Below are 144,179 nucleotides of genomic sequence, written 5' to 3'. Positions count from 1 at the left end.
GTATAAGTATAAGTTGGAAGCGTGAGTGTCCAACATTAGTCAAGTGTAACTTTCAAGTACATGACTAAGCTAAAATGCATGCCACTTATACAATCTAATGTCATTCTATAAAATAAATTATATCATTTATTAATCGTGAAAATTTGGATTGAAAATTAAAATTTAATAATTGTTTATAACAAGATCAGCTTGGTATTTGAAGAAAAAACAAGGGTAATATAGTAATGACAAAAATTTGTGTGAGACGGTCTTATGGATCGTATTTTGTGAGACAGATATCTTATTTTGGTCATCTATGAAAAAGTATTACTTTTTATGCTAAGAATATTATTTTTTATTGTGAATATCGGTAGTGCTGACCCGTCTAACAGATAATAATTCGTGATACCGTCTCACAAGAGACATGCTCAATTAGAAAACATGTGAAATGTAGGGGCTAAACATTAAATGGTTTTTAGTACATTATGATAAGATTTTACGTATTTTTTCTGTGTGACGGGTAAACTATGTTCATATTTACAATAAAAAAGTAATATTTTTTCATGGATGACCCAATAGAATATTTGTCTCATAAAATCGGCTCGTGAGATCGTCTGAGTTTTTGTGTCGGTACATTATAGTGAATTAATTAGGATGGTTGTGAATTTCGTTTTTTTATTTAATTTTTATTTCCTTCATTCACAACCGAGAACTTTATTGGACTAACTCAAAAATTAATTAAATATTTTATAAGATATTTTGTAATTTATGATATATGTGTGTAAGCACTTTATAAAATTTTATAAAAAGAATATTTGAAAAATATTCTCAAATCCATTTTCCATTATAATATTCAATATTTCCCGATCATCTGATTTTATTTTTCTTTCTCAATCGATTTTCCAAAAACACTTATGTATTTTATAAACAAGTCGTTATTCTAAACTCTTTTTATAGTCTTTATTAATATGGGTGTTATTTCAAACAATATCATATAAATATTCTTAAAATACTTTGAATATGAATTAATTTAAATTTTCATTATTTCATTAAAAAAATAATCAAATAGATGGAAGTAGGCAAGAAAAACTAAACCATTATTGGTTTGCTAAGAATTTTGAAAATAAATGGGCTAAAGTCTTCGAATGGATAGCCCAAATGATTATTTCAAAGGGCCCAACTAAATTATTTAACTAACTATAAAGAGTAAAAAATGATTTAATTTGAAAATTAAAAGGGAAGAAAGAGAGAGAATAAGTTTCCTTCAGTGGCGACCGCCGTGAGATTGATTTCTCGCGGGTTGTTGAGGAGGCGTACATTCATCCCGATGTACAATTCGTGCTCCTTCTTGCAGACGCATTCAACCGAGTTTTGGTTAGTCTCTCTTTTGCTCGAGCTCTTTATTTGCCGTTGTTTGTGTGTGTATTTGTGCTTGTTTGTTGATCAACTACTGGTTCTTCTGTTTTACTTTGGAAATGAATGGATTTTTTTGATTGGTGAATTCGTAGACGAGCTGTGATCTATCTTCTTTGCTTGTTGGGCTGTATTTTTCTGCTTCTTTTTGGTGGGTCGTGGCTGGTTTTTTAATTTTGCCATTTTGTGAGAAATACTATATGTGAAAGAAGATTGATGCTATGGGCCGGGGGAAGGGTGATTGAGTTCGTGTGTTTTGGTTTGGGAACAGGGGAAGCCTGTATCTTTTGGTTAATTATGCTCCCGCCTATGTTGGACCTGTTGAAACAAATGGCTAATGGGTTACTCCGGCTTATTTGAAGTTACTAATCCAACATTTTATTGGCGGACCAGAAACTTTATCCCACGAGGGTGAGAGGAGGCCAGAGGTCTATTTCTTACATTCTGAGGGGGATGTGAAGTTTTGGAAAAATTTAGATGAGTTTTTTTTAAAAAAAATCACTTGACGGAGTCACGGGGTGGCTGCCCCAGGTCTTCCCCCGATTCACTTGGTTTCTGTTTGTGTGTTATGCAATTAAACGAAGTGCATATCGAATGTGGAACCACTCAGTAACTCTTGATTTTTGAATGTTGGTATTGTTGATGTTATTTTCAGGATACAATGAAGTTAAGGAGGAGGAAAAGAGTCGGCTGGTTGGCAACGTTTTCACCAGCGTGGCAACAAATTATGATCTCATGAATGACGTGATGAGTGGTGGAATGCATACATTATGGAAAGAAAAGTTTTTTTTTTTCTCTTTTGCTTGTAGGATGTGCTACAACATTCGCTCTTTCTTTAAATACTTTATGGTATTTATTCTAACTATATCGGGTTTTTATTGTTCAAATGTGATCGCAGATTGGTTTCCAAATTGAATCCATTTCCAGGGACGAAACACCTTGATGTGCAGGGGGAACTGGTGAGCTTTAAATATGGTTATAGTGTTTGATGAGTGCTGTTAGGTAGATTTTTATGTGCATGAAGTAGATGAACATGGGATTCCAGTGAAGAGCAATGGAGGGTGGAACATCAGTGGTCTCAATTGACTACATGCTTTGCTTGTAAATCTTGTATTATAGTGCGAGTATTATTTGTTTGTTACATCTATGCAAGTAAGATTCATCCACTAATTTTTAGGTTTTGCCTGTATCGAGTTTTTTCTTTTTCTTTTTAGTTTTATTGTTAACTGAACCTCATAAAAAGGAGATGGTATTTTGTCGCAATATCATGTGACATTTAAAAGATTTGTGGGCTTTCCTGAAGGTTAAGCTCGTTGCATAATCATTTGGAGACGAGAAATTATATCTTCTTGGAATTTAAAAATTATTTGACACCTGGAGGTACTTTTTATTATATCCAAGGCATGAGTAAAGTTTCTCTTGTTTTACAGCGGATGTTGCTCTCAGGATCCTGGAATCTATCAACAATGTTGGACGCCGAGCCTTTCGAGATCATGATGATAATGTGCCTGAAGAAACTCAAATTTCTGTTTGTGATATAAACTCCAATATGTTAACTGTTGGGGAAAAGCTAGCTTAAGAGAGAGGTGAGTGGATGCTGTATTCTTATATTATTGTTTACTTGTCACGGTGCACTGCGTGGAAAGCTTTGGTTGATGGGGCTTTCAAAATCAATATTTCAAGCAAAAAATGGTATGCTGTTAGGTTTGAGGAGAAGTGACTCGAAAATTGAAACTAATTAACAATTCACCGAGGAAACTAATTATTTGTAAACTGAAGGATATGGAAGTGGTAGGGATGGATCTAGAAATTTGGGACAGGGGTGAGATGGAATGAGGGATGTCAAGGTAACACAATTAAATAAATTTTAGGAGAGCAAAACCTTGTAGTTATATAAAAATTATATATTAAATTTCAGACTTTTTTTTTTCCCAAGCTTCCTACTCGATCTTCCTTGAATGTTGTAGACCATATAAAATCCTTTTGAATTCCAGTGGAATTGAAGGATAAAGATCGGCACTCCCAAGGACTTGGATTTTAATGTTGCATGCTATAACATGTTTGTACAATACAATATTTACATACCAAATAAGTATACGACTTTCTTTGATTATACATCAAAATTAAGATTTACCCATGTTGGCCAAGTTTTTCCAACTGTGTATTATTCTAAAGGAGCATTGCCCCATATGCAACCAGGTTTTGGAGAGGATAAGTCTCTTATTTGGGTTGAAGGAGATGCAGAAGCATTAGAATTTGAAGACAACTCAATGGACATTAGGAATGTTACACACATAGAGAAAGCTCTTGCAGAAGCTTTCAGGTTATCTTCCTCTTCATCGACTTGTGTTCTGGGTTTTTTTATAATTAATTTAAAATAAAAAAATATTTCAAAAAAAAATTTATTTTGCAAAACTACTTTAATCCGCGCTTACAAAGCGTGGACGCTCATCCACGTAGACAAGCGTCCGTGCTATCAAAGAGCGTGTAAGCGCGGACGCTTGTCCACGTAAGCACTGTATATTATTATTATTATTATTTATTATAATTTTTAATAATTAATTTAATTTGAATGAAAAATATAAAATATAAATATTTATAATATATGTTAATTATTAAATATATTTGGTTAGGTGATTGAAAAATTAGAGATATGAGAAGATTGAAAGGAGAAAATTAAAGAGATATGAGAGGATTGAATGGAGAAAATTAAGGAGAATAAAAATAATAGTCTTTCACAAATACACAATAAGAGGTTTAACTTTAGCATATAGTATCTGATAGACTTAATTTAATTGTGGTGATGATAGTCAAAACCAGTACATCACGTTAGTAAACCAGAAGATAGTATACAAGCAGAAGTTCTTGTTGGGGACCGATATAGAGTTTAGAGGGGGGGGTGAATAAACTCGTTTTTTTGACGGTCGTTTTTGCAAAGGGTGCTAGAATCCTGTTAGAGATTATAGCTAATCTTGTTCAAGAGTAAGTCCAGCAGATCACAATAAAAAGTGCGGAAACGATCCGATGGAGTACGGTGAAACACAATAAAACAGTAAGCAATAAAACAGTGGTTGTTTATGGAAGTTCGAAGATAAAATCTTCTACGTCTCTCCTTCTTCTGTTTCCAGAAGGTATCACTAAAAGACTTTGGTTTTTACAGTACAATACGTGTACACACCCACTTCAGCATGACTTATCCTTTGCCTACTGAAACTCTTAGTTTCTCAACACAATAAAACGAATACATCAAAGTTCTGGAAAAGACTCTTTTTCAGATTACAAACTCTTCTAAAAGATTTAGTAATGTGAATATGATTGTAGAGAGAGTAAAAAACAGTCAGCACAATATGATATCAAAAGATCAGATAACTATTGTGAAGCGTGTGCTGCTTTTCTGTATATTGAGCTTTTAAGATGATAAGAAGTTCGGAGTGCTTAAATCGACGTTCGTATATTAGAGAATGTAATCGTTGTTTTTGGTAACCTATAAACGTCGTTGATCTTGTGTATTTATAGAAGTCTTGAATCCAACGTATATAAAAAAAACGGCTTCTTTGACTTTTGATAGAATCAGCTTTATTTCCTAAAAAAGCCTGCAAAAAGCTTCAGAACAATCAGTCTTGTTTCATACCACATTTGGTAAAACGTATTAAATGACTTTGTTCAGCATTAATGATGCATTTAATACTTGTACTTGGTAAAGTAACGGTAACATTTAATATAAGATCGATAAGTTCTGATTTAGCAAAAGTCAAGTTCTGCTTCTGTTTTTCTAAGGCGATACGAGAACTTCTGCTTTTATACTATCTTCTGTTTTACTGAGTGATCTACTGGTTTTGACTATCATCACTACAATTAAATTAAGTCTATCAATTTTCCCTTTTGCGGTGATGCCAAAACCCAGAAGTTAGTATGAAAGAAAAACAAACATATCAAAAGCAGATAGCAATTATAACCAAATAATCGATAAGTAAATAAACAATAAAGCAGAGTTCAAAAGAGTATTAATCAGAAAGATTAATCATCAGTCCCAATATCCTTGAATAGTGCATCATCATCCTGAGAATCTTGGCTTCTGAAAGATGATTCTGCTTGATGATGATGTCCTCCAGATCTACCTTCCTCTGTCCTACTGTTCTACTTCCCCTTTTTTGGCATCAATGCGAGAAAGCAATTCATCCATTCGTCCAGTAAGACTGATAATGCTATCATTCATCATCTCCAAAAATGGGACATGATTTGAAACACAATCATTAAGGGCCTGAAGAGATTGAGATTGAGACTCAATCTTGGCATCGATGGATTCAAGTTTCAAATCAGTATCTTCAAATTTAGTTGAGATTGAGCGAAGAGACGACTCATGATCAGAGACAGTTCGAATAACATCAGATTGACCAAGAACGATGTTGGCGTGACTAGACAAAACATTCTTCCTGAAAAGTTCGGATTCAACTTCAAGCTTAGCCAACAATTCTACCGTTTTAACGACATGTTTCGTTACGCGTTCTCGGAAGAATTTGGTGGCGTCGACTTCACCAGCATGTTCAAAAGATATCTGTTTGACGATCTCTGAAAGTCTGTCAATATTTCGTTTCAGTATGTCAATCTCAAATTCAAGATTAAAGCGCTCTTCGTCTGAAGATGGACTTCTTGCGAGCATACGTTCTGAGATTTCAGCAAGATGCGCAATATGAGCAATGCGATTTGGTGAATCAGTAGGAAGGACAACTAAGGCAGTAGAAGAAACAAGATCTGTTGGAGCAGCAGTAACAGCAGTAGATTGTTCAGCATAAGATCCTTCAGAAGCAGCAGAGGGTTCAGGAAGTGCTCTTTCTTCTGGTTGCTTGGCTTCCATGGCCTCCAGTTGTTCAGCGGCTGAAATTTGATCATTCAAGATGGCTACCATTTCTGCTTGATGTTCAGCAGAGAAAATTTCCAAATTTGGCAATGATTGAGATGGGGCAGCATCCGATTCTGCTAAGTGTTGGTCTGCTGGGTGAGTTTCCAGTTGGACCATGTCATCAGCCTGAGCTGTTTCCGGTGCAGCAGAGACATTAACAACAATAGATTGAATTACTTCATCCACTGAAGCCAATTCACGAACAGATAGAAGAGATGAAGACTGAGTAGACAACTTCGGAGATGCAGGAGTACTAGAGACCTTAGCTTCTGGTGGAGCTGTAGTCCTTTTCTCAACTGGCTTAGTCTGAGCAAAGTCTGGAATAAACCTACTGAATACGGTACAGATTCTCCAAATGTATGTTCTTGAGCAAGAAGTTGCTCATTCATCATTCTCAAACGGTCAGATAGAATATTGATCACATTCTGATCCTGAGCAGCAGTTGGAATCATAGCATCAAAATTAGACTGAAGAGTCTTTAAAACTGATTCCAGCTTCTGTCGTTTCAGCTGCTCAAGAATGAAACTTCGGCGTCTCATAGCTTCAATCACATTTTCAGTCTTGGCAAGAGCAAATACATTCTCTTCATTATTTACCATTTTACGAAATGCACCTTGTGTTCTGAAGAATGTGAGAGGATGGAAAACTCGAACCTTATGCCAATCATCAAAGAAAGTCATTCCTTCATTGGCAATCTCTCAATCTCTTCCAAATGAAGATCAATACTAGTTAAAACAGATGATTTGGCGCTGTGAAATTGTGGTTCTGCAACAAGTTTCCCTTTGCCTTTATCTGAAGATGAGGCAGGTATCACGGGTCGAAAAGTAGAGGACCTTGCAGTAGATTCACGAATAACAACACCAGACGAGGGTCTGAAGGTCGGAGCAGTAGAAGTTGTGGTAGCAAAAGAGGTGACTGCTGGCTTAGTGACAGGAACAGATACTTGCAAAGAAGACGTGGCTTCTGGAAACACTTGTCTCAACGGGACATTGTCTAAATCAGCAATGACTGCTGTTTTCTTGATGCGAAGCACCGTGCGAGCCTTTTTCTTCCTAGGGGTGGCAGGGACAGATGCTTGGGTAGGAGCAGCAGACTCCTTAGAAACTGTTTTATCAGAATCAGTGGAGATAACCACTCTCTTTCTCTTGATATTCTTCTGAGGTCCTTGAACCTCAGTCTGAGCATCTCCAATTTCCCCTTTTAGAGCAATAAATTCCGCCACAGTTGGCTTTGACCTCAAGGCGAGCACATTATCAGCATCGGCCATTGTCATGTAAAAAGCGTCATGTTCAGCAGTGAAAGGAAAACCAGCATCCTTAAGCATTTTGCTGATCTGAACATCAAAACCTGAATTCTTCCTCAAAACCATATCCTTCAAGATTCTAAACAAGAATCAACTCCATTCCACCTTAAATCCAGAAGTGATGGCCAACATCACTTGCACCTTCTCCTTAGTTAATTTGTCAAACGTACCAGCTTTGACCAACAGTGCTTTTGCAACAATATAAGTAAGCACTTGATATTCCATCTTCAGTAGCTTTTTGAAGCAAGAAGGAGAGAGTTCTTCTCCAGAAGCTGAGAAAGTGACGAGGGCAGCCGACATCTTCTCCTTAGAAGTATCAGAAAAGTCAGAGATACCCGAGCATTGTAGAAAGAAGGTCGATCCCAATAGAGCAGCATCAATGCAAATAGATATATCTCCCTGGGAATAGATGATTTTCCCTTCGTCAACTTTAGCTTTGGCATAAAATTCCAAGAGAGCAGTCTTGTAAATAACAGCTGGTGCTTCCAGAAACCTTCTGAGACATTACCCCAATCCCTCCATCGGCTTCGTGAGAAGAAATCCCATGGTGGGTCTGTGTGAAACATCATTTACTTGAAGCTCAAAATCTTGAAGACGTCGTGCCGAAAAAATTCATCGAAGGGAAAAAAAGTGAAGGTGAGTTTGTTTCCTCAAACTTTCTCATTTTTTCGTGAAATTCCAGCTTTTAGGGCAAATGAGTTTGTGTTTATTTGTTTCAATTTAATGATTCTATTATGTTTTTTGAGTTGATTGTTATTGTATGTTTTTATTTTTTTTAATTCATTATTTTTTTGAATTCCACCGATTGAATTTTGAAAATTTAGGGTTTTGTATTATGATTGATTTTTAGAATAACGTAAAAGCAATACAAGTATCTTGTGGCCTTAATCATACGGCTGGCTTATTTGAATACAAAGCAGTGTAAAGATGAATGCAGAAATTATTTTTAGATTTCTCGATTAATGCAATTTTATCCTCAATTTTTATGTTTTAGTTCTTGAATGAGAAAGTTGTTAATTTTGTTTAAAAATTTTCTGAAAATTCTTTAAAGTCTTGAAATGTTCATATCAATTGCTTTTATATGTTTTTTGTATTAGGTGCAAAATGGAATATGAAAGTGGGTCTTGCAACCTGTCGTTTTTGGGTAGCTGTAAATGCAAGAACCAGTTGTTTGTGATTTCAATTTTCAGCGGTTGTAGTTTGATGGACATTTTTGAGAGGCTTGGAAAAAAATGTGCTGAGATTACTCCTGAAGCTATGATTCTGCAATACTTAGCCCCCAACACAATATGCACGTGACTTTGAATGACGATGATGATGTCCTAAATATGATTCATCTTCATATGTGTATGAAGCTCAGCATGATTGAATTGAGGGCTCCGCAATTGAAGATTGAAAAATAGTTTTCTTCTCCACTTCAGAAGTAGCAACAAAACTACCACCTCTGCTCTCATCAACCGAAGCATTCAAATAATGGGATTCATCTAACTCTTTCTTTTCTTTAGCCAAATCAGAAACAACTTCTTTTACCACTTGTCACGTTTATCCACCACAAACCTTTTTCCCTTCATTCTACGTCGAACCTTTTCACCTTCTAATTCAGCACATCTCTTTCTCAGCATCTTTATATCATCCATTTGTTTCATGACAAGTTTCTCAAAACGTTTTACTTCAGATCTATCCGTTTCTTGTTTTAAAACAAGATTCATGTCCACTAACAACTTCTCCTCCTCACAAAATGGATGTATCGGCAGAACCTATTCACAATTAAAATTAAATACAAGTGTCAATCAACTAAACATTAATTTTGCATAACTAGATTAATAAACTAAAATAATTATAAGTACCTGAGTTGAATCTATGCGTTTTAACTTTCAACAATGTTTCAGTGTCAGCTGCATTTAGTGGGATCTTGTTTTTCCCCCAACAAAACAACCGAGGGTAAACATTTAAACCACGCCTTACTCCTAAAACTGGGACTGTCTCATATAACCAAGCCTAAAACAAAAAATAAAATAAAAGTTGATGAAAAATACTAAGATCATAATTAGTAAATCTGAATACTAACCATCAATACAACCGTGCATCCATCAACATAAAGATTTTTTCCGATCTGACATATTTCTCGATATAAAAATCAGAAGGCAGCATCTCCCCAAGCATATTTAAAAAATACCGTAAGATCATCGAGATAAGGAAATATAAATCCAGGAGTGATATAATTGCCCGTGGGAAATATTATGCAGTTGAAAATGAACAAAATGAAAGTTCTCACAAAATCATCAATATCACATTCATCGTCACTTCTTGCAAGGAAAATCAATTTTTCATAAATGGCTATTCGGTTGGCATTGGTGACCTTGCCGTCAAAATGACGTGTCAAAAATTTGGACTCAAGTTTCCGGTCCAAGTCAATTGGTTGTCCAATGTGATGTAGGCCGAGCACAATAGATAAATCAGCTGATTTGAAAGAGATGGTAAGGTTATCACCAACAAAAAAAGAATATGAATCACCCTGAAATTTGTTTAGAAAATAATCAATCCGCCCACCACTAATAGCAAGGACCGGCATATCAATCCATTTGGCGAAAGGAGTATTATTTATCCGACTCATATACTGCTCACCTAGAATTGGCTTCAATTCTCCCATCACAGTTTTAAAATAAAGAGGAGAACATCGTGAAAAATATTCTTTACCACTCTTCTTCTCATGATAATCATGAATTAGTTTGTCTTCTGCAGTAGTTTCTACATTAAAAAACAAAAAACAATTATACACTAATTATTAGAAACACAATTACAAAAAAGAAGAAGAAACAGAACATAATTGCATATACACAAAACAAAAAATAGCATTTAGACATGTCTATTTGATCTACAAATCTAGCCATGGTATTAGACGCAAAAAATTTAATTGTACTGGCCACAGTAGTAGACGGAAAAATAAATAATCACATAAAAATTGAATTGTGCATAACACAAGGAATTTGGAACAACAGCTTCGAAAGCAAGCACAACTACTGTTGTGGCCAGTGCAATTAAATTTTTTGCGTTAATCACATAAAAATTGAATTGTGCATAACACAAGGAATTTGGAACAACAGCTTCGAAAGCAAGCACAACTACTAAAATTTCATAAAATATTAACACTACAACTAAAAAATTGAATGAATAACAATATCAAGAACAAAGCCTATAAATTGGGGAAAAAACGTTGTCAATAACCTAAAATAAAAAATAACAGTTTCAAAACCACAAAAAAGTTTTCACAATTAACAAACCCTAGACATTGAGGAAAATGTGGTTCTCGTTCCTACCTTGCTTGGATTTCTTCTTATTTCTAGTTCTTCGACATTTATTCGAGGTGCTAGCTTCTGCAGATTTGTTTGTCGCCTTTTTTTCCCCCATTTGCTGCGTCTCAGTTGAAGCTTTCCCTCTTTGTGGTGATATTCTTTCAATCGGTCGAAGCTGCGCTGCAGAAGGGAAAGAAGATATAATACAATAATAAAGTAATAGTATCATCAGAATAATATAAGTAGGAGGGTAGTAATGTGTTTTAATTAAATATGAGGGTAATTCGGTATTTTCCTCTTCATTGAGGAGTTTAAACATACAAATACAATTTGTCAGGCATTGAATATAAATATATTAACGATTGGGTACTGACCGTAAAGTTCAGAACTCAAATATATTTAAGTATATTAACGATTCGGTATGTGATGGGAGAATTTAAGCCAATTCTATGTGAGTAGCATATGAGTCAGATAAATAATACTCTTTTCGCCAAATGGATTGATATGCCAGTCCTTGCTATTAGTAGTGGGCGGATTGATTATTTTCTAAACAAATTTCAGGGTGATTCATGTTCTTTTTTTGTTGGTGATAACCTTACCATCCCTTTCAAATCAGTTGATTTCTCTATTGTGCTCGGCCTACATCACATTGGACAACCAGTTGACTTGGACCTGGAGTCCAAATTTTTGACACGTCATTTTGACGGCAATGTCACCAATGCCAACCGAATAACCATTTATGAAAAATTGATTTTCCTTGCAAGAAGTGACGATGAATGTGATATTGATGATTTTGTGAGAACTTTCATTTTGTTCATTTTCAACTGCATAATATTTCCCAAGGGAAATTATATCACTCCTGGATTTATATTTCCTTATCTCGATGATCTTATGATATTTTTTAAATATGCTTGAGAGATGCTGCCTTCCGATTTTTATATCGAGAAATATGTCAGATTGGGAAAAGGCTTTATGTTGACGGATGCACGGTTGGATTGATGGTTAGTATTCAGCTTTACTAATTATGATCTTAGTATTTTTCATCAACTTTTATTTTATTTTTTGTTTTAGGCTTGGTTATATGAGAGTCTCAGTTTTAGGAGTAAGGCGTTGTTTAAATGTTTATCTTCGGTTGTTTTGTTGGGAGAAAAGCAAGATCCCACTAGATGCAGCTGACATTGAAACATTGTTGAAACGCATAGATTCAACTCAGGTACTTATAATTATTTTAGTTTATTAATTTAGTTGTGCAAAATTAGTGTTTAGTTGATTGACAGTTGTATTTATTTTAAATTGTGAATAGGTTCTGTCGATACATCCATTTTGTGAGGAGGAGAAGTTGTTAGTGGACATGAATCTTGTTTTAAAGCAAGAAATGGATAGATCTGAAGTAAAACGTTTTGAGAAACCTGTCATGAAACAAATGGATGATATAAAGATGCTGAGAAAGAGATGTGCTGAATTAAATGGTGAAAATGTTCGACGTAGAATGAAGAGAAAAAAGGTTTGTGGTGGATAAACGTGATAATGTTGTTGAATCTGAGGAAAAGGTTGATAAAACAGAAGAAAAGATGATTTTTGAGTTAGCACATGATGCAAGAGGTAACTTTGGTGATTTTGTTGACGTAGTGGTAAAAGAAGTTGTTTCTGATTTGGTTAAAGAAAAGAAAGAGTTAGATGAATCCCATTATTTGAATGCTTCGATTGATGAGAGCAGTGGTGGTAGTTTTGTTGCTACTTCTGAAATGGAGAAGAAAACTATTTTTCAATCTTCAATTGCGGATCATGTGAGGGCTAGGGATGATCGTGTGAAGAAAAAAAGGTTCCATGTTTGTGACTCCACCTAGCTCAACACCAAGACGTAAGAGGAAGGTGACAAAACAGGTAAATGAAGTGTCAATTATTTCCAAATCGATTGTATTAAGTTTAATTTAGTTTTTCTGTTTTTCAGTACTATTGTTGTTATTGATGTTTGGATTTTCTGTTATATTGCTGAATATATCGCTGCTTTTGGACAGGAAGTTATAGACGTTGAGAAGAAAGGCAATACTCCTGGCAAGGTTGCCATTGATGATTTTCAAGGTAGATCAGATTTCTGTGGACATGAAGAAGCTGATGATGAAGAGAGAAAATTGGTGACAAACTTTCTTGCTAGAAAAGAATTGAAGTACGTTGATTTTCCGTATGTTTCTTCTTCTTATTTTCGTAATAATGTGACCTAATTTTTTTAATGAAATTGAATTTTCTATTTGTAGTGTTGTCGTTTGGCAAGATACGGTTATGAGTTTAAGTGGACCAATATTATGACATTTTCTTTTTGGTGATCCTGCTGAGTCTAAGATAATTAATGTTTACATGAGAATTATGCAAAAGCAAAGTTTCCAGCATGGATTTGAGATTTATTGCATGGACACAATGGTGCAGGTTCGTAGCAGCCCGAGTTTTGCGTTTTTTTTGTTTTCGTTTTACTTTATTAAGATAAATGAGTATATGTGTTCTTGAATGTGTAGAAAGAAGTCCTTACGAAATTGGAACAACATGGGAAAAGATCGATGATACATCGGGATGATTATGGAGTTTTTCTTTCACTGATGACATCTTTCACGATGGGTAGACTGCAGGAACTGACTGGAGAATTATTTAGAAGATGTAGATACATCATTTTCCCTATGAATGACAGGTGGCATTGGTTTTTGTTGGTTTACAAAAGAGATGAAAGGATATTTAAACTGTGGAACTCCATGCATGATCCATTCGCAGTTGGGACAGCCAAAGTTTATGTAAGTTTAACCATAATATATTTAAATACAAATTAAGATTAAATTTTGAAAGTATTGTTTGTTGCAGACAAAGTTTTTGGCTGGTTCCATGCGTCCGTTATCGGGATTCGACCTTGTAAGTGAGCCAGTGTTAAGAGAACCTTGTCGTCAACAAGGTGCAACCCTCGATTGTGGCGTCTATGCATGCATGTGGTTGGAGTGTCTAGCCCGTGACACAGATGAGATCTGGAGCTATGCACAGGATGTGAAGATGGACACTTATCGAGCACGTTTGGCAGCCACAATATTATTTGATGAAAATGGATTGTTGAAAAACAAGTTTGAGTAATTAATTACTCCTCACTATTCTGATGGTTAAGAAGTTACAGTAGTACTGGAGTTTGAACATTTCAAGTCTATGTTGTTTTGTTGGTTTAAATTATGTAACGAAGACACAATTGATTATTATCGTGTTTGTATTAGCTATTACACACTTCAATATGTATTTATGTTAAAATTTATTTGTTTTTGGGAAAGTTTGGTGTATCATTTGTTCACTTTTCAGAGTTTGGTTTACGTGGTATTTTAAATGGTACATATCAATTTAGAACAGAAAATTGAGCACAAAAATTGCTTTATTGGGTATATTATGTGTAACTATGAGTACAAATTTTAAATAATCGAGTATATCTAACTAATCTAATATTTAGTCATACATTAGTAAACACACAATTGTATTTAACTAATCGAGGACAATGTACACACAAATTGAGCACAATATACACATGAATTGATTACAATGTACATATGTATTGAGTACAGTGCACCCATAAATTGAGTACAATGAACACATGAAACGAGTACAATGATTTCCAATCCAGGACAACGTAGAGTAGTTCATCTATTCATGCTAGGATCACCAAGTCATTATCTGGTTGAAGTTGTTATTATGTCAATTTTAAAGTACATAAAATGTCCGATTGAGTATAAAGTTAAATAATCCAGGATAATTTAAACGTTTATTGAGTACAATATCTCTTACATCGATCAACAAGATATAATATTATCTAGAGTTGTAGTGTGTCAATTTCGAGGTACGTAAAATGTCTAATTGAGTATATAAGTTAAATAATCGAGAATAAATTACACGTTGATTAAGTAATCAAGGATAATGTACACACGATTTGAGTACAATAGATGAATATATTGAGCACAATATACACATGAATTGATTACAATGTACATATGTATTGAGTACAGTGTACCCATAAATTGAGTACAATGAACACATGAATCGAGTACAATGACTTGTCAATCCAGCACAACGTAGAGTAGTTCATATATTCATGCTAGGATCACCAATTCATTATCTGGCTGAAGTTGTTACTATGTCAATTTCAAAGTACATAAAATGTCTGTGTTTGTCTCGAAAATTGCGGGGCGTGCCAGGCACGTGTTCGTGCCAAATTTGTGAAATAATCTGACTTCGTTTACCAAACGTTGTAGGTCTCGATTCGGTCGTAAGTTCTAACTCCTTCGAAATGGCTCAAAAACGCAAACAAAAATGAGGAATATGACAAAATTACAAGAGGGATCCATTAACAACATCAAATATAATTATGTCGTTATGAACTTGATCAAAGTTTTTACAAGAAAGTTGAAGGAATATGTAAAAAATTCAAATGCTTGACTGCTGGAAATTAAAATAAACATGCATAGAATTGAGAGAATTCTGCAGAGCTTTGCTGTAGATTTTTTTGTTGATTTGTCGGGGGCCTTTTCTGATCCCTTCCTTCTCTTTTGTCACATTCTGCACATCAGTTTCTCCTTTCCACGATCACCCCACGATCTTCCGCCATCTTCCACTTTGGGCAATGGCCGTAACTGACAGCAATTTTCTTCCGCTGGGCTGGCTGCAACTACATTGGGCTTCCTCTGTTGGGCTACTGCTCATGGGCTTCAAAGTGGGCTTCAAAGTGGGCTTCTTAGATTATATTTTAGGCACAACAGTCTGATTGAGTATATGTATTAAATAATCGAGGTACAATACACAATAAATCGGGTATACATTTTTTAAAATCAGGTATACATGTACATAAATCGAGTACTCAAATTGAAGATATATAAAATTCATGAAATTGACATATAACATGAATTTTAGTACTCGATTAATGTACATGTATACCTGATTTTAACACATGTATACCCGATTTATTGTGTAATGTACCTCATAACATATGATATGTACTTTCATCAAAATATAGATGAATATGTTGGGTTTACCTTGAAATTAACCTATGTACACCCGAAAAACACACCAAGAAGAGAAGTGATCTTGTGCGCTTTAGAAGTTCTTGTACAACACATCAAGTGATGGTACTATAAAATGATATTCATCCTTATACTTGGTGAAGTATTGTATCTCATATGCATTCGTCTATAAAGAAGTTGTTTTGTCAGTACTCGATTTATGTTTTCATGCCATAATTTTGTACCGAACACTGAAAATTTGTACATATATATCATTGCATGAACTGCTCTACGTGGTGCTGGATTGAAGATACATTGTACTCAAGTCACATGTGAATTGTGCTCGATTATTTAATATATACACTCAATCAGACATTTTATGTACTTTGAAATTGACACACTACTACTCTAGAGAATATTTTATCTTGGTGATAGATGGAAGATATATTGTACTCAATAAACTGTTAAATTGTCCTGGATTATGTATACTCAATCGGATAATGACTTGGTGATCCTAGGCAATAAGAGATGAACTACTATACGTTGTGCTGGATTGACAAGTCATTGTACTCAATTCATGTGAACATTGTACTCAATTTATGGGTACACTGTACTCAATACATATGTACATTGTAATCAATTCATGCGTATATTGTACTCAATACATGCTTCTGTTGTACTCAAATCAACGTATAAATTGTTCTCGATTGTTTAACTTATATACTCAATTAGACATTTTACGTACCTCGAAATTGACAACACATCAACTCTGGCGAATATTTTATTTTGACTTGATCGATGGAAACAATATTGTACTCAATAAAATGTTAAATTGTCCTGGATTATGTAACTTATATACTCAATTGGACATTTTATGTCCTTTGAAATTGACAAAATACAAGAACTTCATCGGATAATGACTTGGTGATCCTAGGCATGAATAGATTAACTACTCTACGATGTGCTGGATTGACAAGTCATTGTACTCAATTCATGTGTACATTGTTCTCAATTCCTTAACGTATATACTCAATCGGACAATTTATGTACCTTGAAATTGACACACTACAATTTCGGCGAAAATATATCTTTTTCTCTAGCTCAAAATATACTCGATTATTTAACATTTGTACTCCAATTTACACATAATATACATAATAAAGTAAATTTTGTATTCAAATCTCTGTTAATATTAATGTATGACTAAATATTACATTAATTAACTAAAGTTTGAATAGTAAACAACTTCTAATTTGGACATATATTTTGTATTTTCGATATAATATTAGTACAGTTTTCTTGTGCACAAAATATACCTAATTATTTAATATTTGTACTCATATTTACACATAATATACCAAATTAAGCAATTTTTGTACTCAAATATCTGTTCAAAATTGATATGTACCATTTGAAACACCCCTTAAACCAAACAATAAAAAATGAACAAATGAAACACCAAACCTTCCAGAAACAAATAACAATAAATAAAAATACATATTGAAGTGCTTAACACCTAACACAAACAAAACAATAAATTCTCCAACTTAAAATATTAACATAAACAACAACCTAAAGCCCAAGTTATTTTTCCAGAGAACATATAAGAATACAAGACATCAACAAGCACTAAAACAACATGACAGTAAGGCAAACCAACTCTTTCCCAACATTTTCAAAAACAAAACAATCACATAATGCGTAAACCACCAATGCTTCTCGAACGCGTACGACTTCTCACTGGTATCAACATGCTTGATTCCCCTTCCAGCACTCTCTTTTTCCTGTTAAAGTTTCGAAAAATATTTCTGGTGTCAATCATAAACAAAAATACTGAATATTGAAATATACTAACAGTAAGATAGTTAGTAATAATAAAAACATTGAAACACAATTTTCATGAAACAATAACAGCTAGTTTATAGCTTCTTTGCAGCTACGTCTGTTATGTCCTCCCTTATGACAACGACTACACTTTGACACACGTGATTCGATTTGCGATGGTATCCTCTTGGTTTTCCTACGACCAGGCTGACTCCTCACATCAGGAGCATTGATTACACTTCCATCATCAAGATAAGACTCATTAATGTCAAACGTTGGGATGTGATTAATAATTCCTCTGTATGTTTGGCGGGACATTTCAATTTTGAAATACTTGTCGCAAAAATCATAAAGCGACATCGACTTCGACTCAATAGCGGCGCAAGCATGCTTGCAAGGAAGCTTGTTGATTCGCCAAAATCTACATGAACAGGTCATGTCTATCAAGTCAATAGCAAATGATTTTTCACCATCGACTACTTCAAACCTCCAATTACAAGACCGGTGCACTCTCAACTTCCGGGATTCCACATATACACTACCAATAGCTTTCTCCTTTTTTGGACTTAATTCTTTAACCATCATAGCTGTTGATTCACGTCGTTGGTGCATCATGTTCATGATCTGCACTCGTATATGGTCCACCATACCCACGATAGGGAGATAACGAGCTGCTTTAACCATTCCAACATTCAGCGATGTTATTATTTATAACACCCCATCTATTGCCAAGAAACAATGCATTTGCCCAACTCTGTGGTTCATAATTTACAATAAAATCCCTAGCAAGTGGCATGGACTCCATGATATTTTTTATATGTTGTTCATGCTCCTGCAAAGATGGAGCATAAGCAGCTTTTTTGAATACCGAAGACCAATGCTTTTTGTTATGTTTTGGATAGCTTCGCAACACTTAAAATGGTTACAAAAAATTCAGATTAAATACATCTATTTATATACACAAAAAAAAAAAAAATCGGTCTAGATAAAAAAAATAATTGATTATGTACCACTTTCACAAAATTATCAACTAAATGTCTCAAGCAGTACACATGGTGACTGCCCGTAAATAGTAGCTTAACTGCCTTGATAATCCTAGGATGTCTGTCAGAGAAAAAAGTGTACTCATTGAATGGAATGCTTTGATACGAAAGCAGAACACTTCTCAGATGATAACAAAACCATTCCCAATTAATATCATTCTCCGCGTCCACTACAGAATAAGCAATTGTGAAAAGATCATCATTGACATCCTTCGACACAGCAAGTAGGATACAACCTTTAAACTTATTCTTTATATGAGTCCCGTTCAGAAAAATCAACGGTCTACAACCAGTAACAAAACCAACTACACATGCCTGCAAACAAATGAACAGTTGTTTAAATTTGTTAGTTTCGATATCAATCTCACACTCAGCAACACTTCCAGGATTCGTTTCTTTAACATCTCGATAATACCATCTTAGTCTATCATAGCATCCCTTATCTGTGCCATGAATATCATGCATCGCTAACTCCTTGCCCTTCCACACATTGCGATAGTTTAACTCTAAACCATAATCTCTTTGTAAGTCTTTTTGAATTGTACAAGGACGATAAGAGGGCTCTCCTATAAGTTTGCCTTTCACCACATTAGCTATCCATGTTGCATCTGCTCTAGGATGTCCTCTACTACGTAGATTATTCTCACCACATGTATGCTCTAAATTGCATTTTCGGATCGCAAATATATTGTTTGCTTTGTATTTAGAAGTATAAATTCTCCATCCACAACTAGTCTCAGTACAAGTAACAGTGACTTTTTTGCTATCATTCTTTCTATACAAAAATGAACGTCTTGTAGCAACAAAATAATTTTTAACACATCTTCTAAAGTCAGCAGCATCTTTGAATGTTTTACCTACACCACGAATGCAATTAATCCAAGCATCTAGTGTATTGCTCAAAGAGGCTTGATCAGCTTCGTTACCACTATTTCTCTGTCTGTCTTCCTTATCAACCCTTACCAATATGATATAAACTTGTTATGTGCAAGATACAAAAATAACTTAACATAAAAAAATGGAAAATATGGAATGTAAATAATATTAGTATTGTCAAATAATTCATATCATGGCAACAAAACATATTTATATTATCATAACATAGAACAAATTATATAACCACAATAATCTCAACTAGTGCACAATTTCATGCTTGATAAATTAAAATATAAAAAAATATCAAAACTAAACAGGGACATAAATATAATATATTTTACCTCCGAATATTTTGGTTGCGGACATATTCGTTTTTACTCTCTGCCCTCAATTCAATCATGCTGAGCTTCATACACATATGAAGATGAATCATATTTAGGACATCACCATCGTCGTTCAAAGTCACGTGCATCTTGTGTTGGGGGGCTACGTATTGCAGAATCATAGCTTCAGGAGTAATCTCAGCACATTTTTTTCCAAGCCTCTCAAAAATGTCCATACTACAACTGCTGAAAATTGAAATCACAAACAACTGTTTCTTACATTTACAGCTACCCAAAAACGACAGGTTGCAAGACCCACTTTCATATACCATTTTGCACCTAATACAAAAAACATACAAAAGTAATTGATATGCACATTTCAAGACTTTAAAGAATTTTCAGAAAATTTTTAAACAAAATTAACAACTTTCTCATTCAAGAACTAAAACATAAAAATTGAGGATAAAATTGCATTAATCGAGAAATCTAAAAATAATTTCTGCATTCATCTTTACATTGCTTTGTATTCAAATAAAGCAGCCGTATGATTAAGGCCACAAGATACTTGTATTGCTTTTACGTTATTCTAAAAATCAATCATAATACAAAACCCTAAATTTTCAAAATTCAATCAGTGGAATTCAAAAAAGTAATGAATTTAAAAAAATAAAAACACACAATAACAATCAAATCAAAAAACATAAGAGAATCATTAAATTGAAACAAATAAACACAAACTCATTCGCCCTAAAAGCTGGAATTTCACGAAAAAATGAGAAAGTTTGAGGAAACAAACTCACCTTCACTTTATTTTCCCTTCGATGAATTTTTTCTGCACGACGTCTTCAAGATTTTGAGCTTCAAGTAAATGATGTTTCACACAGACCCACCATGGGATTTCTTCTCACGAAGCCAATGGAGGGATGGGGTAATAGTATTAAAATCCCAAATACAGATGGATTCAACAAAATAAATAAGGATAAAAATGGGTTTTAATTAAGAATGAGGTCAATTAAATAATTTGATGTTTACAAGGGAGTTAAAACATATGAAATGATTTTGTCAGATTTTTTCAGGGTATGAGAATATATTTGTTTCACACTAGGGACCGAACACAAACTTTGAAATTGTATTAATGATTTTAATACAATTACCCCAAAAAGAAAACCCCTTGTGCTCTAGTATTACTTGATATTTTTTTAAAAAAATCCTAGAGCTTCCTAGTAAATTGGGCGCCGTCGAATAATTTGTATGCATATTCTGATAATGTACAGCAATCTCTTGCCTTTACAGCAACAAGTATCTACCTTCGAGGTTGGTTGAATGGGTATACCTGTATTTATCATTTTGAGCAACATAGAAAATTTTATCAAATTTTCTGTTGTCTAAAAATTATACCCAGTCAGGTCTAGTTATTCTTGTTCAAAAGATAGGTGTTGGCCAGTAGCGAGGTCAAGAATCTTATTTGGATTTTGGTTGGGGGACCAAAAATCTTAAAGTTCCACGAAAGTGTATTGTATATGAAAACCTTTCTGGTATATAAGCAATTATTTTTTGGTGGGAGATTGGGTCAACCTCTTCTGCTGGTTGTGCTCTCGTCTGCTTCCTGGAAAATACTCAATATCTAGGAATTGAGGACTTTCCATTTTCTTTATCATAGCAAGTCTATAAGAACAAATCATTCTTTAATTTTGTACATGGCTTTTCTGGATGATTCGCTATCTTTTTCTCCGTTTGCATTGAAAATCGAAACCATTCTGGTTTTTTACGCATTGGTGTGTTTTTCAGGGTCTTGAAACGGGGAGGAAAATTTCTTTGCCTTGAATTGAGCCATGTAGATCTTCCAATTTTTAAAGAGTTGTAAGTATTTCGATCATGGAGCTTACAGAAGGAGTCGCTTTTCGCTCACCATTTATAAAAGACTAAAATTTGTGTGAGACGGTCTCACGGGTCATATTTTGTGAGACAGATCTCTTATTTGGGTCATTCATGAAAAATATTATTTTTTATGCTAAGAGTGTTATTTTTTATTGTGAATATCGGTAGGGTTGACACTATCACAAATAAAGATTTGTGAACCGTCTCACAAGAGACCTACTGTATACAAAATGTATCTTGTATCGGTTTCAAGGGGCAATAACTTTTTCCAGGTCACTCCTAGTATTTCTTTCGTTTTGACATATAAAAAGTAAAGTAGAGATGGATTCCTTTGCCTAATTAAGGGAAAATTGCAATGTTAGTTTTGGTCCTTTTAACTTTAAATTGTAACGTTTCGTTTCATTCAATAACATGTATTTTTTTTTTGTTTTGTTCGAAATAACTAAATCCATCGAATATTATTTTTTTAGCATTGATGTTCTATTAAATGATGTGTGCTTCAGTATATTAATATTATATTATTGAATAAAAGCTCACAGAAATTAATCATTGATATAACACTATTTAATTGAATATATTATATTAAAACATAAGAGTAATATTGCTCTAGATATACTACCTTAACTATTTATACGGTATTACACATGCAATTTAAAATATATACATATATATATTTTAAATTATAATTATTAAGATTACAAATATCAAGATTTTTTTGATGCTATGCGGAAGTAATATAGGTGTTCAATTACGGTTTGATTCGATTTTAGATAAAATTCGAATCATGTCATATCATATCGCCTTTACAAAATTTCAAATCAAACCAAACTATGAAATTTGTGGGGACCCGGACGCTAATCAATTCTTAATCGTCATCAGGATCAATTTACCAATCAAGTAATTAGGGTCATAAATTTTTTTTCCCTTTTTAATGCGGAATGTAGTGAAATCAAACTAATATACAACTCAGTATAAAATAAAGTACAAGTCCTGTACCGTCTACAAATCAGTAAAACTAAGGTTCAACATCTAAATATCAAGTGTCAAAACTCTATATACATCAAAGTCCGAAGTCTCCACTCTATCACGATCTCTCCTCATCTCCTGGACCCTGATCCTGTCCCACCTGTTGTCATGTACACATACAAACAAGACAACAGTCGGATAATTCCGGTGAGAATATAATCCCAGTATAAATCAACGAAACATGCAATTATATGATAAACATAGAAGCATGGATAGATAACAGCAATATATATCAAAAGCTGAAACATAACCAATATCAAACTGTCGACAATACTCGTGACTCCACGACTCAGACTAGACTCAATCCTAGTCTAGGGATCCCGGTTTCCAGATGTGGTATTCCTATATCGACCAACAGTAATAGAAAAGACTCCAGTTCTATCCACGTCGATATAACCAAACATCCAGTGTCCTGACCTAACCGTCATGGACTGTGGCTCTATCGCCAATATTCTATCTTGTGACATCGTGCAATGTGCCCGTGGCGATCCCGCCACTATCAGGCACATCTGTCCCAAGATTTCTACACCATCTAGTGACATCGTGCAATGTGCCCTGTGGCGATCCCACCACAATCAGGCACTTCTGTCACAAGATTACTCGTCTAATACCTGCTATCTATAATTCAAGAGAACAAGTATATCAATCAAATCAATGCAATAAAATAAAGTATGTGCTTTAGAGAAACTCAAGTCTAAACCGACTCAAGTCGATCTCCCAATACTACATTGAATTATACCTTCCGTTTGTAGTCTCGGTCTGAAGCAATATCAGTTCTAAACTCAAGACTGTCTATGTAAATCTGAAACGATATATTGAGAATCATAATATCAATGTTCTATTCTCAATTCAACACTGAATCTGATTAATCTGGATTCAATTCAAATCACGGTATAACGGAACAATTTCAGTATCACCGTCACTATCATATCAACAGACCTCAATTACAAATCATAACTCATATCCGATATAGTCTGTAACTCATTCATAATCTAAATCTGTCCGATTTCAAATCAATATAATTAGAAAATCATAACAATTCCATAATCAGTCTGTTTCTCAATCTGACTTCGATTCTATGATGTCTAACATGTCAAGAACATCATATATGAATCATATTCAATTCTGACAATGACATAATTTCAAAGCATGTCAAAACGTAGCAAAACTTACGTCAAGTTGTAGCCTACGTTGATAAGATTGCAGTACTGAAGTCAGATTACAATTCGGACGGACGGATTGAAGTATAAAGGCGTAAGGATTTTTCACTCTTTCACAGATACCTTTTCTCGATTCCTTCTGCTGGTTTTTGAAGAATATAGCAAGATATACGTATATATATATCAAGTTGCTCGGTTAATGATACGTGTCTATTTTTCATGAATTTCGGTCGGCGCTCGGGCGGTGCTAAACTACCGCTCGGGCGCGGCATTCTCTGTCCGAGCTCCTTCAGATTACACATTGGCGCTCGGGCGGTCACAAACTACTGCCCGGGCGCCACATCTTCTGCCCGAAGCATGCTCCCGTTGCACATTGGCGCTCGGGCGGTTATTTTCTACCGCTCGGGCGCCAATAATTCTGTCTCAAAATTGCACCCTTCATATGTTTTGGCCAATCTGGTCTCCTAATAGCCCGTCTATAATTATATTAATTCATAATCAAGAATCTCATATTAACATGATATAAAATCTCGGACATTACAAAATTTTTATAAACAAACCAGACCATTAATTTCAGTTTGACTATGTTTGGTCCGATTCGAATGACATTCTGTTTTGTGTTTTACAATGAACTTGTGTATGCGATGTTATAATTTGAAAAAAGTGGCATTTGACACTTCAGAAAAGTTGAGTGGATATTTTATTTTATCGTTGATTATAATGATTATAATATATAGGTTATAAAATTTATTGCTTACAAAAAACCTTAAATTTAGGGTTGTAAATATGTTTATTTAACTAAAATTTACAATAAATAAATTCTTAGTGTAACTAGATTATTATAAACTCAGAAATAATATAATACAAACTAAAAATCAAATAAAATATTTATATATTCAAGAAAAATAAAAAATAAATTTAGAAAATTTATTACATGATTTTAAAATTAAGAGTATGTCTCTTGTGAGACGGTTTCACGAATCTTTATATGTGAGATGGGTCAACCCTATCGATATTCATAATAAAAATTATACTCTTAGGCATAGTTTGGTATATGGGATAAGGGAGGGATTGATAAATAATCCTCCTTATCCCATGTTTGGTACCTTTTTAAAAAACCCATGATAATATCATGTGCCCTTGATAAATAATTTTTTAGAAGGATAAAATGTCTCTTCTATTAGGTGTGATAATTTTAATTTAATGATAAAATACACTACAAATGACTTAATTGCCCTTAATTTATAAATGATTTTTATAAATCTATGCTAGTAGGTAGAAATTAAATTCAAATAAATATTTTTATTTATTTATATTATATAATATGATAGTTATATAAATAAATTCGAGATAATTATATAAATAATTTTTATAAATATCAATAAAATTATTAGTATCACTCGATTAACCTTAAAAATTGATATTTGACTTGACTCACAAAATCAAGGGCTCAATTATCATATTATATAATATATAAAATTAGGTAAAAATAAATAAATCATGCAAGCACTATCGGTGCATGAACAGATAAAAAATATGAACTCAAGCAACAACTTTGAAATTATAAAATTTATTATGATAAGGTTAATTTTGTCATTATAATCTAATATATAAATTTAATCACTCTTATTAAAATCATACCAAACGTTAAATATAATATCCTACATCTTATTTATCCTTAACTTATCATTATATTATATATCACATGTTTATCATATCATGTGTACCAAACTATACCTTAGCATAAAATTTAATATTTTTTCATGGATGACCCAAACAAGATATCCCTCTCACAAAATACGACCCGTGAAAACGTCTCACACAAGTTTTTGCCTTAAATTAATGTCATCGATGCTTAAAACGTTTTAGTTTATTTTTATAAAAGTTTGAACCGAACCAATTTTTATGGTTTGATTAATTTTAAAACTGATTCAAACCGTAATTTCTTGAAAACTGATCCACACGATTGGTTTGGGTTAATTTCTGAATACATCTGACGAGTACCACCCCGCTTCTATCATATACCTATATTATTATAGTATAATCCAATAATTTCCTAAAACATGAAAACGATCAAGCTCTAATTTGTTCATATCTCTAATATATATATTTATCCTGAGAAACAAAAAATTATTACTATCTTAGTTTTTACTTTACTCACTAAAAACTGACTTCACTTCTCCTAATAAGTTTATTGGTTTCTTCAATCAACTTTTTCACCTCTCCAAAATTATCATCTTATTTATATTATATTATATTATTGTAACAACTCTTACTTTCAACATTGGGTTTTCGAACATTTAACGATAAAATACGTAACAATATTGGAAAATATTATCAACCATCAGAGTAGATTTTTTTTTAAGACTGTCTCAAGGATTTATTTTTTTGATATAGATCAATCCGACATGTTTTAAATAAAAATCAATATTTTTAATATAAAATGTAACACTATTTAATCGAATCAGAATAAATATTCATAAAATCGATCTCACGATAGTTTTTGTTCAATAATTAATTATGAAGTTGTCTATAAATTTATGTATCACCAAGCTCGTATTAGACGTACCAGTCGCGTACTGCTTTATTGTTATCTATGAAGTCAAACCTTGAATTTAATATTTTAGAATTCCTTGTACCATTTGCGTGCTCCTTTTGAATTATACAAATTTATAACAAATTTAATTACTTTAGAAAAACATAAATTTAATTTTATTATTAAAAGCTCCTCTTAAAATTCAAATTTTTAAATATTCAAAGTTAGCAACTAAAATTAGCAATAAGCACTCTATTGTTCAGTACTACTATAAACATATGATATTTTTGTAACCATTTTTTTGTGTGTGGCTATTTTGATATTGAATTTCATTTTGGGTTGCGTATTTTCTATTTTTTCATAATTTAATTCTTTTTCAATCTAAAATGTTAGCTTGTTACCATACACGGTAGCACCACATTAACGACTCCTTTGTGTGAGTAGGTCTATTGTGAGACGGTCTCACGAATATTCATCTGTGAGATGAGTCAACCCTACCAATATTCACAATAAAAAGTAATATTCTTAGCATAAAAAGTAATATTTTTTCATGGATAACCCAAATAAGAGATTTGTCTCACAAAATACGACCCGTGAGACCGTCTTACACAAGTTTTTGCTTATTTATGTCACATCAGCATCGCATCGGAATAAATATTAAAATAAAAAATGTAAGATATATGCAAAATCATATTTTTTTTATCCATATTATATTTTACTGAATATAATAGAATAGTTATACTTCATATCAAACTTAATTTTGTTGCATTATAGGTTATATTTTTTTATCGTTATACTTTGTTTACTAATTGTTTTAGGTTAAATACAAAAGACTAATACAAAATTATAATAATTTAAAAAAATTAATTACTCTAATTATGTGGTTTCTCATTAAAATTGCCACCACATCATATTATCCGATGTGGTTTATTTTATTTTATTTTTTTTGAATCGAGGTTTTTTGCAAAAATTAAATTGAACATGACTGTTGTGCAATTCGATTCGGCCGGTTTGGATATTTTTTATAAACTTTGATCATCCCTAAACAAATATATTGGTTGAGATAATAATAGTATATATACATATTTACGTTTAACGTTAAACTTTTATAAATTCAAAAGTAATAAACACTATGGTACACATAGTATCATATAATTTTGGAAAAACAAATTTGATTTGGTTAGAGCTCGTGAATAAATATAGTATTTACGAAAAAAAATATTTTTTTGAAAACGAAATAATTTATCGATGTGACCGGGTAAAAATGAGTGTTAGATGTGCGGACAATTTCATCAAGTCGGATTATGAAAATGATGTGGGATGAGAGCACAACAAGATGTGTCCAAACCCTGGATTTTCCCCCCAAAAACAACTAATGTTGACCTGTAAACACGAAGATAACCACGTGAATGGGTGCCAAGAAAGATATCTGACGTGGTCACTTCGATGCTAAAGTCAGCAGGTAAACGAAAAGAACTAATATAGCGAAAAGAATGGTGTATAAGTGATATATATTCTAGAGGATAAATGATATGAGCAAGATATATGTCAATGAATGCCTTAATGTTTAAAAAACCTGGTATTTATAGAAATAAAGTCAATGATGACTTTGTTTTCAGTGCTCGCTTACTAATAATGCCAAAACGGTTGCCCACACCCTGCTTTCCTGACACGCCAAACTGTCTATTTTGTCTTGTCAAATCAATGCGATTTTGTCAGTAATGATTACCAAGATAAGGTATCTCATACTTGTCCACTCGAGTGAGGTGCTATTATCGAGGTAACCCGGGTAGAAAACCATGACCCGGGAACTCGTCTGGAAGCCCGGGTTTCTGGTGTCTCGGATATTCATTTGCCCGGCTAATTGTCGGATTGGTCGGAAACTTATCATAACCTGATCTATGATCGGGATCACCTAATACCCACGACCCGGCCTCCCGGGGTATCATTTATATATAACTATTCAAATACTCGATTAAAAATTACAAATTGAAATTTTCATGTAAAGTGATTTCATAAATGATACTCGATAATTTTTATTAGTTTTAGACTGAAATTGAAACGTAGCTGATTTTATAAAAGGATAATTTGAATGTGAAAATTAATACACTAGTTGACTTGATAACAATTGTTAATATTTTTCAATCGCTCGATAATTATCAAATCATTTAAATCAATGTTAATAACTTAAAAGGTAATTCTTATTTTATTTTTTCCTAATATTCTGTATATAGTATTTCTCCAAACCGCAAATAGCATGTGTTTTAAAATCGAACCGGACTTTCTTATTTTATTTTTTTTCTAATATTCTATATATAGCACATCTCCAATTTTCTCTCAATAATAAATAACAACTGTTTTAAAATCAGATCGGACCGGTCTATTCTAGATAGACCGAGAACCGGCCACGGGCCAGTCCTAGTAAAAAATCGTTTTAACCATCAAACTGATCAAGAATCGGTTATATTAGTCGTGAACCGATGAACCGATTAAAACCAGTCCAATCGGTTCGTTACTTTTTAATATTTTTGATTTGATTATATCTTAAATTATATTTTTAGTTATATATTTTATTACATGGATATCCAATTTTATTAAAATATTAATAACGATTTTTCAGTTCGATCGATTGAATCGTATGTATAAAATAGACCGCTTTGATCACCGATCTAGCCGTGAAAACATTGGTGTTAAGCATACCTAAATCATGAAGATCTACACATAAATTCCAGTTTTTAAATATTAGTTCAGCTAAATTTATTAAAATGGATGTTTAATGGTTTTTAAAAGGTTAAAGTCGGTATTTACATATAACAACTTCGGTTAAATTAGAATGAATTTGGAAGAATTGTTATACGTGACACTCGATTGGACGCATAGCGTCAATATTATAAACTCGTCAACCACTTGCTTTATTACTTAGCGAAATTTTTATGGTAATGCTAATTAAATATGTAAAGACATCTAACTTTTAATTTATAAAAAAATTAGGATTGAAGATTTATAGTTTTACTAAAAGTTATAGTTAGTAGTGTCAGTGTAACTCAAAAAACAGCTCAAACATCACGGTTTGATCGCTATTCTAGCAGGGACAATTATTGCACATAATAATCTTCATCTCTATAATTGTACTCATTGTAGTCAATGTGAATCGAATCAGTGACTTTGACTTTAATACTAATTATTGGATTGAAGCGCTTGTCGTTTTACCAAAAGTTATAGCTGGTGGATATCGGTGCAACTCAAATATTTTAAATTGTACGTCAGTTCAAGCACTACGATTCGGTCGCTCTTGTAACAGAGATGATTATTGCAACAAACAAACAAAACTAATTATCAGCCATATTTAAAGTATATTCATTACAACATATTGATCGAAAATAAATACTATTTTAATAACTCGAGTTCGCTCCTAATCGGACTTGTGATAAATGCTCAAATTTCATTCAAATTTCAATCTCAGTTGTTTATAATTTTCTCAAATTAAAACGCGTGGAATCAATTTATTTTAAGTAATATAAATTCCCATATTTAATTAATAATTTTTAACACCATCAAAAGTAAAAAAACAAAAAAAAAATTATTAATTACACGGACAAAAATATAATTATCCTTCTTCAACCAAATATTATTATTATTTAAAGCTAAGTTGACCTTGTCTACAAGTTGTGATAGACAAATACAAATGGCTGACTTAACGCGTTCATGTTTCACGGCGAATAATTAAGAGCATTTCTCTTGTGAGACTGGTCTCACAAGTTTTTATCTGTGAGACGGGTCAACCATACCGATATTCACAATAAAAAGTAACACTCTTAGCACAAAAAAAATAATACTTTTTCATGGATGACCCAAATAAGAGATCAGTATCACAAAATACGACCTATGAGACCGTCTCACACAAGTTTTTGCTAATAATTAATCCGTAAACTCAGCTTGTACAAGCATTAAATAGCTTATAATATGAACGTGTCCAATAGAAATAAGAAGCACTTGTTTAACATATAAATAATGTGCAATCGGTTCGGATGATGCTAACTCTTTTCGACTTGCTTGGTCCTCTTGGTGTATTGGCTTTGGAAATTCGATCTATGTTAGAGATTGTTCTGTTCAGCATATACAATGAAAAGCTAATTGAATCACGAATACAAACATATATATGCATTTTTAGTGAATCTAATATCGAACAAGAATCGTTGATTTGTTAGTTTATTTTTATTTAACCGAAACAATAATAAAAAATATGTCGAAACAATATTTAGTTTACATGATTCAAATTACTTGACTTCTATAAATTAAACTTAAGCCTTGTTTTTATCTTTTAATTAAAATGTTCAAAAATTACAATATTATGGTATATAATTATTGAATCAGTAAATTTAATGCGTATGTATCTTGTAAGACGATTTCACGAATATTTATTCGTGAATTCGTGAGATGAATCAACCATGTCCATATTTATAATAAAAAAACAATACATTTGACATAAAAAATAATAATTTTTCATGAATGACCTGTGAGATCGTCTCACAAAAATTTTTGTGAAGTTTAATTAGTTTGAATAATTATTCTTTTGATCAACTTTATAATTGTTCAAATTTTGATTTTGATAAACCAAATTTAAATTTCCAACTATTTTGGTCATATTGCCGGAGTGACATTAGAATTGTCAGCAATTTTCGATACCATGTCAAGATTTTTCTGTATCACATTGACGGTTGTGGTGTCAAGTCAACATTCCTACGAATTATGACTACAAATAAAAAAATAAAAAAAATCAAAGTTATTGTACTGAAACCAAAATTGAAGTACTCAATATGCTAAACCAAAACGAGACAAGCAGTGAACCAAAAAAATTATTTTCCCACAATCCAAACTGTTTTCAAACAAGAAATGTATCAAAACCAAAACTACTAGAAATTAAACAAACCATGTGAAAATAGTTTAATTTTAAAATTTAATTTTTTTTATTAATTCCAACCGTCTAGTCCAAAATTAAAATCATGCCAGGCCTACTCCCTCATTCAATTGCTCTATATATATATTTTTACCATATTTGGTCGATGTAAAAGTTTTTATAAATCCAACAGTAATATAAAATATGGTGCACATAATTTTTTACGGAACGTGAATAAATAATATATACGAAAAACATTTAATTCGAAACTCGAATAAATTTATTCAAAATATAATATAATAATATAAATTGATTTAATTAATTAATGAGTGGAATTGAAATTGTAAAAATCGCCGGCTGAGTCCAATCTTCATTTTGGACAAACGTTTACCGTTCAACGCTCCATACATACAAATAGTCTCACACACAAAAACACGCACAAGAACTTGGAATTCTCCATCTCCAAATCCCATCTCCCAATCCCTCCATCGATAATAATCAATCTACATTTGCTTCCGAATCATACAAAAACCTCGTACACATCGGTATTCCATCCCATTTTCGTGGATTTGTATACGGATTGTTATTTTTGTGTAGATTGATATCTACATGTGTTGGTGTCCGTTTACCATGTACGCAGTCTCTCTCTGATTGGTTCTATCGTTTGCTCGATATGCCCTAGATCCCATTTATACATACTTTAATTATATATATACATACAGACGTATACATATAGACAGATCGTTTGGTCTTCAAGGTTGTGCTGCCTGCCAGATCTCTGTCTCAGCTCTGTTAGTGGTCAATCAATCCAGGTATTGCTCATTGATTTCGGCATGAAAAACCGTGTTTAGAGATGGGTATGTTTTTATGTCTATGCGCGAGCGTATTTTACGGTGTGGGTTACTGGTTGTCTTGTTGTTGTTATTGATTTTTGGTGGGAAGGGGGAGGGTGTTCATTTAATGCTGCTGCGGATGATACATTTATGCGCGTCTACGTGTTTATGTCGTGTTTGTATGCGTATGCCGTTTGGGCGTTTAGGGAGCTTGAATGTAAGAAGTGTAAAGTTTGTTTTGTTGGATAAATCTATTGCAGTGTTTGTCGTGCGTATGCATGGACTTTGGTTGTTATTTCAAGAGGTCTGCGATTTTTGGATTTGATTCAGTTCCTTTTTTTTTTTCACTTTTTGGTTAACCTTTTTTTCCTCGAACTTTTCTTTTCTTTTTTTTTTAATTAGAAATTTTCAGGGTTTTCATAATTGGGGCGGCTTAGGAAATTGAATCTTCCATTTTTTTAGTATTATTCTGCACTTTGATTTAAATTTCAGTGATCCCGACCTGTTTCTAAGGTCGGGGTCTTTTTCTCATGCTGATGATTTTGGGACATATTCTGATAAAATATGATATCCGAAGACTTCAACTTAATGATGGGGTGTCTTTCTTTTTCTTTTCCTTTTCCTTTTGTTATTTCATTGCATATTTGAACTGTAATTTTTTGTTTTGAAGTAAAATTAGAAACTTTTTGGATAATTGACTTCAATTTTATTTTCATCACCAAGATGGATCAACGCCAGACTTTGAGAGACTGATCACGTCTGCATTAAAGCTAATGAAATTATTTGATCTTCACGCAACAGGATATCGTTTGAGTACATCTGTCTTCTCTGCAGCTTCAGATTCTTTCTGAACCCAGAGTTTCGGAAGTTTGTTTTAGGAAGAGAAGTTAAGATTTCACTGGTGCATTTTGGACTTTTAGAGTGGAATATATAAAATATTGTTGGGATTGACCTGTGATGCAACATTCCTAGATGAAGTCAGCTAAGGCATGGCGTCTAGGCATCAAAGGCATGCATCTATTGCCAGGGCCTCGCCAGCGTAGTCATTTGAAGAAGCCAACATGGATTATTGTCCTGGTTTCTTTTGTTAGTTTTTTCTTAGTTTGTGCCTATATTTATCCACCTCGAAGTGCTGCAGCATGTTATATATTCTCATCCGGTGGTTGCAAGGCATTAGAAAAATGGCTCCCACCTGCTCCTGAAAGAGAACTCACTGATGATGAAATAGCTTCACGTGTTGTAATTAGAGACATTCTTAACGTTCCGCCTAGCGTATCACAGAATCCAAAAATAGCATTCATGTTTCTTACACCAGGTGCATTACCTTTTGAGAAGCTATGGGATAAATTTTTCCAGGTATTATATTTTTCATGCTAAAATACTGGTTTTTATTTATCATTTGCCGCATTTAAAATTTTCGCTATATAAGTTTTGTACAAATTGTGTCCTTTTGTAGTTATGATAAGTTTAGATGTAAGCATTTGCGCGGTCCTGCCGGTGGGACGTGTCCATATTGAGCTGCATTGAGACTTTTCATTTTAAATACAGAAAACTCAGAAACCTGTTTAGATACATGGCATTTCTTATCACCCAGCATTTCAATTTCTGAAAACAGCATAATGATTGAGTAGCTTATGTGTCGATGCATCCATTTGCTTTATTCATGCTAATGTTTGCAATTATCCCTTTTTCTCTGGTAGTGATTCAAAACTGTAGCTAGATATGAACTGAATAAAGATATTTTGAACTGGTTAGCTTCATCTATGTAATGTTTGGTGAAAGCATGCCAAATGCATGCTTAAAAGTGGGATAATATGGTAGAGTGAAATCAACTCGATTATCTAGCTTTATCAGTGTTATGCTGTTTCAAATCATGCCAATGATGTAGTCAAAAAGCTGAAAAATATACTCATATAATATCAGTTAATTTTGCAGGAGAGGATAGCTCTCCTCACCTTAGGAGCACCACCATTGTTCCTTTAGCTTCAATTTTTAGCACATATCATGTCTTCCAAAATTTTATACAAGTAAAGGAAATAGAAATGCCATAGTATTCTCCAATTCACGAGGATATGAATAAGAATTCTTATTATCAACATGAACAATAGCAATAGGTTGTGACTTAGTCCTTTTTCTTACGTTCTCATCACTTTGATATTTTTTTTTTCCCGAATTTGAGTGTCAAAAATTAGTAAAACCAAGCTTATGAAGTTGGTACAACCGTATTGAAGAATATTATGCATTAATAATAATGGAATACTTCTATGAAATGTTTAAAGAATGCACAGAAATGTCACATTGAGTGTAAGCCTTTGCAACCTGTCAAAGAAACTTATCATTTACTGTACCTGTTTTTATAATGAGGAAATTTATGAACTATTTAAAAATTTCAGCTAGAGATTTCATTCTACTCACTGAAATGTTTGAGCGATATCAATCCAAATTTATATCCACTGAACAGATTTTGTTTTCAAAATAATGTTTCTTTGTCTATAGTAATGCCTTCCCCAAAATGGAATAAGTTTCTGTGAAGATATAAAAAGAATTGTTTTGGCGACTTTGGAAGCTAAATGCAACAGTGTCTAAAATTTGGAAGGTGATAGAACTGGAATTTGACACCACGACGTTTGGCAAAATGTTTTTAGCAGAGCATTTAGTTGGCATGGATTCTTATTGCCTTCTAGACTTCTGAAATAGAAGGGCTCCACATGACTCAGGCTTCTTTGTCTTTGTCTTTCTTCTTTTTAACTGTTGAATCTTATTATGATTTTTACTTATCTAGAATATAAATTTTGGAAAGAGTGTTCTCTCGGTAAATAATGCCTTTAACTAATAAATTTTGGAAAGAGTTCTCTCTCGGTAAATAATGCCTTTAACTAATTTTTTGAGTCCCCCGCTTACTCCTTCCCTTTTCTCCACTATTTTAATTGATGATCTTGGGTTTTCCCCACGATCTTGTTCACGAGTTCAGATGGAACCGCTCTTGTGCAGTACTTTTCGTGTATAGAACTTGACATTATAACGTGTCAATGAACAATTGATACAAAAAGGCGTGCAGAAGAATTTTTAAGCATTTATACTGTTGTGTAATAAAATAGTTTAAAACCATGAGTGCCAGTAACTCCCTGCATTCAGCTTTATTTCCAGATTATTCATTGACAGGTTACCAACTCTAAACCCTAGAGTTGAAATAGAGCTGTAAGGTCATTGCATTTTGATAGGTAGAGTATATTTTTATGTTACATATATACCTTGACATTTAGTGGGATCAAAACAAATTGCTGGACTCCAACTGGACCATACAAATATTTACTTTATTATTAAAAGTAAGAAGGTAAGGAGAGAGATATCTCAAGTGCATCAAATTCGAAAAGGAATAACATGAATTATGATATTATGATAGGCAAGAAACCATTTCTTGATTATTCTGTAGGTTAACTAAAAGTTTACGTGGCAAACCCCTTCGTCCACAATAGTGAAACCACTAAAATCTTGTGCAAAGTGAAGAATCTGGTAAAATCTTTTAGTTGAATGATAAGCTTGTGAACATTCTTTTTATTTTATCCCTATGTTTTGCTGGTTTTATTCACACCATTTGATGATATGACAATTTGTTATTATTCAATTTGGACAATTTTATTTAAATTTTTTCCCCACTTCCGTTTATTGTCAGGGCCATGAAGGTAGATTCTCTGTATACGTGCACGCATCCAAGGATAAACCTTTGCATTTTAGTCGTAATTTTATTAATAGGGAAATACGCAGTGGCGAGGTTTGTTTTCATTTCTTTACTCAGACTTGTTCAATGAAATCGGAAAACTATACATGTTATTGGATTTTGTGCTTGCATCAAGTTTCAAGCTTTACAAGTTTGAGTTATTTTAGTACAAGATTAAACATCTAAACATGTTTTTAGTTTCAATTATAATTTTAATTATATCGAGTTAATCAATAAAACACAAAGTCATAAACATACAAAATATGTGGAAGTTGTCGAAACAAATGTTTGTTCATGTATGGTTTCACACATTCTAGGCTCCAAGTCTGTATTCAATGCTTATTTAACAATTTAAAGAATTTTAAAGCTTGCTAAAAAGTTCAATATCTCTTCTTAACATGTACAACACAATTCAATTCTTACTGAAATTTATGCTTTTGAAATATGGGTTTTAGATATGCTCCGAACATGTTATATTTTACAGATTTGAAAATATTTTCAATGTCACTTATTAGAGTTAGATTATTTGTGGTGGTCCTAGTGATTTTCAGTAACTTGTTTGTTACAGTTCTTACATTTGTAACTACAATAGCCATTCTTCCCAAATCACTAGTTTAAATTATCTGTCATTATTGAATTTATTGTTTAATTTGCTCTCTTTTGCCAATTGGACAATTTTTTTCCTTTTTTGGAAACTGAGATTATGTTACGGTTCATAGAATGACAATTATTTTTCTCAAAAGTACCCTTACATAAAAGCAATGAACTGATTAACTATCACTACATTTGAGGGCATGGTCTAAGGATCCACCCAAAGAACAAATCATTGACTTTTCTATCCTTATCTTAGACTTTTGTGCCCATTCAAAATGGCACTTTTGATGGAGATTCGTAAACTAGTCCTTTCGGTTAATGGTTATAATTGCAGGTAGAATGGGGAACAATTTCGATGGTTGACGCGGAAAGGCGGCTTATAGCAAATGCACTAAAAGATCAAGACAACCAGCACTTTGTATTACTTTCTGACAGGTTGTAAAATAATGTCTGTAAAAGTTTTTGTTACAAACTTGTGATTAAAGTACAAAATTTTGTACTGATTGAGATTTCTTGACTGCAGTTGCATACCCCTTCATGATTTTGATTATGTGTACAAGTATCTCATGCGAGCAAACATTAGCTTCATAGACAGGTAAGTCAACTATTTTTTGTTTTTGCTTTTTGGCTTATCATATCAACATTTTACTCCAGCGAGGCATGTAGAGGATATGCTCGATAAATTTGTAGCTCAAGTAGCAACTACATAACTGATAAAGAACTGAAGCTTAACATTAGTTTGAGCAGATTATGCTATTCACTTTTCAAGATTTTAACGTTACAGTGAAAACAGAGAAAGAATTTAGGTTTTCTTGGTTGAAGTAATTGTTGGAATGAGCTTACCAAGCCAATACAAAGTTAATCAATGTAAAATTTCCTAAAAACATAATTAATGTGTAACTACAGTTTATTTCATGTCTGTAATTATGCTTCCAAAAGCTTTACATATAAAGCCTCAACTTCAGTATGTTGTTAAGCTAGCAACCCGTGATATGATCTATAAGCTCATGCCTTGTTTTCTGCAGTTTTGAGGATCCTGGTCCTCATGGAAATGGCAGGTACATTGAACATATGTTACCTGAAGTCGAGAAGAAAGACTTTCGAAAGGGTGCACAGGTGTGGCTCAAATTTGATACAGTTCATTTTATTTAAATAAAATGATATAGTGGGATCTGATTCCTAAATTTTTAGTATAAAACATTGGGGAATAAGTGGAGGGATCCCTGTTGTAGACAAGTGCAATTATTATAATGTTCGAGGTTTCTTTTACATCGAGAATGTTTCAAGTTTATCCCTTTTTATTAAATCTGAATGTTGATGTCTAGTTACATTAGTGTTAACACTCTGCTCTCAATTTCTTTAGTTTGTCTTGTAATAATGCTTTTCTTTTGTTGTTCTATTCAGTGGTTCACGATGAAACGGCAGCATGCTATTATAGTTATGGCTGACAGACTCTACTACACAAAATTCAGGGATTACTGCAGGGTTGGTTCAAATTTTTTGTTGCAATTTAAAATTCAATTTTAATCCATCACAATTTTGATTAATAGCGTATGTACACATTTTTGAGTTCACTTTCTCAATTGCAAGGGCACGGATGAGTTGTTGCATACTCATTACTCTACTTTGATTTACATATTCTGAGCAAACTATAATTTACCATGTGGTGGCTTAAGGATTACCAAGTATTCTCACTAAAGCTGTAATTACACTTAAATACCTCAATGACTTGTTCTTCACTGTAGGAGACAATGGAAAAATAATTATCTTATGAAAGCATTCACATGAAATGTCGATGTTTCAGGATTAAATTTTACTTGAATGAACTGACATTTCTCTAGAACAAAATTATATATCATAAACGTATATATCATAAATGGTTGTGAATATGGAATTCTGCTTAATGTTAAGGCTAGGAGGATGTGAAGATGGCTTCTGATTGTTAAAAGCTTGGAAACTAACTTGCCTATATGTTTTTGTTTTCACAATATAAATTTGAAGATGATGTATGCAGCTGAACCCAGACCAGATTTGGATAAGACATGACCTCAGTGTTTGCTCATGATTTACGTGTGTTTTTGTCCATTTTTGGTTATTTTCATGGGCTTGTTGTAATTTAAGAAGCTCCGCTAATGATACGCCACTCTGCATTAAAAAACGGTTTAATATACCAAACAGCAAGCCTTTTATTTCTTACATCCCTGAAACCTCATATGTCTCCCTATTTTACGAATCATTATTTCATTCAGTAAAGGAGATATGTGGATCGCTTGGCTCATGCATCTTTTATGTGTTTTGCCTCTTTCTCACCGCTACCAAGAACTTTTACCTTTAGATTGTTTATCCAAATTTGAATTGTAATAATTTCTTTCTATTGCTTTTGTCTATATATAGTGAAATAGAAATTTACTAATCGGATCCATTTCTTTTTTATTGAACAGCCGGGAATGGAGGGTTCCCGCAACTGCTACTCTGATGAGCACTATTTACCAACATTTTTCTCTGTGAGACTCGTATTTTCGATTTTTAAATTTCTAAAATGTCTTTCTATCTTGTCCCTCCAATTCTCGCATTTGTTTAACAAATTATTTTTTCGTCCTCTTTTTAGATGCTTGATCCTGCAGGGATCTCGAACTGGTCAGTAACACATGTTGATTGGTCCGAAGGGAAGTGGCATCCGAAATCATATGAAGCACAAGATATTACCATTGAGCTAATGAGAAACATCACGGTATGACTCTTTTCGGAGCTTTTGCGTCAACTGTAGCCATACCTTCCATATACCTCTCCCAGTCATTTTTGCACTTCTTGTTTACATGTGTTATGGTACACATACTTTGAAGGATCCCGATAGAATTATGTTTCAAGTTGTAGATTGATTATACTCTCATCTTGACCATCTTAAATTTTTTATGGGCTGCAACTTTTCTACTGAATTTAATTTGGATCAGATAATTTAGCCTTGAGTACAAAATATTTCTTCTTATGTCGAGTTCTTATCTCTGAGTTGACTAATATCATGACCTGCAACTTCCAATTTTGTTTTTGCAGTCTATCGCAGACAGTGTCCATGTCACTAGCGACGAAAAGGTTAGTATGGTTCAGCTGAACTTTGCCAAAGTTTTTCTTATGTGATGGATCCAGAAGTAGGGTAAGAGGGGCAGTTATTCCTGATCCCTCTTAGATTCTCATATGAATCATGTATTATTTATGCACAAACTATAATTCACCTCTTATATTTTTCAAGTTTTAGTTTCGCTCCCTACTGCATCTTCTGGTTCCTTCATCGGTTGTGCAGTGTGAATATTCTTATGGAAACTGTTCTTATGTACTGCAGAAAGAAGTTCAAATCAGACCTTGTGTTCTTCATGGAGATCAACAGCCGTGTTATTTATTTGCAAGGAAATTTTTGCCTGAAACTCTAAATAATTTGATGCAACTGTTCCCTAATTACACATCTATTTGACCACTCGAATACCGATTCTTTGGTCTGATTCAATTGTTGTATTCGATCCCCTTCGCCTCCATTTATCGTGTAGCTTCCGATGTTTGTAAAGATCCTTGCCTCGCGTGCTCCACAACAAGGCCTATATTTCTTAAGGGAAAGGCAACTTAAGGGAAAGGCAACTAGCAGAGACTGGAAGCGAAGAAAAGGCCGACTTTGCCTGGGAACATTGTTTAATTTAATTGATGACTTATTTTTTCCCCTCCATCTGTGATATTTATGTCTACATTCTGATTTTGGGATTCTGAGAGTTATGGGGACTTACAGCTGCGCTGTTAGGATGATCATTGTAGAATTTGATTATAAAGTTGCTAAAACAGCCAGCATTTTTTAAACAATTTGTTTTGCGTAATTTAATTAAATTTTCTTGCACCAGTTTTTCTTGATTATAGTGATACTTACACACACTTGAACTTATTTAGTTACTTTGGATTTTATCGTTTGGTTCTTCAAATGTATACCGAATTTGGTTTCCTAATTTGCCCCTTGAGTGGATTTCGAAATGGTTATTATTACCAAGCACGCATGTTGTGTGTATAAATAATGACTTTTACATTTATGAATCATGATGATTAATAAATCGAGTTGAATCATGTTTTTAATTATTACTTCGATAAAGATAATATAAATATATTAAATATGTGATTCATAGAGATTAACATATAAATTATTTGAAATTTTAATGAAGATTAAATATTGCATTTGCATTTAAGAATAATTAAATTATATGAAAAAATAACTTATTCAAATGAATAAAATATTTTCATAAAAAAAAATTGGTTTCACAAAATTAGACCACCACTCCACCAGTTACTATATTCACAAAAACAATAACTATAAATGAATGGGAACAACTAGGTAGTATTGAAGTACGCCTCAACCATTATGTATATAATATAGATATTAGAAAATTTTGAATAAGAAAAAAAAGTGATCATACGAACTAAATATTGGGTCCCATATCATTATTATCTTTGCAATTACATCGATTAGCGTCAAGTGATTTGTACGGTTCTCTTTAGGTTACGAATGAAAACTATCAAAGAAGGAATCAATGTTAGGCTTGCATGGAGAAATATTTTAAATTTGTTTTTCAATCAAGTTATTTTAAATTCACATCTAAACCATTATTAATAATCTTAATCTTGGATGGCAAAAACTTGTGTGAGACAGTCTAACGGATCGTATTTTGTGAGACGAATATCTTATTTGGGTGATCCATGAAAAAATATTATTTTTTATGCTAAGAATGTTACTTTTTATTGTGAATATCGATAGAGTTGATCCGTCTCAAAGATAAAGATTCATGAGACCATCTTCCAATAGACCTACTCATCTTTGATAGTTTTCATTCCTAAAGAGAACCATTCAAATGCGTGACCCTAATCGATGCAAGTCTTTTTAAATTCACGTTTAAACCATTATTAATAATCTTAAACTGACAATTTCAATGTTTCTAAATTGAGTCTTGAAGAACGTAAGATTTTATTTTCATCTATAATTTCAACCATTTTTTTCTCAATCCAAAATTTCAAAAAACTTGGTTCTGAAAAAGGCTATACCAACATTTAACACACAATTTCACTTGGGATCAGATGATTGGATACCATGGCGCTTGAAAAATTCTCTGACTCCATAAGCACTGAGGTCGTAATTGAACTGCCAAAGTAAATGGATGAAAAATCATCATCAACAGAGGATAAATAAAGATAAACTAGTCATCAAGGCACGTGTGTTGTGTGAGCATAACAATATTTTGTTTAGGGCGTTTAACTTTAATATGCATATGGATAACACAAGAGATCCCTAAACCTTAAAATATTTCCCAAAAAAGAAAAAAGACACACGGACCACAACTAGGCATGTTACTGGAAAATGATTATGGCGACACCATTCAGACAATATTGGATTGGTCCCGTTCCAATATATTCTAACCCAAAATTTATTTAATCCTGTTTGGATGTGGTTTGATAACATGCCTAAATCCCCAGCTATCACAATCTAAATATGCATGAAAAGTTCAGATGGCTTACTGGCAAAACTTTGACAGAGTATTTTGTTATATTTGGATCAACAACCTTTCCTTGATTAGCTGCCTGTTTAGCAATACCTCTGACTCATTAGGCTCAGAATTAGACAGTAAATGTACTGTGCAAAGATGAATTTACCTGTTCTGGGCTGTGAAATATCTCTATGAATGGATATTTGGTCTTCTGGCGTGTAATGCAAAATCCAGGAAATTTGGGGCACTCAACCTATAAAAAACCAGCGCAATAACCAAAATTCAGGATATTATAATTGTTAACAAATTTCTGCTATACAAGGAGTAATCAGAACTACTTTTGATACAGGTTCTCATCTGTGGTATATGCAAGAGATAACGTACACGCATAGCTTCTTCCAGTACTTTGTCAAGACGTTTCGTGAGGTTGCACCTGCAGCAGTAAAAACTTAAATGTTTTGTGGAACAATACAAAATTTATTGCAAGACAAAGTGAAAAAATAATGACGATTTTGCAAATTACTTGATCGTAAATGCAACCACCATGGGATGACCATGATGAAGAAGTTGCACAAAGTCTAAAATGGATGACACTTGATGGTCGAAGGTCCTTTGGAAAGCCAGTGTAGTATCTTCAATTTTAACTGATTTGCAATAGAATGAGACAAAAGTGGATCATAAACCAACAAGAGAAGCATATACGTGACATAGTTTTAGAATTAACATGTCAGTTGCATCTCATTGTAAAATGAGTGATGCAAGATGTGGGGCCTCGTGAATGATCTCAGGTGATAATTGTCCTGGATCAAGTAATCGGAGGAGTTCGTTGCCCCAGAAATAAAAATTAATAAATGTTAATGTAACTAGTTACTTCCAAACTAGAAAAGATAACAATAAGAATCTTAAAAAATCGTACTGACCATGAGAAGAACCAGATTATTCAAGGTCTGAGAAGATAAAAATTAAAATACAGAGAAACTGGATGAATTGAAACAACATTATTTGGATATCTGTAAAATGCAATAAGAACCAATATGCAAGTAAGATGCCAACATTTTCTTCATAAAAACACCACAAAATCTCCCAGATGAATCCGACCACATTTTAAGATTAGATTATAGATAGACTTCGAATTAGTGCTCTGGTAAACTCTGAAGGCTGCAATAAACTACTCAACTCTCAATATCAAAAGTTAACCATTTCAAAGACAAGAAAAATGTGCACATATTAAAATCGCGAAGAACAGAAACATGCCAGTAAATCACGTACTTGCAATTTGAACGAACACTAAGCATCATCTCGCGAAACAATGATGTCTCTTCCATTCTGCAGATCTTCCGAGAAGACTCCAATTTACCAATCTCAGGACATCAAATCCAGTGCTGTGAAACGCAATAGAAGAAAATGCAACAGCTCGACCTGAGGCCATCGATTGATCCAATGGTGGTGGAATAACTAGTTCCGGCCTCGAATTCAATTCACATGGAGAACAGAAACCAGAACACTCAAAATTTTCATCGTTCGCTAGCATCTACTGGTGAATAGAGGATTTCCCATACAAAGAAGGAGATGATTTAGGGTTCACGAAGATACTGGTTGCCAGTTGGGAATGGAGGAAGACAAGAAAACTAGTAGGCAAAATTAAATAAATTTATTGGAAACAAATATTCCAAATCCCTACACTTTATCATTATAACATTTTTGGTCCTAATATTTATATTTGATCATTTTGATCCCTGAACTTTTTTTAAAAAAAAAAACTATCATAATATTACGTTGTGATGACCCCGGAAAGAGTTCCGGTCATCCTTGGACTCAAGCATAATAAGAAAGAACCGATGAAGTTGATTAGATTATACTCATCCAAATCCAGGCTCTCAGCTTAGCCCGAGTGGTATAAGAATAATCAGTAATATAATAAATTATATTTGTTTTTATATATTTGGTTTAGAATGAGAAATTTTTGCATATTATATATATATATGATAAATAGTCAGTAATATAACAAAAACAAAAAAGCAAGATAGAGAAATTATATCTTTAAACTTTAAAAACTTATTTTATATATAAAAAAATTCATTTCTTCCAAATTTAATATAAAAATCCAAATTATCACAAAAGTAAATTTAAATTTCAAAATAAATATGATTATAGATTTTTAATTTATATATTGTATAACTATTTTGGTCTTTAGTGTCACAAAATTAGTCCGATAAATAATTACGTAACATATTTATAATATACTATTTATAGACCGAAAGTGTTATATTGAAATATTTAAGGACTGTTTCAGTAGTAAAGACGAGAATAAAAATGTGAAAATTGGATCAAATTTATTTCAATTTTAGGCCCTTGTCATTAATTTTGTGATTAAAAATAATGAATTTATCGAAAAAGTTGATGGATAAGGAGTGGTTTTGTATGAAAATGAGGCCACCTTACATGCTCTTTTCTACCTTTGAACTCTGCTCGATCTTGCAACCTTGGTGATCTCACTTGAATTTCTAGTGTTCCCAACTCAGTCTCGAGGATGAAGAATCGCAACGCTAAACAACGGAAATCGAGTGTGAATTAATGAGTTCGCTAAAATTTGCATAATTCCGGATATTTTTTTTCCATTCAAGTTCAATTTGCTGTTGTCGTCCAAAAGCATTAACCAGCAAGGTGATCGATCTCGCGGCTCTCGGAATTCGTGCTACCTATGAACTTAAATGAATAAAATGAAAAATCGATAGGTTCATAGATATACAGACATAATGCCAAAACATTAGGAAATGGATGTTATTGTCTTGGGTAGATAGATTAGAAAGCACTTTTCCAAGACTTCAAATCAATACGAGCTTGAAGATAGAAAATATAACCCCGGTATACATGCACATGGTTGAACATTAGGAGACAAATGCTTGGAAATAATCACTCAAAACCAGTACAGGAGCTCACTGAAACAGTGAACCAATTTGAAAAGATCCTATGATGAGGAGAAAGGGGCATACATGGGTCATGTCAACGACTCAATATGCTGCAGCCGAGAGAGTGGATGGCCAAATCCAAGTAGAAAGCACACTCAGGCTTTCTAAAAGCAAATCCTTCTCTTTATGCAGCCTTGTCAACTTGGATGACGGTAATACCCACCTTCCTTGATGATCCAAACCAATATGATACCAGGTTTCAAATCTATCAACAACGAAACACGTTTCAGGATTTTTCTGAGCAATAAGAAACAAGAAATGTCATACATCTTTTGAACATGAGCCACACGGTTGCTCTCTCAAGTACTCAATCATGCTGTTCCTCTGGACTTCAGAAGTTATTCAAAACGAGGACTTCATCATTGCTTCTATTGCTGGAGTATATGATATGGGCTTATTCACCACAACTACAGTATATTTTTAAGCATAAGATAGGTTTCAATTCATTTAGCTCTAACAGAACTTGCACAAGCTCTATTCTCATCATTTCATTCTCATGCCGCAGTTCATATTGTGAACTAAAAAAAACCTATTATTTAACATAATTTGAAATACAGTTAAACATCCTAAGCAGGGACAAAAAAAAGTATCCGTGACATAAAGTCAAATTCACATAATATAATCCAGAAACTAATTGCTTATTAACCAATCTTGAGGAGGATGAGAAAAGTTACCGATAAACTAATTAAAGTCAACCAGATGATTCTGTAGGATCGAGAAACTTTAAACCAAACACACACTTATCAAATACTACAAGAAAATCTTCAACAGAACCAACTAAATGAGCCCAATATGACCCCACAGGAAGAAAAGCAAATAGCTGCTGTTTCCATGAGGTTCTACATAATTATTCAAATATTTAACCATGAAAAAATTATTAAGACTACCTGGTGACATCCATTTTGTCATCAGAGTCAGAATCCATAGTCGTGGCCTCAAATCCATCAACACCACCACTACGACTCACCACAGGCTCTCCTTCAAGAGTCCCAACATAAATTTCTGACTTCCCGAATATCATAACACCCCATAATACGAGGACAATAAAATAACCATTCAACTCCATATTCCTCATTTTGTACATCATCTTTCTAAGTATCCAACCTTGGATAAGCCAAATCTGTTCATATACAACAAAATCAATGAATCTTGCATCCAAAAGTAATGGGCCAACAAGTTGATTGCCACTTAGTAATAACCACAAAAATATTAATCAACCTAAAAAATTAACAGCGCACTTTGTATAGAAGTTGCATGTATCGAAGTAACTGACAGCTTTCTTCATAAATACCAACTAAATCAACAAAATATTAGAAAAATGGTAAGGATTGAAGTGAGAACTTACCAGTCAAATAACTAAAGGGAGAGCCAACAAGTCACCTTGAAGCTTGGTTCTATATTTCTTCTCTCCTCTTTCTTGTTTTCTTTTCTCTCTTACTCACAATTGCTTAAAGTCGAACGTTAACCTGAACCATGGCTAATCATAATATTTTTTTCAAGAAAAGATGTAATGAATGATAAGTCGCAAGCAAAGAATCAGCAAAACAATTCAAGCAATTACAAGAGGATCAAACGAAATACCATCAAAGAAAAAATGATCAAAAAAAGGCAAGATATTTGCTCACATTTGATCCAAGAAAAGAACCCCCCATGATAACATAAATATAGTGTGACTCCACTTTTTCACCAAGCAGCGGCCACAGTAGTTAAAGTAAGTGTTTTTCACAGAAGAAGCAAGGATAAGAATGCAGTGCATTAGCAACTGCCCACATTTATTATTCCCATCAGCACAAGAGGAGACAATTCAAAGCAAAACGTTACTTCCAACTTGAACTGAATGGTGGACCGTGTGGAAACTGTGAAATGTGAAAAAACCAAAAGGGTGTGAGGTGTGTAATGGAGGTGGTTAGGGTTTGAACGGGTTAAATTTATTCAATACGGAAGTGCCAGAGATGGTACAACAGAGAGGAGATGATTCCATTAAACTATTTCCATCATGGAATAAGATTTTTGGACCCCTGCCACTAGGCCAATCGATCTTTGGACCTTCTGCGCGTTGAAATTCTTGAGTTCATCACACTTTCCATGGCAGCAAACTGGTGAAAATGCACCTACAAAATTTCACTGAAAAATCATATCCACCAATCTGAAACTCAGAGGAGACACAATACATTTATTTGAATATAAAGAGTAATTGGTCAGGAAATAATATGCTGATCTTTTAGATAAACTTGAAACATTGATTGTGTCATAAATAACAATAGCACGATTTTAAACAGGCCTAGATCAGGGATAAGACTGAGAAAACATGCATATAGTCAACAAAATACGTGATGAAAAGGGATAACCATCATGAGTTACAAGTGATGAATCTTCAGTTTAAATGCTCAAATTTTCCACCTATAAAGTTCAATCATGAAATATAAATAACAACAAAGACATAATACTAGTACATCAAGAGAAGAAGATATATTAACCGTGCTACCTTTGTGTCTATCATTACAATGGACAAGAGAAGATGTCTGCAGAATAGGACAATTGTTTCGTGAGCAGATCAGATTTCCATAATTAACTTCGCGAGCCTATTTGCTTTAGCTAGCTCTCCCATTGAACAAAATGAATGAACAAGAGCATAGAAAGAATCAAAATCTCTCAACTGCTGTGTTTTTCCATATTCATCTGACCAAATTTTCATGTTTTCACCGAAGATTAAAGGCCCGTGATCTAAATCATGTGTAGTTGACCCTCTGAAAGAAGAATTTCTCCGGCCAGGGAAAAGTGCGGATTCAACTTCACCAAGTAAAGTAACAGCCTCAAGAATACTTCCTTGCTCACAAAGGGAACCAAGTAAATTTTCCACCGAATCTGACTGCAGCTCGCTATCTACTTTGCGTAGGAGAACAATGACTGATGGGGTTTGAAGCATCTCTTTTAAAATATTTCGAGACTCTTCCATCCTTCCCTTGGCACACAAGCCTCGGATTGCACACAAAAAACCAAGAAAATCAGGTAATATACCTTTGCTTCTAAATTCAAAATATAAATTGAGTGCTCCCTCCATATCACCCTTCCGGCAGTAGCCATTAATTAGTGCACTGACTGTGAAACCATCAGGATTTAGATTTCTAGCCTCTAAATCGCAGAAAAGCTTAATAGCTTCCTCAAGCTGACTGGAATTGCAATAACCATTAATCAGTGAATTATAAATATGAGTGTTGGGCTGAAGATTCTTGAGGAACATCCTTTCAAAGATCGTTCTGGCATCCAGTAAAAGTCCTTCTTTAACTAAAGCATCAATAAGTGTACCATATGTAATCTTCGAAGCAGCAACACCAGTTATCTCCATTGAGTCGAACAATCTAAAAGCCTCAACAAGACAACCTTGGCGACACAGTCCATGAATAACAGAATTATAGGTAACAATATTGAGAGCTACCCCCTTTTTCTTTGCAAAAGAGCATAGATCTAACGCCTTCTCAATAAGCAGATCTTTACAAAGCTTGTCGACCATAATGGAGTAGTCCACGGCATTCATAACAGGTAGGTTATTTTCAGCTCTAATCAAAAGCTCATATGCATCCAAAACTCGGCCACCATATATCAGTGTCTCAAAAACGGTAGCCGGAATAGTCACCCTCAATTTTTTGTCATTCATAATCGAGAGAAATACAAGGGCTTTTTTCACATCACTCAAACACAGGTAATGTATCAGTGTCTCGCTCACTCTTAGATCATACATGCCATGTATTTTAATAAATGAGGTCAGAATATGCTGCGCAAACAATCTTTGGCCTTCAGAAAGAAGAGCTCTGATGATCGAATAATAACACAAGTTCGTCAATTCTATACCACTATTCTTCATAAAAAATAAGATGGTGCACGATGCCTCTGTAAAACCCATTTTGCACAGGAAACAAGTGGCATCATTGCATAAAATATTCAGGGCTGGAAGCCGTAAATGTTTTATTCTTGCTATCACATTTAAAACTCCTTCTTCGCCATTTTTGTCTAATGTTGTTTTGAACAACATCATGTATACTGTTTCATTTAAAGGCAGACCTTTCTTGATATATTCAATAAAAATGTCGAGCGCCATACCCACCATGCCTTTTTTGCACAGCCCCGAAATAATACGATTGTAACATGCAACTGAAGAGTTTGATGTTTTCCGGATCTCGTCAAATATTTCAAGAGCCTCACCAATCCTACCTGATTTACAATATCCATCAATCAGAGTAATGTAAGTAACAGAATTCGGAGTTAGGTCCATCTGTGGCAATCCTTTATAAATTGAAAGAGCATCCTCGAACAAGCCAACCAATAGAAGAGCTTTTATCAGAATGTTGCATACTATGACATCCTTATGGATGCCAGCTTTTTCGAGTCTTCTCTTTGTATCTAAAATCCCTGAGGCACTTTGTTCTTGAATGTAGCCATGTAATAATGTACTATATGTGACAACATCTCCAACAATAGCCTTTGAGAAATTGTCAGCATCTGATGTCCTCCCAACTTTGCATAGTCCATTAATGACGGTGTTATATGTTACGACTCCAGGATTTATTCCTCTATTCTCCATTTCATCAAGAAGATGGAAGACAAGATCAAAATTATGCTTCTTACAAACTCCATGAATCAAAATGGCATAAGTAAACTCATCAATCTTGATCTCCAAAGTTTTCAGCATTCTAAATATTGCAAATGCCTCCTCTAATTTTCCTTTCTTGCAAAAACCTAAAATAATTGCAGTGTAAGTAACCAAATTTGGTTCAAGTCCCTTCCTTCTTATCTTGTACAAAATTCCTACAGCCTTTTCCACATATCCGGCCTTCGAAAATCCATCTATAAGAATAGTGTAACCGATAATATCCAACTCAACTTTCCTATCCCCCATAGCTCTATAATTTTGCAATGCCTCATCCATTAATCCTTCCTGTAGGCACCCATAAATCCAATTACTATAAAACACAACATCAAGAGCTAACTCATTATTTTCCATCCAAGAAACCAAATCAGGTATCTTTTCTACTTTACCTAAGCTACAGTAAGCAGTCAAAACAGATGTACATGTGACAGTATTAGGCTTCAAAGAAGAAGATTTTACAGCATTCTCATAAAACTCAACTGCCAGACCAGGCTCCCCAATCCTTACAAAACCCGAAATCACAGAACTACAAATAAAGTTATCAAAAGGGTACTTGAATTCATCAGCCATCAACTTTACCAACTCAATCACTCTATCCATTTTTCCAATTGAGCTAAAGCAATAAATTAATGAGAAAAAAGTACGAGAAGAAGGAAAACTACCATCCGTTTTCAAAAAATCCTTTAACAAAGAAAGACCCTTCTCAGGATCTTTGCCAAATCTACAAAGTCCTTGGATTACAGCATCAAAGATCTGATTTTTCTGGAAAATATCGGACTTCCCTGAGAGGGTTTTCAAGAATTCAGCGGCTTCATCATATTTGTGCACTTTCAACAAAGCTTTAGTGAAGATTGTGCGAGCAAGGATGTCAGCTTTCACTTTGTTTGAACCGAATTGACAGAAGACGTGAATAATGGCAGCAAATCTTCTATCTTGATAAAGAAAACGAAGGAATTTGTTGAAATCTTTTAGAGTTGGTGTAAAACCACTTTTCCAAAGTGCTGAAAGCGAGAACATTTTGGAATGATGTTACGAGAAGATAGAACCATTCGGTGAGACTCCGCGGTTTTATAGAAACCTTCACCTTGCTGTCAACGTATAATGACTTTTAAGTTATATGGAGAATTGAGCAGCAATCAGAACTCCCGCAGGCGGGTACCTTTCCGGCGGGAGCCAGCGGAGACGCTCAGGCGGTCAGGCCCACCTAGCGTATCAATCTCAAACAACGAGCATTGACCCATTAACCCACTTACATTGTTATTTTTATGTTCATAGAACCTGTAGCTCTCCTGCACATCGTTTTTAATCTCGTACCGTTAAATCTCGTGTGAAAAGTTCGTCGAGAAAGTAGAAAAAATGTTTAAGAGATAATCGAATCATCATGATCATTGATCAAACATTCGTGGCTCGACAACTCAATAACAATAACAATCCACTTAAATTATTAATTTTATAGTATCACACTTTGTGGCTTATGTAGAAAATTATAAACATGAATATTTATTTAAATTAAACAATAATCAATTATTTTGGATGTATAGTTGAAAATATAATGTGATGGCCACAAACATATTTTGGATTATTAATAATTTTTTCATAGTTGAATATATATCATTCTGCTTAATTATATTAGAACTGCGAAATTTATTGTTATTTATACTTTTTTTTTTACCAACAACAATTTTAAAGGAGTTCAGGCCATTTTCAAAATATCTAAAAAAATAGAGTTTTGATACAAATTTTGTGAAGAAAATTTTAAAAATGAATTTTTATAGCTATAAGTATTAACATCTGAATATTTCTACATAAATTTAAATCAATGTACTATTCCTATCATCCACTTCCACCCATTTATTATTAATTAGTAACCATCTTACAAATATTAAGTACGTGTATACTTGTGCATACGTTATATGTTTGTACAATCGATTTTTTCTTATTCATTTATAAGATTTGTGATTATTTTTTTATATTTTAATTATTATTTGCATCACAATGATACAATTATACTGAATATGTAATTTGTAAAAGATAATGTGTGAATATTTGAACTTAAAGAAAATGAGTATTAATTTGTAAGTGAGAATACTGAAATTTTGAATTTATTGTCCAGAATATTTTTGTAAAAATCAAGTTGTCATAAAGTCACATCAAATTTTGTTAGTATAAAGAGTTCTTATATATTAAGTATAGGAAAAATATAATGAATTTTACAACATGATAGTATATAAATTTATGACAAAAACTTTTGTGCGACGGTCTCACGAGTCGTATTCTGTGAGACAGATTTCTTATTTGGGTCATCCATGAAAAAATATTACTTTTAATGCTAAAAGTATTACTTTTTATTGTGAATATGGGTGAGATTGACTCGTCTCACAGATAAAGATTCGTGAGACCGTCCCACAAAAGACCGTCCCACAAGAGACCGTCTCACATTTCAATTTGCAAATGCTGATAAACAAAAATAATATGAGCAGTCAAACCAACCAAAACAAGGCTAAATTGTCGTACATTTAACCATATATTAGCTCAGAGTCAAAACTTATAAGCATCAGAAGAAGCTCCAAGTCTCCCCTCAATGCTACTTATCTTTTTGTATTTTATAAACATGTACGTATTTTTAGAGAAAATACATCAAACATATGCATCTTATTCCACATGGATCCAAAGAATATCATTAAAACAACATATAGCTACGGCATCAGCTTATCGATCATAACCCATGGCTACAACTGGGATTCTGACCTTGTGCCCTCGACTCCCTTTCAGCCAAATCTCACCAAAGCTGTAGATACCAGTAATAGATCGAACTGTAAGAGTTACTGAGAATTTTCGGGATGCACCAGGTGTTAAAGTCATAGCAAGAGGGCTGGTTTCAATGGCCACAGCAGGTGCCATTCTTGCTGTGATCACATATGTTTCTTCATCAGCCACGTTTGTCACGGTGCGAGTGACTGTTTGAGTTCCCGCGAGGTGTGAAATTGTTATCGAGGGTGTGTTGAGATTTGATGGATGACCAAGAGTGTAATTGCAGGGTGCATTTGTGTAGTTTCTGATCTCCTGAGAATCTATTCCAGCTGTTGAGCACAAGAATCCTATGTAGTCTTCATATCCTAAAATTTGTATCAAGAAATACGAAGATCAAGAAAAGAAGACCTTTTTCTTTGTTTCAGTTCCATCAGTTTCACACTGATGGGGAAAAAATAAAAACTGAACTTTAGGAGAGAGGAAATCATATTTTCTGAATTTAATACAAAAAAAAAACATGAACGTCTAAAAAAATGTCAAGAGAGAGTGGGGATGATGGCACCTCTCAAGACTTCCTTGGCCTTTATGACTGATTCCGTTTTCAAGAGACATGATTTGTTGTGATCAAACAATGACAGAAGCGAAAGTATAGTACTTACCAACATCAAAAATCAGTCCTGGATCTAGAGCAGCTCTGGGATTGACATGGCCACTACCATAATCGAAAGGTGTTGCAGGAACCAGAGACAGCACCCCGGATTCTGAATATTGTTGGGCTTGAAGTGGTCTTTCTGCCCTGTCAAGGGTCGATGATGTAGTCATCAAAGCTGATTTGATAGCGGCAGGACTCCAGTGTGGGTTCTTTTGTTTCACAAGGGCAGCTATTCCTGCTATGTGAGGTGTAGCCATGCTCGTTCCAGATATCATAGCAAAGCCTTCACCTGTTGCAAATGAATTACTTTTTTAAACTTGAAGAGTTTTAAACAAGAGATACAATAAAAGAGGTCACAATCACAACACAAATAGAACTTGGTTTCTTCTATGACCACACTGCAGAAAATGACCCCGGGCCTAAAACTCCTATTAATTCATTAAAGTTCATAATAAATTCACACCTCTTCATTAGGTGAATATAGGAATCAATATGGAAGAAAATCTTGCTTAAGAATTAAATCATATAAAATATTTTCTGAAAAGTTTTTTTTTAAAAAAATACTGTTGTTAAAAAATGATGTTTTGGTTGGAATTTAATTTTTTGAATTTAATTTTTTAAAGAATTGTTTCAAAAAGACAAAAACAAATATTGTGGGTTTAGATCTAATTCAACTTCTCTTTAAAAAAGAAAAAGGAAAAAAGCTGTTTCGTCAATGCAAATATAAAACTATTTCCACATGATTGTTAAAACAACATTAGAATACGTAGTAATGTTCTTTGGTAAGTAATTGCTTCTATATCCGTAGCTCTAATGATAAAATCTGCCAATAGAATTAAACACATGGACAAGATTTGTAAAATGGTATAGAGTAGCAATTTACCAACATAATTTGGCTCATCAGTTCCATTAGGAGCCCAAGCAGACCAAATCAGGGAGCCAGGCGCCAAGATATCTGGTTTTAGTAGATCCGCGTCTTGAAAGCTGTAATCTTTGATATTAGGTCCTCGAGCGGAGAACAATGCTACTTGTGGTGCAGACATGTGGAGTATAGGCTCCAGCCCATCCCAAACACTTCCTACTGCCTTAAAGCTCGTAACTCGACCAGTCCAATCTCTTTGTGTAGAGACGTTGTAGTAGTCTACAAGTTCCTAAAAGAAGCGATAATCCAAAAATGATGATTATAAATGAGAACCCAAATAATTTTACTTTATGTAAACTGGATGAATCTTGAGTATCAAATGAGTCGAAAATAACCACCGCCCTGCACTATTAATAATACATCCATTCAAACTCCATTCCCCGGCACCGTGGCAAAGGTGATGTAAAAATGCCAACGAACAACTTTTGCCAGCGATATCAGTTCATGGTACAAAATCAAAAAAATATAAAAATAGCCCGATTTAATTCAAAAACGTTAGCCACCAAGAGTGTTTGTCCTTTCCTAACCGCTGTCCTAATGGACAAATAATATGACTAATGAAGAAGATAAGAAAAAAAAAGTAGTTACCGTCGACTTGATAATATCTGTTATCAGGATCCCTGGAATACCAATAGGAACTGGATCATATTTTGTCCCAGGAGAAGAATTCTCTACTGCTAGGACAAAACCAACAGCACCGAGACTCTTGGCAGTCTCCCAGACTCTCTTGATCGAAGATGTTCCAACAACAAAATTAAAAGAATAGCCACAAAGAAGAATGTTCCCTTGGACCAAATTTTTGTTCAGAACTTCAGGCCTCTGGCATTCCGAAGCAGTATACTTGGTGACAGAGGAATCCAGTATTACATCATTAGCTGCCACCAGGGTAAATGTTTGATTTGGATGCGTAGCAGCTGCATGAAGTAAACAAATTGAAATTTAAAAATTTTCAAGTCCATACTTTCGACCTGTCAGACATAAGAAGGGTAGGATATAATAGTGGAAAGGGAAAGCGGAATTACTTCCGTTTTGAATTTTAAAGTATCGGAAATATAGAGAAGAGACAACATGCACATAACATGGTTACGATGGTCAGCCATAAAGGTCTACATGTGAGAGACAATCCCGAAATGACTGAAGCGCTAATAATCTCTTTTAGTTTAGTGCAATCATCACCTTTTCGTACAAGTGTAAATACATGGAAATAAATATTATAGAAAATCTTTCATAATAGTAAATCACATTTCAATTATATAAAAAAGAGATGATAAACTTAAATATATTACAGCTCGTTCCAATATATATTCTTTTACTTGTAGCACGCAAATTTAGCATTCCATATTCAGTTCGGGCATGCTTACGTGACAAACCAATTCCAGCTAAAATTTTCCCATTTCCCAAAGCGAGATGGTTCTTGTATCTTCGATCGTCAACTGCAGCAGCTACAGATGCTATCCAAGGGCTGTAAGACAATAAGGTTTTGGGAAAAGGACCTCCATTTCCAGCAGCTTGTGCAACAAAAACTCCAGCTTTTACAGCCGAAAGTAAGGTGGCATCGAAAGGGTTTAAGAATGTCGTTTTTGTAGCAGCTGGAGGACTGTTAGGACCCACCGAGAGATTCAAGATATCCACACCATCATGGACAGCCTGTCAAAATGTACATTGCATGAGGCCAAAGAGTCCCCTCTACAGTATACAAAATAAGGTTTTTCTCTGATTCATTTTCAGGACAACAGTATAACTAATATCCAATAAATTGATGTAGAAATGTGTGTGTATTTTTCTCTGTAGTCGATTTGCAAATGAAAGAGTACCATACTGACCACAACAACATTAGTATATGTGCCAGAAGCCAGATCAATTTGCATGGAAATAATAGTGAAGTACAGTAGCCTCGTCATCTTCATAACAATATCCTAACCAAGACTTTCATTTTAGACTACCTGATCAATGGCAGCTACTACATCTGCAATGAATCCACCGAAAATTCTGTAGAGTGCCTTGTACACAGCAATCCTACGTGAAGACCAACTTATGAACTCTCAATGAAATGATATTTTAAATGAGAAAATGATCTATAAAATGCCCGCGGCCTAAAGAGAAATAAGATACAAACATAACCGTACCTTGCACGAGGTGCCATTCCACTTGCTCTTCCAAATTCATAACCATGCATCCTCACTGGAATTCCATTATTTCCAGCTGCAATAGCGGCCGTATGACTAAATAAAAAGATATTGATGGATTAAGTTTCAAAAAGCATAATAAATATACATATAGATAAAAATAAATAAACAAATCAACATAAACCAGAAAACAGAGCCGGAAAAAAAACTTCATATTTAAGGATGTGTTAAGGCTTTTTCTATTACCTAATATTTACAGCTTGAGAAGCAGAATATAATATGAAATTAAAATAAATATCAAAGCAAAATAAGAGGAAAACAACGACCACAGCTCGTGAATCTGACATCATAAAAGGCATAAGCCAAACCTTCCATGTCCATCACCATCAAGGGGAGAATCATAATCAATGTCGGAATTGAACGCACCAGCCGCTTTAGCAGCTTCAGCAAAATGTTGAGCTCCAACAATCTTCCCATTACAAAAGTCCTGCTTGGTCTCTGGGTCAACTTCACACTTACCTCTATATTTTATGACTGGGCCATAAGGATCTGTTTGGTGAGTTGCAAAGCTTGGATGATGAGGATAAATTCCCGAATCAACAAAGCCAATAACAATATCCTCTCCAGCTCTGTCAAAGCCACCTCCAGTAGGCCACACTCCTGTTGGAAGTCCCAAAAATTGAGGAGTGTGGGTTGTAAGTTTCTTGACTTTCCAATCTCTTTCCACAGACTTTACACCAGGTGCACGTCTGAGTATTTCTGCCTACTAATACGTTAATGGTGTTAGGAACACAAGTAAAGCCGTGATGAACATTGATCATGTCAAAGAAATGGAAGGAAAGGAAATATAGGAGCAAGGAATCTCACCTGTTCCGATGAAATGTGAACGGCAAATCCATTGATAAGATGAATATAGCTGTAGAGTTTCTTATAGGCACCTTGATCGAACAGCATGTCAAGAAGCATATCATGTCGCTTTTCTAGATGGTGGGAATAGGATATGACCAATTCACTGAAAGTGAACCAAGAACATAGAAAAATTTTGACTTCAGTTATCAGAATTTCAGCGGACCTGATCTAAGGAAACAAAACAATGTAGCATGGCTTTAACAAATCAAAAGTTCATGACACTGTGCAATTCCCCAGAACCGTGCATCTCCTGTTTTTGTTTCATGGGGACTGGAATTGGAAACACGCATGCCACAAAAAATACAAAACAAATATTTGCATATTACATGGCCCCGAGTTTTAGTAGGTTCATTCCTGACTGAGAAATAATTTTAGTTTAAAGGAGCTTCAAGAGCATTGTGGAAAAGAAGAGTTCGAAGAATTGAAGCTTGGCATTTCGTATTTCTTGCAAAATTAAAAAATGTGCTTCTTTAACCATTTTTAGATATGCAACTGACGAAAGGTTATCTGAATGGATAAGAAATCAAACTACTGCCTGTATAGTATAGAAAATGCTGGATTCTTGGTTCAAAATTCTCCAAGGATTTGGAATCAATTTACTACCGAGTTCACCACTCACAAACCAAGAAATAAGTCATTTTTATATGGGATTCAAAATAGAACATGTCTCATGACTCTCGTCGGAAAATCATTGAAAACAGCTCAAACAATTCATTAGTCCAAGTCCCAAACAGGAAGACATCGAACATCCATATTAATGTCGGTAAACTTCATTTAAATATAATAGAACTTGCACAAGCTCTATTCTCATCATTTCATTCTCATGCCGCAGTTCATATATATTTTGTAAACTAAAAAAATTTATCATTTAACAGCATTTGAAATACAGTTAAACATCCTCAGCAGGTGAAACACTTATCAAATACTACAAGAAGATCTTCAACACAACCAACTAAATGAACCTAATATGGCCCACAGGAAAATGAACATATAGCTGCTGTTTCCATGAGGTTCTACATAATTATTCAAATATTTAACCAATGAAATAATTATTAAGACTACCTGGTGACATCAATTTTGTCATCAGATTCAGAATCCACTGCTGTCGCTTCAAATCCATCAACACCACCTCTATAACTCACCACTGGCTCTCCTTCAAGTGTCACAATGTAAATCTCTGCCTTCCCCAAAATCATAACACCCCATAATATGAGGACAGTAAAATAACCATTCAACTCCCTATTCCTCGTTTTATACATTATCTTTCGAAGTATCCAGCCTTGGATAAGACAAATCTGTTCATATACAAAAAAAAATCAATGAATCTTGCATCCAAAAGCAATGGGCCAATAAGTTTGTGACCACTTAATAATAACCACAACAATATTAATTAATCTATAAAATTAACAGCGCACTTGTGCATAAAAGTCGCATAAATCGAAGTAACTGACAGCTTTCTTCGTATATACCAACTAAAACAATGAAATACGGAAAAATGGTAAGGATTGAAGTGAGGACTTACCGACCAGATACTAAAGGGAGAGCCAACAAGTCACCTTGAAGCTCGGTTCTACTTTTTCTTTTTCTTTTTTCTCTTACTCACATTTGCTTAAGGTCGAATGCTAAACTGAACCATGGCTAACCAAATATTTTTTTCAAAAAAAAGATGTAATGAAAGATAAGTCGCAAGCAAGGAATCAGCAAAACAATTCAAGCTATTACAAGAGGATCAAACGAAATATAACGAAGGAAAAAAATACAAAAAAACAAAAAAAGCCAAGATCTTTGCTCACATTTGATCCAAGAAAAGAATCCCAACACCAAACTGCTGATTACATAAATATAGTGTGACTCCACTTTTTTCACCAAGCAGCACCCACAGAAGTTGAAGTGTGTTTTTCACAGAAGAAACAAGCATCAAGAAATGCAGTGCATTAGCAACTGCCCACATTTAATACTCCCATCAGCACAAGAAGAGACAATTCAAAGCAAAACGTCATATATTATTTTTTTATTAAAAAAAGAAAGAAATTCCAATTCTTGAACTGAATGGTGGACCGTGTGGAAACTCTGAAATTTGAGAAAAGCCAAAAGGGTATGAGAGTGGTGTTTGTAATAAAGGTGGTTAGGGTTGAATGAGTGACATTAATTTAACATGGACGCGCCAGAGGTGGTACTAGTACAACAGAGAGGAGATGATTCCATTAAACTATTTCCACCATGGAAGAAGATTTTTGGACCCCCGACTCTCTTTTTTTCTGGTAGAGATTATTAATTAAATATTGGGTTCTTTATTGACATTATTTTATATCTAAAGTTGAAAAGCTTAACGGATTAGTTTTTTTAAAAAATTGTGATTTAATTTTAATTATATATGTAATTTTTTTAAACATTATCGTTTATACAAATGCATAAAAACATAAAATCACACATATCACAAATATATAAGTTTTGTTTGAACACAATTAATACGATTTTAAAATTAAAAATTAAAAATATATAAAAATTGATAAATAATAAAAATTTATTAAATAATAATATTTATTATATCGTTAATTCGGTTAACTGATTTCAAAATTTTGAAAATCATAGCCGAACCGAATTAACGGATATAATCGATTTTTTTTAATTTGAAAACCGAATTTCCAAAATAACTGAATCGAATTTTTGAATTGGCTCGGTTCGATCGATTAATTCGATTTAACCGAAATGGTGATCACCCTTGCTTGCCTTCTCAGTGTAATAAACAAATCAATAATCAAGAAATTGGGTATACATTGGAATTCGGATGTAAACTGACAGGTGTGACGCTATAAAATATGTATGACAAATAAGCAATTGACGCCATGCAATTTAAATATATACACAACAATTCTTGTGATTGGGAGCGGAGCCAAAAAAAATAAATTTAATGAACGAAAAATTTATTAAAAATTTTAGGAGGCAAGGACGAGTGAAAATTTGAAGGAGATGAAAGTGAAGTAAAATAATTATATATAGCATCACACTCTAGAAATTGGGATGGACGATCGCACCCGTCTCCCCCCCCCTTTGGCTTCGTCTCTGTTTGTGGGACCATCTCACGATTGAATTTTGTGACACTGGTTTCCGATTCGATTCAACCTATAAAAAAATATTGTTTTTTTGAGCGAGTGAGTCCCCCGTTAGACGGTATCACATGTTTATATCGGTGATACGAGTTGACTCGGTCTATATTTACAAATAAAAGTAATATTTTTTATGGAATGAGTCGGATTGAAGTTTGTCTCACAGATTGATTTCGTGAAACAGTCTCATATGAGCTTTTTTTTATTATTTTTTATGTCAAAATATTACTTTTCATTGCATTCATTAATCGGATCGACCCGTTTCACAAATATAAATACATGATACCATCTCACAAAAGACCTACTTATATATATACACACATTTTTATAGTACATGATTTTTGAAAAAAAAATTTATATTATTTTTTTTATCCACATCGTTTATATTTTATTCACACATCTATATATATATATATATACACACACACAACATATATAAACACACACATATATTAGCTTGTACATATTACTTCACATTGGAAGTAAATTAATTATCATTTATATTTTGAAAAATTATTAGTGGTTATGATATAACACCAGTCATACATCATATATATATTTGAATATTCATAAATTTGAGAATCATTTTCTGTATTTGAATAATTACATAATTTAGAAAACACAGTCTTAATTTTTTCTTTTAATATTCTCTTCTAAATTTTATATATTTTACATGAATAAAATATAGGAAGCGAAATAAACAATAAAATATAGGAAGCGAAATAAACAAGGGTTGTAAAAATGGTCGGAATTGGTAGTATAACTTGCTGAATTCAGATTGATGGAGTTGATGTAATATAGTCATCCTAAAATCAAATAAAGTCAATTAAAATTCTCAATTTATTTTTATTTATATAACTTTAAAGTTTAATTTTAAATTATTTATTATCAAAATCATGCAATATGGGATAATCATTCATAAAAATATTCAGTTTCACGTATATACACTTTTTATCATGTAAATCTTATCTTTTATTATATGTAACAGCTCTAATAGATTATTCTCCTTAATTTTTTTCCCGGTGATATAAATTTATTTAAGAAATTTATAACTTTCGATTTTAATTTCTTAAAAAAAACCGACTTCATGTTTAATTTTTTTCATGTGAATCGATATATCATGTGTGTCACGACTCGTTGGTTAAAATAATAATCAAAATGTATACTTATACGAGGAGCAACACAGTCCGAATTAGTTTACCTGCTGGCATTTATTTCAACATGTACGTTTTGACAAAGAGGCATAGCTTGAAATAAAATTTGAAAAAAGTTCCAATACACATTTCCTATATCATTTCAAAAACAATATTATTTTAATAAATCAAAATACTTTATGTATCAATCAATTAGATCCAAGTATAAATTATATGAAATTGTGTTATTTTGATATATTTAAAAATGGCATAAAAAGGAAACTAATAAACTAAATATATACAGTTTTGTTGTGAAAAAGTAAAAATTTATGGTAAAAAGTAAAAATCTCAAACTTCTCAAAATTTACCAAACTACACACTTTATAATATTTTTCTCTCTACTCAATTGTGATTTTCTTCACAAATGAGAGATCTATTTATAGGAAATCTTTACAAATAATCCAAAAATAAAATACATCATTACCTACATCATCACACACTAATTTTCAATATTTACAACTCTTATTTTCAACATTCAAATATTCAACATTCAAATATTCAATACACACATTTTAAATATTATTTTCCAATACTCCCCCTTGTGATGATGATCATGATACGATGATGTCTTCATTACGTGTTTTTGTACTGCCTCGTTAAAAACCTTACTTGGAAAAACCCATTGGGATAAAAACCATAGTAAGGGAAAAAGAGTGCAGTCACGTAAACTCTCCCTGATGTTGACATGAACAATTCTTCACAAATTTCGTAGATTGCGCATCCCAATATTATATATGTGCTTTCTGAATATTGACGTAGGAAGTGCCTTTGTGAAGAGATCTGATCAGTTTTCACTTGATTGAATGTGACGAACATCAATACATCTATTCTTCTCAAGCTCCTTGGTGAATGCGAAGAACTTAGGAGGAATATGTTTAGTTCTGTCGCTTTTTATGTATCCTTCTTTCATTTGAGCAACACATGCAGCATTATCTTCATATAGTATCACAGGCTTCTCATCAGATGATAATCCGCATGAAATTTGGATATGTTGGGTCATTGATTTTAACCACACACATTCACGACTTGCTTCATGTAGTGCAATAATCTCGGCATGATTTGATGAAGTTGTTACGAGCGTTTGTTTCTGAGAACGCCAAGATATTGCAGTGCCTCCACGAGTAAATACATATCCAGTTTGGGAACGTACCTTGTGTGGATCAGATAAGTATCCAGTATCAGCATAACCAATTATACTTGGATTAGCATCTTTTGAGTACAAAAGTCCCAAGTCTGTCGTTCCTCGTGGATAACAGAATATATGTCTAATTCCGTTCCAGTGTCTCTTTGTTGGATATGTGCTAAATCTTGCCAACAGATTCACGGCAAAAGATATATCAGGCCTTGTACAATTTGTAAGGTACATAAGGGCACCGATGACACTTAGATATGGTACTTCTGGACCAAGAATATCTTCATCATCTTCACATGGACGGAATGGATCCTTTTCTATGTTTAATGATCTAACAACCATTGGAGTACTTAAAGGATTTGCTTTATCCATATTAAAACGTTTAAGGATCTTTTCTGTATAATTTGTCTGGTGAACAAACATTCCACATTCTTTTTGTTCAATTGGTAAACCCAGACAATACTTGGTTTTTCCAAGATCCTTCATTTCAAATTCTTCCTTCAAGTATGACACAACTTCTTGAATTTCTTTATTCGTTCCAATGATGTTTAAATCATCAACATATACAGCAATAATTACGCATCCGGATGATGTTTTCTTAATGAAAACACGAGGCCATATTGAATTATTTACATATCCTTTTTTCATCAAGTGATCACTTAGTCAATTATACCACATTCGACCTGATTGCTTTAACCCATATAATGATCTTTGTAATTTCACAGAATAACATTCCCTGGGTTTTGAACTTTGTGCTTCACGCATCTTAAATCCTTCAGGGATTTTCATATATATATTACTATCAAGTGATCCATATAAGTAAGTTGTAACAACATCCATAAGACGCATTTCTAAATTTTCAGATACCGCCAAGCTAATCAAATACCGAAACGTAATTGCATCCATCACAGGAGAATACGTTTCTTCATAATCAATTCCAGGCCTTTGAGAAAAACCTTGTGCAACAAGTCGAGCTTTATATCTTACTATTTCATTTTTCTCATTTCGCTTTCGAATAAAAACCCATTTGTATACAACAGGTTTTACACCTTCAGGTGTAAGGACTATAGGTCCAAAAACATTACGTTTATTTAGCGAATTTAATTCAACCTGGATGGCATCTTTCCATTTTATCCAATCCTGCCGATTTTTACATTCACCAAAAGATTTTGGTTCATGATCTTCGTTATCATTTATGATGTCGATTGCCACATTATAAGAAAATATATCATCAATTTCATCTATATCTTTTCGGTTCCATATTTTTTCAGTATTAATATAATTGATAGAGATTTCATGATTCTCGTCAGTTTGTGGTTCTGACGGAACATTTTCATCATCATGTGTTTCTACAGGAACACCATTCTCTATTTTGTGATCATCATGTGTTTCTTCAGAAACGTCATTCTTTATTTTGTGATCATCGTGTTTCTCTATGAATTTTCTTTTTCGAGGATTTTTATCCTTGGAACCGACTGGCCTTCCACGCTTCAGGCGTTTAATGACATCATGAGTATCTTCCATTTGTTTATTTGGAATTTCAATTCGAGCAGGGGCATTTGCAGCATGTATATATGATTTAGTTACCCCTTTTGTGTCTGCAAATGCATCTGGTATTTGATTTGCTATTCTTTGCAAGTGTACAATTTGTTGTACATCTTTTTCACATTGTTTTGTTCTTGGATCCAGATGTAACAATGATGATACATACCATGTAATTTCTTTTCGGTATGTTTCTGTTCTCCCCCTAACATTGGGAAGATTTCCTCATTAAAATGACAATCAGCAAAACGTGCTGTGAACACGTCGCCTGTCTGAGGTTCAAGATATCGAATGATTGATGGACTATCATAACCGATATAAATTCCAACCTTTCTTTGAGGTCCCATTTTCTTTCGTTGCGGTGGTGCAATAGGCACATACAACATACATCCAAAAATTCTCAGATGAGAAATGTCTGGTTCTTTACCAAATGCAAGCTGCAATGGGGAGTATTTATGATATGCACTTGGTCTGATGCGAATTAATGAAGCAGCGTGTAAAATTGCATGTCCCCATATAGAAATAGGGAGCTTTGTTTTCATAATCATTGGTCTAGCAATCATTTGCAGGCGTTTATTTAATCAATGATTCAGCCAATCCATTCTGTGTATGTACATGAGCAACAGGATGCTCAACAATGATTCACATAGACATACAATAATCATTGAAAGTTTGGGAAGTAAATTCACCAGCATTATCAAGTCTAATTTTCTTGATTGTATAATCGGGAAATTGATTCCTCAATTTTATTATTTGAGCAAGTAATCTTGCAAATGCAACATTTCGAGTTGATAATAAACATACATGTGACCATCTGCTGGAGGCATCAATCAATACCATAAAGTATCTGAATGGTCCACATGGTGGATGGATTGGTCCACAAATATCACCCTGAATACGTTCAAGAAATATTGGTGATTCAGTTTGGATTTTGACTGGTGATGGTCTTATAATAAGTTTTCCAAGAGAACATGCTTTACATTGAAACTTATTATTCTGAAAGATCTTCTGGTCTTTCAGTGGATGACCATGTGTATTTTCTATAATTCTTCGCATCATTGTTGAACCAGGATGTCCCAATCGATCATGCCAATTGGTTAATATCGAAGAATCAACTACCATGTTTGATTCAATGGGACTTATATGTGTATAATGCAATCCAGTAGAGAGCATTGGTAGTTTTTCAATCACATATTTCTTTCCTGATTTATATGTGATAAGACACATATATTTCTCATTCCCTTCATTCATTGTTTGAGTATCATACCCATGGGAATATATATCATTAAAACTCAACAAATTTTTTTTCGATTGTGGTGAATATAAAGCATCATTGATCAAAAATTTTGTACCATTAGGTAACAAAAATTGTGCTTTACCACATCCTTTAATCAAGTCTACAGGACCTGATATTGTATTCACCGTTGTTTTTGTTGGTTTTAGTTCCAAGAAATATCTTTTATCTCGGAGGATAGTGTGCGTTGTACCACTATCGGGTATGCAAACTTCAGCTTTGCTCATAGCATTTTTCATATTTGAACTTCAAAAAAATATGCAATGAAATAAATTACCTGCAATATATATTTAAATATAACACAAATCATAATTATACAATAAAACATTATTCTATGAATACATGCAAAATAGATTATTGTACATTTATATTCTACCATTATATTGTTCATTTTCAGAGAAATCGTTGAGAAAATCTGCAGCATCAATATTGTTCTTTCTATCCCACCAACATATTGATCATTTCCAGAGAAATCATTCATAAAATCACCAGCATCAAAATGAGTTGAATCACTCAAACGGTCACTGCGTTCAGTGAAGTTGGTCTCCTTTTCTTTCCCCTTTAATGATTCTTTATAAAGTTTACAAAGGTGCTCAGGGGCTCGACAAACTTTGGACCAATGTCCTGGAGTACCACATCTGTAACAAGAACTTTCATATCTTTTTGAGTGCTTCTCATTAACACTTGTATTCTCATGATGCCTTTTCTGTGGATGGTTTGGGACGTTCTTTTGAGATGAGTTATAAAAATAACTATCTCGATTATTTTCAAAACCACGGCTTTGATCACGACCACGTCCACGTCCACGTCCACGACCTCGACCAAAACCTTGTCTTTGAATTTGATTTTGGTTTCCAGGTTTAAATTCATTTTTACTTACAGCATTTACTTCTGGAAATGCTGTTGATCCAGTGGGTCGGGACTGATGATTTCTCATTAATAGCTCGTTGTTTTTTTCCGCCACAAGAAGACAGGCGATGAGTTCAGAATATCTCGCGAATCCACGTACTCTATATTGTTGCTGTAGAGTGATATTTGATGCATGAAACGTGGAAAATGTTTTTTCAAGCATCTCAGATTCTGTGACCTCATGTCCACAAAATTTTAATTGCGAGATTATTCTATACATCGCCGAATTGTAATCACTGACTTTTTTAAAGTCTTGGAATCTCAATGTATTCCATTCATCCCGGGCGGTCGGAAGTATAACTTCTCTTATATGTTCGAATCTTTCTTTTAATCCCTTCCACAAAGCCATGGGATTTTTTTCAGTCAGATATTCACATTTCAATCCATCGTCGAGATGTCGACGCAAAAATATCATGGCTCTTGCCTTTTCTTGTGACGTGCATATGCCATTTTCTTTAATGGTCTCGCTTAGACCCAATGACTCAAGATGCATTTCTACATCTAGAGTCCATAGCATATAATTCTTTCCCGTGATGTCGAGCGCAACAAATTCGAGCTTTGTTAAATTTGACATGGTGGTACTAAAAAAAATTACGATGCATTTTATTAGTTAATAATTATTGCAATACAAAGTAACGGATAAACAACAAGTACAAGTATTTGTAAAAATAAAGAAAACGCACGAGGAGGATATTCTGCGATAAATACAAGACTCGTGAGTATGACAACCAAAATAATTAAAAATATCCTTGAGAAAGCCATCTTCTTTTTTCTTCGAAAAATTTGATGATGAATAATTTTTAGAGAAGAAGAGAAAGTTGGAGTGATGGAATGCGTTTGTGAGATCATATTTATAGGGCAAAAACTAGCCGTTTTTTACCATTTATGACCGTTGGGGTACAAAAAAAATAAAGGTATGTATTTGTATAATTTTATGGTAATAATATGATATATATAATATTAGACATGTTTAAATAATTATGTATATCATATCATAATATTATAATGAGTGTCATAATTTATTTTGTTTAAAAACCTTATAGGCTTTTATACTTGTCGTATCCCTTACCGGGAGTGTGGGATGTCGTCTTAACATCCTCCCAGGATTTATAACAAGTTTATGAAAAATTTATTTTTATTATTTCTAATAAAAACATTATATTGTATATTAAATAAATACACAATAAATAAATAACAGTAAAATAAATATAATTATTTTTGTTACCTTTTTCTTCTGTTTGGAGCTTGAAAAAGTATGTAGGACTTTTAGAGCTTCGTGTTGATAACGTGTTGTGAAAAAGTAAAAATTTATGGTAAAAAGTAAAAATCTCAAACTCTCAAAATTTACCAAACTACACACTTTATAATATTTTTCTCTCTACTCAATTGTGATTTTCTTCACAAATGAGATATCTATTTATAGGAAATCTTTACAAATAATCCAAAAATAAAATACATCATTACCTACATCATCACACACTAATTTTCAATATTTACAACTCTTATTTTCAACATTCAAATATTCAACATTCGAATATTCAATACACACATTTTAAATATTATTTTCCAATAAGTTTATCTATTTTGATATATAATGTTTGTACCTGTATAAATGTATAACTGAAAATTTAGAGTCCGATTCAGCAAGTGTTACTAATCCAGACGCATGTTTCGAATTTGTCCTGAATCTGAAATAACGAATAAGACCATTAGAAGGGGGCCAGGAGGGTGTCCTGACGTAGCCCCTCCGACGCTCAAGTCAGAGATTGAGAATATAAGTGGAGAGCAGCTAAGGGTGCTGATGAAATATAATATCGTGTGTGAATCATATGTTCAAACCTGATATTTATAGGAGAATACATGAGTCTCTCATGTGCTTTCCACCTTGGTTGGAGATGGGTCATGGCTCCCAAATATGATTTGGGCCTAATAGGAGTGGGTTCATCCATGGAATATCGGAGATAAAAAGAGAAAATTATACGATAATTTAGAGTGGACTTTAGTATTCATAATATTAAAATTGAAATGATTTAAATCTTTTAATCTCCGTGATCAAAGTATCGTTATCTATATTATTTAATAAAGTTAAACTTTTTTCGATAACTAACTTTGATATGATAAATTAAATTTTTTTCTGTTTCTTAAATAAGTATATAACAATTTAACTATATACACTACATTTTTCTTTATATTTTACTTTCTTTCCTAACATTTCGAAATTTTCATTCATTTAATATCCGTTTGGTTACTAAGACCGAAGAATATTTAATAAATTATGACCAATATCGAGTATATAAGCATTTATTTCAAATTCTGAGATACTTAATCATATTCTTGCAACTTTATGTAAGGCGTATTTTGGTTTTGTTTTTTTTTTTTTTGGAGTGATAATGAAAAATTGACAGATAAGTCACATTTACTGTTATTCTACATAACCGTACGCAAGATTTTCATCTCATTGGATTCTTCCCTTAATGTGTATCAGGAGAATAATATATTATGGAAATGTTCTCATTATGGATGGAGCAAAGCTAGTATTTTTACAAGAAATCTATAGTCAACTTTCCTATAAGAGATATTTTCTTAACATTAAACGTGTTGAGACTAGATACAAATTAGAACTCCAATTTCAAAAATTAATAACTTATATTTTAAATTACCAAAAAACTATTTCATTATCTAATTTTTCTACGAAGTACGTGCATTACTTGTATCACTATCCGTTAGTATGTGTTTTTTTAAACAAAGTAGAGAATTATTTTTAACACTTCTATTGAGGAAATGTAATAGACGTTTGTTTTTTTGTATTTATAAAATGCCAATTAGAACTTATAAATATACCGAATTTATGTATTTATTTATTTTGATAAAAGTAAATATATATATAAAAAAAATCATTATTTATGACTGGGGAGCGTAGTTAGGGATGTAAATGAACCAAACCGTTTGCGAGCTATTCGAAGCTCGGCTCGGTAAAAAGCTCGTTTGAGTTCGTTTGTTAATCATATCAAACCAAACCCAAGCTCGATTTCAAGCTCGGAAATTTAATCAAATCAAGCTCAAGCCTAAGGATATTCGGTTCGTGAGCTCGCAAACATGTTTGGTAATAGGTCCGCGAGCTCGAGCTCAGGCTCGACTTGTTTAGGTGGCTCGTAAGCTCGAGCTCGACTCATTTAGGTGGCTCGTAAGCTCGAATTTGGCTCATTTTTTGAGTTGACAAATAAAAATATTAGTACGATTTTGGCTCATTTGTTGAGTTGACAAATAAAAATATTAGTATTAAAATGGAAGGAATTGAACACAAAACATAGTTGGAAAAAAGATGAATTTACACCATATAGTCACAATTACATTTTTTATCTTACTTGCATATCATTATACTAAAATGTTCTTTAAAACATAATAAATTAACAGAAATACATCAATTTATTCTTTTTTCCCCCAAAAATTTACATCACCCAATCATATACGCGTTGAGTAACTTTACAAATTATTATCCTAAAATATTATATTAAATTGAATATAATGAATTTATATTGATTAAAATATAAAATTTATTTGGAACACAACGAATGGAGTATCAAAGGAGTGAAATTATTGCAATGTTATTTATATGGTGATATCAGTGTATGACGAATATTTGTTATCTGGATTCTGGATATATTATTTTGGGATGTTCAATAATATAATGAGTTTATATTTTTTTAGTTGTTATTTTTGTCGTTTTTGATATTTATGAATGAATTTATATTTTTATGTCTGATTTAAAATAAGTTCATAGATAGATTTAATTTTTAACAAGTTCAAATCAAGCTCAAACTCGAGCTCAATTCTATGCTTTACGAGCTCGAAAACGAGCCGAGTTCAAGCTAGGCTTGTTAAACATGATAAACAAGCTATCAAAGAATCAAGCTCAAGTCCGGCTTGATTAACATGATAAACGAGCTTTTAACGAGCCGAGCTCGAGCTTTTTTCGAGCTTAATACTTTTAATACAAATCGAGCTCGAGCTTGATAATAGAAGCTCGAATCGAGCTCGAGCTCGAGCCTCAAACAATTTCAAACAAACCAAGTTCAAACCTGATACTGTTTGATTTGAATCGTTTACATCCCTAAGAGTAGTTGATGAAAATTAATTTATAAAAAATAAACAAACGGTCACTTTCTGAAATCATGTAAGGATGGGTCCCATTTGTAGCTATGTTTGTACATGGCATGTGATACATAGTATAATCAACCTTTGGGGCTTGACAATGTATACGTTATCCATTTATATAATCAAATATAATTTTAAAATTTAATATAGTAAACGAAAATTCTAGAAAACAAAATGCTATCATTGGGTTAAGTGTGCAATGATGAAAATGATACAGAGATAGATGATATTTGAGAAGATTTTATGTGTCAAGCTGAAGATGATGGTTCATTTGATTTGACTGACTAGGTGAACAGTAAAAAAAGACTTTCACAAAATTTAATAAAACATTCTCCAAGCTACATACTTAATTGGAAAAACCTAAATATGAAATCTTGATCCTTTTAATCCTTATTAATTAGTAAATAACATTTGTGGGCACATGAACGACATAACCGCAATAAATTAGAGGGCCACCTCTTGAAATTAATTGAATGTAGTTGGTACCTATTTGCATTTGAATACTAGTTATATCAAGGTACAAAGTTTGGAGCTGGGCTCATTAATTTTAGTTACTAAAGTTAGAATTTAGAATTTTAAAAATATGCAATGGATAAATATTTAAATAAAAATGGTTTAAAATAGCAATTATTTCTCCCATGTGCATGTGAATGCGAGAGGAAATCTTGCATAAAAATAATCGAAAATGACTGTCAAATAATTGGCTATGAGCATGTGAGACGGTCTTACATATCTTTACTCGTGAAACGAGTCAACCATGCTCATATTTACAATAAAAAAAAATATTTTTTTATGAATAACCCAAATAAAATATTCATCTCACAAAATTGATATTTGACATGCTTTCTGACGTGATTTTTTATAGTATAAACAAAACCCAGATCTTAAACGAAGATCCAATATTTCACACAGTTAATGATTAGTAGTAAAAAAAATTATTTGAATGCAGTAACATGATATTTTTAAAAATACCAACGAAAAATATATTATATTTTACTACAAATGTTATCATTATTAATATTTCATTACCAATTTTTTTTTGTCGTAGCCAATTTCTGACGACAACTTGGCGAATTTTTGTCGCAAAGACTGTCATAACTAAAAATTTTATAAATTCATTCTAAAGACAATAATGAAGCCATGGAGAATAATGTTTCCCTTTTACATTCTAACAATTTCTAATAGAAATAAATATATCTAATTAAAAAAACTAAATGCATGGATTTATACCAAACTCTACGTAGACACATTAGTTTCTTAATTTTATTGGATTTATTTATTAATGTTTCAACAAGTTCCTTTAAAATATTTTAAATGATGTTTTTTACATGTTTGTCCAATCTTCATTTTACGATTTATTATTATTATTATATATATATAACAAACTAAAAAGTTCTATGATTGGATTCAATAAATAATCCTAATTGCACAGAAATTAAATCCATATAAATATTTCAAAAATTTAAAGGATGTTGTAATAAAATTCTACCGAACGAGATAGGTATAAAATTAAACAATCAATTGGATTTTTAACTTAAAATAATAGATTATTTATTTTTTATGTAACATTTTTTAAGTTGAAATTTATTATTTATACGTCTCCATTATCATTGATACATGGGTTTATGAATTTCTTGAATCCAATGTTAGCTATTGTACACATGTAAATATCTAATATATGGCATGTTTACTCGAGTTACCCTAAATTAGATTTTACCGGTTTAGCTGAGGGTAACAAAAGTTGGCTTCAAATTTGTGCAAGAAAGTTGAGCTCAAATTGTCATCTTAGACAAAAATAACATGACATTGAAATTAAAGATCATCTTATTAATAATACAAGTAAATAAGATCACACGAAGAAAACTATACCGTCTTGGCTACAACATATTGATATTCAAAATGCACCATTCTCTAGTCTGGCAGAACCATATAAATGCCAGGTCCCAAACGATCAGTCTGTGCTCACCATCTTGCTTCGTGCCATTTTCTTCTCTTGCATTCTTTGGATATCTACAGAGGTCATAAACCTGCAAAATGAAGCATGATTTCGCCATTGTACGCATATCCTGACGATTCAACAAATTCCTGAAGCACTAGTAATTTGAGAACTTGATCACCAAGTGAAGGGAAGAAGAGAGAAACTTGCAATAAATAATGATACTGCCAGAGGGTTTGTGCCATCAATATAGAGAATGAGCTGATGGTTACACATATGTTAGTGTGCAAAATATAAGGCTACCACACATGAAACTGTTTGAAAGGTACCAGATTTACCATAAGACTAGATTCTGACACAAGTTAGCATTCATCCTTCCCCGTCCTCAAAAGTAGATGTGTCATCTGCGTTATTTTCACTATCTTGAATTTGCACCTTCACTTTCATCACTGGAATAGGATGTATCGGAGAAGTACCTGACATGCAACAAAGCACAACATGATCATGTCAAACCATGATAGGTGAAGAAGCAATTACAAGCCCTTTCCCACAATTTTAACCTCATGAGTTCTTATTTAACAACTACGATCTTGTTTATGACTTAATTTATAACGGAAACAAAATCCCGATGACATATTTCTGAAATGAATTCTGGTATCCCATAATAGTACCTTTCAGTAAGCAGCCACGGACAAAATGTTAAAATGCACAAACTGGCAGTAAAGTATTACAAGAACTACCAACAACTAAATCACAATTTAAGTTTGACAAGCAACACATCCAGACATTCCATCGACCAGACTATCAACCAGAAAATGGATAGCAAGTTATTAGATACTTCTAAAATGTTATTTTCAATTATGGCATCTGTTTTGACCAAAAGAGCTAACCTATTCTCAACCCAATCACATTCAGTTTACGTTTAAGAGACATTAATGTGAAATAAGGTTGATTTCTTTAGTAGGCAATTTTAGCAAAACCAAAATAATAAGAAACTGGTGTCCAAGATAATCAGCAGATATATCAAAAAGATCAAAATATACATGGAAAAGACCAGTATGCTGCCGTCTCCACCAAATTCCAGTCTGAAATTCTTACCGGCTACCAACTCCAACTATGCAACTTATTTGCAGCAAGCTAAGCCAAGAACGATAAATCAAGAGGTTTGAGGATTCGAACCCTATTCTTAAAGACAGTATGTATAATTAACAAACAGGGAAATGAAGTCCTAATCTGATCCGCAAAGTTAACAACAGGTGCGTTCTCCAGTGATCATCACCCAAAACAAAATGATGATCCAATTAAGACACAATCTTCTCTCAATCAATCAAAACAGCATCAATATTTTTTCCAGATGATGAATAATCAATCAACTCCTACACCGCAAAAAAAAATTGAGAAAAATGTAAATTTTTCTCTCCCAAGTGTAAGATAAAAAAAAATTTGATTCCCGCATTTAGAACGGATAAGTGGAATGCTCGACTTGTTTAACTATCATCAATTCCAGTTCAATAATTCTAGGAATTGAAATTATCGATAATTCTAGGAATTGAAATTATCGGACATTACCTCAATCAAGATAATCTAATTACGGTAATTGATCACTCGGCGTTTAAAATTCAAGTTTTTCGTGCATCAATTCCAATAAAAATCAGCAGAAGTCAATCAATCAATATCAATTTCTTTGATTATCACCTTCAACAAAAAACGCAGATGAAGGCCATCCTTTCGTGGACGAAAACGACATTTGTTCATCCTCCGACAGCACATCATCCATAGAACCACCAAAATTGTGTGCGACCCCAGATGATGAAATCTTTCCCAAAGCCTCTATCACGCTGCCGGCGGAGTGGCCGCGCATCGACGTGCCACGAGGTGGGATCCAGTAGGAATATCCGGGGAGGAAGGGAAGCCAATCGGGTGCGGCGCGCCGTACCATGATGCTGTGGATCGCATCCTCGAGCTTCTTAATACCCAGAGTGATAACCTCGGCCGCGGTCTCCGGCGTATCGGGCTGCGAGGAGGAGGAAGCGTCAAGGTCCAGTTCAATGAGCTGAACGTGATGCGACTTGTTAGAGCGGTGGCGGTGGTGGTTGATCAGCGGCGTCGGGGGGCGGAGGGCGGTGGAGCGGGGGAGGGATTGGTACAAGATTCGAGACATAGCCATTCTGACGTTATTCTATTTTAGTGACACATATATGAAGAAATATTTGAGAGAGATTAGATTAGACGTGGCTGTAACGTGCCTGAGTGGCGCGTGATTAGGCTAATGGGTTCGCCGGTTTGATTTGGTGAACCTCCCAAATTACATTCTTCTTAAAAATTAAAAAAATTATTACAGCTTACAATAAAAAAAATCCTAAATTATTATTTATTCAACCAGTAAAAATTGAACAAAGTATCATGACCATAACATAAGTCGAGACACACTGAAAGTTTTTTATTAACTTTTTGATACTTATTAAATATATTATAAATTTTTTTATATTTGTTAAAATCAAATTTGTGTATCTCCTTGTTCAATGGAGCTCCATATCGCACCTAAGGAAGTTAATAGGCCGAGTTTAGTATTCGAGAACCTACCCGTTACAATTTTGAAGGACCTGAAATTCGTCCGACCCGTCTAAATGTAACCTCAAACCCGTCCCGACTCATACCTAAAAGTTAAAGGATTCTACCAATCAAACTCGTTAGATCCACCAGATGATTGTATTCATAATATTATTTTGATATTTTGAATTTATACATTTATAAGATAATTTAATTTAAAAAAAAATATCCAAAAAACGGCTATGATACAATTTTAAAAAAAATATTAAAAACAATTATATGAAATCCAAAAAACTATATAAGTCACACAAAATATTAATTGGATATTAAAATATATATAAACCACGACACCTCATGTATAAGAACATTTTTTTAAGGAGGGAAATAGTATATTTATAATTGAGAGAATAATATTTACCCCGATGAAAACCTAAATGTGTTGGATATGTATAGGGTATTGTAAACTTGTCACCCAACTCATGTCCGTTTGGGTATAAAATTTGAATATCTTTTATCCGACTCGATCTATTTTACATTATCAAACCCGACCCAAGCCAATTGGGTTCAGATCAGATATTCGCTTTATCCATATCCATTGTTATCCCTTAATGCAGAAAAAACCGTTGAAAGCGATGAGATAACAACCGTCCTATTGCCCCTCTTTCAATGTGGATGGAGAAAACCACCTAGTAATTTTATTCTCTCATTTTGGGGTAAACAACTATCTTTTTTGTTTTCAAATGTGCAAATTTCGATTCATCATTACATGACTCCAAGCTAGGTAATCTCAACAATATTACTTATTTTTGTGACGTAAGAATCCGTAATTACTATTTTTTAGTATGCACCGGTAAATCCGCAACAATTTAATAGCTTACAAACCACGTTAGTCAGATAAAGTGATAAACTATATTGAGCAAGTCATGTAGTACAAGCTCGTCCGAAAATTTGTTGGTAGGAGGAATCGACTTCTTGATCATTGATTAAACGTTCGTCTACTCCACTACACGTGAATAAACTGTTTTGTCTTCTTACATCATGGTGAATATTTATTTTATCTTACGATTTGTTTGTTTTTATTTTTACATATTTGTTCATTAATTATTTAATGAAATTGTCCGCTCCACGTCCTCATTCATTTGTTTCATAGTTCAGTGTTTTTAATTCTCATTTGGTTGCCAATGTTATTTTATACTCAACATACTTTTTGCAACTTGCTAAAAATTTCACATCAAGATTGATACATATCGTCCCTGAATCTAGAGCTGTGTCGTTGCTCCAACTAACGAAAAGATCTCCGTAATATTTCTGTGAGTCTTCAGAATAAGATAATACCAAAAATGATTAGATTGATATATATTAAATGTTGATATTTCTAATATCAAATTTTGGTGTATTTTTTATGACTTGGAAAGGCGGTCATTAGTCATTCGATGTGTACTGAGTAAACACTCGGATTAACGCAGTAATTAGCAAATAACGTTAGATAGTTAGGACAAATCCTCTGTGACAAGCTTATTCGAGAAAGTGTTGGTAGGAGAAATTGAATTTTGATGACTGATTAGTGGTCACGTATTATTATTATTGTTTCATAATTATAAGAGGGGTGTGTATTATATGAAATGATTAGAAGTTAGAAAACATAAAATTATTAACCGAACGTAGCAGAACAGAGATGGAAAACTCAATCACCAAGCCTAAAGTAACGCACGATTTCCCGTTCCACTTGAAATCATAAATGGACCACCGAATGGATTCGGATTCGGATTCGGATTGGGATTGGGATTCCTCATTTGTGGCACCAGACACGGATACCAGGATACCATCACCGTACCAATTTCTTGCTGATGAAAAATCATTTGCTGGCCAAGTTGAGGCATCATTGACAACTGCAAGTTACTGGGAGGTTCAACGTCGTTCGATGTGGCGAAAGGGTTGTATCGAGTCAGTGTGTTTTGTGTAGTTGTCTCGTATTCTTGCCAAGAATTGTATCCTGCACGATGCAGCTGTATCTGTCTCCGTGCAACATTGTCTTCATACAGGCTATCGAGTAGAAGTTTGTCAAATCCCCCCGCCTGCCAAGATTGAGTTTGAGATGGAGCACATGATCAGATTTTTCGATTTTCTATCCGAGTACGAGGAAACAAACCATTTTTGAATCAGTAACTTGGGCCCTGTTCGTTTTGCTTGGTTCGGTGACTAGTGCCAACTCCCACCCGGAATTCATTTTTCCGTTATCGATCAATGTATCATGGGTTGATCGTGGATTATCGTCTGCAAAAGAACAACAAAAACAAAAACATCCCTTGTTGGTTTTGTGAGAAATATAAAATGTTTGGCAAGTTTCCCACCAAACAGTCGACGTTTTTGGGCTCTCATCTCGAGTACCTGATTGCATTATTGCAAGAGCCAATGCATTGCTTTGGTCTAATGCTAAAGCTTTCGGATTTACTCGGTTCGAAGCCTGCAGAAGATTAGCATAAAACACAAGAAGTACGTTCAGATCACGTATCATTCAAGGGAGAACCCATATATACTTACATTTTATAGTAAAAAAATTATCCATACGAATTGAATATTTTTTCCATTTAGAAATTAAAAGATAGAGTATCCCTACTCAGCCTCCGCCAGCCAGTTCCTGATGTTAGTCATCTTGTAGAGAAAACATGGAGGAAGGATAACTTACAATGAGATCAGTGGGCTTCTTAGCAGATATTAAGGTGGGAGTCCCTTTTTCATTCATAAACTCGGGCTTCTCTTTCGAATCAACCTTCTTTAAATCGTTGTCGAATCCTTTAGCCTGTTGTTTAATCTCTTCTCGACCCGTACCTTCGAATTTTTGTCGTACTCCTTCTCTCACTCGATACTCCTATTTTAATTAATCGTAAAGTAGGATTGCTAACGTATAAAACATCCTAGAATGAGTCAGTTAATGTTCTTACCAGTTGTCTATTTGACGATACACAACTTGCATGAGGTGCTTCCTTAACATATTCCTCCACGGTTGCAAGAAACGATGGTGGAAACTATACACATTTTGAGAAATAAACAAATTTATATCTCATAACAGAACAAGTTTTCTGGATTTTTTACTTCGGAATGACTGAAAAATACCTGTCTCAGTATGGGAAATTGAGATGTCCGAGCAAGAGCCAAAGTTTTGCAGAATTTGTAAAAATTTGCTAAAAGTTCTGTCTAAACAAAACGTAAGATCAAGAATACAAAAAAAGAAACAACATAAAGATCAGCACCATTGTCGAATATATGAAAAACTACACCAATTCTCGGGAAGTTACACTGACATGTTGTGCAGCTCTTCTGTAAATATCAAGAACTTGAATAGCCTCGTGCTTGGGCATTTTGAAAAACTGGAGAAAGAACAAAGTATTATTCATTTCCATGGAGAGAACATAACAGAAAATGTAATACAAGATTATACCTTGGCAATAAGACTCGTGATCCCATCGCTGATTGTGCAGTACATTTTGAAGCTCTCTTTCAAAACCTGCATTGTTAATGATTCGAATGAAAATCTTTCTAACAGATTCATAGGATAATGGAAAACGTTGAATGAATATACCAGGGCCACGGCGTATTGAACGAGAAAATTGTGGCTCGCGGCTCCTTGAGGCTGCAAATTTTACAGCAGATAAGATACTAATATCCGGGGAAAATTAATGCAGCAACTTCATATATAGATTATAAACGTGTATTGCAAATCGAAATATGTGCTTGGATTCTTTGACTTTTAACTAGAAAAAATTATTCCATCCCAGATTGAAATTTTTGAGCATTTATCCTGGACTGTCAAGATCCAGGCTCCGCTCAATGCTCATAATTATATCAAATTCATTCTCGTTTTACGGAAATAGTTATCCAAGATGATAGTATACAGACCATTCATCGGCTTATACTCTTCTCACAATCATCTGTGGGGGGACAATGTTATTACCTTAACTATCAGACATTACCTGGCAATCGAATGTGCGATGAAGAAGCTGTTGCACCGCAGGTAACTTCCTCAATAGTTCATCATTCTTCAATATATGTACCTTACCACATGACTACCACAGTAAAAACCACTTCGTTTTTTTGCAAAATATGTTCCCATATACAAGGCTCGAGTAAAAATGTAAGAAAAATATGTCATTTAACTTGGATTCTGCAACAACTGATTTTGGTACCTCATCAGATTCTATGTCATAATTCAATGTCCTAAAACATTCGAGTCTTTCCTCGAGAAAGACTCCGTATGTTCGTATCCATCCCGAGCAATCCCAAGCTGCATTTGAATCACCCAAAGCACTATATAAACAGTAAGTAAAATTATTGAACCACTACTCAAGAAAATAATTATTTACCTAAAATACTTGAGTAATCCTTGAACTTGGAAATATGGAATAAATTTCTTCTCTCTGAGTACCGCAGTAATTCTTCTCTGAAACTTGGATCTGCCTCTCTTAATGTCCTATGGAAAACAATCAAAGTCTTTATTGCGACCTGAAATTTACTCAGGTATTAGCACATACCCGAATTAGCCCGCATAAATGAATGTCATGCTTGATCCTCTAATCGCATCATCTCAAGAAAAGTGCCTCAAAAGCGCGAATTTCATTAGTTTCTTGAAAGATTAAACAGCTAAATATTTGAAATGAAATAAGCCAAAGTTGCATCATTTTGATAAGAAAAAAAAAATAATTCTCCCAAGAACTATAAGTTCTGGAATCTTTGGTTTCTTATTGATGGAAATAAATGAAACAAATAACCATCACGTACAATCCAATTACGAGTCTTTGACAATCTTCTCGAAAGTGCATAAATACAATAGGCAACGTCGGCTCTAGGACGCGATACCGATACTGCTACAAGTATTTCTGGAAGATAATTAAAGAACAATAAGAAAAGAAAATTGAATGATGGAACAATGAGGAAACAGAAAAAAAATTAGAAATTGTATCCATTACTTCTAATATGTCGTTCTTTCGGAGGACGTTCGTCATGATTCGTGGCCTTTATAATTGCAATATCCAAATCCTTACAATAAAACCAAACAATATTAGCCAAAAATGAAACAAGTATAAATATAAATGTGTTTGGAATTTCCATGAAGCATACCTTAAAGTCACTATTGATCCATGCAAGACCAACGTCTGTGGAGTCTTTAAGAGCCCCATAAGCTTTGCGCAAGCTTTCCATTTATAGAAACGCAGAATCCATAGCCAAACAAATCTTGGATAATGGAGAGAAGAAGAGAAGATCTAAAAGAAAGGGGTTGATTTGTTTTTCCTCTCTTGTTCTTTAAACTGTGTTTTTTCCAATAAAAAACAAAAACAAAATAAAATAATTTTTATTTCTATGTGTTAGGATTATTTTGTCCGACAGATGCTCAAAATAATAAAAATATCAGTATACGATGTAAAATAGTAAATTTGTGTTTTATCAGAATTAAGTGTTGTGACAGATGTTACAACATCTCAGGACAACATGCAGCGGAATATTATATTTTGCAACACAAATTCACTTTCAATAACTAAATGGACTAGATTAAATTTGCACAAGTATAAATACTTGTGCGGTGCCTTATGTACAAAAATTAATCACTAGAAAAATCAATCGTTCACAAAAACCTAACACTAGTGATTATGACAAAAATCAATTTCCTCAACAAGTTGAGAAAACAAATGCTTTCTAAAACAAACAACCAGAATAAAACTAAAACAAGAAAGCAAAAAACGTGATCCAAAAAGGTAAATCCACGAGAAGCAATCTTCGGCCAACTTCTTCCCAGATGTTGTCCGCAGATGTTCTCAACATTCAGAGCAACACTCTATCACGCTCTTCACAGCACGTCTCTTGAATAGGTTTTCTCTGAATTCCTGAACGTGCACACGTGATTGAATATTAACCGAGAGAGGAGAAGCAGCACAAAAATCTCCCACGAAAAACTCTCACAAAAATCACCTTCACGAAAAACTATCTCCACGAAAAACTCTTCCACGAAAAATCTCTTCCACTAAAACTCTCTGAATTTTTCTTAGTCTCTCTCTATCTACACTCTTCTCTCTATTCGCCCTCTATCACCTCACGTTGATCACCTCTTATGTATAGCTTTCATCTCTCCTAGAGTTTATCTTCCATAAAGAAATCTATAAGATATGGTAAACAAGAATTCTATTAGAAACAAATCAATAATAACATATCATGTAAATCATTATCATAAATATTATATCTAGAAGATATTTATCACAAAGATAATATCTAGAAAGGTAAAACTCAATATTCCACATAATCTTATCAATAGGAAATTAAATTCAAGGAAGAAATCATATCACAATAAAATCTTAACATAATTATCTAGAAAGACAAAACCATAATTAAATATTAAATATCATATCAACAAAGTAAAGATAATATTAGGGAAATCAATTTAATATGGAAATTATATTTCCCTTCTCTATGAATTTATAATTGTCTCTTAATTATGAGGATATGAGAAAAGATGTGAGATGAGTAAATTATTTGGTCATTTTGTAGTTTTTGGATGTTATTATTGGCAATAACTGGAAAAATTCATTCTGTTATGGATAACTGGTTTTCATGCAAATGACAAATTTATGCATGGAGATATATGGATCCTATCAGAATTTAACCCGAGAAATATGATTTTTAAAATATAAAAAATGTAAATAAAAAAATGTAAGAATAATTTTTGTTAATACTTGAGGTCTCGCCAAGTTACCAATGTTAATTTCTTTTTCAATTTTATTTAAAAAATATATATATTTATCAAGCTTGATATATGAAACACCACTACCTAAATGAAACAGTTAAAACTATAAATTTGTTTATTTTCGTATTTATTTGATTTCATCGACTTATAAATCATATTTCATTTTATATTTTATACTGAAAAATGTTTTTTTACTCCGTTATATTAGAAAAATCGCTTTTTACTTCGCGTATTCAATGCAGTAATAAGGTAGTTAATTGCCGAAGTATATGGACGTGAAGTAATAGATGTACCTTTTACTTCGCATAATAACCGAAGTTGTATGATTGGAATTACTGAAGTCTTTGGTCGGTGCCGAAGTAAGAAATGTGTTTTACTTCATCGATTTTTGTAAATAGTGAAGTAATAGATTATATATAACTTGGTCTTAATTATTATTTAGCGAAGTAGTTTATAATATTTTACTTCACAATTTACATTGAGTGACGAAGTAATTCATCTGAAAGACTTCGTAGTTATATATTTTGGTGAAGTAATAGACGCAAACAACTTCACAATTTATCCTATTTGTTGAAGTAAATATAATCTATAACTTCAGCATTTATCCTATTTGTTGAAGTATTTTATATTATGTTACTTCACAATTTACATTTAGTGACGAAGTAAGTGGTTCGAAAGACTTCAATAATTTGTATTTTGGTGAAGTAATTGCGCAAAACAACTTCGTTTTTACAGAACAATGGTGAAGTAAATTAATGCTATCACTTCGTCTGATTTCTTATTGACGAAGTATTTAATATTATGTTACTTCACAATTTGCAAATAACAACGAAGTAATTTATCTGTTACACTTCATTATTTTTTATTTTGATGAAGTAATTGTTAAAAAAAGACTTCGCAATATATGACTTAATACATTAATATAATTAAATTTATAAATTATCCATCTAAAAATGATGAATATCCATGAATCCACAATTATAATTCATCAATCCACAAATAACCCAAAAATAATATCCACAAAACCAAAAGTATATCCAAAAATCCACAATGACAAACAAAATATTTATCCCAATATACACCATCCATTTAAGCATCTACATAGGAGTAGACAAATTCACTCCATTCACTTCTGACCTCATCATATTGAGATTGGTTGTAAAATTGGTTCTTGATGCATCATGCAAACTGAAATTTAAAAAAGAAAATACATTAGATTCTTCTATTTTAAATAAAAATTGACAGATATATATTTAAAAAGTATTTAAATTGATGGAATCTGAACATATTACATATATGTTGGCACTTAAATAAAAAAAAATGGAGATATAATGATAAAAAAATTACAGATATGCTAACAGCCGTGTGTGAGAACTTCACAAAACTGAGAAACCAATTAATGAAGCATGCAACCAAGAATCGACTCAAAGGAAAATCTGATTGTGCATCAGCATACAATATGACTGTACCAGTTCTCGACTGAAAACACAGATGCTTGGACAGAAAAGTTCAAAAATCACATAACCAAAAAATGTCTAGAATTTCTGTTTTGAGTTGTTTTTGGTTAATGTGAATGTACCATTTCTCGGCAGAAAAGTCCAAAAATCACAAAATATGCATTTCCAGTTCTCGGCTACAAGTTAACGAAGGCAATGAAGACATGAAGATGATAACTTGGATATAAAGCTATGCAAGAAGGAAAACTGTTTTTACAGAATTGGTAGAGATAGAAGATGCAAAGGGTTAGCCTTGCAAGAATACCAAAGACACTGCGTTTCGATCCATCAACTTCGTTTACGAGTGGACTTTTCATTGCTAAGTTCACCAAGTTAACAATTCCATAGCAGTTTTGTATCTCAATTTGTATTACTGGAACTACAAACTAAAAGAACAGGGAACTTAATTAAATCATTTAAGAACTCTCTGTAGATACAACAAAGGAAAATGAACGAAAAAGATAGGTAAAAGCAATATTATGCAATGGTACAGATTTGAAGAATCATGGGGATCTGTATAGTTTTCAAGAGTTACCAATTCATGAAACTTTTCAATTTCTAGACCCAATTCACTAATATCAATGGTTATTCAAGATGATATGGTTTCTGAATCGGCTACCAATTCATGAAACTTTTCATTGAAGAGCCTATGGTTTCTGACTCGGCTAACATCAGTGGTATTCACTAATATCAGTGGTTATTCACACTGCAGAATCCAACATACAAAATCTGAATTTTAGCAGCCATGGTACTGCTAAAATCTGAATACAAAATCCATATTTCACTAATATAAAATATGCAGAATCCAAAGGCAAACAAGTTACTGTGTTCAGCTAAAATATCACTAATATAAAATATATCACAATGACAACAATTCATCTCAAGCAATTATATCAACAATAAAATATATCCCAATGACAACACATTATCTCAACAATAAAATATATCTTAATGGCAACAATTCATCTCAATCAATCAACAAATTTATCCCAAGAAGAAACTCACCATCTTCTCCAACTGTGGATCATCGCAATCGATTATCTCTTTCATGTACCTCATCACACAATATCCACATTCAACAGAACCACTTTGTTTTAGATTACCCTATAATGGAATTGAAAAGTTAATGCAACAATCACAATCTAATTAATAACCACTATCAATTCATGTATTCATAAATAAGTACGATACATACCGTCAATATTTTAAAACCTGGCCCTTTAGAAATATCCTTCGAAGCATTGTACATATTCACCCCACTACATTTTAAAAAGTAAGAAGTTATTTTTTTTTTGCATATTTATAAGTTAATGTATTCAAAATCAACATAAGCTACTACCTACTTTGTCACAATAGTTTTTCATGTATCATCTCGGTTCCTGTTAGACGTAGAATCCAATAAATATATCATATTCTTATCTTCGTTGACGATAGTCAAGATCCAATGGTACCTGAAAAAATGAAATTACAGCATTGACTATCATGAAGTAGAAATCTATAAATAACTAAAATCTTACTCAGTGTTGTATGGGATGAGGCAGATGATATCTCTACACACTGCTTCCAACTGGTCAGCAATATGTTGTGATAAGTCACGACCATCTGTGCCAATCGGGCATGTAGGTATATTACCGGGATCCACAAACGAAAAATAATCAGACTTGTCTTTTTTCTTCAAATATTTGTAGACGTGACTGCAAGATATAGATGCACAAATATATCGTTTAGAAAATTTTCAAAATATGAACAAGTACCACAAAAAATATTATATAAATGCACAAATATTGTAAGTTAGACATTATATATACCCCATGTAAACTAAAATTTGTCTGGCACCTATCTCCCTCATCTCCATAAAGCGTAAGATATCTTCTCTTAGCAACCGTATGCTTTTAGGATGTCCAAACATAGCGTCCTCAAACTCAATGTATATGGTATCCGATTCATTCAGCAATCTAACAACATGAGAGTAGATATACTTGCACGACATGGGTAATGTTTTTTCAATTTCTTTGAACTTGTCGCGCTGACCAGGAACATCCGCAAGCGCAAATGATTGAGGTTTCCCCTTCCTCTAAAATTTAAAATATTATTCATACAAGTATTTTAAAATAAAACATTGTTCGAGCAACATACCTGACAATTGCAAACACAAAGTCAAATGAAAACCTAAAGTACCTTTTTCGTTGGAAAAATAACCAACTCTTTAGGCCAACCAACAATGACTCCAACAGCATCATTGATGATTGTTGGTCCAAACTTAATTGGGATCGGAAGCTGTGCTTTTTCATCTAAGACAACATCAATAGATACCTTGAAGTTCTCTTCCCCAAGTGGAACATGGTGAATCATAACATTTGGACCTCCTTCTGATATTATTGTGCCATAAGCCACCACGTTTTCGCGTTCTTTTACAGCCAGGTGACATTTTTTCCCCTTTCAAGAACAAAAAGACATGATATATTTTTATATGGAGGTGAATAGAATTTAATTGACATTAAATTCAGAGACATACAACCTTCGTATTTGAAGTGCCGCAATCATAAACTTCTTCCACATCATCTGACAATTTTGAGTCTTTCACTCCTGAGAACTTGTTTGATGCTACAGTCTCAGAAGATCGATCATTGATTAATGGAATCACAGCAGCAAGTTGAGACCTCAGCATCTCCAATTCAGCTTTCAAACTTTTAGTCTCCTCCGATTGTGCTTTTACATTTTCAATCACAGCTTTTGAGATTGTTTCTCTCTTCTTTCTTGGAGTTTTAAAGTATACTTGTGGTTTTACGAAACCTCCCACACCTCGAACCCTTCCATAGTGTTCTTAGCTTCCTAAGGCAGCGGTTAACACGTCATTCATTCCAGAAGATTTGAACTCTCCTTTGCCTTTCTTTTCCGACAATTCATCCTACAATTGGAGACATGACAAATCAATTCACAAACTACAGTGTTATTTATCTAGGCAATATGACTGATTGGATAAAACTAAACATTTACAATTTTTTCAGCTACTTCTGATGTCTCCGAACATGTTATGTTGCCAGATTTGTCTTATCGAGCTTTACGCCAAAGCACAGATCTATCAACTTCCTCATCTTCAGCAACCAAGTTTTTGTTCCGCTACAATTTCAAAATTCATATGTTTAATAACATGAAGAACATGCTAAAAATTACAAATATATTGCTATGTTTCTTACCAGTTCAGCCTCCACAAGCCGATGTAACCCTTGCGAGACATTCTGTGGTGATATTTACAATGCATGGTCCGTTGTTTTTGTTTTTCATGAGTAACCTACATCATTATGTTGGCTCAGTTAAGTATTGAATTTAATAAATTCGTGAGGAAACATATCAATTATTAAAGTACCTCCCATGATGGATCCAGTCTCGCATCCACAAATGCTTTCCAATCTGCTATTGGGAGTTGATACTAACTTGGTGGAGAAATCAACTTTTCAGGATTATCTTTGTTCGGCCAAACAAATCTACTAGTCAATTTGTTTTTGAAATCTCGCCACTTCTGAGATGCTGAATTCATCACAGCATACTCACTTTGTGGCGCTAGTTCAAAGACATTCTGCAACAAAAACAGATTAGTTAGAGGTGCAAGTATGACTGTAAATTCAAATTGAAGCTTGTACTTACCGAGATCTCTTCCCACAGTTTTTGTTTTATGTTTTCTGGAACTTCAGGCCATGACTTTATACTGATTGGAACCATGGCTCTAGCAATAGAACCAATGTATGATTGTAAAGCCCTTCCATTTGCATTGTATGCTGGCCGCCCCATGTCATCATAATCAATCTTTGCTTTTTTCCCCATCTGGCATGTAGCAATTAGTTTACCCATCAACGTAGGGCCTCGCTTGTTCCTCTGCACATCTACAGGATGTTCTTCTCCATCAGTAAGTACAGGGTGCTCTGCATTAGTAACTTCATTTAGCTTATCATCATGTACTCCTTGTATCATCTCAACTGTAGCATTTGATTCCTTTTTTTTACAACCCATTGAGCTTTTTTCTACATATTTACATGAATGAAACCAATGTTAAAACCTACACAATAACATGAACCATTAAAATAACATAAACAATTATTCTAATAAGACATGTATAAACATGACATCAATTATAACAGAAACAATAATAACATAAATAATAAACATGACTCGTAGAAACCTGACATAAATAATTAATATGACATAAATAATAGCAATGAGGTTATGTTTATAGCATAACAAAAAACATGACATAAAAGTGAAAAACATCATTTTTTCTTATTCGTTTCCCAGCCACCCTCAGTTCTGATCTAAAGTAACTTTCATGAGCCGGAATACAATGAGTATCAACATCATCAATTGGTCGAGAATCGGGAATACTAGTCCAACCATCATCATCTCCCTCGTAACATCAATTTGGCACAGGGAGTACAATTGATCACCCTTTTTGTAATGGGTCATCAATATAAAAGACTTGATTGACTTGACTTGCAAGGCCAAATGAGTCATTCTTGTGCCCTATTTTGTTCATATTGACCAAGGTGAATCCACATTCATCATTGTTGATTACTCCTTTGTCATTTGCAACACACGCACACTTGAAAAGAGGAACTTGAAATTGATGATAGTCCAACTCCCATATTTCTTCAATCACTCCATAGAAAGTCACATCAGTCATCAAGGGATTCTTATCTTTGGCACTACAGACAAGCATGGGGATAGCAACTAGAGAAACCCCACTGTTTTGGCAAACTCTCTCATCATCCCGTGCCTTTGTTTGGTATAAATTGCCATTTATCACGTAACTACTATACTTAATGACTTGCCCACGTGGACCATGAGCCAGCCATGTCAATGTTGATGTCGTTCCACCATTGCAGCTATCTATTTCAGCATCCATCTGATATTTATACAATTAGAATAGGGTGATTAAAATATTAGCTAAAAACTGTTCACCGCAAAATGCATAAAGCAGATTTATCCACCTAACCTTTGCACGAAACCAGTCGATGAACTTCTTATTGTGAGCATCTTGTATCCACCTTTGATCTTTCTCTTTTTTCGGAAACATTGACTTCAGGAAATATTTATGTTCACTGTGGAAATATTTATATAGCAATTTGTGTTGGATATTAAATATTGACAATCACATGGGTGCAGAATTATAGATTAATGCAATACACTTACATAATGTAGGAAGATACTTCTTCTGTATTTTCCAGCACAGTCAAATGTGCTTGTTGAAGGTCAACTTATGGCACTATAATTGGTGTTTTGCATGCTAAGAAGCCAGGAATGTTTGATTTGGGATCGCGATTTGATTGAGGGACCCCAATAGGATCAAGGTCATTTAGGTATTCCGAACAAAACTCAATTGCTTCTTCGGCTGAATATCTCTGAACAATGCAACATTCAGGATGTTTTCGACTGCCTACATAACTCTTAAGCACCTTCATGGATCTTTCGAACGGGTACATCCATCGGAAGTACACTGGTCCACCTAATCGAACTTCTCGAACAAAATGAACTGTTAAGTGAAGCATGACATCGAAGAAAGAAGGGGGGAAATAATGCTCCAATAAGCAGAGTGTAACAACCAAGTCAGATTGCAGCTTATCTAACTTGGCTACATCTATCACCTTGCAACAAATATCTTTGAAGAAGAAGCATAATATTATGATGGCATATCTAACATGTTTTGGTAACGCATCACGTATGAGTATTGGCAGGAAATGCTGCATTAGAACATGACAATCATGAGATTTCAAGCCAATCAATTTCAACTCATACAAGGACACAAGATTTTTCAGGTTCGATGAGAAACCTTCTGGGACTTTTATATCCATTATCGACTGACAAACTTGTAACTTTTCTTTTTTTGTGAATGAGCATGCAGCAGGAGGAAAATATGTTCTTTTTTCACCAAATTTAGGTGCCAATTCAGGCCTAACTCCCATTTGAACCATGTCCAACCTAGCTGCCACATTGTCCTTGGTTTTTCCTTTAACATTCATCAAAGTATTAATGAGAGATTCGAAGACATTTTTCTCTATGTGCATCACATCGAGACAATGCCTAACATGCAGGTGTTTCCAATAAGGAAGATTGAAAAAAATTGATTTCTTCTTCCAACATTTTTTGAAATCTGTTGATCCAAAATCTTTTTCTTCTTTACTATCTTCCAAATTATTGTCCTTTGCATTCTTTCTCTTTTTAACTTTCACACTAATCTTCTTTCCGAAAACACATCTTATGTCAGAAAGCTTGTCAAACAAAGCAATCCCAGATAATGGTGTAGATGATTCTCCATGTTTTTCCATACCATCGAACTCTTTCATTTGCCTCTGATATAGATGAAATCGTGGTAGGAATCATCTATGACCAACAAATGACATTTTCTTCCCATTTTCCAAATGCTTTGCACAAGTATCTTCTTTGCATACTGGGCATGCATAATAATCATGTGTAGTACATCCACTAAGGTTACCATAAGGCTGAAAAGTCATTGATGGTCCATAATAAGACTGCTTTAAGAGTGAAAAATTGTCTTCGATAAGCATCATAGACACCATCAACTCCATCCCACAATCGTTGCAAATCTTCAACTAACACATCAAGATAAACATCTATATCGTTTCCTGGCTGTTTAGGCCCTGAAATGAGCATAGTTAGCATGATGAATTTTCTCTTCATACACATGTTTGGAGGCAGATTATAGGTGACCAACATAATTGACCAGCAACTGTACCGACTACTAAGGTTGCTATAAGGATTAATGTCATCAGCTGCAAGTGCCAGGCGAAGATTTCTTGGTTCACTTTCAAAGTCGGGCCACATATGATCCACCAACTTCCAAGATGGTGAATCAGCTGGATGACGTAACTGACCGGGAACTCCTGTGGTTTCTTCTCAACGTTCTTCTTGGTTAGCTTCCATCGTGACAAGCCACATTTAGGGCAGTTTACGCAGTCTTTATATTGCTTCCTATGAAGAATGCAATCATTGGAACAAGCATGAATCTTTTCATGACTCAACGCAAAACAACTCAATGTCTTTTTTACATCATACATTTTGGTTGGCAGCTTGTGATTATCTGGTAGCATATCCCCAAAATCCATTAGTAGATCGGAAAATAGAGCGTCACTCATCCCATGCTTTGCTTTGGTGTTGTATAATTTCACAATTGCACTCAACTTTGTGTAACGCTTACATCCATTATACAAAGGTTTCTCTGCTTCCTCCAAAAATTCCATAAATGCTTCTGGATTTTCTGTATAGTTATCATATGTTGCCTCACACATATTAGTGGTTTCAAAGTTTCCGTGATAGTTACCAATTGGCTCCTTGTTGGTGCTCCAATTCACTTTGTCACTTTCAGCAGACTCACCGTGTCAAATCCAATTCACATAATTTTGACTAAAACCATGAAAATAAAGATGCTCTCGAATGGACTTAGCTGGTCTTTTTTTAAGATTTTTACATTTGCAACAAGGACAATGAATTAAATTGGGGTCAATATGGGGATTCTCTAAACAACCTCTGATAAACAGTTCCACACCCTCCTCGTACTGTTTTGACCTTCTATCCGAGTGAATCCAAGATTTATCCATTTCAATACAGCAAAATACCAGAAATATATTACAATAAATTTGATCTAAACCTAAAAATATTACATTTAATAATGTCATTTTCAATTTAATTTATTGAACGCAAAAAAAACGAAAGAAGACTACCTATTGATGAAAATAAAGCAACATTGTTCCTAATTAATTTTGATTTGAATTACTTCTCACATGTGCCGAAAATTAGGAACCCAGAGACGGACAACCAAGGCGACAACAAGAAATTAACCAATTATCGTTCCAATCAATACCATACCTCGGGAAACTGGTGACAGACTAACACAGGTAAAGCAATATCGTTCCAGTCAAAATGGAGAAGAAACAAAGGCGCAGGGGACGGCGGTTGTGTATCTCAGTCGCTTCTTCCGTGGTGTTTTGCTTCCCTCTCGATGAGTGGAACGGTGGTGGTATTGGTGGTTCGAAGCGAACGTGGTGTATCTCCAGTCGCAGCTTCCCTCTCGGTGCTTGGAACGGTGGTGGTAGTGGTGGTGTTGTTCGTCCCGCCTTTTTCTCTCTCGGTGGTGGAACGGCGGCGGCGCGGCGCGGTTCGAAGCGAAGAAGACTGAAATTAGGGTTAATTTTGAAGGAAAATGTGAATCGATCGAAATGAGCTCGTCTGAAGGATATATGATACAATCGATATTAAATTAATTAAACTTATCGGTTCATCTTTTCACTTCAGTATGAGCTTATTTTCCTTATTTTTTAGTTCATCAACATTGATATGCCGAAGTAAAATATATAAAAAAATACAGTGAAGCCCGTGTTTTTAAACATCCGAAGTAAAATATATTATTTTACTTTGCTTGTGTTATTACCGAAGTTATTGGTAATGTATTACTTCGTAATTTATTATTGCCGAAGTAACGCATGTCGAAGTAAAATCCGATTTTTCTACTAGTGATATGTTTGTCATCTTACATTTTAGTCCATTATATAATCAATTTGCAGTCTTAGTCATGTACATTTAATTTTTTGGCAATTTTAGTTGGAAAAACTCTTCCTGATCGGAAATTCGGAATTTGATGATTTGATGTAAGAGCTTGCCTTTGTGATATAAAAATTAATTAAGATCTTTTAAAATGGTGGGAAAATTGTCTTCCATGGTACAAAATTGTTCTACCTATTTATTTTTCAAATCATCACACACTCTAAAATAATAAATTAAAAGCAAAACAAAACAAAAAATCAATTGGGAAGCTGATCAGGAAGAGATGCTCGTGAATCCTTGCCCGATTGTTTGATTTTTTATTTTTTGTTAACTGACTTTTTGTTTTATATATTATTTTAGAGTATTTGATGATATGGAAGAGATGAATTTTAAAAATAAATAGATGCAATATTTTTTGTGTCGATAACTTTTCCACCATTTTATGCCATATAGGCAAATTTTAATGTCAAATCATCAAATTTCGGTCGCACCAAAATTGCCAAATAAAATTAAACATACAGGACTGCGACTAAAATCGCAAGATGACAAACCTAATGAATTAAAAAAACAATTTTTTTATATTTTATATTATCTATCCCGTGTACCTTCCAATATATATAAAATCCATCACATAATATTGCACAAGCAAATATGAACAAGATTGAACTTTTGTTTTACAACAAACCATTCTCTCAAGTCGTTTGGGACAGAGGGTTTGGATTTGAAAAAAGAACCAATGGACTCGATATTTATGTGCGCGCTCTTAGAGCAAATTTAGAACACCAAAATTGCAATAGATACCTTTATCAAGAACTCAAAATTGCCAATTTGAGCTAAAAACCAACAAATAAATGCGCTCAAATTAAGATTTATACTTCAGTACCATGATTTCAACATTCAGAACCCTGAATGGTCTTTTGAACTTTTACTCTTCGAAAAATCCATTTTACGGCTTTTTGCAGCCAACCGGGTTCTCAACTGCAGATCATGTAATATTCATAAATAACAGTCATAATTTAAATATGTGTACAATAGCTCAAGCAAAAAACAGACAGAAGAATGAACACTTCATACATGAACACACAAGTAAAGAACATATACCATCCCAGATGCAGCAGCGAATCCAATTGATCGATCAGACCAGAAGACTAACACCTTAGTTATTTCATTTCACCAGCTAGAACTTGTGAAGTGGCGGGATGACTAAAAATCGTAAGGTAACTAACTCCAAATGGAAATTTCCACCTAGTGGCACTAAAATAAAGAGTAATCTTCACTCGTGAAGATATACTGATGTCTATATATATATATCAAATTCAAGAAATAATGTTATATTGAATCCACAGAGAGAAGATGCCACAAGACCATTGTTTTCATAGTTAATACTATTCACAGTAAAAACAAAGATATATACCTTGACCCCATCAATATTTCAGAGAAGAAAGCGGGAATAAATAAGGATATTTCGGGAGCGAAAATAACAAGAACGAAAAGTAAATCCTCAAGGATTCAAATAGAGTACCTTCTTCATAACTTCTTCCGTTTCTGGCTCCTAAATCAGCAAGGGTGTTTGAGTTATTGTACATGGTTTAAAAATATGTAATTTAAAAACCACTTTACATCTGCTCTCTTTACATTACAGACAGTTTTTACTTCATCAAATCAAATCATTTCCGAATTCCGTGGAAAACATCTATAACCAGGTCTGGGGAAATTGAGTAGGAAATTCACAAATAAGTAAATACGTCATGCAATACAATAATATACATGCACAGCTTAAACTTCACAAGAATCCATAGATTTTGTAACATTTTAACACTAGAATTCAGACAAGAAATAATTAGGGAACAGCATGACCTTTCTGATACAATCACAGTAAGACAAATTGGCATACCTGGGGTACCACACAATCTGAATGAGTAGGGTCCCCAATTAACACTAGCAAAGCATCCCCAGTTCATCAATTTGAACTTCAAAAAGAGCGCTCTGCGACATGTTTGATTTAACTTTAAGAATGTGTATGTGCTGAGTCACATTCCAGAACCAGTGTATCAAAAAAATGTACATGATAATTGATATGTTGATAAATGGTAAAGTGTTTTGCATTGAATATTAAAACTGGTGCAGAACTAATGTTATTTTCCAAGCTTTGATAATGCAAAATAAGCAATTGTTAGGAAATATGATATGTTAGAGCAAATTAAACTTTGATGCATTGGCACAAATAAAATTTCTAATCCCTTTACCATTTAAAGTATTTCCTTTTTTAGAGAGGTCTCATCACATCTTTTCAAATACGAACAAAGCCATCGATGTCAATTTTTTATGGATTAGAAGATTCAGTTACACCATTCAAAGCTATAGCTGTGAAAGTCAGTGATATCTTGCATTTCCAATTTTATTGTTGTCGAAAATAAAAAATATATTATAAAATTAGTTATGATATTAGTAAGATTATGATGTATCTTTGATGGTTTGATTGTGTTTTAGTTTTAAGAAAAATTTCTTATCATATATATCACAATGTTTGTTCACATATATAAAGAGGTAATGATAATAACATATGCCCTAGAAATAGTAACCGAATTCTAGCCCCCAACACATTTTATCGTGAATGTAAGCAATCCTTTATGATCGAACTACATGAATCTGGTATAGTATTATTCACTATATTTCCGGTACTTTAAAATTTAACAGTTATTTTTATATAGACCTTCTCTTTTAAACGATATGTTTGTCATATCTAGAATTGCTAAAGAAGAAATCTACTTGAATTTAAGTGACGGGAGAATTTGGAGATTCCTTCCATGCACACAGGCTTCCTATCTGTAGTCTTATTCACAAAGGAATGAAACAAGAAATGGCTCACATGATTCCTTCAAGGTCTATAAATCTTTTAAATGTTTTCTTTCTGCATGAATGCTACATATTATGGAAACCAAAACATGAGTATACAAGGAAATTGTGTACATCCATTTCGTAGATGCATCCCATGAGATGCCCCCACATTGTAAGTGGGTATGAATATTGATAAGACATGAGTACATAAAGCTCTTAGCTGTTGGTGTTTTTGATCAATTCATATAGTAATATATTCCAGGTAATTATTCAAATTCAAAAAGTTCAAGTTCAGGAAACTAGGATCAAACTACCTTAGCCATTTTCCACATATGGTTCCATTAACACCTCCAAGGCCTTTAATGAAATCTTGACATTAAAGCCAATTATCAATAGAACTGAGTTTTAAAGTTTTGACAGAACTTTGTTCCTGGAAAGAATCACAAATGCTCCCTTTATTGCTCATATAAATATCCAGTTAACTAGATACGAACCACACATCATTGCCAAAAGTTTTACCTGCAGGATAAGATTGTTTGGAGTAGCGATTTCTAATGGATCACCAATAAGATCACATTTACTGTAGCCATTGTGAGCATAGATCATAAGCACAGGTTAGCGGTTGGTGCAAGGGAAATATGAAGTCACGAAACCATAAAAATCATCACAAATAGAGTGGAATGAACATGATGCCACAGGTACAAAAGACAATTTGCAGGGACAAAGAAAAAACTTCGTATGTACAGACACAAAGAGAGTTCAAATAATATAAAATTAGGTTCACTGCATGAACAACTATATACCTAACATATACTTCAGACAAATGATGCCACCATCTACTTAATTGTGTTGAATTTTATTTTTTTTTAAAAAGGAAATATAAAGAACAATACTATTCGAAGACCATCATGACAATTAACGGAAGACATACCGATAAGTGGGGCCAGACCAATCAGGAACATCAGCTTGAAATTCGTCTCCAATTTTCACATTGGACATACATGGCTCAGTGTCTCTAAACAAGAATCCCACAGATCCTAATTCACCTTCTGATTCGTAATTTTCATTTCTAGGAAATTCATTGGTGGTGTTCACCTAATATATTGTAGATATATCTTTCGGTTTTTTATGGCTCTTTTTCAGGCAACAGCTACAAAACCACTCCCCAACAAGTGCTCTCGTTATATGAGGATCACGACAAGAAAGATGAAATGAATCTTCACAATTGTCACAGATTAGCAGTTTTGAAGTGCTTTCCAAAGCTCACAGAATTTGCATGACTTCGAACAGTATTTTTCACAAATCATATCGGTATTTTTAGCAGATTCATGATCATGTGTAGTTTGAAGTCTTTCACACAGTCCCTGACTTCTGAGAATTGAAATACATTTATCTCTTTCTGACATATTAGCTGGTAAGTTCTCATTCATGCATGCACCAGATGAGGAACACTCACATGCATCATCATTGTCAAATCTCAAGAAAACCGAACTAAGGTTTACATCTGATTTCGAGGATGAACAAACATTTTTTTCATGATAAAAATTCAAAACTCTGCCTGCGACCCTTATTAAGGCCTCCTCAGAACCGGCTTCTTCCCCAGCCACAGGAATAGAACTTGAGTGCTCATGGGCAGCCACCAAACGGGCAGATTTTACAACAGCACTTGGCTGGATAGTACAAATATTAACTGAATTAGCATTTTGCCTTCTCCGTTGATATACAGTCACAATTTGGGGACATTTTATTGATGTTAATAGCTGGGAATTGTGCCTTCGACAGTTTGAAGGAACATAGATCACCATCAGGTCTCCTCTTTAAAAAGGATTCTCCACAGATATCCAACTGATATTGGCCAGAGATTAAACGATTTTTCCGATTATTGGTACATGGAATCCAGTCATGCAAAAGTTCTCGTTTGGTTGTCAGATATGAAATAAATAGCAACTTCCCTGATACAAACATGGAAAGTCTGGATCAGTATCCTCGACTGAATCATATATAAAAATGTCAAATTCACATCTCAACAAAACCTTGATTAACATTAAAACATATTTTAGAAGGGTATATAAATTGGTTTTTCAATTTTATACACACAATGCCTAATGTTACTACCATGCAATACATAATTAACTGAAGACCTCACAATAAAACTACTGCCATCAGGTTTCAGATCATGATTCAGGCTCAATACTCTATTTTCACGTTTTCAAGTTAAAGATATCTACATAAAAGCATTATACATTACACTCACCTCATCATATTATTTAATGTTAAATTTTCCATGTACCGAGACCATAGTGATTGGTCTGTATGTTGCAATGCTGCATTCATTTTCTGCTTTTAGCCTTAGTTCATTGTTCCTTGATTCCATATTGTCTCTTTTAGCAGACATTTTCTTCAACTACACGGTTGACATTCATGTTCTTATGGACTAAGTTTATTAGCTATCTGAGCTCCGTTTTGGAATTTACATACTCCAAAATACATTTCCTGAACTTCATTGATCTCGTTGTGGCTACATTCAATACGACAAAGAGTACATCTTCACTTCTGGATTATCAGACTGCTCTTTTCTCCATTACCAAATGCAATTTTGAAAAGACATGAAATTATGAATGCTTCTCACCAGCTCAATTGCAGAACACTGGGCACTGACATCTATCACACCATAAATGCCAGAAAAATCACGATGTCAGGTTTGCTAAAGCTTTGAGTGAAGCGCAAGCTTATATGCATACAAAAAGTAGAATGGAAGAACACAAAAGAGATGGGCGTTTAGTCACATGAAACCACAAGATGTCATTCCTTTTATAGCCCTACTTCCCCATCATTATATTAAAGCCTCTTGAACTTGAAGTATTTAACTTATCCATGGTATATGTTATTAACTCACAAGACCTAACAGCATAGAAAGCTCCTTATGGAGGTTATCTCCAAGGAGATCTCTCAACATCTTCAAGTGTTATACGCTGTGTAATTATCCAACACTAAACAACTTATAAAAACCTATACAATCTGGAAGATCGGATTTCAAAGAATAGATGCATGAAACTAAGTAACCCAGCCTGTTCTATATCTTACTGCTAAAATAAGGCCTACACGTTTCTGCTGTCAGAGAACAGCCGCTGAAAAACCATCAAAATGCCCATTATGTTTCTGCTATCATCCTCTGGAACAAGAAATTTGGCCCCATCATTTCAATTGCTTTGAATGCTATAGGTATACAAATAACAGAATTAGTAGATTCTAGAATAGCTAGATCAACATATATCTAGTTTATCGTCATTCCATCAGCAATATAAAGAAGGTGTTCATTTCTCTGACCATTTAATTCCATTAACTACGGAAGATTTCACAAATAAGTAAAAGTAAATCAAAAGACGATAAAAAAAAATTCCAAACAGGATTCACCAACCATGAGATCACAAACAACTCCATATATATAAATCAACATCCACCATGCATATATATATACTCCCCCTTTCATTCTTGATACAGACAGCATATCCCTTTCTATATGGACCATATTCTTTCCCTTCCTTTTTCTAATTGCAGACTAAATCTTAACTGTTCACCACATATACCAGTTCCTTATATCCATTTTATATTGCCCACCCAATTTCAAGATTATCTCACCACAAGCTAGAGAAATTGAAATCCCATCAATATAATCATCTTATAATCACATCAATATAGCACTTAATTCTCATCCTTACTTGCATCTTAAGCACAAAATTTTCATTGAAGGGTTTACAGTGAATTTGATATTCTAACGGATTGGACATTTGCTAAAATAACTCCAACGTTTTCAAAACACAAGTAAAAGACAAACATCATCCACGTTGGTGATGGGCCATACAAAATTATGCAGCAAGTGCATGAACAGGCGTCTAAACTGGATATCTAATCAATGAATATTTATCGAGTAAAGAGATCAAAATATGTTCACAACCATTTCCTTCTAGTTTTCAAGCAGCGATAACGTAAAATTCAAAAAAAAAAAAAACGGCGCACTTGTATATACCATCAATTTTTCATGGTAATAGTTGATGAATAAATATTTGCACTTCACAATTTTTGCAGGCTTTGGGGATTTGTTTTCCTAGGAAAAGGGAGGGGAAGAGGGAAAAGTATAATTTGCTACGTACAAAGCATAAATATATTCCATCAGAGACTTGAGAATTTGTAGTTTGGCGAAACACAAATTCTTCCAAAAGGCCTTTGTTATGACATTTGTTTAGCTCTGCATTTAAAAATAATATTACAATGAATAATTTTATCTTATATTTAAATTAATTAATTAAATTTCCTTAAATTTAATAACATAGATTGCTTGTTCTACAATAATAATTATATTAGTAATGTAATTTGCATTTTCATCGTGTTGTCAATGAATTTACGATATTAATCAATATTTTACCTTTTATTTCAAATATTATTATTTTTCGTCCTTATAGAAATGTTGCGATCGTGACATCACACATTTCGCATGTGATGTCACATCTACCATCGATGAAACCCCGTACTTAAATATTGTTTTATTCATGTTTAACATAACAAAAAAATTGAAAGGATAAGATTTTAACATCATACATAATATATCAACAGAAACAAACATCTTTTAATGTCATTCCAACTCTGGTTCTTCACTCCCTCAAACTAGTGACCCTCAAACTAGTGACAAGTTCTGTCAAAATGCGTACACTGCACCTTAATTTGGTTCTTTAGAGCCGAATCAATTTTTCTCAATCGGAGTACCTGGCAGGGTCAGTGACAAGGTTAGGTGTGAAGAAGCAAATGTAATTTCGTATAATCATTTTCAAAGAGAAGATGGAATAGAACATTTCAAAAACCAAATAGAGAGCATGTCTGAGATATGAGTTGTTAATGGAAGACCATAGTATATGACATAGTACCAAGTAATTTAGATAGAAGGTTAGCATGAATTATTTTCGCCTAGGTTCTTCTGTAACAGTAATTCGTGTATAGAGGACAGAGAGCATCAAATGATGAATCATCCTTAAGAGAGGGCATTAAAGCAAAATAAAATAGATAGGAATAACGACATAATGACAAGATTGCAGAAATATGTACCTCTTTCAGTAGCAGACAAGACCAAACTTGATGTAGAGTATAAGTTTTAGTCCCGTGGTTGCATCAGTTTTCTATGAGGCTTTGGAGCTAAGTCGTGTTAAAAGAAACAAATTGTCAAAGAAAAAGAGAAAGTCAAATTGTTGACAACATGAAAGAATTTAGGTAATGGAATTACTAAGGGCGCAAGCAGAAAAGCACCGTGGCCTGAGACTGAATAATTGAGATATTAAGCATCATATGTCCTCCAAAAATTTTTATGTTACAAAAATTCGTCAATGGTGCAGAAGTTGTGACCTCAACCCAATAAATGAAATAATAGACACTGCACGTTCCTATTAACTTTTTATGAGACAAAATTCCTTTTGTTTTTAATCAAATCAAATGTCGCATCAGCGAAAAAGTAGTTCAGATGACACTGTAAATGTTTGGAGAATTTTACAACAATAAGTATGACCATCATCAGTAGATTAAGACCACAACTAAATATAAATCTAGCATTTATAAGGTTATTGATTAATGTCAAGGGACGAGAATGCTTTTACTCGGAAGTGCAAACTACATATGCTGTCCTAAAAACCAATGAACTGGTAAACCACAAGCAAAAAAATTTACCAAAATGGAAATCAAGTGTTGTGGAGGGTGGTGGATGTAGAAAGTTCACATTCCTTTAATATGTTTCATATGTTTTATACATTTGATCAACACAAGTATGTTGGGGGAATATGGGGCAAAATGTGTCAGTTTACTCATCCACTATAATATTTAATAGTTATTCCCTTGACCAAATGTCTTCCTCACCAGTTCGAGAGAAATAAGATAAAGGAGCCTTTTGTACCTATCCTTCATCTTGAATTGTGGAAGGTATCAAAATATTTATGGAGACAGCAATGTCCAAAAAATGATTTCTCAGAATAATTCATAAAGCTAAGGACATTGCAAAAAATTATTCTGAATTCATAAAGTTCCATCAGCTTTGGTGACATGGAAGACAGCAATGTCACCAAATGAATTTTATGTCCATCAGGCTTCTTTCTTCATGTCATCATTTTTTGGACATCAGCTTTATTCTGAACAACTTTATGTCACCAAATGAATTTGTTGCTACCGAATTATTCTCAGACGTTGGCTTCACACTAAGTGGAACAATACCTATGATGTCATCACGGCACCAGAATGTGGGATTGGCATCCCTCAAATGGAGAGGGGAGAAGCTAATGATCTCCTATCACCTGTGTTTAATCTGTTGGTAAAGAAAGCTAGTGGAAGTCACGCGCTTTGAAGGACAGGCAATACCCTCAAAGCGTGCACTTCTGCGCTTTTGACAACTATTTGAAACATGGAATTTTACTTTGCTAGAAGTTTGAAAAAACATTTTTCCTTACAAGTTAATGTTGCGAAAGTGGTGCTATATCATTACTTTTAATTAGAGGGAAATTGAAGAAAGAAGTTTGCCATTTAGAATGAGAGACATCAGATGAGATGTCTAAACAAGATGGGACAGTGAAAGTGTTAATTCTTAAGCATCACCGGCTCTTATAAATACACATACCATTGGGATTTCCTTGTTCGTAAAAGCTTCTCAAAAGATTGATAGCTTCTAATGCCATTATTCCTCCGGTGCACTTAAATTCCTTCCTTTTTGAGCCTTCGTCACTGTCAAAAATAAAAATAAAAAATAACAAAAAGGAAAAGAAAAACAAAATAAGAAACCCTCTACTCAGTTATGTTACCAACTGAAAAGAGAGAATCAAAACATGATAACAAAGGTAAAAACTATTCAAACAAATTTGTGTTCAGTTATGGAAGCCTACTCCCGATTCATGGTGTGAAGGTAGTAAAAATCAAGTATAGCACAGAAAGCTACACTTTTCACAAAGAGTTATTATCCCCAGAAATTTGCAAATTCCATAACGCAGCACGAGTAGTGAAAATAAGTAGTGTATCCTGATAACCAAAATACAATACAGGCACACATAACAAAAGGAGACATAAAGATTGAAGCATATGATTCAGCATTCACCAAATATTACAAATAATCACACAAAGTCACTTCAAAAATAACATCTTGATATGATTTTAAAAACTATAACTTTTCCACAAACAAGCAATAATATTGAAAAAAGATTTTATCTCATATTCAAACCTTGTATATTTTCCTGAGCTGTATTTGTGCAAGAACATTATCGATCCACAACCTCCAAACTTATCATTTGCACATCCATAGTATACTTCTTTAATACCTGATTGACAATCAAATGATGACAACCAAAAGGATCACCACTAAAAGCAACAAGCAAAATGTCAAAGTATTTGTTTTGCCATACCAATGATAGATAAAGCTGCTGCACACATTATGCATGGCTCACATGTAACATAAAGGGTGCACTGTGACAATTTCAAAGAAATTTCACCCCTCGTTAATCCACTTCTCTGACACCGCTCAAGCAGCTTATCAATTGCTTCCATCTCTGCATGCCTAGTGGCCTGTAGATAACAAATGAAAATGATAATACACATGTTACAAGGACATACAAGCCAAACAAAATTGAGCAAGTACAAACTCAAGAGAGATGATATTTTCTCAAATATGAGATCATACATTTCTCGTCTCAGTAGGCCGATTTCTCCCCGAGGCAATGACAGTCTGATCTTCAACAATAATACAACTGATTAAATGACAACAGAAGTTTAACGAGGATTACATGAAAACTTGGTAATCAATTTTCTGTCACATAATAAAAGTCTCAATCTTATCAATCTATTCCTATCGTAAAAGGCACAATGGGGACTTATATCATGGATATTATAAAGAATCACTCAGAAAATTGTTTGCCCCCTTGAATTGTTTATCTGCATTTTTTCAACTAATATTTAAGTTATAATTATTAATGGTATTTGCTTTCCCATCTGAAAAATGAGGGAATTTTTTAAAAAATAATTGTTTAAAAGGAGAACATAAGAAGCTTACCCCACTGGTACTTCAAAGTTGTCCAAGGCAAGCTTAGCCTGGCAAGGGAGAGGTGAGAATAATCAAAATCATCTCAATATACTCTGGGTAATAGTTCGATATTTTCATACCCAAAGTACTCAAGTATATCATGAAAGCGAAAAAGAATGACATCAAGATACGGTTCTACCCAAGAACTGAGCATTCGTGCTCAGTATTAATATTGACTCATTTATTGATCTTGGCTTGACCTAATTAACATATTCGTGTTAATCTGACAAAGGCTTCTACTCAGATAGAAAAATCAGAACTTTAAATGATCGTTGCATCAACTGCATAAAAAGCCTGTATACCCACAAAAAAAAAACGTTTGTTGATAACTGAACACCTACCTGTTGTAGAGCAAGCTTCATAAACATAACATCATCAGGCATTGCTTCCTCCAATGAAGACGTCATCTGTATTTTGTTAAAAAAAATAAGAAAGACATAAGTAGAGCATCAAAAGCTCACACTCCATATCAAGGACGGATCCACATATTAGAGTTCGGGGACTTGAACTTAGAGTGAGTTTGGATTCAGAATAACTCCAGCTTTTTAAAGTGCTTTTATTAAAAAAAAAGATGAGCGAATTTGAAAATTGGATAGATGTTAAAAAGTGTTTTTGTTTTAAATTTTAAAAAGAATTAGATGAAAAAGCCAAAAAACCATAAATTTCAGCTTCTAAACGGCTTTTGTAACCAAACAACATTTTTTAAGAAAATAGTTTTTAAAAAAGTGCTTTTAACCCATGAACTTCTTTAACCAAATGGGCTATTAATATAATAAGTTATACATATTACCAAAAAAGACAAATTATACTGTCAACAAGTTGTGCCATGCGTCCAGAGGAAGAAAATTAATAGTGGCGTTCGATTATCGTTTTTAAGAACAATACCAAATTCCAGTATATTTAATTAAACCATTGAAAGCAGTTCAAAACATATGGAAACTAATATTCTTTCCATCCAAAAAAGGTACCATTAATCTATAGCAACTTAAGTATTGACTATTTTAATGCATGTTTTTGGCCTAGGCCTTGGCTAAAGGCTCCACAGGCTACCAATATTTTGGGGTTCTGGGGATATAAAACACTTCCACTTTTTTTCTAATACCAGTGACATGCATCCTCAAATATCTGGTTTTACAATATACTTTAATAGAGAACAAAAATGAGAACTCGATTTCCAGAAAGTAAATAGCATCAGAAATCATAGCACACATGACACATGGGGATATTTCTGTACTCAAATTAATTCTGTGAAACAAATGATTTGTACACATCCTAATTTAATTGAAATGGAATTATAACACAGAGTATTCAAGTAATATGATGGGTTAAGACAGCCAGACAACAATAATTCTTAGAAAAAATTAAGCATCAGATCAATCTAATCTAATACGAAAAAATCAAGCATCGAATCAATAATTCTTTGTTGTTTTCCTTTAATCGTATTCCCGGCTAAAGTACTATTTTTTTAATAAAAACTCCCAAAGAACAAGAAAAGAAGAACAAAAGAAGACCAACTCAACTCATTGCACAATCCCACGGGCTAAATCAAAACTAATTTTACAAATTCCAAAGTAATCCTCAATTGGGTCCTCATTGTAAACCTGATTATTACCTTCTCTACTTCAAATAAATTTTAAGGTTCGGTGCGTGCCCGTCTCCACAGAGTATTCAAGTAATATGATGGGTTAAGACAGCCAGACAACAATAATTCTTAGAAAAAATTAAGCATCAGATCAATCTAATCTAATACGAAAAAATCAAGCATCGAATCAATAATTCTTTGTTGTTTTCCTTTAATCGTATTCCCGGCTAAAGTACTATTTTTTTAATAAAAACTCCCAAAGAACAAGAAAAGAAGAACAAAAGAAGACCAACTCAACTCATTGCACAATCCCACGGGCTAAATCAAAACTAATTTTACAAATTCCAAAGTAATCCTCAAATGGGTCCTCATTGTAAACCTGATTATTACCTTCTCTACTTCAAATAAATTTTAAGGTTCGGTGCGTGCCCGTCTCCACAGAGTATTCAAGTAATATGATGGGTTAGGACAGCCAGACAACAATAATTCTTAGAAAAAATTAAGCATCAGATCAATCTAATCTAATACGAAAAAATCAAGCATCGAATCAATAATTCTTTGTTGTTTTCCTTTAATCGTATTCCCGGCTAAAGTACTATTTTTTTAATAAAAACTCCCAAAGAACAAGAAAAGAAGAACAAAAGAAGACCAACTCAACTCATTGCACAATCCCACGGGCTAAATCAAAACTAATTTTACAAATTCCAAAGTAATCCTCAAATGGGTCCTCATTGTAAACCTGATTATTACCTTCTCTACTTCAAATAAATTTTAAGGTTCGGTGCGTGCCCGTCTCCACAGAGTATTCAAGTAATATGATGGGTTAAGACAGCCAGACAACAATAATTCTTAGAAAAAATTAAGCATCAGATCAATCTAATCTAATACGAAAAAATCAAGCATCGAATCAATAATTCTTTGTTGTTTTCCTTTAATCGTATTCCCGGCTAAAGTACTATTTTTTTAATAAAAACTCCCAAAGAACAAGAAAAGAAGAACAAAAGAAGACCAACTCAACTCATTGCACAATCCCACGGGCTAAATCAAAACTAATTTTACAAATTCCAAAGTAATCCTCAAATGGGTCCTCATTGTAAACCTGATTATTACCTTCTCTACTTCAAATAAATTTTAAGGTTCGGTGCGTGCCCGTCTCCACAGAGTATTCAAGTAATATGATGGGTTAAGACAGCCAGACAACAATAATTCTTAGAAAAAATTAAGCATCAGATCAATCTAATCTAATACGAAAAAATCAAGCATCGAATCAATAATTCTTTGTTGTTTTCCTTTAATCGTATTCCCGGCTAAAGTACTATTTTTTTAATAAAAACTCCCAAAGAACAAGAAAAGAAGAACAAAAGAAGACCAACTCAACTCATTGCACAATCCCACGGGCTAAATCAAAACTAATTTTACAAATTCCAAAGTAATCCTCAAATGGGTCCTCATTGTAAACCTGATTATTACCTTCTCTACTTCAAATAAATTTTAAGGTTCGGTGCGTGCCCGTCTCCACAGAGTATTCAAGTAATATGATGGGTTAAGACAGCCAGACAACAATAATTCTTAGAAAAAATTAAGCATCAGATCAATCTAATCTAATACGAAAAAATCAAGCATCGAATCAATAATTCTTTGTTGTTTTCCTTTAATCGTATTCCCGGCTAAAGTACTATTTTTTTAATAAAAACTCCCAAAGAACAAGAAAAGAAGAACAAAAGAAGACCAACTCAACTCATTGCACAATCCCACGGGCTAAATCAAAACTAATTTTACAAATTCCAAAGTAATCCTCAAATGGGTCCTCATTGTAAACCTGATTATTACCTTCTCTACTTCAAATAAATTTTAAGGTTCGGTGCGTGCCCGTCTCCACGCTGAGAACCGGAAAAGGCCAAGTGATGGGATGAGAATTAAAGAGGTGTCGAGGTGGACTGGGCTGAAAGGGGTAGGCTTTGGGTGTGCTAATAAACATTTAAATGTGTAAAAAGTAATTTTTTGGGGGCTGCGCTACAGCCCTTGAAAAGATCCGGCCCTGCTCCAGAGTTTGAATCTTGTTTCAAAATCGAACTTCTCAGAGGCATTTTCACAAACTTGTATAAAGGGTACGCACCATTGTGTCACTAAACGTGCATTGATTATGGTTAACAGAGAGATAAATCTATCACTGTAATGCAGGTATGCTTGAATAAAATTTAATAGTCCCGCCTAAAATCAAACTAGAAATACTTTTAAAAAATATCAAACTACACAAAAGATAAAAGTTTACCCACTCGAACAAGAAAGGAGAACACCCACTTCTCCTCCTTCCCCAGAATTTTTTCGTTCCTTCTGTGTGAGCATCAAATTGATGTAGGCCTTTTTCTTTTCAGTTGGGATCCAAAATTGACTGCTATTATGCTCGATAAATTTATTAAATGTTTTTTTAAAAATATTAAAGTAAGTTTACTATTTTATTAACGAGTAAATTTTATTTCGATACATGAAGTGTTGATAAATTAGTAAATTGATATATGAATTACTGTAAATGACTTAATTGATACTCGACTCAACCAAATCGAGTTTGATGATCCTGCGTAATTATTTTTTAAAATATAAGTATATACTCACATAATAACAAAGAATTCATTAAGCATTAAATAATATGAAAAATAACATCATTAAAATATGATTTTAAACTATCCAGTTGTAATTAAACAAATTCAAATACACAATTTTTTTAAAGTTAATGTTGATGCTTTGATATAAATGACCTACATCATTTACTATCATGTTTTGTAGGACCTAGGGGTTAATCTCTTATCAAAGTTATGATTAAATCATTGAAAATATGCTAACATCTCAAAATTCACAATATTCAAATTTAATTATTTTATTAGCTAGAATTATTTGTAATCAAATTCTATAATCCTCGATATATCACTAAATCCTCAAATTAATACATTGTTAGTTCAACCATAAATTATAGGTTCAGTGAGATATATCAACAAATCCTTCAACCCCGGAACTACAAGAATAATCTAATAATTTATCGACATCAATAATCTAATAATTTATCGACATTCAACGGTCATAATACTGATAAGGTTGTAGATAGCACAATCCAATCCAACGACCAGACTGTAGATAAGGCAATCTCATCCAACGGTCAAGATGATAAGATTGTAATCTCATCCAACGGGCAAGATCAGATGTAATCTCATCCAACGGTCATAATACTGATTGCCTATGATGTTGCCAGGTTACTTTATATTGGTAAACAACGCGGATTCCCTGGAATGTTGGGAAGTCTTGATTGCCTGTATTGGAAGTGGAAAAATTGTCCAACGGTTAGGGCGGGTCAATATGCAGGTCGTAGTGGTTCTCCAACAATAATTTTAGAAGCAGTAGCTGACTACGACCTTTGGATATGACATGCATATTTTGGTATGTCCGGATCCAATAATGACATAAATGTTTTGGGATCGTCCAATCTATTTTCCAACATCGCACAAGGTATTGCCCCTCGAGCTCATTATACAATTTGAGGAAAAGAATATGATACATGATATTACTTGGCCGATGGTATTTATCCTAAATGGTCAACTATTGTACAATCTATGCACGATCCACACGGTCCAAGAAAGAAATATTTTGCAATGAAACAAGAATCCTGTAGAAAAGACGTGGAGCGTGCATTTGGTGTTCTCCAATCTCGATTTGCGATTGTGGCATCTCCAGCACGTGCTTGGAAGAAACATCATTTTCATGATATAATGACAGCATGTAGTATAATGCATAATATGATTATCGAAGATGAACGTGACCTTAGCGCACCCATTGAAGATATGAGAGAAGCACCAACTCCGGATGTAGAAATGGTTGTCGATGAGAATATCAGATTTCAAGAATTTCTCGCTCGATATAAAAGGATAAAAGATAAAGATGCTCACTATGCACTACGAGATGCTTTAATTGATCATTTGTGGGAGGAATATAGTTGTTCAGATGTTTGAATTTGGATTCATATTAAGTTCTAAAATTAAATTATCTGTATTAAAATTATGTCAAGTTTAATAATGAAACATTTGTATTAATTCGTATTATAAATATTAGAGTTAATATATATAAAAATCAAATAAATAAATTTAGCTATTAATAAAAATAAAATTATAATTATAATACTAATGTTAACATTAATTATAATTATATTGTTAAATTTATAAATAAATAGTAGACAAAAAGAATATTCTAGGAATATACTTTTTAGTGTAAGATTTGAAGTAAATGGGTTGGAGATGAATGTTATATTTGGTGCAGAAACTGCACTATTTTGGTGCAGAAACTGCACCAAAATAGATTTATGGGTTGGAGATGGCCTTAGGACCGAAATCGAATTTAATCAAAGTAACGAATCTCCTAACCTGTGGCAGCTTGCTACGCGAACTATAGGGGCTGGAAATCAAGCTCGTAACGTTCAAATTCAAAACGAAAACCGAGCTAATCTGTGGGGCCCTTAGCTCCTAATCGTTATTACAATGCAATCTGATTAGGGTTAACTAATTACAGCGGAAAACGAGTTTAAATTTTCTTTACAATGAGCCAAAATTATTTTATTTGAATACTAAAAATAGTATTTAATCTCACGTCATAAACATGCCCACACGTAATCAAAACCAATCATATACAAACAACACATATCTTCGGGACTTGCCCCGGTATATAGATACATATACATATATACTGGGAACACGACATAAACATAAAACCTCAGCCCAAGCTGTGGCTCCCTCCAGAAGTACCCTCTCCGGTCTCCTGATATCCTGGAGTACCTGCCATTGTCCACACACAAAGACAACAACAACCCCCCTTGGGGGTGAGCAAAGCTCCGTATGGAACAACCAATCATATATACCACATATATCTAAACAATGATATATGGTATGCAATGCATGTATGTCGTGGAGGTATCAGGTCAAATGCCCATCCACTGAGCACATGTCAGAATCAATCGAATCGCTGTCAAATCAATGCTCGAGCTGGCACACCGGCCTCAATAAGGGATACTCGTATGATAGCGTCGACAAAGCGCCATCAAATCCCAAATCTCATATCCAATCATCGGGGCCACAAATGTCTATGTTTTACGGGTCATATAATACCAACATAGCAATTGTGTTCACAAACCCCAGAATCCAATCAAATCATATCAGGGTATCCAAGGATCATAGCTCAACGTGCATGTCATGTATCGATGTATGCATCAAACGATGTGTGTTAACAAAACATTTATTTATACATCGATATTCCAATCACAATGTCATGTATGCCACATAAACTCAACAAATAAGGCATATAGACATGTATTCTCATTCCAATCAATCAAATCAATCCGACATATATCATATAATACAGATACATGTCGTATGTTACCCGGTCGCAACATACCTCAATTCTTCGTTTCCAGTTGATGTAGCCTGAAGATATCGGTAAAATACTTTATCTACATCAATAACATACTCATTCCAATCAATAACATAATTAAAAATAATTAATATTAGTTTCAAATATTATTTGAAACTTCAAAATTCATATTAAATCCATATCATAATTCAATTCCGACTTCGAATATGAGTTTCTTGTCGGTTATTCTACTACATACAGGAATTTCAACTTCAAATACAGGCTATTCCAGCACTTTGATATTTAGAACTGTTGGAACTAGAAGAAAATCACCTCAGTCAGAAGCCCTCGACGCGACAATCACAAATATATAATTTGTTTCGCGTTTAGACAGCGTTTCGAAGTCAATTTGGACGAAGGAAATTGAATTCCAAACTTCCCCTCGAAGTTTTCTGAAAAGAAATGATGAAGGAAAAGAAGGAAAGAAGTTATTCTTATCCCCACCGATCACTCGCTCGGGCGGTAGAATTCTCGCGCCCGAGCGCGAGACATTCTGTCCCCGAGTGTGATTTATGCCGCGCTCGGGCGGTAAAACATTACCGCTCGGGCGCCGCAAGTTCTGCCCGAACACTAAGTTTACATACCTTGGCGCTCGGGCGGTCATTTTCTACCGCCCGGGCGCCACATCTTCTGTGCACATATTAATTTTTGTACTATATTGGCGTTCGGCCTCTCCACTCGAGCTCTTACAACGTCAATTCATATTCAATATTCATTTTCTCAATTTCATTGTCATAATATACATCAATTGCATAATCACATATCAAATTCATGAATTATCGATAATCACATAAGATTTACGATAATACGATACACGGTCCTTACATAATCAGTGACCAGCGGCAGACACGACATCATCGGGTCAGAATCGCGCAGAAAGTGGGTGGACTTGTCGGAAAATGGTCGGAACTTTGTGAAACCTTATTTCCTGTAGCTAGGCCGAACCATAAATTACCAAATCACGAAGATTTTCAGGTTTTCCGACGAAGAGGGGCGATGGGTTTCCGACGGTTTTCCGGAAAGCACGATTTAACCTAGAAAAAGTGGTATCGATGGAAATATTAGGTCGATAGCTTTCTGAATCTATGGTTATTTTAAATTTTCGCCCACCAGCGGACAGCCGGTCAAAGGTGACGGATTTGGTTGAGATTTTGTTTATGGGGGAGAGAGAAGTCAAGGTAAGATGAGAGAGAAGACATTGAGGAAGATGATAGTTTTTATTTTTATTTTATACACGTGTGTTGGTGTGTGTATTGTTAATATTTGGTGTTAAAATTTGACTCCATCTATTCTAAAGTATATATCTTAATATCGACTATAAAACAATATTTTTTAATACATATTTTAAATATAAAATTTAATTATTTACCTTAATTATTTTAAAATAAAAATGTAATTAACATCAAGTCATTAAAACCAAGAAAAATATAGACTCAGGGAGTACAAACACAATTTGTTGTGGATTAGATAATGCAAAAAAAATAAATTTCGACAAGTACTGACAGATAATTCATATTTGGGATTTAGGGAGTGCAGATCAATTTACCCTTAAATCAATCATACACTAGAAAAAAAAAATAGTGACGGTCAAACCGTCGCGAAAATGGTAAAGCGACGGTTTTAACGACGGTTTGGCGGTCCGTAACTGGAACTAGCGTCGCCTTCTCAAAGCGACGGTTTCTCAACTCCCGTCGTTCGTAGCGACGATTTTGTTGAAGAACACCGTCGTTAATTAGCAACGGTTTACATGTCAACCGTCGCTAATGTAAGCGACGGTTATATAAACATCGTCGCTATATTAAGCGACGGTTTTTACACACCCGTCGCTATATTAAGCGACGGTTTTTGGACGGTTTTTGTCAAAAACCGTCGCTATATTAATCGGTGGTTTTTTTAAAAAAACCGCCGTTTAATGAAGCGACGGTTTGTATGTAAACACTGCCATAAAATTCACAAATAAACTACTACGCAAAAATTAAAATCATGTATTAAATTTTCTGTAAAAAAAAAACTTTAAAACCTGATGTGCGCGAAGATATGCAGTTCCACGTAACGCTGGAAGATCGCACCGACTAGCAAATCTACGAAATAAATACGAAAAATGTTAGTACAAAATAAAAAATCGAAACTTCGAAAAATTTATAGAGTTTCTCTACTACCAGAGATAGGCGAAAATCGCTTAAGAAAAATGTTCGCGAACCTCGGTCGGTATATATAGAATCATAGCGATGGTCTTTGAAAATACCGTCGCGAAAAATATATAACTGTCGCCAATAGCGACGGATTCTTCCAAAACCATCGCCGATATCGGCGACGGTTATGCATAACCGTCGCTAAAAGCGACGGTTAATAAAAACCGTCGTTAATAGCAACGGTTTTTGACAAACAGTCGCCGATTTATTTCTGCGACGGTTGGTGGACAACTGTCGCTATTGGCGACGGGCATCAAAAACCGTCGCCATGAGCGACGGCTCCAAAAACCGTCGCCGTGTATTGCGACGGGCTTGTATTACGGGTACAAACCCGTCGCCATAGACCCGTCGCCTACTATGGCGACGGACTTCAATATATACGTCGCCAAAGACGACGGTTAAAAACCCGTCGCACAAAATTGCGACGGTTAACGTTAAACCGTTGCTAAAAAAGCGACGGGTTTTTAACCGACGGTTTCCACTTAACATTATGGCCGCCACTAAATTAGAAGAAGACTCAAAACTTAATAAAATTTCTAAATAGATCAGTAAAAAACTCAGAATTGAATTAAATCTCTAAGTAAATCGCTAAGTTTATAAAATCATTTTCGCAAATAAACATGAGAAAAAACGAGAAACAAAATTAAAAAGATTTACCTTCCACAAGAATCGAGTTTTCTCTCGTTGCTTCAAAATTTATTCTGTTAGGATAAAAGTGAAAAGAAATTAAAGCGATGGACAAACATTATACGACAGAACGATGAATTGTTTTTTTTAATTGGTTTTTTAAAATTAATTTTTTAAAGTAAGACCAATAATAATTTATAGAAACGGTTTATAGTTATAACAATAAGAGCAATTTATATGAGCTGTTTCTGGAATGCTCCTAATAATTATAACAATAAGAGTAATTTATAGAATCGGTTTATGCGACCAATACTAAATGTATTCAATAGATATAATTTTCAAATCAGTCCTAAAAAAAAGAGCCATAAGAGCGGTCCACAACACCGGTTTTGTGAAACCGCTGTTAAAAATATGCAATTAGAGAAGTTCCCAGAATAGTCATAGTAGCCAAATCAATAGGAGCAATTTATAGTAGCGATTGATACAAATCGGTAGTAAAAATGACGCAACTAAAGCGGTTATGAAACTGATACCCCAGGGATGAACCCATCAAGATCCGGCCCAAACTCCCGGCCCATATCTAAGGCCCGCAGGTTAATGGCCCATAACAAGCCCAGGTATTCTCCTATAAATACCAGGTTTGAGCGTATGATTATGGATTCATTATATTGTTTTCAGCAGCACCCTTAGCTGCTCCCCCCATATATATCCTCAGTCAGTGACTTGAGCGTCGGAGGAGCTACGCCAAGATACCCTCCTGGCCCCCTCCTAACGATCTTATTTGTGATTTCAGGCTCAGGGTAATTTCAAAACCTGCGTCTGGACTAGTGACACTTGCCGGAATCGAACCCTAAATTTCCCGTGAGTATCAGAAACCATTGCCAAAAGTAAGGAAATAGAAACGGTTTAAGTAAAACCGACTTTGTTGTTCAGTTTGCACGAATGGTTTTGAAAGTGCTCATAAAAAACCGCTTCTACAAACACTTTTTTTTGCAGTGTTCATGGGCGTGACGAGAACAATCGAACAGAATTAATCGTCAAAAACGTCCAAATATGAATATATATATACGGATGATGAAAAGGACCATATTTGGGATTTTTATCGTCAGAGCATCTTGGTTTGAGTTTCAAGATATTTAATTATTATATACACTGGTTTTTTGTGTTTAATATTTTTGTAGCATCGAATATAATTTGTGAAATTTTTTAGAGATTACATTAGCATTAAGAACTTTAAAGATGATTTTTTTTATAAGAATTTTGATGATTAATTTGAAAAATATTCAAATACATATTTTAAGTAGGATATATATTTTGTTATTTTTCAAATATATTATGTTTTAAAATATTTGTTTATTTTAGATTAAGAAACATTATGTAAATCGATCATCTCTATTTTATGATACTTATTATTCATTTCTTATTTGTATCATCCATAGCATCAAATAGTATCGATGAGATACAAACTCCCGTAAAAGCGTGTGTGTATGTACAAATTAGAGCCACAAGGCTTTTATTAACAACATAGGTTGGTAGTATTTCTAAGAGTTATTTGGAGTGATTCACAGCTTCAAACATACAATTTTCAAATATTTCAGTGAACAGAAGCTTAGAAGTACTTAAAATAAGATCTTGTAAACACTGTCTTAAAATGGTTTAGGGATCATCAGCGCCTATTTTTACCTAATAAAATCTTGAGCCACTTTAGCTTGTGTATATATTATATATGATCAGAAGGAATCTTAATATTTCGAAATGCTCATAGGTCTGTGTGGATAATTCAGAGCTGCTATGGCAGCCTCAATCTTTGCTCTCACAACTTTTTTTTCCTCGTCGTCAGCCTGAAAAAAAAAAAAGAAAAAGATTAGGTCTCTTATAAGACGGTATCATAAATCTTTATCTGTGACAGGGATCAACCCTACCGATATTCACAATAAAAAGTAATACTCTTAGCATATAAAGTAATATTTTTTCATGGGTAATCCAAATAAGAGATCCGTCTCACAAAATATAACTCGTGAGACCGTCTCACCCAAGTTTTAACCAAAAAATAATTAGAAGAGAACGACATATATTTTGATCCATGTGATATTCATTGTGACATTATGTCATGTTAGCAGTAAATTTTATTTTAGTTTTTTGAAAATTTGAAAAAAAAAAGGTATTTTTAAATTTTTTAAATAAAAACAACGACTTATTGAAAAATCTAAATATAAGGGTCCGCTATTTTCTCAAATGAATTTTTTCTTTCACAATTATTTTTTAATTTGCATGAAAGCGTGGTTATTCATTTATTTTCCAGTTATCATTTTAAATAATAATAATAATAAAATAAGTGAAATCAATTCGGGTTGTGTTCTTGGTGTGCTGGCCGCTGGGACTTGCATTACCCTCCGGTCACACGCCGTACTCAAATTTCCATATCTCCGATAATTAGGGAGATTAATATATTATCATCTGTTGTGGGTATCATTGTTAAAAGTGTATTATTATTATTATTATTATTATTATATATGTGTGTGTAGTGACACGATATCATAGATTTATATCAGTAGAGGTAGACTCGGTCCATAATTACCATGAAATGTAATACTTTTGACTTAAAAAATAATAATCTTTCATGAATTAAGCTGAGTTAGAAACCCGTCTTACAAAATTTGTATTGTGGTTAGACCGTTTCACGAGACAATATCAAAAAATATTATTCTTTGAATGAAAAGTATCTATAGATAATCTTTCATCCAATTCAATGAAACAGACTAGTTGGAAAATAGCTTTTCACAAATGGATCAACAATAATCTCTAAGGAGATTTCCTCAAACTGCACCAGAGCCAAGCGATTAAATTTCGAAACCAACCATCCCCAATAATTATGGACCGAGTCGACCCCTCAATCGATTGAAGATTTTGATTTTAAATCATGACTTGAATCCAGGAGTGGAAGAGTTGTAAAGGAGATTGGAAGGAGTAAAATAAGTACCTCTAGGAACACAGTCTTCAAAAGCCTTCCCGGAAAAGCGGTAATATTGGCAGTAGTGATTTTGAGCTTCAATGACTCAAAAATTTCACATAGCTTAATAATTGTGTCTGTTCCTTTATTGCACTCCAAGGTAACAACCACTGTCTTCTCTCCCATGTCCAAAACTCTCAACTGCAAACCAATAATCAAGTTCATCCCAAACATAATTTTCCAATATAGCAACTTGAACTCGACTTTGAACTTATAAATCGAAGTAATTTATAGTCGTTCCAAGTTCGAGCTCCACCCGATCAATAAAACACGATGTCACACAAAATCATACTTAAAACCGAGTCGTACGTATGTATACAAATGTATATGTTCTTAAATTTTCAAAACGTGGGGAATATATTATGAAGTCCGTTTTGATTAAAACGAATAGTTCAAAAATTAATAGATAAAAATCAAACAAACCCACCTCACGAACTTCAATAGGGGATGAAATAATTGCTGCAGAATTACAGCAATATTGGTCCATTATTGTTGGTGTATTGGGCCTATGACAAAAAGTTGCGGCATCTTGATCAAAGTCAAAATTTGGCTTCCCATTTTCCAACTCTGAAATTTCTGCTTGGATTATCCTCTCTTGTTCAAGAAGTGATTGAATGTACTCAATTGCATCTTTGATGGTCGATGCTTTGTTCATCTACATTAATAATTAGTTTCATCTCATTAGTATATGCTAAACCATTCTAAATTTATAAATCACAACAATTTTTGAAAGTGGACAAAGTATATATCTATATATATATATATATATATATATATAGATATATAGATATTGATGATGCTAACACCTTGGAAATGGTAGGAACCGCGGCTCTCAATTGACATAGCTTTTGGTTAAGTTTCTCCCTCCTGTTTCGTTCTAAAGCTACGTTCCTTGAAGCATATGCTTCCTGAGTTCGATCAATGGCGCACTCGAGTCGTAATACGCAGCAGCAGCAGCAGCAGCAGCCGTCGAACTTACTTCATGGGCGTGACTAGAACAATCGAACGGAATTAATCTTGTCAAAAACGTCCTAATACGAATATATATATACGTACATATGTATCGTTATACCTGCGGGGTTCTTGGATTTGGGATAACATGTTTGCCAAATAGAGACCTTCAAAGTTTTCCATGTTCATGATGAGTTTGAGATAGGAAAGGAAAAAGATGAGAGAGTGCTTGAATATGCTTTTCTTGTTGATGATGAGAGGGAGTGTTGTGCTTTTACACATCATGTGCTATTTTGCAGTGGCAAAAAAATTTTTTCTTATAAGTTTTCTTCGTTACTATTTTGAAAAATAAAAAAAAAAAGTTGACACTATGTTAATATTTGACTCGTGGATATTGAGCGTGTATTCATTATATCATGCAACCATATATTGTAATACGATTAATTTATGTGAGATGATTTGACGAATGAAAAATAATATTTTTAACATAAAAATTAATATATTTTCATGAATTGATCGGGTTAGAGATTCATTTTAAAAAATTAACTTGTTAGATCATCTCACCTGACTTTTTGTGATGTGAATAATTCATTTCGACTACTCTGTAAATAAAATAAATAAAACTCACAAAAAAAATTTTGTGGTAACTTTTTAAATAATTCTGAACTTCTTGGCCCTTGGGAGATTTCCGCCAAAGTTCCTTTGCCATTTTATTTAATTTAAATATTATATTATTACAAGTAAATCCTACCCTATATCACACAGTTAAATATAGCATATGTAATTATTTGACATCATTAATTCATCATATATGCTCTTGCTCGATGTAATATCTAGATTAAAATATATATCTTCTACAGAAAATAAAACGATCGGGCATATATCACCTGAGTGATGACGTGGTATTAGATACGTCAACAATGTTGTCAAAAATTTACAGTGACATTTCATCATTTCCAATTATACGTCATCAGTTTTTAATGTTACGTCAATACTCCAATGAAAAAATACTAAAATTGAAAATTAGTGCAAATTAATGGACGACGAGGCCGTAAATTGACTAACGACAATATTAGAACTATTGAAAATAAGAGATTGAGTGTTGAAAATAAGAGTTGTAAATATTGAAATTAGTGTGTGATGATGTATGTAATAATGTATTTATTTTTGGATTATTTCCAAAGAAATTCTATAAATAGATCTTTCAATTTGTGAAAAAAAACACAATTGAGTTGAGAAAATTTTATAAAAGTGTGTAATTTAATATATTTTGTAAGTTTGAGATTTTTACTTTTTATCGTAAATTTTTACTTTTAACACGTTATCAGCACGATACTCGAAAGATCTCTATATTTTCCCAAGCTCCAAAACACAAGAAAAAGGTAACAATATTCAAAAGTAAGAATATTTATTTTACTGTTTATTTATTTTTATTGTATATATATTTAATATATAATATCATGCTTTATATAAAAAGAATCTATGACACCTCATTATAATAATGTGATGTGATTATATTATTACACTGCTTATATAATTTTATTGTGCTACTATTTATTTATTGTATATATATTTGAATAATATCATGTTATTATATAAAAGGAGTCTATGACACCTCATTATAATAACGTGATGTGATTATTTCACTGTTTATATATTTTTATTGTTTTATATAATAATTATATATATATTTGTATAATATCACAGTACTATATAAAAGGAGTCTCTGACACCTCATTATAATATTATGATGTGATATACATAATTATTTAAACATGATTAACATTATATACATCATATTATTATCATAAAATTTACATATACATACATTTATTTTTTTAAGATTTTGTAACAGTCATAAATGGATAGTTTTTACCTTATAAATATGATTTTACAAACACATTCAATCACTCCAAACTTACTCTTCCTCCCTAAAATTTTTTTCATCAAAATTTTGGAAGAAGAAGAAGATGATGATGATTCTTTTAAGGTTATTTTGTATAATTATGTTGGTTATTATACTCACTAGTCTTGTATTTATCGAAAAATATATGACTCGCGTTTTTTATTTATTTTTAAAAATCTCGTACTTATAATTTATCTGTTACTTTTTATTGCTATATTAATAGATTTAGAACTTAACTAATAAAATGCATTGTTATTTTTCTAGAACACCATGTCAAATTTGGCAAAACTCGAATTTGTTGCGCTTGAAATTACGAAAAAAATTATATGACATGGATTCTCGATGTAGAAATGCATCTTGAGTCATTGGGTCTAAGTGAGACCATTAAAGAAAATGGTATCTCATAATAACAAGAAAAAGCAAAAGCTATAATATTTTTGCGTCGACATCTGGATGAAGGATTAAAATGTGAATATCTCATTGAAAAAGATCACATGACTTTATTGAAAGAATTAAAAGATAGATTTGAACATATAAGGGAAGTTATACTTTCGACAGCCCATGATAAATGGAATACGTTAAGATTTTAAGAAAGTCAGTGATTACAATTCAGTAATGTATCGAATAATCTCGCAACTAAAATTTTGTGGACATGAGGTTACAGAATCGAAAATGCTTGAAAAAATATTTTTCATTTTTCACGCATCAAATATAACTCTACAACAATAATATAGAGTGCGTGGATTTGTGAGATATTTTGAACTTATCGTATGTCTTCTTGTGACGGAAAAGATCAACGAACTGCTAATGAGAATTTATCAGTACCGACCCACTGGATCAACAGCATTTCCAGAAGTAAATGTTGTAATTAAAAATTAATTTAAATCTGGAAACCAAAATCAAATCAAAGACTAGTTTTTGATCGAGTTCAAAATCGAGGTTGTGGTCGTGGACGTAGACGTGGAAGTGATTGTGGTCGCGGCCGTGGTTTTGAAAACAATCGAGATAATTACTTCTATAACTCATCTCAAAAAAGCGTTACAAACCATCCACAGAAAAGACATCATTAGAACATGAGTGTTAATGAAAATCACTCAAAACGATTTGAAAGTTCTTGTTTTAAATGTTGCACTACAGACATTGGTCTCGTATTTGTCGAGCCCCCAGAGCATCTTTGTAAGCTCTATAAAGAATCGATAAAGAGAAAATAAAAAAGACCAATTTCACTGAACGCAGTAACCATTTGAGCGATTCAACTCATTTTGATGCTGCAGATTTTTCGAATAATTTATCTGAAAATGATCAATATATTGGTGGAATAGAAATGTAAAATATTTTATTTTCATGTGTTTATATGCTAATGTTTTATTGTATAATTACGATATGCGTTATGTTTTTCAATAAATTACATATATATTATCAGTAATTTTTTTCATTGCATATTTTTTTTTTGAAGTTCAAATATGGAAAATTCTATGAACAAAGCTAAACGGGGAACTAATCTCATGGAAGTTTTGGGTACCTGATAGTGGTACAACGCACATTATTATCTGAAATAAAAAATATTTCTTGGAACTAAAACGAACAAAAAAATTGGTGAATCCAATATCAAGTCATGTATACTTGACTAAAGGTTGTGGTAAAATACATTTTTTTATTACCTAATGTTACAAAATTTATGATAAATGATGCTTTATATTCACCACAATCGAAAAAAAATTTGTTGAATTTTAATGATATATATTTACATTGGTATGATACTCAGACAATAAATGAAGGAAATGAGAAATATATGTGTCTTACTCCATATAAATTAGGAAAGAAATATGTAGTTGAAAAACTATCAATACTCCCTACTAGATTGCAATATACACATATACATCCAATTGAATCAAACATGGTAGTTGATAATTCTTCAATACTGATTAATTGGCATAATCGATTAGGACATCTCGGTTCAACAACGATGCGAATATTTATAGAAAAAAACAAATGGACATTCGCTGAAAGGCCAGAAAATCTTTCAAAATAATAAGTTTCAATGCAAAACATATTCTCTTGGAGAACTTATTATAAGACCATCACCAGTTAAAATTCAAATTGAATCACCCATGTTTTTCGAACTTATTCAGGGTGATATTTGTGGGCCGATTCATCCACCATGTAGACCATTTAAATATTTTATGGTATTGATCGATGCCTCCTGCAGATGGTCACATGTATGTTTATTATCATCTCAAATGTGGCATCTGCAAGATTACTTGCTCAAATAATAAAATTGTGTAATCAATTTCCCGATCATATAATCAATAAAATTAAACTTGATAATGCTAGTGAATTTATTTCCCAAACTTTCAATGATTATTGTATATCAATGAGAATCACTGTTGATCATCTTGTTGCTCATGTACATACACAAAATGGATTAGCTGCATCATTGATTAAACGTCTACGACTGATTTGTAGACCAATGATTATGAAAACAAAGCTCTCATTTTCTATATGGGGACATGCAATTTTACATGCTACTGCATTAATTCGCATCAGACCAAGTGTATATCATAAATACTCCCCATTGCAGCTTGCTTTTGGTAAAGAACCGGATATTTCTCATATGAAAATTTTTGGATGTATGGTATAAATGCCTATTGCACCGCCTCAACGAACAAAATGAGACCTCAAAGAAATATCGGAATTTATGTTGGTTATGATAGCCCATCTGTAATGCCTGAGATTTGGATTTTGTTAATCTGAAATTATTGATTTTGAATTGATATGATTATAGCTGGACCATTCCGAGACCAGATTGGACAAAGTATATGAATTAAAAAGGAAGAAGAGAAGAGTTGGGCCGAAATTTCTGCGCCCGGGCGGAAGTTTTTGTCCGCCCGAGCGCCATATGATAAAAGAAGAGGGCCGAACGTTTCGCGCCCGGGCGGACATAAAAACGAAGAAAGAAGGAATCGAGAATATTTTAGAAATCCTTACGCCTTTATATTTCAATCCGCCCGTTAGATTTTGAATCCGACTTCAGTACTGTGTTCCTATCGACGCAGGCTTCAACTGGACGTAAGTTTTCTTAAGTTTTGTTATGTCTGGAAATTATGATATTGTCAGAATCAGATATGATTCATATATGGTGTTCTCGACATGTTAGACATCGTATAATCGAAACCAGATTGAAGAACGGATACCGTATGGAATTGTTATGATTTTCTGAGTTGATTTGATTGAGATTGATATCAGATTTGTGTTGTTATTGATTATGAGTTGTGGTAATTGATATCTGTTGATATTGTCTTGACGGGGATATTCAGATTGTGCCGTTATGCCGATGATTTTGAGTTAAATTCAGATTGATCAGATTCGGTATTGATTTGAGCAGTATATTGATATTGTATTTTCGATATTGTTATTGCCAGATTGAGTATTGACAAGGGATTAAATCCGAGACTTCAACATAATCAGATTTACAGAAAGAAAGGTATAAGTCGAGACATGTGGTACCGGGAGAACGACTCGAGTAGGATATACTTGAGTTTCCCTAAATCACATACTTATTGTTATTATGTACATTGATTTGAATTAATATGCTTGTTCTATTAATTTATAGAAAGCATATATTAGACAAGTATTAGATGAGTGATCTTGTGACATAAGTGCCGATAGTGATGAAATCGTCCCTGGCACATTGCACATTGTCACAAGATAGTGAGTTGGCGATAGTGCCAAAGTCTGTGACGGATAGGTCAAGACACCTGATGTTTGGTTATATCGAAGTGGATAGAATTGAAGTTTCTTCTATTACTGATGTTCGATATGGAATACCAACGTCTGGAAACCGGGATCCCTAGACTACGAATGAGTCTAGTCTGAGATATGAAGAGAGATCGTGATTAGAGTGGAGACTACGGACTTGATTAAAGATAGGGTTTGGACACTTGAGATTTAGATGTTAAACCTCAGTTGAATGATTGTATATAGTACAAGACTTGTACTTTAATACTGACATAGTATATTAGAATGTATTCAATTACGTTCCGCATTTAATACTGTATTTTAAAAAAAAATTAGACCATGTTTATGATAATTGATTAAATTGTCCCAATGATGATTAAGAATTTGATTAGCGTCCGGGTCCCCACACCATCAATAATTCGATATCTTGAACCTCAAACAGGCGACGTGTTTACAACATGTTTTGGTGATTGTCATTTTAATAAAGAAATCTTCCCAATATTAGGAAGAGAAAAGAAATATATCGGAAAGCAAATTACATGGTATACATCATCATTGTTATATCTGGATCCAAGAACTAAAAAATGTGAAAAAGATGTACAACAAATTGTGCACTTGCAAAGAATAGCAAATCAAATACTAGATTCATTTGCATAGACAAAAGGGGTAACTAAATCATATATACATCTGTAAATGCCCTTGCTCAAATTGAAATTCCAAAAAACAAATTGAAGACACTCATTATGTCAATAAACGCTTGAAGCGTGGAAGTCCAATTAGTTCTAAGGATAAAAATCCTTGAAAATGAAAAAGCATAGAGAAATACGATGATCACAAAATAAAGAATGATATTTTAACAGAAATACATGATGATGAAATTGTTTTGTTAGAACCACAAACTGATGAGAATCGTGAAATCTCTATCATTTATATTAATATTGGAAAAAAATGGAACCAAAAAGATATAAAAGAAATTGATGAGATATTTTCTTACAATGTGGCATTTGACATCATAAATGATAATGAAGATAATGAACCAAAATCTTTTGATGTATATGTTGATGATTTAAACATCATTGGAACGAATAAAGAAACTCAAGAATTTGTGTCGTACTTGAAGGAATAATTTGAAATGAAGGACTTTGGAAAAACAAAGTATTGTCTGGGTTTGAAAATTAAACAAAAAGAATGTGAAATATTTGTTCACCAGTCAAATTATACAAAAAAGGTCCTTAAACGCTTTAATATGGATAAATCAAATCTTTTAAGTACTCCAATAGTATTAGATCATTAAACATAGAAAAGAATTCATTCTATCCATGTGAAGATGATGGAGTTTTTCTTGGTCCAGAAGTATCATATCTAAGTGTTATTGGTGCTCTTATGTATCTTGCAAATTGTATAAGACCTGATATATCTTTTGCTGTAAATTTATTTGCAAGATTTAGCTCATATCCAACAAAGAGACACTGGAACAGAATTAAACATATATTCCGTTATCTATGAGAAAATATAGACTTGAGACTCTTGTATTCAAAAGATGCCAATCAAAGCATAATTGGTTTTATTGATGCTGGATATTTATCTGATCCACACAAGGCACGTTGCCAAACCGAATATGTATTTACTCGTGGAGGTATTGCAATATTTTGACGTTCACAGAAGCAAACACTCAGTAATAACTTCTTCAAATCACCCCGAGATTATTGCACTACATAAAGCAAGTCGTGAATGTGTGTGGCTAAAATCAATGACCGAACATATCCAAATCTCATTCGGATTATCATTCGACAAGAAGCATGTGACACTATATGAAGATAATGTTGCATGTGTTACTCAAATGAAAGAAGGATACATAAAAAATGACATAACTAAACATATTTCCCATAAGTACTTCGCATTCACCCAAGAGCTTGAGAAGAATAAAGATATTGATATTTGTCACATTCAGTCAAGTGAAAACTCATCAGATATCTTTACAAAGGCACTTCCTACGACAATATTCAGAAAGCATATATATAATATTTGGATGTGCAATCTACGAATTTGTGAAGAATAATTTGTGTTAATATGAGGGTGAGTTTACGTGACTACACTATTTTTTCCTTACTATGGTTTTTATCCCAATGAGTTTTTCCTAGTAAGGTTTTTAACGAGGCAGTATAAAAATACGTAATGAAGACAATCGTTTTATCATGATCATCATCATAAGGAGGAGTGTTGAAAATAAGATACTGAGTGTTGAAAATAAGAGTTGTAAATATTGAAAATTAATGTGTGATGATGTATGTAATGAAGTATTTATTTTTGGATTATTTCCAAATAAATTCTATAAATAACTCTCTCAATTTGTGAAGAAAAACACAATTGAGTGGAGAAAATTTTATAAAAATATGTAGTTTAATATATTTTGTGAGTTTGAGATACTTTTTACTGTAAATTTTTACTTTTAACAAAAACAAGAAAATATGCAAGTTAATTATATGACCAAAAACATAAATAAAAAAAATCAGGATAACACCTTTGATTTTAAGAACAGTAAAATTATTAATTTGTTGTACTTGATTGATTATTTTGAGACTGCGTCAGTGCAAACTTGTGAATTTTGCTGAACAAACAACATTAAATTGTGATAATAAAAAAAATTATACCAAATACATTCATAACTCAACATCTCCTTTTCAACCCCAATTTGGCTAAAATTAAGGGATAAATTAGTAACTGTTTCCTTGTTGTATTCAGACGATGAAATTGACTTCTAATTTGAAGCAAACAATTATAAAATGTCATCGACGCACATTCGACGAACCATTCAGGATAATACTCTAAGGTTATGTTTGGTAGCCATGATAAGGGAATCATTCCCTTATCTCGCGTTTGGTTCGTTTTTTATTAATCTAATGGCCCTTGATTATGATTAAAAGCCCACACTATTCATGTTATTTGTGTGATTAAATATCCCTCCATAAAGGGTGTGATAATTAATATTTTTTGAATAGTGATCATGATAAGATTGTATATTGACCATAATACCCTTGAATTGATACCCTTGAATTGTTTTCTTCAATATAATATGAAAATTAAAATTACTGAAAATTTAATAATTAATATAATATTTAAATTTTATTATATTTTTTTATAAATTAATTTCATATATTTTTATTATTTTCAATTATTTTAAAAAAAATAAATTGTAATACAAATATATCTTAAATTAAATTTTTATAAATTTGTAATCTTGTTAATTAATTTTTTTATGAAAATAAATATTTTTTCAATTCTAATTTATTTTTTTAATGATTTAAATTAATTTTAATAAATGTAAATTATAATTATAAATATTTAATTAACTATCAAATTATTTAAAAATATTTATAATTATTTTAAGAAAAAACAATAATATTGTAATTATTACTAAAATTTTATTTAAAATTAACATTCAAAATATTATTGATATTTTAATTATTAAAGTAAATACATATTTACAAATTTATTTCTAATAAATATATTTAAATTAATTTTAATAAATGTAAATTATAATTATAAATATTTAATTATCTATCCAATTATTTTAAAAATATATATTTAATTAGCATTTGGGGCATTTTGGTCGTTACAATAAAATTTACAAAATTAATCTATCATTTTAAAATCATACCAAACACTATGTTATTTATCCCACCATACTATTAATCCATATATCTCATTTTTTAATCACTCTAATTATTAATCATTTATTTATCCTATCACACGTACCAAACGGAGCCTAATCTGTGACATCGATCACGATTTCTTCCGAATCCAAAAATTATTATATTTAACTAGAATTATTTTTTCTAGAATAATCTGGAAGATTATTTAAATCCAATTACAAACCAAATTTTTAATCATTTATACAATGACAAAAGTAATTATTTTGTATTGTTTTTTGTATGGACATGTATAGCTCAAGGGCAGTAATTAAGGTTACTTCAACTTAAGCCTTCAAAATTTTATAATAAAATTTTCTGTAACGATAAATCTCGAAATCTTTCGCCGTCCCTCCATCATATAAATATATGGTTGAATTAAATGTCGAAAATACAGCTCAACTTTATACACGAATTTTCAATGTTTTTTGAACGACTCAAACAAATGACCTATCACTAAGAGAAATTTTCTTCAATACAATTTTTGTTCAAACCATAGGATATATTCCTAAAAACGATTAATTTATTTCTCTAATATTATTTTTTCTTTATTGATTTAATTTAGAGGTGTCAAAATCAGATACGACCCACCAACCTTACACAATTCAACCCAAAAAAAAAAATCAGATTTGAGTTTGGGATTTTCGGTTTCGGGTCAGATCAGGTTGGACCCGATAGCTGACTCGAAAAACACGATCGGGTTGGGTTGGGTTCGGGTTGACCCGAAAATTTTAATATATTTTTTTAAAAATATAATTAATAAATATTGCTTACATTTTTATATATTGTATTACTGAAAATATATTTATTGTATATTTTATATCATAAATTTTCATAATTTAATATTTATTTTGAATATTTTTTATTTTTTAAATAATTGTTTATTTGATAGTAATATACTTTATTTTTCTACAATTAGACTTCAAATTTAAATCATATATATGAGGGAAATTTTGTTATTATGTGTTTAAATTAAAATATTATTTTTTTTTGAATTTTATTTAATATTTTTTAAAAAATTAAAAAAATCTAAATCGCATTATACGGGTTATACGGGATGATTTCGGTTCAGGTTCGGGTTGGCTCGGATTCGGGTTGAGAAATTTTTGAATAGTATTATTGCTCAACCCGACCCGACCCACCGGAATTGACACTCCTAATTTAATTATGTATAATATTGAAAGAGATTTTGTCTTTCTAGATAATGAGATAATTATGCAAATATTATCATGATACTGTATTAATGTTCAAAATTAGTTTGTTCCTAATTAAACTCCTACTTTCCTTGTGTAGTAGGTTTCTTTATGGAGATAAAATTTAGGAGAGATGAAGTCTATAAATAAGATAAACAGGACATTGTTGATGCTGGCTCTTGGATTGATCATACACGCACTTTGCACGACACAAACCTTTCAGAGAAAATTAATTCACAACGTCGCTGCCGATCGAAAAAGTGTTGATACCGCGTGTTGCCTTGATTGTTGGAGACATCTACAGACAACATCCGTGACAAAATTGGCTGAAGATCGTTTTTGTTGCTCCAGTTTTTGGTATCACGTTTTTTGTTGCTTTCTTGAAAAAGTTTTATTCTGCTAATTTGTTTTTAGAAAGCATTTATTTTCTCAACGTGTTGAGAAAATTGATTATAGTAGTAATCACTACTGGTATAATTGTTTTCATGTAAACTCATTGATTTTATAGTAATTAATGTTTACCCGAGGCACCGCGCAAGTATTTATACTTTGCAAATTTTAATATTATTCATGGTATTTATTTAAAATCAATTTGTGTTACAAACTTTAAAATTCAATTGCATGTTGTCTGAAATATTGTAACATTCAGCACAACAATTAATTATAATAAAACACAAATTTACAATCTTACAATACTTCACTCACATCTGTCAAGTAATATTCCTTACAAGAACCATTATGATCTCATTCTCGATCCTTTCTTCTTCTTCTTCTTCTTCTTTTTCTTCTTCTTGACGTGGCTTTGCGTTCAAACTGTTTGTGCTAGCGATGTTAAAGCAGCACCATGGCGTTACGTACTTGTCGAGGATCCATAGATTAATAGTTTCGTCATGATCCTAGCTCGCTGCAACATAAATGATCGACATTAGCCTTTACACATTTTTTTTACTCCTCTAAGCTGTTTAGTTGCCACCGAGTAATTAATCAGCTTGTAATTTATAGGATTTATGTGTCATAGGTCTATCGAAAACAGTTTTCGTGGAAAATTGAATTATCGTCTTCCTTGTGAAATCCAATTTGTTTTCGGCATTGATAAAATATTAAAGGTCGATATATAAGGAATAATAAATTCAAAGATATGCAGTTTTTAACTTTTAACTATTGTAGAACTTGAATTGATTGAAACAAGGAAGTAAAATCTTATCATTCTCATCGAATGACGTGACCAACTTGCTTTAGAACGACTTATCGATGACGGCACTTTAATTATAAACCCCTGGTCAAACAATGGAGATGCCTATGTTTTCACTTTTCAAAAAAAGCCTTTGATTTTTTTTTAAAGCCCTTTGATCATGACCATTGTATTTTCCTAGAATCATCCCTTGTGCTTAGATTGAACTTCTCGATCGAGCTAACCTTGAGAAAAACTGAGCTCCGAAACTTCATGGGGATTTCGTATCGTAATCTCTCTCTCTTGCCTTTTGCAAGATTAACTTTGGTTGTATAATCAACTATCATCCCATTAAACGAAGTTCCACCATTATTCTCGTGATCCGAACCTTCCCTCAAGTTTTATCCGTCCTCAATCGAGATCATTCATCTTCACCGCGTTGGGGTGCACACGCCTTGCATGAAACACATGGAGCATCACTCAACTCTTTCGTTAAGTATCCGAGGATTCCACCACATGTTTCGATCTAGACCACAATGCTATGATATTGTCCTCTTTTACTCTCAGCACTCATGGTTTTGCTTTTGAACTTTTCCAAAAATGTCTCATACGAATAAATATATCATTTCATCTGATTAACCCATAATTTTCCTCTTAATCTTCGAACATGGAAGTTTGGTTATATTCTCAACAATCTTAGCTAATAAATATGTGTTATGATAATAATTTACGCATCTTCCTGTTAATTATATTTATGGAACATTAGAAAAATTTTCATTTGATGCATATGAGTTGTTTTAAATACTTTGATGGATATTGATTAATATTAGTTAATAATAATAATTAAAATAAAATTCATATTAGGTTATAAAATACCTAATAAAATCTTATTTGAAGATCACTTGGAAAATATAATTTTATCACTCGAAAAAATATATATTTCTTGTGTGTATATAAAAAAAATTCATTTAAGAAAAAAATAATATATAAATGGTGATTATAAAGAACCCAACAACAATATATGTACATGTTTTTGTAAAAAAGAATTAGTCACAAATTTATATGTTGAGAGTCAGGTGCTTCCTCATAGCCAGAGTTCATTTCAAATAATAAACCAAAAATTAAAACTATCTCCCAAAAATAGTTTTGGTTTCCAAAAGTAGAAAATCGAAACTAAAACATTAAACCATGATAAGTTTAATTTAAAGTATACGTACATAACTTAACATATATGATCTAAGTGGGGTGTATTCAATGTAGAGATTTAATGAGTTTCAATGACTTTTTTAAATGATAGATTTTCGTGGATTTGATAGATTTTTATTGACTCTTGTAGAATCTCACAGATTTGTAATCAGAAATCCATGGACTTTTGTAGACTTTTTGGAAGATTTTGATAGACTTTTTGCAAGATTTTGATATATAACTGTTAGTATTTTGCCCATACACTGTTGGAATATGAGTATCATCAATAGCCCCAAAAGAAGCAAATAACAAATAAATCTCCGACACAAAATAAAATCAATGAATAGTGATATGAATCAAACTCCTACAAAAACTTTCATAAGAAGCTAACAATCATATACATTTTTTTAACATATTTTGTTAAATTATTTCCAATTTGTTCATCTCGGTACAATATATGATGAACCACTGTTGATAATTTCTTAACTTCAACATAATGAAATATAGAAATTGAAACATATTATTTTTTTTAAGAAACTGATAGACCGAAGCCTTCATGTACACTACTGATGAATTCTATATATATTGGACATTAAAAAGTTACTAAATTTGAATAAAATATAATTATTTAAGTATAATAATATTTTCCAATTCAATTGATTATTATTATAAGGTTATCAATAAATTAGATTCATATCATGCCTAACTTCTTCAAATTTTTTCTCCTTTTTTGTTAATAAAAACAATAAAATTTAATATTACAAATGGTGAGACATGAGATAATAAATAATAATGAGATAGTAGTAACAATGGATGCCCCTTCCTGTTTTCTCTGATATTTTTAGAGCTGTATTTTTTAACTTGTCCTCGCGGAATTTTTTTATCTTGTTATTGTTTTCTTAGGTTATAATTTATAAGTGTAGTGATAATCTCGAGGACAATTTGAATGAGGAAGAGAGATATATGATTGAGAAAGATATTTTATTTGATTAAAAGTCTACCAAAATCTCTATGGTGAGTAGAAAACAATTTTTGAGTTTTTATAGTTGTATCTAGAGTCTTAAGGTTTGTACATAGAGAATTATATTAGAATCATTGTAAATCTATGGAAATATTGGATACCTATAGATTTTTATAGATTTTTAAAAATTCAAGTTTGAATACTACTATACTTTCTAAGACTCTATAAAAATCTAATTTGGATACCACAAAACTTTTATAGAGTTTATAAAAGTCTATGTTCAATACCTCTAAACTTTTAAACTCTACAAAAATCAGTAAAAATAATTAAATTTCCAAAATTGAATACACCCTTTAAATTTCTCGACTAATTTTAATTAACCATAAACCTTAATTTTATTTTCTATTACAAAACAAATTTAATATTAACAATAATATAATTAACGCTATTATTCAATAGTTTCGTGATTTTCGAGCCGCATGCACCACGATTTCATCAATAAAAAACTTAAGTAAATAACTTATATCGTATTTTTATCATTTCAGTTTCCAGAATTTCTTAAAGTAAAAAAATAGGTACACAATGTGAGAACCCGGATTTCCAGCATTTCAGCAGCTATGTAAAACTCCAGCAGAAGTTAATATTTACAGCAGCTAGCAATATTCAATAGCAAGGGAAAATTCCAGCAGAAGCTAACAAGTCCAGCATCAGCTGATATTCAGAAGTTGATATTTTCCAGCATATAGAATTCCAGCAGATATAATCCAGCAGCAGAAGAACGAGATTCCATCAGACAGTTACTAATCCAACTCATGACTTGTAACTGAAGCATTTAAAATGGAATCAAGGATGTTAAATGCAGATTATGGCCATTAATAGGGAGCCTAACAGTCAGATTTCGGCCTATAAATAACAGCCTCAAGTCCCTGAATTGGTGTTACACAAATCTTGAGATTTTTACTGAAATTAGAGCTAAGAGAGTACATTTTCGAAGCTGTAAAATCCAGTAGCAAGGCAAGCAGATTTCCAGACTTCAACCGAAATTATTTAAGCAAATTACTGTAAGTGGGCTTATATATAAATATCTTGAAATCAGTTTGATAATTCTGTTTTAAAGTACATTTTCTGTATGTGTATTTTTGATATATGATTTTGAAGCACTGAAACTCCCTAGTGAACTAATGGTAGGAATATATATTCTGAACATTTCTGAATTCTGATTCTGATTCTGATTCTGGCCTCACCCCTTAGAGGAGAGAACATATAGGGGACTGATATCAGTTTAGCCATGAAATTCACTAGCGTGCTCAGTGCTTACTAATTCTGATTTATGTTCTGAAACCTGTGATTTCTGAATTCTAGTTTCTGTTCTGAAAAGATGAGTTTCTGTATATTATTGTATTACTGTTTCTGTTGAAAACGATTTCGAAAACTGGGAATTATTCTCGCCCCTGCTTACTGAGTGACAATCATATCACTCACCCACCAAACATATCTCAGATAAGAACGAGGAAGAAATATTAGAAGAAAAAGAGCAGATCCAATTCTGGGGCTGGTGAAGAAGATTATTATTCTCAGTTTACGTTATGTTAATTCCGATGTATCTGTTAAGACAATGTTATGTCTGATTTTACATTTCCGCTGTAAAACATTATTAATTGAGTTGTATCAGACATTGAATATTCAGTATTATGAATAAAAGACTGGTTTCTGAATTTTGTACTTCTGAGGCTTGTTGTTTTCGAATGTAAATTTGAGAGCAACGCCGGTGTCAACCAACCCCATCCCGGGGCGTGACATACAATGTTAAAATTTGGTACTAATGTAATAGAGAAGATAATTGTATGTGGACCTTTGTCGTAAGTAAACCCCAAAGTTTAGGAAATTTCCCAAAAAAAAAAAAAAAAAGCTTAAAGGAAAATTGGACAACCTGTCCCTTGGGTGTGCCTTTAGTTCTTTGTCATGTTTTACTTTAATAATCGATTTTACAAACACCTATTAAGGCATCCATGAGCTGACGTCCTGTACATCAAACATGTGGATTATATCTCAACTGATACTCACATAAAAATTCAAATTAAATGTTCATTGATGATATCCGGATGAATCGGGTGAGTGGAATCAGGGCAATCCATCGGATATGATAAAAGTTTTGTTCAAGGAAAAGGTTGTGATGAAGTTATTTCTCTGTAATATGACCTCAACTGTAACCTGCAGACAACGAAATGAATTCGTGAATGGACGCCAGAGGAGTGTCCGACGTAGCCACTCTAATGCATAAGTCAGCAGGTGAAGGAGAGAAAAATGGTTGTATATGTGAGTGGGAGAGTTAAAAATTCCAGAATCCTTTAAATGAGATGCATATATGCTACTTATAGGAGGAAATCTCATGATTACTCTGTTTTCAATGCTCACCTCCTAAGTATGGTAAGGCGGCTGCTCATACCCTGTTTCTGATGACTTCCCTGACACGCCAAACCAATGTAGTTCTGACAGTAATGATTGTCAAGCATAAGATAGCTCATACTAATACACTCGAGTGTGGTGCGCTTCTCGAGGTAGCCCGGGTAAAAGTTTCCTGGAGTTTGCACGAGAGCCCGGGTAGAAAATATCCCGAGCATCCCCATGCCCGGCTGATAAAGAAAGTAGTCTGCATATTGACTCTGATTTGAGCTATACATTTTGTTTTCCGGGTCAACAATGACCCGGACTCTTATGTGGTATCATTCACAATATGTACGATAACAGATGTGCTTTTATTACATTTGTCACAACACACTAATATATATATATATATATATATATATATATATATATATATATATATATATATATATATATCTTTTGGTGACGTACAGGGACGGAGCCACCCCAAAGGCTGGGGTGGGCTCCAGCCAAGGCTTGATTTTTGGGCTTATTTAAAAATATGAATGGAGTTTTTTTAAAAAAAAATTTTAGCTCATTTTAGCTCATTTTAGCCCACAAATTTAAAAAATAAAATGACATTGAGTATATCACAAATTTTAGCTCACATTTTAGCCCATAAATTTTTAGCCCAGGATCGAAACTTTTTCTTGCTGCGTCCCTGGTGACGTAGATCGTGAAATTTATTCCTCTTTTTTTATGACATAAGCAGGCTGGCGTAACACATGATGACGTCAATTAAACAATTGATAGTGGAATTACGTGTTCATTTTGCCGCTGGAGTTGGAGTCCACCCGTTTACACAACTCGTTATAGCATTAATATCGTTTCTTATTTGCTTTTTGACTAAAGTCAACACATGCTCCAAATTTACGAATCTATAATGGTTTATTTGTTCACACATAATTAAATTTAGATACATATTTTTATTTGTCTTTTTGTGATTTTGGTCTTCTGTGTGCTCAAAATATCAGTTTTAATCAAATATCTTTATTTTAGTTTTTTTTTTTTGCCATTGCTGATTTGGTCTTTTTTATGATGCAATGCTTACATGATGCCGACTTAGCGTTTATGTATATGGTTTCATATCAGTATTCTCGATAAAATTTATTAAAATTACCAAAATTTAAAACATGCAAGACTAAAATCCAATATTGACAACATAAAATGGCCAAATTCATAAAACAAACATACATTAAAAACACAAATGAAAACTTTTCTTTAATATCAGTATAAATAAATATTCACATAATCCAGTTAAACTTAACAATTAAAACTCAAACCAAATCATAAGTAACTAAACAAATCAAAAAATCTTACAAGTAATCTAACATGTATATCATTTATCAGGATCCCAACTCATGAATCATTTTATGAACCATCTCGTTGAGATTTTCTCCACAATACCGTTTCTATAATTCTATCTCACTTTCATGAAATATTTAGATTGAAAATCTCTACTTGGAGTGGGTATACAATTTACATATCTCTATTTAATGCTACATGCTATAATTAAATACTTTGCATTAAACTTATGAAAACTATTTCTATCTGAATGTTTCATTTGTAAGAAAACGTGTTACGGCAATTTTCGAATTATAATCGCGCTTAGGGTTTTGAGGAGCTAGGTTATGATTCTTATGTTTAAGGTAATTAATTGGATTGGATAATACATTTAATTTGTACTAGCTATTCTTATAAAATCGAATATTACACACAGCCAAATTTTAGCCTAACTATTTTTTTTTTCTCTAAAAAAATATTTTTTTTGCTACGATACGTCTCTCCAAAAGCCTTTATGGAGATCATCACTCGTGGGCTTTTGTTTGTTGAATACTTCGCCAAACCCATTATCCGATTCAGGAAACTTCAAGTGGGCTGACCCAACAACAAGTACGGGCTTGCAAAAATGTAATAACCGCTCCTAAGCAAAGGACAAGTCTATCGGTTATGTTGGTATTTATTAATTCTTGTGAAACTGTTTTACGAGTCAATTTTGTGAGACGAATTTTCAATCTGATTTGATTCATAAAAATGTATTGTATTTTATTTTAAACGTATTATTGTTTTTTTCTTAAAATATAGATCGAGTTGACTCGTCTCATGAAAAAAGATTTGTGAGATCGTCTCACAAGATACATACTCTTAATTAAGTAAGCCTATATAATCTGATTTGATATTTATTTGACATACGATTGAGTGCTTGCTATTTTATCAAGATCTATAGTTTGTGGTAGCTTTAATATTTTAAATCGTAAAACAATTCAATCATCATGTTTCAATTAGAGACAATTATTGCATCATAACATTGTGTATGAATTTCATCATAACTAGTATGTATCGAGGTGCAATTATTATCTCTGCTGGGTAGAGCGATCGAACAATGACGCTTGGGCTGTTGTGCGGTATAAAAGATTTGAGTTGTACTATAACCACTAGCTATAATTTTTGATAAAACAACAATCGCTCGATCCTACAATTGGTATTAAAGCAAATATCATGAGTTCAATTCTCATTGATTGCAACAAGTGCAATTATTGGAAGAGAGGTTGTATATGTGCAATAATTGTACATATTAAGTAGAGCGATCGAACTATGACACTTGAGTTGTAGTGTGATTTAAAATATTTGAGTTGTACTATTACCACCAACTATAATTTTTGATAAGGCGACAAGCGTTCGATACTATAGTATATACTCGATGCCGACGAATAGTTATTTTAATTTTCTTTATAAATTGTACTTATATTAAAAAAAAACATAATTTATGAAGATGTATTCATAATTAAAAAACTTCGGCCCATTACTTATTATTTTATATAATTACGGATTAAGTTCTCAACAAAGTATATATAATCTACTACTTTAATTTAGAGAACCCTATATTTTCTAAAACAATGTCCAGAAGAAATTTTTAAAAGATAATAATAATAATAAATAAAACAACTATTTTTTTTAAAAAAATGTTAAATCCAAAGCACAAGCACGGAATCCAAGAAAAATTCTTGGTCCCTACCAAGAATTATTAACAAATTATTAAATATAATAATCTAAAACCTAATCCTACATGGCTATGCATATATATAATTGGCTCCCAAATCTTCTGCAATGATGATACTTAAAGCATCGTGATTATAGATTATCAACTTTCAAATTATATATTATATATATATATATATATATATATATATATATATATTCCCAAAGCAAATATACATAAAAAAATGAGTAGATATTACCATGAGTCCGTTGTATAAAGTTCAGTTTATACAATTTTTTTAGATTCTATTTTTTTAACTAGAGAGTTTTGTTATAGTTGTAGTCTCGAATATGATGATTTATTCAAAAATTAGAATTTTGATATCAGATGAACTAATTTAACGGCAATGTTACTGCACATTAATTCTTGATGAATTGAAAAGTTTGACATAGAGGGCAGAATCTGGCACGTACCCAATTTTTTTTTTGAGAAAATCGAAGAGTTTTTGGATTAGCAGCAAAGAGAATCCATGCTTAATATTTTGCTTGAAAAGGCGAGCCAAGTGAAAAATGGATGTCAGCATGCATGTAGGCATGCGTTATTCTTGAATCTTAGACCATATGGGGTATGTTATTGTATATTATTTCATCAGAATTCTCAGATGCCAAGAGATTTTTTTGGTAATTGGATTCTTTTAAATTTTGGCATTTTCCCATATTCCATCGTCTTTGTAAAAAAGTGATAATTGTCCTTTTTTTCTATGGTGTGTTATTTAAAATAAATATATGATGTGTTTAATCTATGTACAATTTAAAATATTTAAGTTATTTGATTATAATTATTTATGTTTTCGGTACGTCTCCGCTCCGTGTCAGAACGCATTCTAAAATTCAAATAATACTAGTGTCAGATTGCTGCATTTGAGTGGTAGGGAAGAATAAACTCTCAAATCAAAGAATAATACAACAGTAGTATTCTTTCTTAGATTGTCTTCTTGGTAGGATGCGCGTGTCTATGAAATAATCCGTCAAATGAACGATAAAATGAATCGGATAGAGTTAATTATATAATATTGATTATTTTTCGAATTCTAATTTTTTATACCGATCGAATTCGAAATATTTGGACTCAACTTTGGCTCGACTAGTTATAATAGTTCATACTCGAGCTGTATTCTTTTTTTTATCTAGTTTTATTAAGTAGACTGATCGAGTGCAAGAATGTACTGGATCGTGAGGTCGTGGGAATTTTAGTTTGAACTAAGTTGATTTTTTGCAACAAATGCATGAATGAATACATTATTTTTAATATCTATATTGGGAGTAAATGGTGTAATGTATTTAATAAATATGAAAACGTCAGATATTAAACACACGTTTTTGCTTCTTTGATCTGTTTTCTTTTTTTATTAACTTGTATATAATATACGATACATTTTTTAAAATGAGAACATTAATTCCAGCCTCTCCTCTCTATTCTCATTAATTTTTTTATATATAATTTATATTTGGATTATTTTTTTTACAAAAAAAAAAAAAACATTACACAATCAAAATAAAGTGTATAATTAATTTTTGGTGTTCTAACAACATGCATGTCGGAAAATGGATTCTTAAAATAGTGGAAGCAATTGAGTAGTATACAATAGTATATGATGTCCGATTAAATTGTTTGATTGAGCAAAATCGACCAAGGACAGAACTGTGAATGCTTTTGTCCGTATTATTTTTGTTTTTTATTTTGCGCAATTATTATTATTATTATTTTGTATTCATGATTGAAATAGGGGACACGTCTATTCCAATCCCAACATATCAAATGATATTCTGAGTAGGTTTTTTATGAAACGGTCTCACGGATCTTTATCTGTGAAACATGTCAACCCTACCGATATTCACAATAAAAAGTAATACTTTTAGCATAAAAATTAATATTTTTTCATGTATGACCCAAATCAAATATATGTCTTACACAAGTTTTTGCGATTATATTGTATTCCTCCATTCAGAAACTATTTTTCACAAACCATTCAGACACATTATTACACGCGGAATACAGAGTACATACATCTGATTTAAATTGATATAATTAAGTGTTTGTCTGAATATTTATATGTTTATTTGAAATACTGCAAAAATAAAGAACTGTGTGTATGTGATTTGGATTCGGGATTATGTACAACACAATCGTTGGATCATGTGAGTCATATTCAATGGATTTACTATGCACAGTAGATGATTGGAACTCCTCTGTAAGATGGAGTAACTAGGGACTGAAAATATATTATACTTTATCTTCATATTCTCTTGAAAAAAGTTAGCAATATTTGATTGGGATTTGATTATTATATATTTTTAGGAAAAGAAATTAATCAAAATAATGTTTGATAAATAGTTTAAAAATTTGACACAACTGTCAATGATTACGACATATGTTTGTCTTGATCAGAATGGTATGAATTTGAATTTAGTACTTGTAATCGAGACCGAGATGCGTTGAGATACGATATTGTTTGACAATTTAATAATTGAAACAATAAACTTTGTAGTACAATATACAATCAAATTAGTTTTTTTTATATATAAATGAAACATTGTCTTTACGATCGTACGAAAATAAAATACGAAAATACAAAATCAAATTACAAACGAAGTAAGGCAAAAATGAAATAGAACTCTGAGATTGATCATCGTATCCAAAATATTTCTTGTTTTTCATCAAGTTGTTCTTTGTTTTTATTTGAAAAATGAGAGTAATGATGAGTATTTTGTGAAATAATCAATGGACGTGGGACGATCGATCATAACAAATAATAAATATACATATATTTATACAATTTGAAGAATAGCATGTCGAATTCAATAATCAAAGCAAAGGAATACAAATAACATTGAAAGTCATTATATTCTTCATAGTTCACCGATTAGTCTCTAACTGTTAACATCTAAGGAACGAGATCATGTCAACGGTTATTATATCTCACCGTATCAGGGCCATAAGAAATCAAATATCAAATGTCGGAAATTCTTTTCTATTTCAAATGCAAATCATAAAAATATCTTTAAATAATTTTAAACATGCTTTCAAATGTAACAAATATATCGTACCGAATTGAAGCGAAGCAATCTTATATGATCAAACTAAATGAATATATCGTACCGAATTGAAGCGAAGCAATCTTATATGATCAAATTAAATGAATATATCATGTCGACCGAAGTTTCAAATACATACATAAATTTTAAAAGTATAATTAAGTTTATTTACAGTAAATTGTTCAAAACATGAAGAGGGGATAGCTGAAATTATCGAACCAAGGTTTCCAAAAAGACTCGTGTAGAAAACCCTCGAACTTGGATCAAACTTTGCTTGGATTCGGACAACACTTTGGACAGAAAGTCGCTGGACGAATGCTGCTACAACCTTCAACAATTTTGGATGCTAGTTCTCAAAAATATGGATAGTTTCGGCAGATTTTGGTGTATTTCCATTCAGATCGAATGAGAGGCATGTGGATGCTAGTTCTCGAAGAAAACATGGATATATGTATAATTCAGGAAGGAGGAGCTGAGCTAAAAATGGTAGGTCCGTCATATAGGCTTGCATTGAATATTCTGCAGCACTAATTCAGGTGCTCTGGTTTATGAATATTAGCTTGATTGGCATGAAAATTCGCAGCCAAAATGTGGGATTTTCGTTCCAACAGTAATTGCCAAAATTTTCAACTATGAAAAAACCACACAAGTAAGAAAAATCTATTACAAATATATAGCTTTTACGACACATTCTATCTGGTAAATGTTATCCGGCACCTAAAAAAAAGACAAGTGATGTGATCTCGTTAAAATGAGTGAGCCGGGTACGGGGCTTCAACGGACCAAATCAATAATTTATAATGTTTGGGAATTTGAGTGAAGATAATGGCTTGGATCAACACCTGCAAACAAGAAAGTAACTCGTGAATGGACGCCGGAGGGATGTCCGACGTGGCCACTCCGATGCTTAAGTCAGCAGGCTTTTAGATGAACACAAGCAATATTTGAGGAAAAATATGTAAGTGCTTTTAGTTCAAAGATATCAGAATCAGTAAATGACTTTAATACCTGCTATTTATAGTGGAAGAATGGGTAGTTACCTCGATTATGACACCACCTACTAAGTCGGTTTATCATACTAGCTTCTGATGACTTCTCGGACACTCCAAACCCAAGTGGTTCTGACGGATTAGACTGCCTGTATCGATCACACTCGAGTGTGGTGCGATTCTCGAGGTGGACTGGGTAGAAAGTTTTCGGGAGCTTGCATGAGAGCCCGGGCTATGATGATGGCCCGGGAAGAAATGGAATGCCCGGGAAGCTGGCTATGATCTGGGCTTCCCATTTAATAAACCGGGTTAAAGACGACCCGGATCCTTATGGGGGTATCACCACTCATCCCTAAAATAGTCGAGCTAGAGCTTGACTCGCTGTCCCGATCAGTTATACTTTGTACTTTTGTTGAAACATAATTTAGAGTGTGTAAGAGCATCGGAGGCTTCAAATGTCCCATAGATGAAATGGGGTACCGGGGTCTGACACAACCCGGGTTTTGAATGAGGCACCGGGACCTTATTTTTCATGGGCTTAATAAATGGTGTCGGGGCCTCATATCTCCCGGGCTTTGAATATAGTGTCTTTAGTATTATCGGGTAGTCCAAAGAGTGTCATTATTACCCATGCTTTAGCATTTATGCCGTCGAAAATCGTTTCGTATTCCGAGGATCCGATAAGTCTGACATATTGACATTCGTGCACGTCCTTTCATATGCCCGGTACAATTTACGAGGGACATCTTGATCGTCCACGTGTATCTAGCCACGTGTATCTAGATTAACGACAGAGATCTCCCCTCGCCCATATATATTACCCCTCCTTATTGGGCTGGATCATTTCAGATAAGAAATCTGACAAAGCCTGCGCTTTAATGGCCACTCGGGGCTTGTACTAGATGTCAAATTCACCCAACTCTACTGTCCATTTTATCATTCGCCTGGATACTTTAGAGTGAGTCATGATCCTACCCAGAGGACTATTGGTAAGAACAATAACCTGATGTGACAGAAAGTAAGGTCTTAGCTTCCGGGCGGTCATGACCAGGGCCAAAGCAATTTTCTCCACTTTGCTATACCGGAGCTCGGGCCCCCTCAGAGCATGACTGACATAATAGACAGGTTTTTGATCAATTCCTTCCTCTTTTATTAGAACAGAGCTGACAGCATACTCTGTAGTGGATAGGTAGACATATAATTTTTCTCCAGGTTCTGGTTTCACCGACACCGGGAGCCCGGCAAGATGAATTTTCAAATCCTGGAAGGCCTGTTCACATTTCTCATCCCATCCGAATTGCTGGGCCTTCCTTAAGACTTGAAAAAAAGGATAACTCCGGTGTGCTGATCGGGAAATAAATCTGGAAAGGGAAGCAATTCTCCTAGTTAGCTCTTGTACCTCCTTGACAGATCGGGGAGATGGCATACTTAGCACAAATTTGACTTTCTCTTGATTCACCTCAATCCCTCGGTCTGTCACAATGAATCCCAAGAATTTGCCACTCTTCACGCCAAAAATACACTTGACATGATTAAGCTTGATTCCATAATGCATGAGAGTCGCAAAAGTTTCTTCTAGATCACTAATAAAGCTGGCACCCTCCTGAGATTTGGATAGAATATCATCCACATAGACTTCCACATTCCGTCCCAGCTGCTTCTCAAAGACTTTATCCATCAGACGCTGGTAAGTAGCCCCTGCATTCTTCAACCCGAAAGGCATTACAATATAACAAAATGTACCTCCCGAGGTGATGAAGCTGGCTTTGTCTTGATTCTTTTTAGCCAGGGGGATTTGATGGTACCCCTGGTATGCGTCCATGAAACTTAGCAATTCATAGCCCGAGGTGGAATCCACCCGCTGATCAATCCTGGGCAGAGGATAATGATCTTTGGGGCACGCCTTGTTGAGATCGCGGAAGTCTACACACATGCGCCACCTCCCGGTAGATTTGGGTACCAAGACCACATTCGAAAGCCATGTGGGGAATTGAATTTCCCGAATGTGGCCAGCTTTCAGAAGCTCCTTAATTTGCGCATCAATCACTTTGTCCTTTTCAGGGCCAAAGTGCCTCTTTTTTTGTTTTACTGGGTGAGATCACGGGAGGATGTTCAATTGATGTTCTGCTATCAAGGGAGAAATCCCTGTCAACTCCTGTTGGGACCAAGCAAACACACGAATATTAGTTTTTAAACAATGAATCAGACTGACCCGAGTGGATATACTGAGATCTCGGGCCACCCGGATTTGCTGGCCTGGTCCGATTTCTATTACTTCTTGTTCTTCTTCTGCCACAAAATGCACCTCTCCTCTCCCCATCGTTCTTTCCCCGTCCACCCTTGCCTTCTTCCCTTCCTTCCTTGTTCTACTCTGATCAGCCCGGACTGCCTCCACATAGCATTTCCGAGAGGATGGTTGATCTCCTCGGACTTCTCCCACCCGAGCTCCTACTGGAAATTTTATCTTTTGGTGGTATGTGGATGCTACGGCTCTCAATTCGTTCATAACCGGTCTCCCCAAAATGATATTATATGATGACGGGGAATCCACTACGGTGAATGAAGTCATCACCGTCCTCTTAAGATCCTGAGAACCCAAGGTTAATGGAAACATGATCTCCCATTCCGGGTAAACCATATGGCCAGCAAAACCAAAGAGGGCAGTCTCTACAGCCTCTAGGTGGTAGCCCTGCAAATCCATCTGTACAAAGGCATCTTTAAAAATTACATTTACAGAGCTGCCTGAGTCCACAAAGACCCGTAGAATATCATAATTCGCCACTCGGGCTTGGATCACCAAGGCGTCGTTGTGGGGCAGATTCACCCCTCTCAAATCTTCCGGGCCAAAACTAATGATCGCCTCATTCCTTCTTGCTCCCTCTACCTCCAAACATTCCCTCCTGCTTCTCCCCTTCCTTGCCCAGTTAGAGTCTCCATCAGTAGAGCCTCCTAATATCATTTTGATCATTCCTGTGGCAGGGGGCGAATTCTTTTTTCTCTCGGGCTCAGGCTCCCTTCTTCTACTGGACTCAATCCTCGGGATATTCCTCACACTTCTTCCTCGGGCGCTGGATCCTGGTGGCCGAGATGTCCAAGGTGGCACTCTCGGCCTCTGGCTATTGTTACTGGGTCCCGGGATGGAGGGTGAGACATAATTCCCCTTTAGTGCCTTGCAGTTTTCAATGTTATGGTGGCATACTTTGTGAAAAGAGCAAAATCCACTCTTTTCTGGCCGGGATAACTGATGATCCGGGGCCAAATCTCTGCTGCACTCCTGCACTTCCCTCTCCCGAGCAATTTTTAGAGGCACGTGGTGAGAAAAATGCCCTGTATTGCCTCTTTTCTGTCCACTCTCCTCGGGCTTAGACATCCGGTCTCCTTTTTCCTTTCTCACAGCCTCCCTCTTCTGTTTCTGGGCCTCCTCCATATTGATATATTTTTCTGCTCGCGACAATAGATCCTCGAAATCTCCCGGCACCTTCTTAGTCAGTGACTTGAAGAACTCACCCTCTCTCAAACCCTGGGTGAATGCAGTAGTCTTTGTTTCAGTGGCGCAAGTAGGGACGTCTAGGGCCACTCTGTTGAATCTTCTGATATAGGCCCTTAAACTCTCTTCTGGGTTCTGCTTAACTTCAAAAAGACTAAAAGCAGTCTTTTTGTACTTTTTACTGCTGCTAAAATGGTGTAAAAACACCTTCTAGAAGTCTCCAAAGGAACTGATACTTTGGGAAGTCAAGCCTTCGAACCACCTCTGAGCTGAATCCACCAGTGTTGTTAGGAACACTTTGCACTTGATTCTATCAGTGTAACAGTGCAACATGGCCATATTTTCAAACCTGGCCATGTGTTCCTCCGGGTCTGCATTGCCATCATAGTCTTTCACCTTCGCAGATTTTAAATTTCCAGGAAGAGGCTCCCGGACGATGATATCAGAAAACGGGCATCCTCTCGGGACTGCCCGGGCAACGCTCCGTCTTTCCAACTGTCCTTCCAAGACCTTCATCTTCTGCCTTAATTCCAACAATTCCTCTGCCACGGTAGGAGATTTGGACCCAGCGCTGGATCCCTCGTCTTCTCCTACCATCTCGTTATCCCTCCTTCCCCGCCCCTGCTCCTGCTCCTGCTCAAATCCCTGATCACGTCCCTGTTTATCGCCGGGTGATGTGACAGGGTGAGAGACTTCCTTCCTGGCCATAGCTAGCACAACGACATCGGCCATCATTTTCTTTAACTCTTCAGGGGTCAGGGTAATGAGGTTTGTTCCAATGTTATTAACATCAGCTTGTCTTGAAGTTTGTCCCCCATCACCCTGGGCGTGAGAATTACCCTGGTTGGTTCTTCTTGTACGAGCCATATCAACGTCTCGAACTCAGTGATTTCCCACAGACGGCGCCAATGATGTGATCTCGTTAAAATGGGTGAGCCGGG

The 144,179-nt window shown here is 33.4% G+C and overlaps 11 protein-coding genes, 2 long non-coding RNA genes and 2 pseudogenes across 42 annotated transcripts; 3 read left to right on the top strand and 12 right to left on the bottom strand.

Moving 5' to 3' along the window:
* The first annotated feature begins 1,210 nt into the window (after positions 1-1,210).
* LOC142527952 (uncharacterized) lies at positions 1,211-14,148 on the top strand. 9 transcript variants are annotated; one of them, XM_075632969.1, is made up of 10 exons: positions 1,386-2,174; positions 2,291-2,351; positions 2,823-2,978; positions 3,592-3,715; positions 11,805-11,889; positions 12,192-12,772; positions 12,907-13,055; positions 13,144-13,312; positions 13,399-13,668; positions 13,736-14,148. In XM_075632969.1, exons 8-10 carry the CDS (start codon positions 13,244-13,246, stop codon positions 13,994-13,996), a joined length of 600 nt encoding a protein of 199 aa, XP_075489084.1. In that variant the 5' UTR covers positions 1,386-2,174; positions 2,291-2,351; positions 2,823-2,978; positions 3,592-3,715; positions 11,805-11,889; positions 12,192-12,772; positions 12,907-13,055; positions 13,144-13,243; the 3' UTR covers positions 13,997-14,148. The 9 variants fall into 9 exon arrangements, 8 of the variants coding, with proteins under 8 accessions (XP_075489089.1, XP_075489099.1, XP_075489084.1 ...); XM_075632974.1 differs by having other exon boundaries at positions 1,211-2,351; positions 12,911-13,055; XM_075633008.1 differs by lacking the exon at positions 13,144-13,312 and having other exon boundaries at positions 1,386-2,351; positions 12,192-12,490; positions 12,606-12,772; positions 12,907-13,070; positions 13,569-13,668.
* A 3,295-nt stretch (positions 14,149-17,443) lies between these two features.
* LOC142537338 (uncharacterized) lies at positions 17,444-20,923 on the bottom strand. The gene is made up of 3 exons (XR_012818524.1): positions 20,764-20,923; positions 19,982-20,184; positions 17,444-17,681 (listed from the first exon to the last, which is right to left on the bottom strand). It is a non-coding gene; the product is annotated as an uncharacterized LOC142537338 (long non-coding RNA).
* Positions 20,924-31,830: 10,907 nt separating this feature from the next.
* On the top strand, positions 31,831-40,482 carry LOC142527920 (glycosyltransferase BC10-like). 5 transcript variants are annotated; one of them, XM_075632949.1, is made up of 12 exons: positions 31,831-32,092; positions 32,183-32,272; positions 33,128-33,649; positions 35,967-36,065; positions 36,940-37,040; positions 37,129-37,200; positions 37,631-37,721; positions 38,010-38,090; positions 39,047-39,109; positions 39,214-39,336; positions 39,657-39,695; positions 39,943-40,482. In XM_075632949.1, the coding sequence occupies exons 3-12, from the start codon at positions 33,266-33,268 to the stop codon at positions 40,069-40,071; spliced, it is 1,182 nt and encodes a 393-aa protein (XP_075489064.1). In that variant the 5' UTR covers positions 31,831-32,092; positions 32,183-32,272; positions 33,128-33,265; the 3' UTR covers positions 40,072-40,482. The 5 variants fall into 5 exon arrangements, with proteins under 5 accessions (XP_075489064.1, XP_075489056.1, XP_075489050.1 ...); XM_075632941.1 differs by having other exon boundaries at positions 33,095-33,649; XM_075632935.1 differs by having other exon boundaries at positions 31,831-32,272.
* Positions 40,483-41,536: 1,054 nt separating this feature from the next.
* LOC142537337 (uncharacterized) lies at positions 41,537-43,794 on the bottom strand (annotated as a pseudogene).
* Positions 43,795-44,858: 1,064 nt separating this feature from the next.
* LOC142527863 (pentatricopeptide repeat-containing protein At5g57250, mitochondrial) lies at positions 44,859-51,043 on the bottom strand. Of its 7 annotated transcripts, none has more exons than XM_075632851.1 (5): positions 47,567-51,043; positions 46,707-47,192; positions 46,427-46,558; positions 45,969-46,201; positions 44,859-45,286 (listed from the first exon to the last, which is right to left on the bottom strand). In XM_075632851.1, exon 1 carries the CDS (start codon positions 50,741-50,743, stop codon positions 47,636-47,638), a length of 3,108 nt encoding a protein of 1,035 aa, XP_075488966.1. In that variant the 5' UTR covers positions 50,744-51,043; the 3' UTR covers positions 44,859-45,286; positions 45,969-46,201; positions 46,427-46,558; positions 46,707-47,192; positions 47,567-47,635. The 7 variants fall into 7 exon arrangements, with proteins under 7 accessions (XP_075488966.1, XP_075488974.1, XP_075488992.1 ...); XM_075632859.1 differs by having other exon boundaries at positions 46,427-46,547; XM_075632877.1 differs by having other exon boundaries at positions 46,427-46,468; positions 46,916-47,192.
* A 1,188-nt stretch (positions 51,044-52,231) lies between these two features.
* LOC142527900 (subtilisin-like protease SBT2.5) lies at positions 52,232-59,352 on the bottom strand. Of its 3 annotated transcripts, none has more exons than XM_075632897.1 (12): positions 58,880-59,351; positions 58,609-58,724; positions 58,149-58,381; positions 57,045-57,189; positions 56,546-56,940; positions 56,178-56,273; positions 55,995-56,067; positions 55,413-55,698; positions 54,640-54,965; positions 54,013-54,280; positions 53,137-53,418; positions 52,232-52,842 (listed from the first exon to the last, which is right to left on the bottom strand). In XM_075632897.1, exons 3-12 carry the CDS (start codon positions 58,343-58,345, stop codon positions 52,436-52,438), a joined length of 2,475 nt encoding a protein of 824 aa, XP_075489012.1. In that variant the 5' UTR covers positions 58,346-58,381; positions 58,609-58,724; positions 58,880-59,351; the 3' UTR covers positions 52,232-52,435. The 3 variants fall into 3 exon arrangements, with proteins under 3 accessions (XP_075489012.1, XP_075489019.1, XP_075489025.1); XM_075632904.1 differs by having other exon boundaries at positions 58,609-58,713; XM_075632910.1 differs by lacking the exon at positions 58,609-58,724 and having other exon boundaries at positions 58,880-59,352.
* Positions 59,353-72,203: 12,851 nt separating this feature from the next.
* LOC142527846 (uncharacterized) lies at positions 72,204-74,547 on the bottom strand. Of its 2 annotated transcripts, none has more exons than XM_075632831.1 (3): positions 74,050-74,547; positions 72,684-72,830; positions 72,204-72,445 (listed from the first exon to the last, which is right to left on the bottom strand). In XM_075632831.1, exons 1-2 carry the CDS (start codon positions 74,519-74,521, stop codon positions 72,724-72,726), a joined length of 579 nt encoding a protein of 192 aa, XP_075488946.1. In that variant the 5' UTR covers positions 74,522-74,547; the 3' UTR covers positions 72,204-72,445; positions 72,684-72,723. The 2 variants fall into 2 exon arrangements, with proteins under 2 accessions (XP_075488946.1, XP_075488940.1); XM_075632825.1 differs by having other exon boundaries at positions 72,693-72,830; positions 74,050-74,546.
* Positions 74,548-76,545: 1,998 nt separating this feature from the next.
* On the bottom strand, positions 76,546-80,208 carry LOC142537336 (putative clathrin assembly protein At5g57200). Of its 2 annotated transcripts, none has more exons than XM_075642875.1 (15): positions 80,020-80,208; positions 79,869-79,938; positions 79,681-79,778; positions 79,266-79,404; positions 79,089-79,186; positions 78,876-78,968; positions 78,485-78,535; positions 78,344-78,409; positions 78,207-78,272; positions 78,019-78,099; positions 77,847-77,930; positions 77,591-77,773; positions 77,293-77,368; positions 77,054-77,178; positions 76,546-76,979 (listed from the first exon to the last, which is right to left on the bottom strand). In XM_075642875.1, exons 1-15 carry the CDS (start codon positions 80,098-80,100, stop codon positions 76,602-76,604), a joined length of 1,689 nt encoding a protein of 562 aa, XP_075498990.1. In that variant the 5' UTR covers positions 80,101-80,208; the 3' UTR covers positions 76,546-76,601. The 2 variants fall into 2 exon arrangements, with proteins under 2 accessions (XP_075498990.1, XP_075498991.1); XM_075642876.1 differs by having other exon boundaries at positions 78,876-78,956.
* A 4,720-nt stretch (positions 80,209-84,928) lies between these two features.
* Positions 84,929-86,018, bottom strand: LOC142537421 (uncharacterized). Its single transcript, XM_075642942.1, has 3 exons — positions 85,649-86,018; positions 85,309-85,566; positions 84,929-85,204 (listed from the first exon to the last, which is right to left on the bottom strand). The coding sequence occupies exons 1-3, from the start codon at positions 85,796-85,798 to the stop codon at positions 84,929-84,931; spliced, it is 684 nt and encodes a 227-aa protein (XP_075499057.1). The 5' UTR covers positions 85,799-86,018.
* Positions 86,019-86,133: 115 nt separating this feature from the next.
* LOC142537335 (uncharacterized) lies at positions 86,134-87,122 on the bottom strand. The gene is made up of 4 exons (XM_075642873.1): positions 86,776-87,122; positions 86,498-86,707; positions 86,328-86,422; positions 86,134-86,250 (listed from the first exon to the last, which is right to left on the bottom strand). Exons 1-2 carry the CDS (start codon positions 87,097-87,099, stop codon positions 86,561-86,563), a joined length of 471 nt encoding a protein of 156 aa, XP_075498988.1. The 5' UTR covers positions 87,100-87,122; the 3' UTR covers positions 86,134-86,250; positions 86,328-86,422; positions 86,498-86,560.
* A 1,257-nt stretch (positions 87,123-88,379) lies between these two features.
* LOC142537420 (uncharacterized) lies at positions 88,380-90,428 on the bottom strand. Its single transcript, XM_075642941.1, has 3 exons — positions 89,864-90,428; positions 89,653-89,780; positions 88,380-89,471 (listed from the first exon to the last, which is right to left on the bottom strand). The coding sequence occupies exons 1-3, from the start codon at positions 90,426-90,428 to the stop codon at positions 88,380-88,382; spliced, it is 1,785 nt and encodes a 594-aa protein (XP_075499056.1).
* A 1,904-nt stretch (positions 90,429-92,332) lies between these two features.
* Positions 92,333-98,813, bottom strand: LOC142527839 (uncharacterized). Its single transcript, XR_012815540.1, has 3 exons — positions 94,833-98,813; positions 93,575-93,666; positions 92,333-92,658 (listed from the first exon to the last, which is right to left on the bottom strand). It is a non-coding gene; the product is annotated as an uncharacterized LOC142527839 (long non-coding RNA).
* Positions 98,814-99,097: 284 nt separating this feature from the next.
* On the bottom strand, positions 99,098-110,830 carry LOC142527803 (tRNA-specific adenosine deaminase TAD2). Of its 8 annotated transcripts, XM_075632766.1 has the most exons (10): positions 110,466-110,830; positions 108,602-108,677; positions 102,955-103,020; positions 102,584-102,621; positions 102,215-102,281; positions 101,940-102,099; positions 101,759-101,855; positions 101,165-101,268; positions 99,616-99,702; positions 99,098-99,279 (listed from the first exon to the last, which is right to left on the bottom strand). In XM_075632766.1, exons 3-9 carry the CDS (start codon positions 103,018-103,020, stop codon positions 99,662-99,664), a joined length of 573 nt encoding a protein of 190 aa, XP_075488881.1. In that variant the 5' UTR covers positions 108,602-108,677; positions 110,466-110,830; the 3' UTR covers positions 99,098-99,279; positions 99,616-99,661. The 8 variants fall into 8 exon arrangements, with proteins under 8 accessions (XP_075488881.1, XP_075488890.1, XP_075488871.1 ...); XM_075632775.1 differs by lacking the exons at positions 108,602-108,677; positions 110,466-110,830 and adding an exon at positions 106,472-106,699; XM_075632756.1 differs by lacking the exons at positions 108,602-108,677; positions 110,466-110,830 and adding an exon at positions 106,468-106,698.
* Positions 107,837-108,193, top strand: LOC142537419 (uncharacterized). Its single transcript, XM_075642940.1, has one exon. It carries the CDS (start codon positions 107,837-107,839, stop codon positions 108,191-108,193), a length of 357 nt encoding a protein of 118 aa, XP_075499055.1.
* A 3,345-nt stretch (positions 110,831-114,175) lies between the features above and the next one.
* Positions 114,176-132,890, bottom strand: LOC142537418 (transcription factor bHLH35-like; annotated as a pseudogene).
* Positions 132,891-144,179: the final 11,289 nt, after the last annotated feature.

This window comes from Primulina tabacum, chromosome 2 (genome assembly GCF_025594145.1).
Source record: "Primulina tabacum isolate GXHZ01 chromosome 2, ASM2559414v2, whole genome shotgun sequence".
Classification (NCBI taxonomy): domain Eukaryota; kingdom Viridiplantae; phylum Streptophyta; class Magnoliopsida; order Lamiales; family Gesneriaceae; genus Primulina; species Primulina tabacum.
Note: the sequence above shows the minus strand (reverse complement) of the source record. Positions and strands in the feature narration are given on the sequence as shown.

What these genes read in the sequence shown, in the direction of transcription:
- LOC142527952 (XM_075632984.1), top strand. Translation starts at nt 13,244, where the DNA reads ATGAGAATTATGCAAAAGCAAAGTTTCCAGCATGGATTTGAGATTTAT. An exon ending in GCATGGACACAATGGTGCAG is followed by an intron (nt 13,313 to 13,398) that starts GTTCGTAGCAGC and finishes TTGAATGTGTAG; the next exon opens with AAAGAAGTCCTTACGAAATT. An exon ending in TTGGGACAGCCAAAGTTTAT is followed by an intron (nt 13,669 to 13,735) that starts GTAAGTTTAACC and finishes TGTTTGTTGCAG; the next exon opens with ACAAAGTTTTTGGCTGGTTC.
- LOC142527920 (XM_075632949.1), top strand. Translation starts at nt 33,266, where the DNA reads ATGAAGTCAGCTAAGGCATGGCGTCTAGGCATCAAAGGCATGCATCTA. An exon ending in TTTGTATTACTTTCTGACAG is followed by an intron (nt 37,041 to 37,128) that starts GTTGTAAAATAA and finishes TCTTGACTGCAG; the next exon opens with TTGCATACCCCTTCATGATT. An exon ending in AACATTAGCTTCATAGACAG is followed by an intron (nt 37,201 to 37,630) that starts GTAAGTCAACTA and finishes TGTTTTCTGCAG; the next exon opens with TTTTGAGGATCCTGGTCCTC.
- LOC142527863 (XM_075632842.1), bottom strand. Translation starts at nt 50,743, where the DNA reads ATGTTCTCGCTTTCAGCACTTTGGAAAAGTGGTTTTACACCAACTCTA.
- LOC142527900 (XM_075632910.1), bottom strand. Translation starts at nt 58,345, where the DNA reads ATGTATAAAACGAGGAATAGGGAGTTGAATGGTTATTTTACTGTCCTC. An exon ending in GATGGTGATGGACATGGAAG is followed by an intron (nt 56,274 to 56,545) that starts GTTTGGCTTATG and finishes CTTTTTATTTAG; the next exon opens with TCATACGGCCGCTATTGCAG. An exon ending in CAGATATTATCAAGTCGACG is followed by an intron (nt 54,281 to 54,639) that starts GTAACTACTTTT and finishes CGCTTCTTTTAG; the next exon opens with GAACTTGTAGACTACTACAA.
- LOC142527846 (XM_075632831.1), bottom strand. Translation starts at nt 74,521, where the DNA reads ATGGCTATGTCTCGAATCTTGTACCAATCCCTCCCCCGCTCCACCGCC. An exon ending in ATCTGCGTTTTTTGTTGAAG is followed by an intron (nt 72,831 to 74,049) that starts GTGATAATCAAA and finishes GTTGCATGTCAG; the next exon opens with GTACTTCTCCGATACATCCT.
- LOC142537336 (XM_075642875.1), bottom strand. Translation starts at nt 80,100, where the DNA reads ATGGAAAGCTTGCGCAAAGCTTATGGGGCTCTTAAAGACTCCACAGAC. An exon ending in AATTTCCCATACTGAGACAG is followed by an intron (nt 77,931 to 78,018) that starts GTATTTTTCAGT and finishes AAATGTGTATAG; the next exon opens with TTTCCACCATCGTTTCTTGC. An exon ending in TATCGTCAAATAGACAACTG is followed by an intron (nt 77,774 to 77,846) that starts GTAAGAACATTA and finishes TAATTAAAATAG; the next exon opens with GAGTATCGAGTGAGAGAAGG.
- LOC142537421 (XM_075642942.1), bottom strand. Translation starts at nt 85,798, where the DNA reads ATGCTGAGGTCTCAACTTGCTGCTGTGATTCCATTAATCAATGATCGA. An exon ending in GCGGCACTTCAAATACGAAG is followed by an intron (nt 85,567 to 85,648) that starts GTTGTATGTCTC and finishes TGTTCTTGAAAG; the next exon opens with GGGAAAAAATGTCACCTGGC. An exon ending in TTATTTTTCCAACGAAAAAG is followed by an intron (nt 85,205 to 85,308) that starts GTACTTTAGGTT and finishes TTTAAATTTTAG; the next exon opens with AGGAAGGGGAAACCTCAATC.
- LOC142537335 (XM_075642873.1), bottom strand. Translation starts at nt 87,099, where the DNA reads ATGATACAAGGAGTACATGATGATAAGCTAAATGAAGTTACTAATGCA. An exon ending in AACTGTGGGAAGAGATCTCG is followed by an intron (nt 86,708 to 86,775) that starts GTAAGTACAAGC and finishes TTTTTGTTGCAG; the next exon opens with AATGTCTTTGAACTAGCGCC.
- LOC142537420 (XM_075642941.1), bottom strand. Translation starts at nt 90,428, where the DNA reads ATGTGTGAGGCAACATATGATAACTATACAGAAAATCCAGAAGCATTT. An exon ending in AGTAGTCGGTACAGTTGCTG is followed by an intron (nt 89,781 to 89,863) that starts GTCAATTATGTT and finishes TGCTCATTTCAG; the next exon opens with GGCCTAAACAGCCAGGAAAC. An exon ending in AATTTTTCACTCTTAAAGCA is followed by an intron (nt 89,472 to 89,652) that starts GTCTTATTATGG and finishes CATCTATATCAG; the next exon opens with AGGCAAATGAAAGAGTTCGA.
- LOC142527803 (XM_075632766.1), bottom strand. Translation starts at nt 103,020, where the DNA reads ATGACGTCTTCATTGGAGGAAGCAATGCCTGATGATGTTATGTTTATG. An exon ending in TGAAGCTTGCTCTACAACAG is followed by an intron (nt 102,622 to 102,954) that starts GTAGGTGTTCAG and finishes CTCCCTTGCCAG; the next exon opens with GCTAAGCTTGCCTTGGACAA. An exon ending in CGAACAAGGAAATCCCAATG is followed by an intron (nt 99,703 to 101,164) that starts GTATGTGTATTT and finishes AACACGACTTAG; the next exon opens with CTCCAAAGCCTCATAGAAAA.
- LOC142537419 (XM_075642940.1), top strand. Translation starts at nt 107,837, where the DNA reads ATGAAACAAGAATCCTGTAGAAAAGACGTGGAGCGTGCATTTGGTGTT.